This window comes from Carassius carassius, chromosome 10 (assembly GCF_963082965.1).
Source record: "Carassius carassius chromosome 10, fCarCar2.1, whole genome shotgun sequence".
NCBI lineage: Eukaryota > Metazoa > Chordata > Actinopteri > Cypriniformes > Cyprinidae > Carassius > Carassius carassius.
The window spans coordinates 12,721,112-12,842,408 of NC_081764.1; the positions used below are offsets into that span (position 1 = coordinate 12,721,112).

At 37.3% G+C, this 121,297-nt stretch overlaps 5 protein-coding genes and 1 pseudogene across 9 annotated transcripts; 4 read left to right on the forward strand and 2 right to left on the reverse strand.

The window, feature by feature from the left end:
- Window positions 1–16,220: 16,220 nt before the first annotated feature.
- On the reverse strand, window positions 16,221–20,124 carry LOC132151807 (serine/threonine-protein kinase Kist-like). The gene is made up of 8 exons (XM_059560183.1): window positions 19,495–20,124; window positions 18,758–19,050; window positions 17,986–18,177; window positions 17,733–17,827; window positions 17,576–17,652; window positions 17,398–17,496; window positions 17,220–17,308; window positions 16,221–16,758 (listed from the first exon to the last, which is right to left on the reverse strand). The coding sequence occupies exons 1-8, from the start codon at window positions 19,793–19,795 to the stop codon at window positions 16,612–16,614; spliced, it is 1,293 nt and encodes a 430-aa protein (XP_059416166.1). The 5' UTR covers window positions 19,796–20,124; the 3' UTR covers window positions 16,221–16,611.
- Window positions 20,125–21,270: 1,146 nt separating this feature from the next.
- LOC132151809 (UDP-N-acetylhexosamine pyrophosphorylase-like) lies at window positions 21,271–33,818 on the forward strand. 2 transcript variants are annotated; one of them, XM_059560188.1, is made up of 10 exons: window positions 21,271–21,647; window positions 22,752–22,956; window positions 23,798–23,973; window positions 24,431–24,603; window positions 29,943–30,136; window positions 30,589–30,729; window positions 30,947–31,135; window positions 31,513–31,554; window positions 32,169–32,235; window positions 32,383–33,818. In XM_059560188.1, the coding sequence occupies exons 1-10, from the start codon at window positions 21,371–21,373 to the stop codon at window positions 32,473–32,475; spliced, it is 1,557 nt and encodes a 518-aa protein (XP_059416171.1). In that variant the 5' UTR covers window positions 21,271–21,370; the 3' UTR covers window positions 32,476–33,818. The 2 variants fall into 2 exon arrangements, with proteins under 2 accessions (XP_059416171.1, XP_059416172.1); XM_059560189.1 differs by lacking the exon at window positions 31,513–31,554.
- Window positions 33,819–33,896: 78 nt separating this feature from the next.
- On the forward strand, window positions 33,897–90,950 carry LOC132151808 (discoidin domain-containing receptor 2-like). 3 transcript variants are annotated; one of them, XM_059560187.1, is made up of 17 exons: window positions 33,897–34,831; window positions 60,503–60,610; window positions 72,697–72,799; window positions 73,089–73,320; window positions 74,085–74,232; window positions 75,642–75,744; window positions 76,506–76,689; window positions 76,925–77,165; window positions 82,024–82,089; window positions 82,236–82,372; window positions 83,194–83,413; window positions 83,495–83,721; window positions 84,083–84,210; window positions 84,410–84,607; window positions 84,808–85,042; window positions 85,170–85,319; window positions 90,624–90,950. In XM_059560187.1, exons 2-17 carry the CDS (start codon window positions 60,505–60,507, stop codon window positions 90,753–90,755), a joined length of 2,610 nt encoding a protein of 869 aa, XP_059416170.1. In that variant the 5' UTR covers window positions 33,897–34,831; window positions 60,503–60,504; the 3' UTR covers window positions 90,756–90,950. The 3 variants fall into 3 exon arrangements, with proteins under 3 accessions (XP_059416170.1, XP_059416167.1, XP_059416168.1); XM_059560184.1 differs by having other exon boundaries at window positions 83,194–83,721; XM_059560185.1 differs by having other exon boundaries at window positions 82,260–82,372; window positions 83,194–83,721.
- Window positions 90,951–93,080: 2,130 nt separating this feature from the next.
- Window positions 93,081–98,228, forward strand: LOC132151811 (3-keto-steroid reductase/17-beta-hydroxysteroid dehydrogenase 7-like; annotated as a pseudogene).
- Window positions 98,229–100,865: 2,637 nt separating this feature from the next.
- Window positions 100,866–105,155, forward strand: LOC132151810 (SERPINE1 mRNA-binding protein 1-like). 2 transcript variants are annotated; one of them, XM_059560190.1, is made up of 8 exons: window positions 100,866–101,225; window positions 102,413–102,596; window positions 102,967–103,107; window positions 103,193–103,264; window positions 103,363–103,437; window positions 103,700–103,871; window positions 104,243–104,428; window positions 104,897–105,155. In XM_059560190.1, the coding sequence occupies exons 1-8, from the start codon at window positions 100,973–100,975 to the stop codon at window positions 104,954–104,956; spliced, it is 1,143 nt and encodes a 380-aa protein (XP_059416173.1). In that variant the 5' UTR covers window positions 100,866–100,972; the 3' UTR covers window positions 104,957–105,155. The 2 variants fall into 2 exon arrangements, with proteins under 2 accessions (XP_059416173.1, XP_059416175.1); XM_059560192.1 differs by having other exon boundaries at window positions 103,196–103,264.
- Window positions 105,156–108,390: 3,235 nt separating this feature from the next.
- Window positions 108,391–118,767, reverse strand: LOC132151292 (interleukin-12 receptor subunit beta-2-like). Its single transcript, XM_059559397.1, has 16 exons — window positions 118,641–118,767; window positions 118,235–118,344; window positions 117,135–117,386; window positions 116,554–116,668; window positions 116,246–116,421; window positions 115,276–115,409; window positions 114,199–114,340; window positions 113,555–113,640; window positions 112,951–113,152; window positions 112,650–112,820; window positions 112,454–112,552; window positions 111,634–111,789; window positions 111,284–111,421; window positions 111,051–111,150; window positions 110,866–110,950; window positions 108,391–109,086 (listed from the first exon to the last, which is right to left on the reverse strand). The coding sequence occupies exons 1-16, from the start codon at window positions 118,655–118,657 to the stop codon at window positions 108,715–108,717; spliced, it is 2,355 nt and encodes a 784-aa protein (XP_059415380.1). The 5' UTR covers window positions 118,658–118,767; the 3' UTR covers window positions 108,391–108,714.
- Window positions 118,768–121,297: the final 2,530 nt, after the last annotated feature.

Below are 121,297 nucleotides of genomic sequence, written 5' to 3' on the forward strand. Positions count from 1 at the left end.
CATTATTCATATAGGCTAAAAAAATATTTTTCTATTTTATGTATTTAACAAAGAACTTGTATTCTGTCCAAAAGTAGGCTACTTTTGTGTCCATTAGTTTTTCCTCTTTTAAACCGTATATAGGCCTATACTTGAGCAGAAAAATGTTCCCATTTAAACCCTGTTACGAACTTTAAGGAGTCTAGGGAATGTACCGTAACATTTACATATTAACGTACTGCTGGGTATGAAATGAGGTGGAAGAACATGACAGACAAAACTTTGAAAGAGAAAAAATACTGGACGTTTATTCACAAAAAGCCAAAGCCACTAGATCCAGTAAAATAATGTCGATATATCAATATTAATAGGTTTGGCTTTTTTTATAACAAATCTGTCCATTTTAGTCTGATTAATGATTAGTGATTACGGAAAGCATTAAATGATTACATACTCGCACGGCACTGTATAGTGGGGGATGGGACGTTTTCAGAAACGCTGTGATTGGTGGATAGGATATGGAACATGCATGCGACTGGTTATGTCACTGTCACTGACAACAACATAACCAATCACAGTGTGGCAGACGCTTCATAGCGCCAACTGCAATGTTTAATTTTAAATAAATGTAGCCTACTGGCAGTCTGGCACTGGCACACGTGGGTGCTCATTTTCCGTGGGTGCTCCACGGTATCGGCGCCTATGATTCTAAATGCATTTTAGGAGACTGAATCACACAGTGAAAGAAAACACTATAAGCGCGCACATCATTAAAACAAAAAATATGATATTATCGCAGATGATATATATAGCACACTCCTCACCACTGTCTTTTTGGCTAATTTGTGCAAAACCTCTTGCTAAAATGTCAAAGCTTCATTTTAACCACCAATGCAACGATGCAATTATTTAGCTTACCTCTACATTCTTGCGAAGGGTTGATGTCTTGTCGAGATTTTATAAGCTGCTAGTTTGGTCTTCCTAGGCAAGTACAGCTTACACTGCATAATAGAGCATACATATGGCCAGGGGTTCACTTCATTTCCTTCGAGTTCAACTTCAGAATATGACGGGGTTTCGTTTTCAGCGGTGTCTGCACCACTAACGCCTGTTTTGACCGTCTGCATCTTTCTTGTGATTTTAGCGCCAGTTTGCCCTCCTGCCCATTATTTACTGACGTAGTTTCCAGGGAGCGATTTTTTTTGTTTGTTTTTTTTTTTTTACTCAGTAATTAATGTGTTTTAAAATGTAGCGAAGTACAATACTTTAAACAAAATATACTTAAGTAAAAGTAAAATTACAGATTTAAAAAAATACTTTAAAAAGTATTAGTACACAAAAAAGCTATTCAATTACAGTAACGCGAGTAAATGTAATTCGTTACTTTCCACCTCTGCCGTCACGTCACCCCAAATCCAGACAAAACTGTATATTTCAATCCACCCCGCCAACCATGTTCAACTCAAGAAATATTTCTTAGATTCATGCACATGGACATTTCATAACATTTTCTGATCACCACAATATCAAGTGAATTTAAAGCTGCTTTAATCATTTAAAATACTTTTTATTAGCTGCAAGGTTACCAGTTTTGAACTACATTTTTAATGATTTTTGTCCATTTCCTCAGCTTGCATGCAAAGCAACTTTACATTTAAATTTTTAAATTACTTACATTTTTAATTCCAAATCATTTCATCTGTCACTCCAAATGCCTAAAAATTTGAGATATTGAATCTTAAGTTTTATCTTCTATTCAGCCTTTGTTGAACTCAAAAATGACTTTAGAAGCAAGCCGTTAGAAATACAGATTCATAGTGAGTCTGGGGCAGTGGGTGGGATCTTCATCCTCTATCCTGTTCAGTGACAGTCTCAGGGTTTATTGTAGTCATATCCTGTTTTACTGTTTCTTTTCCCAAAATATAAACTATTTATCAATGCCAGCCAGACGTTCTGTTTAGACCGAGTACTTAAAGCATGAAGGTGGCTTTTAATCTGAAAAAAAAAAAAAAAGGTTTTGCCACATGGGTATCGTTGTTAGAGCAGCCCACTTCGCTCTAAACATTTCTCACTTGTTACTGATGTATTACACTTCAATATACTTGTGATTGAGTACATTATGAATTAAAATTTGATACAGGCAAATTACATTGTTTCATTTAATTTATTTGGACTTACATTGGTACTGCTAGATATTTGTGTGTGTGTGTGTGCAGTGTTGGGGAGTAACTAGTTACATGTAACGGCGTTACGTAATTTAATTACAAAATAAATGTAACAGTAATCAGTTACAGTTACTAAGAAAAAATGAGTAATTAAATTACAGTTACTTATGAAAATTGTAACGATTACAAAGAGGATTACATTTGAATATTTACACGCATCCACATACAGCTTATTTCTTTCCCAAATTGCACTAAGACATATGGCCCATAATCTCCGAGACGCGGAAAACACATTTGTAGAATCCAGTCATAAAAATGGAATTCAGCCTATAACGCGGACGCAATATGCCACATTTTGGACGAATAAATCAAAAGTAGGTCAGTACACTTGAATTAAAACCCGATATGGACTGATGTCTGTGAATATTAAGCCGCAAAAAGACTGAATATGAATCCTGCACGTTCTGCGTGTCTGTGGAAATCAGGCGCTGACTGGACATCGGGAGAACCGGTGGCCTGGCAGACGATTTGGCCCTATATTTTAATATTGTTATTGTATAATTGCAGGCCGAATAGCCTATACTAAAGCGATTATTTCCGAATCCGCCATTCGATAATTAAATCTCTAATAAATCATGAATCGGTTAGTCGTGACTGGCAATGGTTGGGCTCGCGCGCTCTCCGCGCCTCCGCCGAACGGTTTGGATCAGACTCCGAGTAATCAATGCGAGAGAGAGAGACCGGAGTGAACTGTGTAAGCGCACAGCTGGAGCAGAGAAGCGACACTTCTGTTCAGGGTTTCAGGTGCAGGTCAGTTTCATCTGTAAATATGCTAATGTAGTTTTGTCTTTGTTTACTTAGTCAAGCAGCAGCAGCACATTGCTCGCAATCACTCAAAATACTGTATAAACGACGTCATTATTATCTTTTGTAATGTTACAGTAGTAATTTAGCAGACAAATCATCATATTTTATCATAGGTTTAGGGGGAGCTAGTGCATACAAAAACACAACCCTTAGGAAAATTAATATAGCCTATGGTATGGCACTAACCGTGGTTTAATTATGGAATTTGTAGTAAAAATAAATACAAGTGGTAATTCATTTGCCAAAAAAACAAAATTGCACTTACAAAACATGGTAAAAGTCAAATAAAAATCTTCAGTATTAAAGTCATGAGAGAGATGGATGGATAATGGAAGTGAAGGTGCAGTTCAGGAGAGAACTCAAATCTTTTTTCCGGTCCAAAAAAAAAAATAGTGTTGTCCATGTTTCAGAATGGGTTGTGGGTGTATGAGTGTGAGATTTTCCAGCCTATTTTTTTTCCCAGTCCGCCCCTCATGGAAATTAATCTCTAGAAAAGTCACTTCATGAGCATTTTTTACTTATTTTGAGAAACTATCATCATATCATATACAAAGAGACAGCAGTGTTTCAAAAAAACACCAATGTTTCAGGAGTTTAGTACACAAAATAGGACACATGCTTATTAGATAACCGTATTTGAGTTGATGTATATGCTTTTATTTTTTTATTAACTATTTTTCCCCAAACCATTGTTAGATGCAGTTAGATGCCTGTAGTTATGCAAAGATTTGGTTTCAAAAACAGTATCTATAAACTATTTCTTTAGATTTTAAACCTGCATTGAACTTCAGATCAATCTCAAAGTAAAAGGCAGTACTAAAGTCTGATTGTGTGGTGGATGTGTTCAAATGTGATCATCTTAATTCAGGTGATGAAGAATGGTGAAAATCTGACAGTATTGAGCACTACTTTAAGGTTAAACCTGCATGGTGTAAAATGGTTGAAGATGATTAACAGTTGCAAATGAACATTCATTAGAAATTTATAAAAGTAATCAAAATGTACTCAAAAGTAATTAGTTACATTACTTTATTAAAGTAATTAAAAAAGTTACACTACTATTACATTTTAAATAGGGTAACTTGTAATCTGTAACCTATTACATTTCCAAAGTAACCTTCCCAACACTGTGTGTGTGTGTGTGTGTGTGTGTGTGTGTGTGCGCCGATTCTAATAACAATTTGCATTCACTCTGCCATAGCTGTATAAGAAGTCTAACTCCTGCTGCATAAAACATCCCCAAACCATGACACTTCCCCCTCCACATTTCACTGACTTCTTTAGACACTTGGGCTTCAGTCTTTCCCCAGTTTGATGCCGAACAAAATGTTTCCCATCAGACCCAAATAAATCAAACTTGCTCTCATCACTAAAGTGAACTTTGGACCAGTTCTCCTCTCTCCACAAAACATGCTCCTCAGTAAAAGTGAGCTTAGCATTTTGATTCTTTCTGTTGATGAGAGGCTTGGTCACTGCATAGTCCGACTTCTCTTAAATATGCCGAGACAGATCCTTACCCTGTTTAGCACTGAACTGATGAGCCATTCCAGCTGCAGTGCTGAACCCATTCCCCATTGAGAGTCACTGCATTATCCGGTCTCTTCTGGCATTTTGTCTTACATGGACGACCAGCCTTTTTGGGGGACTTGAATGTATCAGTGTCACTGTAAAGCTGCAATGTTTGTGAAATCACAGATGACCAACTTCTCTTGCAACAGCTGAAAGTGTCATCCCTTTGGCCTTCATCTGGACCGCCTCCTGTTGCAGGGTTTTAGTCACCTTACAGCGGCCTGCAGTCTCTCTGAAAATTGGAGGAATACTGGCAGTTAAATAGACACTGTCATATAATTAAAGAATTTAGCACCAGGGGCCCGTTCTTCGTCTGTCGCTTATTACATCCGAGATCAAATGACACATCCAAGATGATATCATCGTGCTAATCATGATCCGGGTAATTGAGTTCTTCGAACACACCTGTTGTGTATGATTAGTATCGCTGGATTGAGTTATCGGAGATAATTGCGCGTTCATGTGTTGGCTTAAAAGGGGATATGTATCGATACTCGAAACCATGATCAGCAGTGCAGCGATTGGCTGGTGGCAAGACGGCAATGTAATGACGTCATATAATTTAAAACGACACCTGACGAAAAACTTGACAAATTTCTGGACTTTTATAAGGAAACAGCCAAGCAAACAAAACTACATAAATGTTATAATAGATACATGAAACAGATAATAGATGCATGTTTTTATTTTATTAGAATTTTTTTCATGATTCCCAATTATTTAGATTCGGAATTTATAATAGTTGTGCAGTCTTTACATTTTTATTTCAGTGTAGAAATTATCTATTCATTTCATTTTATATTTGGACATATTTGTTACGTGACAGCATTAATGAAAGTTTCTTAAGGGTCAATATCATGTTATCTGCATCTCCTGCGCTCCATCAAGCCACTCTTATAATAGCAGTCATCACTCAAAATAATGCACGACTCTATTATCTGTATAGCATGTGTGTAATACTCTAATACAATTATGAAGTAATACTTTTATGACAAATAACTATTTCAGTGAGTAAAACTGTCTGTCTATAGTAGGCTGTTATGGACTACATAGCATTTTTATATTATTTTTAAATAATTTTTTTAATGATTATTATTTTAAATTATTGTCCCTGGATCAGTACAATACTCTTGTAGTAAAGTAGCGGTGGTAGCAGACATATTTTGAGTATTCGTTCTGGTTGAAAAGAAGCGATCTAATCCTGTTTACATGAAATAAGCCTGCTCCCGAGCAGTTTTAAGCTTACGGACCTGTTGCTATGACAGCAGCTCCGGGATGAGCTTCGAAGAACCAAATGATCCAAGATCACGCCAAATCGTCAACAATCAAATCCAGCTAACTGAGTTAGCGACGTACGAAGAACGGGCCCCAGGTGCCAAATTAACCCATCTAATGTGTGTGTGTGTGTGTGTGTGTGTATTACTACCATTCAAAAGTTTGGGACATTTTTTTATTATTATTCAGCAAAGACATTTTCATAAGAGGCAGTATAGACATTGTTACAAAAACAACAAAAAAAATCTTTAAAATGTTCTTTTGAAATTTCTACTCTGTATACTGTATGTATATATATATATATATATATATATATATATATATATATATATATATATATATCACAATCTCCCTAAAAATGTAATGCAGTACAATGGTTTTCGACATTCATAATAATTATAGAAAATGTTTCTTGATAAGTAACTCAGCATATTAGACTGATCTGAAGGATCATGTGACACTTAAAACTGAATGGCTGCTTAAAATTCAGGTTTGACATTACATTAATAAATTACATTTTTAAAAAATATTAAAATAGAAAACGGTTCTTTTAAACTGTAATATTTCACAATATTACAGATTTCACTGTGTTTTAGATCAAATAAATGTAGCCTTGGTCATACCAAACCCAAACTTGCAGTTTCTCACTACAAAGAACTGCTGATATTGAGAGTAAAGATCAAATTAAACATTTTCAGACTGGATGTATCCGCTACAGACATCTTGGGGATACTTTTAATTTAGTGCTGGATTTCATGCAGGATGTGAAGAATGCATTGTCAGAATTCATTTGATCTCTCTGCAGAGTCAGGTTTTTGTTTTGTTTTTTTCGTTTTCAATCCTTTCTTTATCCCAAAACATTCTACTCTAAAAGAATCCTTATAAGACAATTTTTATGTGTTAGACTTAATTTTCTACTGTCGTTCCAATATTATTAAAGATTGTGTTAAATGATACTCAAATCTTTGGTCACTTGTTTCACATTTAAATATGTCTAATTTAAATATGAAGGTGGTTGAGACATTAGGAAATTTTTATCTTCACATTATAATAAAGGTTCCTATAAATGATCACCACTTTTGTTGTTCTTTTGCACATTTTATTCACAGAGAAAGTGTTTCGTATTTTTATGTTGTTATTATAAGTGAGGAAGCAGAGATATAACTTCAAGTTTTCCAGTACAGTCCCTCAGCAGCATCCCAGGAGATGAGAAAGGGAGCGGAAATACCACAGTTGCCATATTGGCTAAAAAAAGCCAGTTTTGCAAGGTGAGAGAAAGTTTTCCAACAGCAAGACTCATTATTGACAACAACACAAATCAGGAACTCTGTCATCCACCTGGAGCTTCTGGCAGTTCTGCAGGCATTTTTAAATACTGTGTGCAACCATTTTTGTTCTCTTTGGTTGATATTATTAGCAAGCATGGCATTAGCATTTGAAGGCCTCTTTTCTAATGTCTCTCATTCATAACAGCATATTTTCACCTCATAAATATACGTTTCAAAATAACTTTCTAATCGAGATGCAGAAAAGTTCAAGAATTGATTATTGTAATGCACTTTTGGCTGGATGCCCCAGAGTTCCATAAATAAGCTGTAACTTGTCCAAATTGCACAGGCAGAGATCAACCAAATCCAGAAAATATGATCGAATCAGTCCAATATTCACACACAAATTCTTATTCTAAACGGAATACTTCTCTGTTTAGTCATAAAGTGAAATTTCCATAGTCTGCTTTTAATCTGGAAACTATTGTTTGTCTGTACTACTTTTAAACATCCTTTCCTTGTTAGAAGAAGTATTAAAGGAATAGTTCACTCAAAGATGAAAAATGTACTCCCCCCTCAAGCCATTCGAGCAGTAGATGAGTTTGAAACCGATTTGGAGAAATTTAGCATTACTGCAGTGAATGGCTGCCGTCAGAATGAAAGCCAAACACCTGATAAAAACATCATAATAATCCACAAGCAATCCAGTCCATCAATTAATGCATTGACTTAATAAAGATGTGTTTGTTAGAAACAATTTAATTGAATAAAAGGCCCTTCCATTATGAATGTTTATCTAATTAAGTCTCTTTTATGTATCAAAGGCATATAATATTAAACATTATAATTACACCATTATACAGTATATCGTTTAAATGTTTAAAAAAAAGCATGTTCTTTTCAACATTAGTTTTTTTTTAAACTACACCTCCAGTGTATTTGTCGTACCCTAGCTCATTTCCCCGGATGTCCTATAGAGTCATCACCCTGCATGACTCTTTATTTAATAATAATACTCGGCTAGAAGTCCAGTTTGAACCATGAGAGTTTTACTGTGAAAAGTGGAAAAATAATCATGTCACCGGTAGGGTGCTTAATAAAGAGCGTGATAAAATTGCCTATTCACAAATCTGTCTTCTGTTTACATTCCAGCTCCTGTTCATCTGTCCACCAGGAGAAGACCCAGAATGCTGTTTGTGTGAAGAGACTCTGCAGGCACAATACTGAAGAATGGAGTTTGATTTGTTATTGTGTTGCTATGGTGACAGAAGGTCACCGCTGTGCCTTTGTGCAGCTATACTGAGTAAAAGCTCAGGCATTTGTCCAATGAAGAATAGGCTTCAGCTCTGGTGATGAAGCACACAGAAATACTGAATTGTATTGGTAATGTTTTACCATACAACTGAATGGTGAATGAAGCTTTCAAGCTTCAAAAAGGATGCAAAATCACTATAAAAGTATCATAAATTGGTTCATATGATTCATGCACATCCCAAGTCTTTTGAAGCCATATGAACTTTGTATGGTGTTGGAAACAAATATATAAATATATGATATTTTATAACAAAAATCGTCATTACTCATTTACCTTCATATCATTCCAAACCAAAGACTGTTCTAGTGGCTCTTTCAAACATTTGCACAAAAAAAAACTCTTTCAAACTTCAAAAATGATACAGATGCACCATAACATACTATAAAAGTGGCATATTTGACTTGTGCACTACATTTGAAATGCTCTAATTTCATATATAGCTTTGTGTAAGAGACAGGCTGAAACTGAAACACTACTGAATTAAATTCAACTCATTGAATCAAAAATCCAATTGACCCTTTGCCGGGAGTTTGAGTGACAACAAGTAAACTGACGAATCACAATGCCACCAATCTCAAAATCTGCCTATTTTCCAACAAAGAAACCAGACAGGAGAGTAGATTAATGTCGGGGGACTTAAACTTGAAAACAAAAGTATGTATTGACATCTTTCTGTGGTTGAAACAAGATGTTCATTCATGCTTATTTCATGCTATAACTAGTAAAGAGGAAGAGCTGATTGGAAGAGATGATTGGTTGAACTTGAACTACAGCGATCTGTCATGAGTCACAAACATTAAAGAGCCACAAGACGGTATTTATGGTTCGAATTTCTTAAAAAATTAACAAATTTGAAAGCTGATACTTTGAAACCTGCTCAGTGTTGTCTGCTGCCGCGTTGTAAGTGTCCTCCTTGCTCCACAATGTATTTTTCACTGCATGAGAACAATGTTTGGCAGGAGAGTACCATGACCTGTCAGACGTAACAACAGACGGGAGGCGAGTCTTTGCGAAGGGACAGCTGCTGCACTGAAGGGAGAACATTGGTGAATAATGACTAAAATTAGTCTCTTGCTCATACAAAGGAGTCATTTGGACCATTTTATGATATTTTTATAGTACTTTTGCTTCCTTTTTGGAGCTAAAAAGCTTCGGCCCCCATTCATTGTACTGTAATTGTATGGAAAAATACCAATACAGTGTGTTTTGTGCTCCATTGCAGAAAGAAAGCCATTTGGGAATAATAATAAAAAAAGAGGCTGTCTAAATGACTGTATGACAGAATATTGATCACTGGGCACAGTATCACTTTAAACTTAAACGCACAGTCCAGACCACTTACTGGATCTTCTAACCAGAAATAGAGTAGAATGTCAAGACTGGGAACTGACGTACAGTTCAATAAATGTGCCCGAGATGTGGAGAGAGTGACGTTGATAACAATCAGCCATCTCTGAATGCAGTGTAAGACTCCTGGCCATGTGGATATGGCCATCTTTCCCTGTGGCCTGTAATCACACCAATCATTGATGTTTGGGTCTCACACAGATTCCCATCAGTGATATCCTGACCTCTGAGCGCTAAGAGAGAACACACTGAGACTGTATGAGTCAGCTTCAACCCACTGAGTTATCATTTATCAGGCGTATTGATCGTCACAGTACAGCACACGTTTGGGTTCAGATAAGGTGCAATGTTTAGTAAATAGTTTTTCCCCCATCAGATTCCCGTTTTATCTCAGGGGTAATATAGCATTCCTTTGGGTTTATGGTCAGACAATGTCTGAGAGACAAGGTGAGAGAGCTGAAGTTAGAGAGAAAGAGAGAGGGTGTCTGTTCTATTTTTAACGCATTTGAAATCACAAGCACAATGGAAAGAGCTGGCATAGTAAGAAATTGGCAGTAAAGCGGCAAAGTAAAAACTATCTTCTGGCTGCCTCAGACCTGTGCTCTGTAGTCCCTGCAGCTTACAATTCCATCCACTGTAACCGAAGGCAATGTTTGCATTTTTGCTGTTCAGTCAAGTGTGGTATGGCATGAAGCATCAGTATTTCATTGTCAGGGTCCAGTTCTAAGTTATAAGAACAGATCTCTCAGGGATGACCCTAACAAAAAACAAACAAACAAACAAAAAAATTATAATTACATTGCACACATTTATTTTGTAATTTAAAATATAACACTATGCAAAACTAAGATAATTTAGAAATAAAACTTAAAACTAAGTATTTTTACTTTGCTTGCACATGCAGATCTCACTATTCAGATATTCAGAAGTTCAACAGGACACAAATCACTATAAAATACCATAAATGTGGTCCAAAATGGTCCATACATTTTATAACAATAATATAAAAAGTAGTTCATATGATATAGAAAAATTAAACATTTTCATATATCATTTTTTTAAATAATATTATATAGTATAATATGCGAAAACTTAAACGTTTTTAATATAACTCAGGTCACTGTGCATAACAACGAGAAGATTAATCGCTTAGAAAACAAATACCTCACCTCTTCTCAATAAGCTGCATGTCTGTGGCAAAAATGTATGATATGAATGAGCTGAAAATTACACATAGGGTTAGGGGTTTATTAAAATCGGTAAGAATTAGGAATATTGATGCATGCCTTAAACAGCACTTAAAAAAAGTACAGGCTTGATTGGACTCCAGAAGCAAGGTTGAGAAGTGATGCTGGTATGATTTTTAAATTGGATAGTTCTTTCTCAAAATAACACACAATCCATTTAACAAAGACACAGCCAAGTGTTGCACAGCTTTAATTCCTCAATAGAGGGAAAAAAACGCATGTTGAGGTAAGCAGGTTTTATTTATTTTTTATTTATTTATTGGTTCCAGTGCAGAATTCAAGGAAACATGCTAAATTTGTAATAAGCACAAGTAGGTGCATGGTTATTCTGTGAATTCAAGTGGCAAAGGCTGCAACTCTGGTTCACATTGACTTTCTACACCACATATCTGTCACTTTGCCTGAATGTGAACAGGCACTTTTAATCTAGAGAATCATTAAAACCACTCCTCTTTTGTAATTCATTGAGTTGACAATGTTGGGAAACTGCCTAACTCAATGAAAGCCCCCACAAGGCCTTGTTTACTAGACTGCAGTAAATTGCAGTAAGCCTTTAAACTGACAGGAATACGGAGCTGTAGAGAACTGCAGGAAGCTTATCATACAGACATGCTTTGGGGGTCTTAAGAATGTACCCCAGGAGGGGATATTTACTGTCCTAATCCTAACTGAGAAAGACAACTAAATAAAAAAAAAAACTGAATGTCTTCCAACATAAAGGCGATGCATTGTATTAGTAGGCTCAGACTGAATCTGAATGAGGGCATGTGGGCAATTTGGTACACAGCAAAGGTGCATTTGTTGCTGCTATAAAGCAATCTGCCCTTTTTGTAAAATTTCGTACCTGCTCGCAGACGTTTGGCAGGAGCATGGGAAAGTGTACCATTAGAATGAGTTTGAAACTGATATTTCAAGATTAAAGAAAAATAATAATTACATAAAGTTGCTTTAAACATTGGGGGGGGGGGAATTGTGGTAGCTGAAAACAAATTAGCCAAAATATTTCATAGACATGGAAGAGGACATGTGGAGCTTTTGCTAGAGTTCTTACTGGAAATAAATTAGTGATTTGACTTCAAGTTTGACTGCTATGATGTGCATAAACCTAGTGGCAAAGTTTCAGTAATGGTTTAAGTTTCCACCATACACACTTCTAAGACAGCTGCAATACACTTTTACAGTCTGGAAGGTGGTGCTTCCATCTAGTGGTCAGTAGCCTAGGTGTGTGTGAATCCCTAAACCACTTCCATTACAAGAGCCTTTGATTTCTCATTTGAATTAAAAACTATTCTGTCAAGAAGAAGCCATTAGAAATGATCAAGAATAACTCAAGACATGACATCATGATACAGACATTAACATTTTATTGTGAGAAACATGAACATTTTTCATTCCATCGAGAGCTCTCAAGTCACAGTCTCCCATGATCCTTAATAGATGATCATCTGCTCAACTTACATTTTACAAATGACATATACAACATCTTTTTTACTCTAGCACAGAAAACACTCATCCTCACACTCAATGTTAAGATCATCTTTATACTTTGTAGCATGTTCAAATTCAAGTTTGGGTTTGTTTTCCCTGCCACATATTATGTGGACTTTAAGGCAGAGCTCAATCACATAAGACTGAAATGAGGAAGGTAATGCAAGAACACATGATTGTCTGAATATGGAGCAAAATAATGGTAATGTAGGCCACCAGCACCACACCTCCAATGCAATAAACTATTTAATCTTGTTATCAAATGATAAACCTTACCATACCAGATTTACATAATCGATCAAAGAATATGCTTTGGACTGGACGTGTCAGACATGTTTTTAAATGCTTTGGAGGGAATTTTCACAGTTGTAAATCCATATTTTCAGTAACAATGAAAGATTCAATATGAAAAGCATGTTTTAAAGGGAAGCATCATAAATAGAATCTGCATACAAAACAACGAGAGACATTTTATCACAATTCACATCGTCATCCTTACTGCTTTGATACTATAAACCCTGCATTTCAACCACCGTAATGCACTTGTGTACCCTAAATATACTGTAAACACTATTTCTACAAACATTTTGATCATGGTAGCCCACTTCATGCATTATATGTCTTTGAGAAGTCAGCGTGTTACCATGACTTTTCACTACAAACTGTAGATCACACATGAACTCACTTCTGTTGTCTGTTTACTCAGCTTACAGGTTAACAATGATTTGAAGAATTGTCTGAAACCTCTGATCCTTTAACCCAACGCAGTACAAAAAAAAGCTGAGCAATTTCAATAGCACAAGACTTTCTTGATTGTTTTTCACCTTAACAAAGCCACATATTCAGTTTCTGACCTATAACCCTTAAATTTTATAATCTACACATGATTCATGTCATCTTATCATCTTACTGCCTTATAAGTTCACACTTTAAATGACTGTACTGTCAGGTGAGTTCTTACACCTTTCCTTCAAAGGTCATATGTGTGCTAAGTGTGATATGACTTAAGTTTCTTTTTTGCAATATTGAAACCAATAAAACAGCCAATACATTTTTTAAAAGGGTTGCAAAGGAAATCATGATCATAAATATGAAGGCTGTTTGCATGCATTTTTGTTGTATGTTCGTTTTAGTCACCAACTCAAAATCTTTCTCACCATTCAAGATGCCATCTAGTTCTCCAATCTTTCTCTCGCGTTATTAAGGCCCGAAGAGAATTTCACTCCCATGTCTATCTGTGGTTACACCCTGCAGCGTTTTCCCTTGGGAGGTTCATTACTCACTGCACAAACACAAAGGCCAGCCAAACTCCAGCACTGTGCTTTAATGTTCATATGATCCCTGGCATCCAACTGGAAAAGATTTTAATGTTTCTGGGCACATGTAAAAGCATTTAGGCTAAATGCATTTTAAGATAAATGTATATAAGGCTTCCCTGCAGTCTTGGGTATTCCTCCAGGGTTGCTGGTGGGTGAAAAAAGGCGGTTTTGAAACAATTTTGGCACTTTTCTCACAGTCTACCATGTACTGACTGTGACATTATTACAGCATACAAAAAAAATATATTAAGGCAGCATGAAATGATCCCTGACAGACATCCATCTCAGGTTCTATGCAGTAGTTAGTCATGAAAAATCTTTTGTGCTTTTCAAAAGTGTCTGAGGCTCTGGGCTCTATTTGAGCAGTTTTGATGATATTGCTTGAGGAAAAAGTAGTTGATCAATTAAAAAAAAAAAAAAATTGTGAATTTATATTAATAACAGGCTAAATTAAATTATGGATGACTCATAGTCACAAGATGCCCTTGAAGTGACTGTCACATATATGTAAAATTTACTAAGATTCACTTATATGAATCTGAATCTGTTCATCATCCATTCAAGGAGGCTTCACATCATCATCAAACTTGACAAAATAAAAAAAGTTCCTTTCTCATTAATGTTCTGATGCATAAGAGCAATTTTCCTTGACTGCCATTAGACCTACAGTATTCACACAATAATAAAAATTCACTGTTTCATAACCAACTACATAGTTTCATCATAATATTGTTTTTTAACTAGAATTGGAAATTCTTGTTTCTGAGTAAATATAGCCTATGTATACTGTTATTCAATATCCTAAAAGCCAATTATTCGCTCACTGTAGGTGGCTTAAACAGGAAAAGGAATAAAACAAGAAAAGGAAACAGTCTCCTTACTGTAAATCAGAAGCCAAGGCTATTCATTCGTTCATCTGAGCTCATACAGGTTCTCTCTATATATTTGGAGAGTTTATCCAAACATGTAACACCTACAATTATTAGACCAATCCAATGCCTAGTGCATTTCACACAGACAAGCTCAAATGCTTTAGCAACTGAATCTTTCTATTTAAGATTCGCATTTTCCAGTGGCAGTAGACCGGATTCATATAAGCAGGATACTAAAAGATCTCACCATCTCCATAATTCTCTCAAATGTCATCACCGTTAATGTGCAAGAGCGAGAGAGATACATAAGTGTATAAAAACACTCCTTACAAATAACAATAACGGCCACAATGTCATCTAATCCATACCCCATCTAGAGTAAAAAAAAAAAAAAGTTTTAAACTTCAACTGTTCTTTCCTCACACGGTCTTGTACACTTATCATAAGAGCTCACTGCCCTGGAAGTGAATATCATGTCTCTAGACTGCAGGACACAGAAAACTGACTTTATGGCATTCACTGGACAGCAGAAAGAAAATCAATCAATCTGGGTGACTGACAAACCATCAGACGATATTCATGAAGTAAATGAGAACACTCTTACAAAGAACTGCTCAAGTGTCAAAAAGCTCTGTAGTACTATTAAAGACTCCACATCATGCAATCACAGACAAACTGATCGGAAACACTATGATACCAGGAATATACCCATCACAACTGAAAAAGCCTTTAAATAATGTTACGACTTCAAAATCACTCACAATTATTGTACAGATAGTAAAATCCATTCAAATAGCTGATACAACTGACTTGAACGTGTCTGTAGGAAAACATTTAAGTTTTAACAAAAGGTAAAAGCCTTTCTGAAACTCATTTGTTACTGTATCTGTATAATAAAGTGATTCTCCCATTAACAGCATTATTTAGCATTATTTATGTGTCAGGGCAGTCCAGAGTAGAATATTTGCTCCTGACATCTTCACATACGTGTTCTGTGAAGCTACGAGTCGCACTGCTCTGCACAACATATAGTACCACACATTCAACACGAGTATTTTCCGAAGAAGTCTACTTGACATGTTTTCAGACACACTTAATATACTTAAAAAGTATATTGTTCAATAAACATATCCAGAGAGGTTTGGATGAGACAGATTGTGGCTTTTGTGTTAGACATGGAGTCTCAATAAGCAAAAAACAAAAAGAAGTCACTTAAGAATGATCTATAGCACAAGGCTACCAGCTCTGATGTATTTGTGCTCTCTCTGCAGATTTCCATCTTCAGTTTAAATATGGTTAAATTGAAGTGAAGTATGCAAATGTTAACCACGCCACAGTGCATGCAGGCCAGTGTATTTTGCCAGTAGTTTATAAATATGTGCATAATTACTGGAAATGCCTACAACATACCTTCACCAAACTCAACAACAGAAAAAAGAACGGAAGAAAACAGGCCACATAAACGACACGTTTTTAGAATCGGAGACATTCAAAGAGCATGTAAACCTAGTCTCTGAAGTGATCTGTTGTTTAGAAGGCAGTGTAAACCAAAGCAGTGCATCAATCCCACTGCAAACATTTGTTTTTTCATAATCTAAAAGACAAAGTATGGAAGCATACGTATCGAATGTCTGGCAACCAGCTATCACGCAGTAAATATAATTCTCTTATTATGTTGTGATCATTTAGTAAAAAAAAAAAGTTGGAAGCAGGAACTAAAACTTTTCTCCTTGTTACACAAGTTCAACTGCATGTGTGCCTATATTCACAACATTGTTGCTCTTAGTAACACAAGTAAATATTAAAGGTAGAACAAGAGATTAATGCACAGATCAAGGGTTTAAAACCAGTCATCTGATTGTAATTTACATCTTTTGAATGAAGGTGTGTGTGTGCAGCCTTACTGCACAGTTTGGTATAAGTAACCTCTCTTATAGGCACTCAGCGGATAAAACGTAGTGACCACAAACTTGCCATCAAACGTTCGGCCTGTCAGCAGTCTCTGGGCTTCTTTGGAGTCTCCAGCATTTGCATACTCCACAAACACCTGCCAAGACGAGACGAATGAAGAATATTCAGAACTGGACAAAGTATATAGCACATTAGACTCTGAATCATTGTCTTTCTGTCCACTAGAAGTTGAAATTGACCCCTGCTGTGCTATTTGCTGCTTCTGGATCAACAGTATCATGGGAAAAGAGATTATTTCTTTGTGAGCTTCCAAACAGGATATTCATTTAATGTTTGGAAGCTCACAAAAATTCATTTCTAATTGAGTGGCATAATAAAAGAATGAGTCTTTCTATTGCATTATCTTGTACATACATATAGTGTTGTCTAATTAAAAAAAGAATGAATTAACATAAAACACTTTCTATACAATGACCTTTTAGGTCTCCTGTATTTTACCAGGATAGTACCACTGGGATATAAAATGTCTTCCGATTATTAGGTGAAGAGAATATCTAGAATAATTCACAATGACTACCGAAATTGCATTTTCCACACCTGTCCCTTGCCGGGATTCTCTTTTGGGATCAGTAAGGATACAACCGTGCCATACTTCTGACATTCTTCTTTCATGTCCTCTATTATATCTAAGAAGACCAAGAAATAAATGTGACTTTGAGATCTACTAAATTAAATAAACCTTACTGTAAAAAAAAAAGTAAAGACAAAGACTCACCTTCATACTCATCCTCATTATACAGGTGGTTGTCGTCGATTACGTTTAGTAGTCTCAAGACAGGTGTAGGCAAAAGAACCAAATCTTCAATATGAGGGGCTAAAACCCAAAGCAGTTCCTCACTCACACAGTGTTACACCAAACTGGGCGATGCAGACAATGTTTAAGTCATACGAACCAAAGGGAATGCTGAAGAAAGGGTTGATTAATGCTGAGTCAGCTGTGCTTCTCAGTTGAGGGTCATTGTGAAGCATACTGGGAATGTAAAGACATATATTACTTGTTTTAGTCATGTCTAAAGAACACAGTAGTACACCGCTTAGATTACTTCCTACCTTTTGATCAGATCTCTCAAATGAAAAACAGGGATAGCCGGGTAAACCACAGCATTGCTTGAAAAGATATGGTCTACTATTGCAGAATTGTTATCCTGTAGAGACACGACACAAGGCCAAAATGACATGAAGAACAGCTGACTCCGAGAAAATGTTGACGCAAATTGTTATTACACTAAATATTTAATGTTTAAGATTTAAGTTCATATTCAGGAAAGCGTGCAGCTTCACAGCTGCTTAGGCATCAGCTGACCCTCCATTCCTGAGACTTCACAGTTTCTTTCAGTTTGATTCCTGAGAACATTTCCAGAAGAATGATTCCCAGACTCCACAGGTCCACAGCAGATGTGCAGCCAGAGTCGCTCTCCAGACCTGCCTGGGCCAGTGAGTTCTGCAGCTCGGCTTCAGGTGCCCGGTATCCATCTGTCTGGATGTACTTCACATCCTGTAAAGAACAGACAAGAACCATTAGTCAGATGAGAATAGAAGCTCACTTTTCAACCTATATCTGAATATTGAGGAATATTATTACTACACTACCATTTAAAAGTTTGAGGTCAGTAATTTTTTGTTTAGTTTTTTTTAAGAAATTCGACATTAAATTTAACTTTCTACTTTACATAAATGATAACTTTTCAACTTTTAAAGGACTGCTTAAAAAACTGATCAGTTTCCACATAAACGTAAGCTTTCAACATGTTTTCTTGAGTGCCAAATTAGCATATTATAATAATTCTTAAGGATCATGAGACACTGAAGATTGGAGTAATGGCCGGTTGAAATTCAGCTTTGACATCACACGATATATATAAAAAATGAAACATTTATTTTAAATTCAAAAATCACAATATTGCTGTTTTACTGTATGTTGATCAAATATAATGAAGACTCGGTAAGCATAAAAGACAAAAAAAAAGATATCAAAACGACCTCAATTTTTTGAACAGCAGGTTATGTTTGTGTATGCGAGTAAATTCAGACAGCAAATTATGGGGTGTCTCAGGAAAACCATATGAACTCCTCACCTGGTGTCCCTCTTTAAAGCTAAGGCCGAAGTCAATGAGCTTAAAGCACTCGTCATCAGCGCTCCAGAGAATGTTGCGGGGCTTGAGGTCAGCGTGTACGTAACCTTCCCTGTGCAGGAAGCTAAGGGCCTCCAAAACATCACGGGCACAGTGCTGGATCAACCACATGGAATGCCCCTGATTACTCACCCTGACCAGCAATTCTGACACACTCACATCCAAAAGCTCCAATAAAAGGCAATGAGTGGCCACACCAAATGGGTTGTGATTGGTGAACATTCCATACAGCGTCACTAGAGAGACAACAGAAAAAAAACACCAGAAAGAGAGGAAATACAAACGTTACAATGCTCGAACAGCAGTTGGATCTCCAGGAATCATGATCACTATTGTAAATTGAGCAGCGATTTTACATTTGAAATGCCAGTCTACTTCTGATTTCTTTCTACATTAAACAGAATCAAAATATTGACTTTTTCCATGATTTTAATACCAACGAAATGGCACACAGAGCTATTTAAATCAGTGGTTCTCAACGCTTTGGAATACATGGTCCCCCTGATCCAACTGAATATTAAAAGGACCCAATATCTAACCTGATTTGTGTAATTAAAATAAATAAACTCAACCCGTTACATTGTACATCTCTCTTTTTTAGTATTTTAATCAGGATTATGCTAATAGAAGAAAATTTCATTGTTTTGTCTTATTGGGGTCTTGAGAACTGTATGGTTTACCTATATTTTTATGTCCCTGAATCTTCTCCAGCACAGAGCTTTCCTTGACGTACCCGTAATCTCCCCCCTGCGCGTCCACCTGAAACTCCTTGACTGCAGAGCTCGCCCGGCCGGAGTTCACCCGGTACACCGAGGCCGAGACGCCCTGCCCCAGACGAGCCTGCACGTTCCACATCTTTCCGTAAATCTCAAACACCACCGGGCTTGTCTTCTGATCCACGGTGTCTGCTGTCAGCGCCATCGCCGGTGTGTTGACATTTGGATTGGACATTTTTGCACTGGAGCCAGAACTACAAGCCATGAGTAATATCAGTAATAATCGGAGTTAAATACTATCAGGTTTATAATAAGTAGTGTATGCTCCATTAGTTGCCCTTTGCACACACTTTTTTGCTAAACTGATCTTTGCATAGTGCTTTCATGCAAGCCAAAGTTTACAGCTAACTACCAACTGCTGACGAACATGGATTCAGATGCCATATTTTAACACAAACGCACGAATTGGTGCGAAGTGCCGCACCATAGTCGGATCTTAAAGATCCGAAAAGCCGAGATGGCGCCTCAAAGACACCGCGGATCCATGAAAACCAGTTTTGGACCGAGCAGACAAATTCCTGCCACTGTTTCGGTGGCCATGATACCAGAAATGACGTCATTGTTATTCAAAGTCGTGTTTTCTATAGTGAAGCAAATATGATTCTAATCTGTAAATGAATCAGTATTTTTAATTAATTAAATATTCCTTAAACAAACGATTTAATTATTATTTGGATTATTATTACATTTGGCTACATTTAAAACTCCGACAAGAAAAAAACTAGGTTATCCATCCCAGGTATTGAGCAATTTTTTTAATAGATTAAATGAATAAAGTCTGGAACAACAACAACAACAACAACAAAAATTATGTTGCGCTTTTTATTTCTTGTCTAGCAAATCCCGCGCTTGACCTGAAATCTGTTGGCTATGACTATATGAATGACAGCTCGTCTGTCTATTCATGGACTGAATTGAGGCAGTTAGACCCGCCCATTCGTCCGAAGGAGGTGGGGTTTGCCGGAACATGGGTGTGGAAAAGTAGCACGGTTTTGGTGTTTCCTTGTTTGTGCTGCCACGTCAGTCTGACGGATGTCGGAGGAGGATCCCGGGCGGTGAAGGCGGCGCTCTCAGGAGATGTTACCGTGTCTTTAGTCCCACTGAAGTGAGAGGGAAGTATTAGGTGTTCAGCAGCTCATCGAAAGGTAAGAATATTATGATGTGGTTAATTTTACCATCATAAAACATTTCTTAAGGTTTGGTTCAGCACAGAGCTGTACTGTTGTCAAGAAGGCAGTATATCGAGCAAATATGGGCTACATGTGGGTAATTATTACAGGCGTTATATGCTACAGTCTGTTTGTTTCTTTTTATGAATGGCTATGACAAATATTGATACCTTGATTTGAATAAACCAGAAGTTTTCATTAAGTGTTGTTGAACAATAATCACAAAGATTTATTGAATAAGACAGTTGAAATTTATGAGCAGGTGATCTTTAATCAGGAGTGTCAGACTTTTATCAAACTTGATTACTGTTCATTTATCAAACTTGATTACTGTTCAGTAAGCTTTCAGATGGCCAGTAATGGTCTATGTTGTGCTCCAGCCAATCAAAAATGCTGATCTTTGAGTAAAGGTTAAGATCACAAACACCTGACCTTAGACTTAGTCTACCTCAAGTTTATTTGACCGAGTACATACACGGAGTAGTTATCAGTTTATGGGTGGGATAAGACGGGTAGATCTGCCAGGAGTTTGTAATACTCTTAGATAGTCAGTGTCACTTTGTTTCCACCTCTGTTCCATCACTGACTGATTCAGATCTACACGAGAGACCATGGACACCAGCAAACTGGCTGAGAGACTCCATGAAGCCGGGCAGACTCATGTCCTCCAGTTTTGGGACCAGCTAAGGCCTGAGGAGCAAGATGAGATGATTGTTGACTTGGAGAGTCTGAACTTCTTGGAGATCAATAACTTCTTTAAAACTGCCATGAAGACATCTGAGCAGACCTCGCAGGAGAAGGTGGACACCAGGATGGAGCCGGTGCCCCGAGATGTTTTGGGAAGTGTAACCCGCGATCGTGAATGTCTCAAAGAATGGGAAGAAGAGGGTGAGCTCAGATATTGTTTTACAGTGCATCTCACACAGTATTTTGCCTTCCTGAAAAGAAACCACCTAAGGTTCTTTTTTTAAGTGGGTTTAAGTGGGTGGTTTTACAATAAAACAATTACAATTGTTTTCGGTGGGTTTCTCATCCTGGCCAAGTTGGAGTTTAGCTGGTCAGCAAGTTGGTTTCCCAGTCTGACCAAGTGAACAGGCGGAGACATTTATACACAAAGCCATTTTAAACAACTGCAAAAGCATAACAGATTATGTTTCATTTAATAATATAATCCAAATGTGATAGTGTTGTGATGTGATAATTTTGCTAAAAAAATATTGCACAACAAAACCCAATGAGTGATGCAATGTGGTCTTCTCCACCTAAATGGCCCCCAGAGAACCATCCTTAGACAAATCATGACCCCCAAGAGATAAGAAATCAACAACTCAGGATTTTTATATATATATATATATATATATATATATATATATAAAAATAACAAAAGGTTTCAGATATGATTAAACATTGTTTTGTCCCAGTACTCCATTTTGGGTGAGGATGCTTCAAAACGGACTGAAAACATCTGGTTCTGGTTAAGTATGACGTATGAAGTCATGTTGAGCTCATTCAAGCATCACATCATCTTTAATCAGACTATATGACTATGATACCCAATGATTTTTGTGTCATCTTTGTTCAATTCACCTTTTAAAATACTTTTAAGATTTTTTGAATATTTTTGTAATTCACATACAAGTCATGTTTTAGCATATTCGAGGCTGTGTGTGGGTGATGTAACATCAAGCATAACAGTAATTTATGTTAGATAAAGCAGGCCTCATAAAAGTTCATGATATTTGCCATCGTTATCTGCAGATAATTAAACACAAACTGTTGCTTAAGAATCCAGACAATTTATACCCACAGCATCCATGTCTTTTCTCGGCATTGCTGAGTAAGTTTCATTTGTGCATTGTAGCATATTTCACATTAAGGACTCGTGTAATGGGAGCAGTGACCTATGACTGTTTATTCCTTGAATTGTATGATATAGTTATAGTATTAACACTTGTTTGCTAAAGTGACCTAACCTCCCATCATTCTACATAGGCCTGCGTTGTATATCAGATAACAAAGTGGCAGTTCTTCTATTGGCTGGAGGTCAAGGGACACGGCTGGGTGTATCATATCCAAAAGGCATGTATGATGTGGGCCTCCCCTCTCGCAAAACCCTCTTTCAGATCCAAGCGGAACGCATCAGAAAACTGGAACAGCTTGCTGAAAAACAGCACACAAGGAAGTGCTGTATTCCATGGTAAGATGATCATTAAGCATAATTTTATTATATTCTATTACAGTGCACTTACGTTGGAATTCCCAAGTAAGTAGTTTGAGTCAATGATTGATGAATCTAATTACTTTGATTACCAGACTGGTTTTGATCTTGAGGAAGTTTCTTCCCTCTAACCATAAAACATGTGACCTCGTTACATGGTTTAGTCCGTGTGTAATCAAGTTGGCATAACACCAGCAAGTCGTCCTCCTGAGCAGCTAGGTCAGAACTCTAGAGAAAAATCATTTTTAGAGTCGATCTCTGCCCAGTAGAATTGACCTCTGATACATGACATATGATGCCCTAATGATCAGCTCTTATCTTAGCTTATTATTAAAAGACAGCCGATAATACTTTATATGACTGCATGATCGCCATTGTCATATGACAATATACTTTATGGAACACCATAATATCACCATCATTTTAGCATCTAAAGTTTACTGTGTCCAAAAAAAATAAAACATGCTAATACCATCATAATGTTTTTTCCTTTTTTTTTTTTATAAGTAAAAATGATGTTTCGCGATTTCCACAAAAATACAAAGCAGTACAATTGTTTTAAACTGTGATAAGAAATGACTCTTGAGCACAAAATCAGCATATTAAAAATGATTTCTAATCATGTGACACCGAAGTCTGCAGGAGTGGCTGCTGAAAATTCAGCTTTGCAATCACAGGAATAAATTGCATTTTAAAATATTAAAATAGATCAAATAAACGCAGCCTTGGTGAGCAAGACTCCTTACAAAAACAATAGACTTTTTAGACCGTAGTGTACATTAAGCTAAGATTCTGTCTGATCAATGTTTTGATTGATCAGGTACATTATGACAAGTGGCAGAACAATGGATATGACCAAAGAGTTCTTCATACGACACAAATACTTCGGCCTGAAGGAAGAGAATGTGTTTTTCTTTCAGCAAGGCATGCTTCCCGCTGTGGACTTTAATGGGAAAATTATTCTAGAGGGCAAAGGCAAACTGGCCATGGCACCAGGTAAGTTTTTAAAGCAAGGTTTGTATCTCTAGTTCAAGGCTGTCAAACTCAATTGCTGGAGGGCCGGAGCCCTGCAGACTTTTTTTCCAACCCTGCTCCAAAACACAGATCATTTGGTTATCAAATAAGCCTGAAGGACTTGATAAACTGGATCAGGTGTGTTTAATTAGGCTTGGAGCTAAATCAAGTTTGACACCCCTGATCTAGTTGTATAGTCAACTTAACGAAAGCTTAATGAAAAGTTAAAGCCTCTTCAAGTAATCTGAACCACAGACCTTACTTTTCTCGTTAATCAAAAAAGAAAAACCCATTAGAAATTCCCCAAGGAAACTCCAGGTTGGGTTCATAGTTAGCCAACAGCGTGATACCATGACTGAAAAGCTTGCTGAGATTCATAATTATAATACCCAAGTGAATATTCAGCACTTGTATCTTTTCTATTAATATTCGTATTCAGATGGAAACGGGGGCCTGTACAGAGCTCTGGGGACACAGAACATTGTGAAGGACATGGAGACGAGAGGAATCTCCTACGTCCACGTCTACTGTGTAGACAACATTCTTGTGAAAGTGGCTGACCCTGCTTTCATTGGTTTCTGTACACTGAAAGGAGCCGATTGTGGTGCAAAGGTCAGTCCTTAACATACCCAGCCCTGTCCTTGCAGGTATTTACTCTCTTATACATAATGCAAAAATCTTTATACAAATACAGTTCTATTACGAATTTGTTCATAAATCCACAAGCTAAACGGTTTATCATCATTAAAGCTGTGCACAGCTGATCAATTACTATAATTTTTTAATCTGTGTTTGTGGGCAATACCTTGACCTCGGCCATTTTCTAGTAATTAACTGTGTAATTAAAGGGATAGTTCACCCAAAAATCAAAATTATGTCATTAATAACTCACCCTCATGTCGTTCCAAACCCGTAAGACCTCCATTTATCTTCGGAACACAGTTTAAGATATTTTAGATTTAGTCCGAGAGCTCTCAGTCCCTCCATTGAAGCCAGAGGTGGGTAGTAACGAGTTACATTTACTTCGTTACATTTACTTGAGTAATTTTTTGGGGTAACTAATACTTTTCGGAGTATATTTAAAGATGGGTACTTTATACTCTTACTTGAGTAAATTTTTGGGGAAAAATCTGTACTTTTACTTCGTTACTGTGGGCGACGATCCTCTCGTTACTTTATCTTAATGCAATAAATGTTATAAATGCTTCAGTTTATTCCAAACACGCCGTCTACTTTTCTCTGGGCAATGAGCGATGCCCATTCGCGAATGATTCATTCTTTTGAGTCAATTCTGTTCAAAGGCTTGATCAATGCAATTGGCAAACGAGTGAATTGGTTCATGAATCAGTTTGAATGAGTCGTTCAGTTCCCTGCCGCACGCGCTGAGCATCTGAAGCGGTTCACTCAGAGTTTTAACGTTTAAGAACATCAGCAGCGTTGAAAACGTGGCTGGAACTGCACTGAATTGAAAGCAAATCTGCAAAGGCTATTATTCGCTTGCGATGGAGATCCTTATTAGATGAACACCGCGTGTGCTGTCTACTGTTTAACTGGTAATAACTTGGGCTACATTCGATTACAGTACACGATACCACTGTGACATTAGTTTGTTGTACATGTGTGGCTTATAACAGAGAGGAGTCAAGTTGAATGCAGCTTCCAAAAGACAAAAAATAGCCGATTAAGATTTTATTAATTTTAATACATATCATCAGCTGCTAAATTCAGATCTGTGATTGCTTGCTGGCGCTGAGCCAGAGATAGATGTGTTTATACAGCGCTGCGCATTATAACCAATCACACATGATTCTTTTGAGCTTATTAAAGCATTGGCCAATCAGAGGCGTTCAGATGAGTCATCGCTAAAATGCCGGTGCTTCCTTCAATCGCTCACTGACTGAATACCTCTTTCTGGCGAATTCTCTCGTCAGAAACAACAAAGTGCAGATGTGTGTACGAATCTTTAATTAAGATATTGATTTCACAGTGTTAACAGTTTCAGTGATTTTAATGGGAGTTTCTGAGAGTGATTGAAATCTAGACTGTCAGTGAAAATGATCTTTAATAATGTAAATGTTATTTGCTCTATTTCTGAACAATGAAAGATTAGTAGCAATATTTATATCACATTAACTTTCAATGTTAAATTCACATTTAATATAAAGTCAGTCGTATTAAAAATATGTTATGGCATGACACCTATATCTGTTACTTAAGTAAACAGAAAGGGTTTTATAATAAATTACATAAATTGGAGTAAAGGCTGATGAAATATATACATTTATACACACACACATACATTTTATCTATATATCTAAATAAAAATAGGCTCAGTATATATATCCAAAAGTAACTAGTAACTAACTACTTGAGTAGATTTTTTATCCGATACTCTTTTACTCTTACTCAAGTAACTATTCAAGACTAGTACTTTTACTTTTACTTGAGTACAGTTTTTGGGTACTCTACCCACCTCTGATTGAAGCTATGTGAAAGGTATACTGTCCATGTCCAGAAAGGTAAGAAAAACATCTTCAAAGTAGTCCATGTGACATCAGAGGGTCAGTTAAAATTTTTTGAAGCATCGAAAATACATTTTGGTCCAAAAATAGCAAAAACTACGACTTTATTCAGCATTGTCTTCTCTTCCGTGTCTGTTGTGAGAGAGTTCAAAACAAAGCAGTTTGTGACATCCGGTTCATTCGATGTAACCGGATCTTTTTGAACCAAATCACCAAATCGAACTGAATCATTTTAAACGGTTCGCGTATCCAATACGCATTAATCCACAAATGACTTAAGCTGTTAACTTTTTTTAATGTGGCTGACACTCCCTCTGAGTTAAAACAAACCAATATCCCGGAGTAATTCATTTACTCAAACAGTACACTGACTGAACTGCTGTGAAGAGAGAACTGAAGATGAATACCGAGCCGAGCCAGATAATGAACAAAAGATTGACTCGTTCTCGCTCATTGGAGAGACGGACCGTTTTAAACGATTCAGTTCGATTTGGTGAACTGGTTCAAACAGATCCGGTTACATCGAATGATTCGTTCGTGAACCGGATATCACTAAACTGTTGTGTTTTGAACTCTCTCACAACAGACACGGAAGAGAAGACAATGTTATTGGATATTGGTTTGTTTTAACTCAGAGGGAGTGTCAGCCACATTAAAGAAGTTAACAGCTTAAGTCATTTGTGGATTAATGCGTATTGCATACGCGAACCGTTTAAAATGATTCAGTTCGATTTGGTGAACTGGTTCAAAAAGATCCGGTTACATCGAATGAACCGGATATCACAAACTGCTTTGTTTTGAAGTCTCTCACAACAGACACGGAAGAGAAGACAATGCTGAATAAAGTCGTAGTTTTTGCTATTTTTGGACCAAAATGTATTTTCGATGCTTCAAAAAATTCTAACTGACCCTCTGATGTCACATGGACTACTTTGATGATGTTTTTCTTACCTTTCTGGACAGTATACCATACACACAGTTTCAATGGAGGGACTGAGAGCTCTCGGACTAAAATTAAAATATCTTAAACTGTGTTCAAAAGATAAATGGAGGTCTAACTGGTTTGGATTGGGTTACTGGAGGTCTTACTGGTTATTAATGACATAATTTTGATTTTTGGGTGAACTATCCCTTTAAGAGGTGCCTTGTCACATATTTCAAACAAAACATATTTTGATAGTCCACTAGATGGAGCAGCTACAGTAGGTATATACAGGGATTTACACTATTGTTTTGGGTCAGTTTTTGAAAGCAATTGAGTGAAATTTTATTTAGCAAGGACTCATTAAATTAATCAAAATGGACAGTCACAACATATTACAGAAGACTTCTAGATCCAATAAATGCTGTTCTTTTGAACTTGCTATTCATCAAAGAATCATCAAAGAAAAAAAATGATAACATTGATAATAAGGAATATTTCTTGGGCACCAAATTAGAATATTAGAAGCATTTCTGAAGGATCATTCTGAAGGATTTTGCCATAACAGGAATAAATTACATATATATATATATATATATATATATATATATATATATATATATAGTTATTGTAAATTGTAATAGTATTTCACAATATTACTGTTTTTACTCTATTGTTGATTTAAATAAATAATAATAGTAATAAAACTCTTCTATAACTAGCCTGGTGATGTAGGATACCAATTAATTTAGCCATTATTCTCAGTGTAGCCTGCCTCACAGTTTTTGACACATTATACCCATTATTACCCATTTAGATGATCAGGAATAAAGATGTTTGTAGCAATACAGATGTCCGACACAAAATGCTAAATCTTTATCTGTGACTTATTATGATAAGGTTCACATAAGGTGTGTTCCTATGAAACAATTACACAAGTGAGTGAAACTCAACAGGTTTTTCTTGTGTGAACGGTTAGTGACGTAATGACTGTAGTATTTCAAGGAATCTGGAAGTGCTTGTTTCATAGACAAATATTTCGGATTCGGATTCTTTCTCTCTGCTCTTAACAGGAATTTTTTTTATTTTTTATGATTAGTTGTTGTTTCGAACAATTGGAAGTGAGGGATTGATTTAGTAATTCACAGTATAAAAACAAAAAGCCTTAAATGCATTATTTAAGTCTTAAACTTAATCATTAGCATACGATATGTGATTCATGAAAGTATTAGCATGTGATATTTAGTTCAGACATGAATACTCAACAGCTGGTTTTAAATCCTGAGCTCTCAGAAGCTGCTAGCAGTTAAACAGTTCCTGTGTGACAGGGGCACGATAGTAAGAACATTTAGACCCACCCACCCCTCATAATTTCTGAAGCATGCATTTAAAGTGGTTTTAGCTCGAAGCCTCCCCCCAGTGCTGAACCGTCATCAACCGAGAAATTTGTAATTTGTTACTCAGATGAATGGAAAGGGTTTTCTGCTTTTGTCTTTGTTGTAATTTAGCACAGCCCTCAGGCCCATTCAAATACAGCAGCTAGTTTAGTACTTACACACAAAAAGACATTACAGTATTGGTAGATTTGTCTTTCATCGTAAATTTCTTTAAATGTTAAAAAGACATTTTCATTTCGTATTGGACATACTAGATTAACTCGTAGACTTTTATTGATTGGTGACCCAGAAAACTTTTACATACCCAGGAATTTTATTGCAATTTCTTTCAAAAGTACATTTAAACTACTTTGTTTTATAATAGTTTTTATAAATGTATTTATGGTTATTGTATTTTGTGCTACTATATTTCTAATATATAATCTTTGCCATATAATAGCCTGTGAAGCTGATGTGGCAATAAACTTAAATTAAACTGAAACTGGGCTTAGTACTTTACGTTATGACAAAATGTCTGCTGACATGATACAATCTTTATGACAACTGATAAACGCGTACTAAATCAAATTCAATCATTAACAAGAATTTACAGGGTTTGTTACGATAAATTGTTCGTTTATATATATATATATATATATATTGTGTAATCTTGGCTGATAGAACTATTGGCATATATAGGGCTAGGAAAAATATGATTTATATATACGGTGGGTATAGAAAAGAATCACCCTGCTTAAAATAATCATATTTTGTTGCTTTGCAGCCTGAAATGAAGACAGACACAGTTTTTGTTATATCCAGCTGTATTTACTCAGTGCAACTTATAAGATCCAAGTAAAAGATATAACACCATGATCCTTCAGAAATCATTCTAATAAGCTGATTTGGTATTTAAGTATGTTATCCTATTATTATCACAGTTTAAAATGGTTGTGCCACAGATTAGTTTAAGCGAAAGATGATCTAAATAGCAGTGATCTAAAAAAGGATCTAAAATAAAGGGTGGAAGGTATTGTATGTGCAGGAAAGTACTGAATACATAGATAATGACAAAAATTAAATGCATTCATGTTGTGCTGTTTCCAAACATTTATCTACTGATTCTGGCAGGTTGTGGAGAAGACCAATCCAACAGAGGCAGTGGGCGTGGTCTGTAAGGTGGACGGGCGTTATCAAGTAGTGGAGTACAGCGAGATTACTTTGGAAACGGCAGAGAAGCGAAGTGCGGATGGACGACTTATGTTCAATGCCGGCAACATAGCTAATCACTTCTTCACCCTCACATTCCTCAAAGAGATAGTGCGGTTAGTCAGTCCTTAGAGAGTGCTTCATGTATTGTATGAGACAGCTGTCAGAGAGTAATTTTCACTAAATATTTTTAATTTATTTTTGGCAAAGTATGTAGGTTCATTTTTGATTACTCATCCATGAATCACAGCTTTAGGAGCTATTTGATTATATTTTGTCGCTAGGCAATGACCTCCGTAAAATAACACATTACAGCTATTTCTAATTAGGTTAGCCTTCTTGTAAATACTAGACAGGACGGAGCTGACTTTAATGTGCACTGAGAATGAGGTAAAGTCAGAAGAGGAACATTTGCAGTTTTTGTGTGTCTGGTATTTTAAACACCGATGACTTTGCCAGACGTGTTCTCTTATTGTAATTTAACTGAAAGAACATGCTTCACTTTTCTATCCATAACTGTCTGCCTGTCCATCGCTCCGTCTTTTATAACTCTATATCTTACTTTTAGTATTCACGAGCCTCAGTTGCAACACCATGTGGCACAGAAGAAAATTCCCTACGTGAACACCAAAGGACAGATGATCAAGCCTGACAAACCCAATGGGATAAAGATGGAAAAATTTGTCTTCGACATATTCCAGTTTACCAAGTTAGTGTCAGGAATTAAATTTTAATTTTCTTCTTTTATTTTAATTGGATTGTAATGAAACTTTTAAATTGTAACTGTTATTAGAAAATCGTATACTCTGTGTTTTTTTTGTTGTTGTTTTTTTGCATTTCTTTTAAACTTTTCTTTGGCAGAAGTATTGCTTCAGGCTTGTTCAATTAGTTCTGAGTTATTGAAACTTTTTTTGTGTCTATGGCAGAAAGTTTGTGGTATATGAAGTTCTGAGAGAAGACGAGTTTTCTCCGTTGAAAAATGCAGACAGTCAGGATGGGAAGGACAACCCCACTACAGCCCGTCAAGCTCTCATGTCCCTGCATCACCGCTGGATCTTAAATGCAGGAGGACATTTCGTTGATGAGAATGGAACACGTTTGCCTGCTATACCCAGGTGAGAAATACACTAAAGAATGAAAATTCTCTCATTATTTACTCAACCTTGTTCTTTCCCAAACCTGTTTGGTATCATTCTTTCCATGGAACACACGATGAGAATTTTTAAAGAATTGTCACATAGCTATTGTCCATATGAATAAATGAATTATAGTTTTTTATAATTAATGTTCATTTGTTTTAGTCATTTTTTTGATCTTGACAGTAATTCTGTCATTGTGTGGAAAAGAGCTCTGTGAAAATGTCTCTTTAAACCCAATATGTTGCAACTCTTGCATCGTTGTATACATTTCCTTCCCACCCGTGTTCAGTTTCACTCCTCTTTATCTTCAGTTATAGTGTAACCACACTATATTTCCTGTGTAACATTTCTAGACCTGGACCAGCAGGGACAGTCACTCCTGAAGTCAGCCAGAAGTAACTATTCTCACTGTCGTATGTAGTGCATGGTGATGGGGCTTCGCTCTCTTAGTAGATTCCGTGTAGCTGTTAGAGTTCAGTGGGAGAAGGTGTCCAATCCCAGATGGCTGTGGTAAAGGTTGGCATCTTTTAACCAGCTCTGTCCCAAACAGCAGCTACTAATGGGCAGAATAATATGATGCATGATGGGAAATGGGCATCAGGCATGCTGAATGGAACAATGCCGCTCATCACTATAACAATTAATCTGGTTTAGGTGCTTATCAAATTTTCCTTTTTTTCAAAATGACAGAAAATGGAACGATTTTGTATTATAAACATATTTAAATGTATTCAAAATGTTTGCGTGGTGCATAAATCGATTGAGGTGATCAGAATTGTATCTAATGGGTGAACAATTTGTAGTGGAATTGATTTATTTTGATTACTGAAGTGAAAATATCTCCCTATTTGTAATTTGTAAGATTAAACTTCAGTCTTATTTTGAATTGATATGAAATCTAACATTGGCTAAAATCATTTCAAATCTTATAAGACATGATTAATGCTTGATCTGGAAGTGCAAAATGTATTCAAATCTATAACTCATTTTGGTGCTCTGCTTATCACAGCTTAAAGGATGGAACAGACCTGCCAATCAAATGTGAGATCTCTCCTCTTGTGTCGTATGGTGGTGAGGTGAGAGGCATAAAGTCATATTTTAATCTGAATATCAATCCCAGAGTATTTTAATCTAATATATGGTTTAGGTGCAAGAACAAAAAACAGAGATTTTAGGCTTGCTAGTTCCTGTTTCACAGAACTAATAGCCTCTATGTTTCCAAGGGGTTGGAGCATCTTGTGAATGGACAAGTTTTCCAGCCCACTCTGCTCATCGATGAGAACAGTGTCCACAAGCTTGTGAAGAACGACCTGTGAACCTCCAGTCAGCTGCGGCATTGAAACCAGAATGAAGACTCTTTATCTCTTTATCATTTATCATTTTCATCTCACTTCCTGCCAGGGTGGAGGAAACCATGAAATTCTTGTGCAATAAAATGAAGAAAGGGTGCCAGAAGGCCAATCATAATCAAATAATTTTTATAATCAAACTATTTATTTTGGGAAGACTTATTTTTATATCAATGTGCAGTGCTTTTTTTTTTTTTTTTTCTAGAATCGGAACCTATGAATTTAAATGTTTAATTTATCTATGTCAAATGATACACAGTGCTGTAGATTGCATGAATGGACACTGCTAAGATTTTAGGCATTCCTTAATTTTTTCCACTCTCTGAAAACGTAGATACATGTAAAACAAAGTTTGGTCTTCTTTATTGATGTCTGTTTTTAAAGGGTATGTTTTTCGTCGAGAGAAAGTGAGTGAGAATGTTTATCAGACTTTCCATCACAGGGTTTAAGGGAGAGATTCTGATTGTTTGGATTCTGTTGCTGCCATTTACAGTGCTTCAGAGAGTGTGCACTTTGAGACACCTCTCTCTTTTACATGCTTTCTATCTCACTTTTCCGATTAGCCTTTGTATGCACCATTTATGTTTGTTTGTGCACATCCATTTATAAAATAATTTATCTGTATGAATGATTAATTTGTTGGTTTACCTTAATTTCTGTATACTATTCTCAGTAACCATTTATGGGATTCCTTGACTTACATTTGCACAAGATGCATGGAAATCAGAGAATTACATTACATACAATTTGACATTTGAGAAAATTGCTGCAATTTACGCATTCACATTAAAGCAGAGACAAATGCTTACTTGTTTCAAGAATATAATTAGCATAAACAGGCACCTTCTCCAAATTATTTTTAAGCTTTGTATTTTTTTTTTCTTCCTATTCAGGTAAACTGAAAACATTTTCTCAGAATTCTTGGATTTGAGTTGCCTTTTCTATTGGCAATGAAAATATCAGTTCCTGACACTTAATTTGGTTCTCCAAAAAGAAAAAAGAAAAAGCTGAACAGAGAAATGTTTTGAAACATTTTAAAGTGTATCTGTTTACACATCACATGGTTGAATCTGGGCAGTGTTTGTCTCATTACCATGATGAAAAATGGATAGAAGTATTCCTTAACCTAAGTCCATCAATCTCGATCACTGTATAAACACCTCACAAAGCTCGGAAATTAGAGAATAATATCTTGAAAATGAATGCGGAGTGTTGTAACCATGAGGATGTATTTAATGGATGTTTTAAAACTAGGTTGCCTGTACAAATGTTGATTGTTAAAGATCAAATATAGGCAATCCACAACCTGGTTTATTCGTATCCTGTTAATTTTTGTGCACTTGAGGAAGGTACATAAATCCAGGCAGATGGTTCCTGCAAATAATAGCTCAAGGGCAATTATTTAGGCTTTAAATCATGATAAACGTTTTGATATTTAGTGGTAATCAAATTACGCAGTGTACAGATTTGTGTTTCTTCAAATCAGTGGAGAAATTTTGAATTTTTATTGCTTACTTTTTCTCCTATAACAATAGTTCTGTATTGGTTTTCCATCTATAAATTATTATTGAATATCCTGTCCCTAGCCTAAGCTAATGGTGAAAAAAAAAAAAGCTGGGACTGCTTTTCTCATTTGCAGAATGATTTTCCTCTATAGAGATGGAGGAGGGATTTAATGGGGAAGGCAAACTAAATTCAAAGATCTCATTAAGAACTTAAGTTATATTGATGCACAATTCCAAAGTTACAACCAAATCTATCTGTGGTATCAGGTCCCACCATACTTTTCCAGGAATTAATAGTTTTTCATAAGCAGGATATCTGGTAGGACAATAAATGCAAAGAAATGTACATGGGGAAAGCAAAATTCCCTGGGTCTTCAATACATTTGAAATGACTAGAGCCAACATATGGCAAAGGATAATAATATCATATGCGCATAAAACATTCAAAACATTCTGAAAGAAGGTGTAAACATTCTAAATGCTGTTGGATTTTCAAGAAAATCTCTGATTGGCCACAGGATTCTGACTTAATTAAAACCTTCTGTATGGCAAGAAGCATTCTGGGACTTTGGCATTTCCCCAAGAAACCCCAGAATGTTTTTTAGCCTCTCTTCTCTCTCTCTCTCTCTCGCTCCTCTTGCTCTCTGTTTTCCCTCATCCAGTGGTGTCTTACATCAGCTCACTGTGCCTGAGAGTGAGATCTGAAAGAGAACTTCGGAGAGAAACAAAAGGCCTTGTTTTCGTCCTCCTGATAAGACATACATTACTTGGAATTAAGAAATCCTTGGACAAATGTTTTGAAAACAGCAACCCAAGCAGTAAGTTTGCATTCTGTCTCTTTTCTTTGTTTTCTTTCTTTATTTTTAAAGAAAGTTTGATCATTTCCTCTGTTGGTTTCAAGGGAATATGTATATTATTGATTGTAATCGTTTTAAGATGTTTTAATGTGTATCAGTGCTGTTCCGTTGGTTTTTGTTAAACCTTGCATTGGACAGCCACTGTTTGCATGGCAGACTAAAATAGCGGATAGCAGAGCGACTTGATCCAGTGAACTTTGTCAAACCAGCTGTTCTGAATTGACTTTTTTACAAAGTAGCCATTGTATGTTCTGGCTTGTTAAATTTCACGCAAGTTTACTCAAAGTAGTTGATTTTGCTTGGATATTATGAATAATTGTATTCGTTTCTCCTGCTGTTCTTCAGTACTGTCTTCCTCGTGTTGCCTTCATTTACTATGCAATGCAGCTTTGTAGAATTATAAATGTGCCCCTTTTATAGTTAGTGAAATTATGAATACAGTATTTGTATTATAAAACTTCTCTATAAGTTAACATGAGGATGCTATTGCCTAATAATGAGTTTGAATGGTGTCTGTGATACACACACAAGTGAAAGTACAGTGGCTTTAATATTTGTAAAAAGTATTTGGAAAGTTGAGCCTCGCTTAAAAAATATAATATTTTGAATATTTTGATAAGCACACCTTTTAAATAAAGCAGTTCACAAAATTATTATTGTTTATAAAACATACTGTTCAAAATTATGCAAAGTATTTTGAATCTTTATTTTTATAATCATCATAAATTAGGAAGTTGGGGGGACACTTTATTTTAAGGTGTCCTTGTTATAGTGTAATTATTCATTTAAGAACTGAGTAATATTAATTAAATACATGTACATACAGTACTATAGGGTTAGGAGTAATTAGGGTTATGATTAGGGTTTCTTGCTGTAATTATGCATAATTAATTGTCATTATAATAGTAAGTACATGTAACGTGTAACAAGGACACCTTAAAATAAAGTGTGACCGGAAGTTGCACCTGCTGTTACTTGCTAGGGCCACCTGTGTGAACTTGAGGTGAACAGACTTCACACATCCTTTAAAAAACACTTTGAGACAGATTTGTTTATGAGATTCATTTGAACTACATATGGTATACATCCTTAAATTTATTTAAGCATTTAAGAATCCAGACCTTTAATTTTAGCCATAGCTGTTTTTTTTTAATGCTTTGTTCAGCAAAAGGCTGATCGGTGTAGCAGGATACAGAATACAATTAACATTTGCTTTAAAACATACATATATTTACAGTATGTAATGAAATATGACATCTAGCGCAGGGGTTTTCAAACTGTGGGTCGTGACGCACTTGTGGGTCACAGAATGGGACAAGGTGGGTCGCACAATGTCACTTGGCTGCAGCTAAATTTCGTTTCAATAACACGAGTGGGGCGGGGCCGAGAGCCGTTGGAAATGAGGCCGGTGGATTGATTGGGAAATGAGCGACACTCACCGGTCTCTAGAACCACGGAGGAGATCGGAAGGATACAAAAGAGAAGCGACGACAGTGAAGGACGAGATCGAGGACCAGGCCTGGGTTTTATTTTGTGTTTGGTTTTTGTTTGTGCACGGCAGTCGTCCCCGATGGGCTGTCGCACTGTTTTGTGTTTATTTGGTTGTTAAAACTTTGATTTTCCGCCGGTTCCCGCCTCCTTCCCGAAGGAGTCATCGAGGCGGTGGGCTGGAGTGAGTTCATCCGTCCCCCCGGCAACTCACTCATTCCAGTCCCTCCTTCCTCCCGGGCTTCGGCACCAGTGTAACATATAGAGGGTTTTCACGACGCGTCATCAACCCGGAAGTCGGCCATTTTGGAGGCACTGAACGTAAACAGTGCCATTGAACTGAATGGACTCGCAAATTTGGCTGATTATTGCTTCTGAAAAATGGTCAAGTTTTGGTCTGTACTCATTGGTCGCACCGAGAAAAAACATTTCTAGTTCTATAGACTGCCGAAAGTTAAAGAGAAGAGTGCAAAAAACTGATGAAAGATGGCGTTTGAGGTAGAGAGAGGCACAGCATCAGCCACATGTGTAAATGAAGCATTATCTATGGCTACATTTTTGACGTAAAATAGTTAATTATGGGTACATACACACTGTCAATCCGATTATCTTTGTATCCGTTTGGAATATTATCTAAAATGATGTCCACGCTGTATTGCAACTGTTCAGGTCCGATTTGTGTGTCCACGCAGCTCTTTGACAACACGGCAATGATGTTGCGTTGATGGAGGGGTATTGCATTTGCAATATAAATGTTTTCTTATTTAAATTTGACGCGTCTTTGCATTGACTTAACATTGAAATCACTCGCGCCTGACGCGCTATTCGCGTCCGGTCTGAACGCACCTTTCAGTGCGTGTCCTGTCCATTACAGCGGCAAAAGTCCGCTCAGTAACGTCTCCGCTTTGGGGTGTGTCTGTTGCGAGTGTGTTTAATCTAAGTTTTTTTTTCAACACACGGACAGTGGTTAAGGCGGCTCTGGCCGCACTGGATTAAGTTACTGCGTCTCGAGCTGCAGAACTGTAGGAGGCTGGTAAGTTACTGTTTGCACAACTCTTTTTCCGCGCCGGTTTCAAAATACTTTTCAAAAATAATAATTTTCTGCTCGTCCGGCACTTTGCAACAACACAGCCTTGTTTCGGCAGCGACTTTCAGCATGTTCCCTATAACAACGTCTGATGTTTACATTTTACGTGGCGTGAGAAAGTCACATAAACCACACGAAAGAGCGTTCAGACTGGTGGATTTCCTGATATGTGATTTGAATAGGATATTAAACCACATATGGATGTATAGCTTGAAACGGATTTCATGTGCTTTTTTTTGGACTGACAATCTGAACGTAAGTTAGTCAATGTGGGGATATGAAATAAAAGTAAGGACTAGTTAGAGAAGCTAGCTCGTTCAGATCTTTACCACATATTACCTTATGTTTGTCAAAATGTTGAGCTCTTTCCTGCTTTAAGTCCTTCTCTATATGATTTTGCAGCTTCCATGTGTTGTTCCCGTGGTTTAGACATCAGAAATTAGTGTAACAATGTGTTCAGTAGTACATAAACAGTGCAATCCATGCAGTTGTTTACATCCGAGTACCTCCAATATGGCCGCGCATCCGGGTAACTGACCAAATCGTGACGTAGGTGAAAACCCTCTATTAAAAACTTCACAATGACGGGAAGAAGTAGGCGGGAACCGGGAACCCACTCGACACAACGATATGGCCCACCAACTCACCAAGTGTGATTTTCGAATTACAATTAAGTCCGCGTGTTTTGAAGCGCGGGCGCGCACAAGTTGCAATAACAGTGAAGGTCTCAAAGCAAAGGTTCAATCGGTCCGCATTATTAAAAGATAAAAAACTTGCTTACTTCAATACACTATATTCTGCATTAGACTGCATACACCAGAAAATTCAAATGTTACGAAAATGGTTTCAGGTAGGCCATGTTCATTAATTTCTATCGTGCTTTTGAACTCTGCACTTTTTTCATTCGGGAAACGGTTTGTAAAAAGCATTTCACATGTAGCTACAGGATGAGCAGGGCACAAACGCAGCGTTAACTGTAAAACTACAAGATTTAGATCAAGATTTAAAGTTCGCAATATTTAATTGACGTATCATCTCTGTTTAGAGAAAAATTTGCCAAAGTTCAGAAATCTTTTGAAGATATTGCTGAACATGTATTTAACCAACGCAAAAATACATTTCTGCCTGAACTAAATGTCATCCAGTTTTTTTTTTTTAAACGAGACATCTATTTATTATAATTTTTTACGTACTTCACAAATATTTTAATCTCCGAACTGTTTTAGATAGTTCTGCTTGGCTTCTTATGCTTGCTTCTCTAAAAAAGTGTTTGATTGTGCTCCGTTCTCGCTGACACACACGGAAGGATCATGAATGCATTTTCTGCAACAAAACACGGCAGCGCAGATTACAGTTCACTGGAGTGAGCCTGTTTCACGGTTTTATGGACACTACATATTTTAACGTCTGTAAACAAAAATGTAAACTTAAATATTAGTAGTGAAATTTTTCAGGTGTACTCTAAAATAAAATGGTTATTTTTCTTAAATGCTTAATATCTGTCTTCAAACTTTTAAGTAAGATTAGGCTTAATGTCAACCGTTTTTTTTTTTTTTTTTTTTCTCAAATATTTTGGTGGGTCGTGAAATAGATTACACTTGTCTAGGTGGGTCGTGGAATGGAAAAGTTTGGGAACCACTGATCTAGCAAGCAGATTATGCCTGTAATTATTTGCTGCAGTTGATTTATATTCTGTATTTGTAGGAGACTGTTTTTATCGTATACTATATATAACCCTCTTAATCATAAAATATCTATATATAAAGTTGATTAGCAAACAACTTTTCTTTTTTTTTTTTTAGCACTCTGCTCTTTTGGAAATATATTGCATTGATGTTTCAGGAAGAAAGCACCCACTGCTTGCATTGAGTCTTGTATGAGTCATACAGCACTTTTCAGTAAATGGAAAAAGGTTTTTTTTTCCACTTGCGAAAGTTGTTTGGTGTAATTTAAGTCCGAAAGCTCAAGAGAGAGTATGTTACATTCCAGTGTTTTTTGCAGGTGCACAAATGAAGTTAATCAGAACTATAACCATTTGGACCATATAGCTTTACACCATAAATAGTAGTCTAAAAAATTTAACTTTTCAACTTTTAAGAAATTTAACCGCTTACTGCATTGTAAATGATTTTAAATTGTGTATGATTACGCAAAGCCCCAAAGCTATGTTGTCTCACAAAGAGCATCAGGCAAGATCAACCTTTTCTTTTTTCATATATCTCCTGTAGCAAATTTATACAGTTTGTGGCCCTTGATTGATTTAATTATCAGTTCTAAATAAGTTAAAGAAAAGTAGAAAACTTCTGTATTTTCTGTAAAATTCTGTAACATGGGTCGTTGCACTTGCATCTGTTTTTGCTATCGCCTGGCTCTAATTTTGCTGGAACTGCCATTTGATTTGAATTTATGCATTTCCATGAAAGTAAAACATCTGCAATGCTATGACTTTGCTTTAGGGAGGAATGAAAGAGGTTTCAGATGAAAAACACATGTTCCCTTCATACCTAAATGTACAGGCCTGTGAATATCAGCTTGCCGAATAAGATCTGTTCACTCTAGTAGTACGTAGTATGCCAAATAAAATGCACTATTGTAGTTGTGCTAATTTCAGATCTGAATTATATAAAGCCATACTCTTGTCTGACTCACATTAAGCTCTCATGCACTGAAAAAAATGGGGAAGAAACAATTTTTGTACAGAAATTGCTAGTATATATCCCAACCAATTGCGAGAAAGGCAAATAACACTTGATAAGCAAATAATAATTGAATTAAATGTGTTACCCTTGTACTTTTTACAGTGTATAAATATTTGGAGGAATTTAGTGTCATCCTGAAGTTGCACAAATGCTTACATTTCCAAACTGTGCAGGATATATATATATATATATATATATATATATATATATATATATATATATATATATATAAACATGATTGTGAAGATCACACTGTCATCATTTTTGATGATAATATCTTGACAGTTAATTGCAGGGAGCAGTGAAGGGAGGCTCTAAAGCAGGGCTATTCAATTGGCGGCCCGCGGGCCACATGCGGCCCGCCAATCATCTCCATGCGGCCCGACGGCACCAACCTCCCTCCTCCTCTTTTCGCTCCGATTGACCTGAGAAACGTTTTACGTGTGAATATTTCAGCAGTTATTATATGTGTCCCGAATTTATGTCGACTGAACCAGCGATAGGCTACCAATCCTTCGTGAATGAATCATTCTTTTGGTTCGATTCTTTCTAAACGCGCTTGCATAACGGTCTAAAACTATTCGGATTCATTCGGACCGCTCCGTAACTGAATCATCTGAAGCGGTTTCTCGTTCAGTACAGTTACAACAAATAGCGATGTTTTCAGTTGTTTCACTAGTTGTTTAAACACGGCCCAGCGCGGAGTTGCGTTTACTCCCGGTCCCGGACACACTAATATTAAACAGCGTTGCGACAACCAGTGGAAGCGTTTCAGTTCGACAGAAACATTTCTGTTACAAACCACAAATCACTCGATGATTTAATTAGTATTAAATCGGATGAAACAGCCTCAACATTCCCAACAAGACTGATGAGGAAAGCAGGAGAAACATTGTGGCATGACCGAAATTAGAAGACTTTAAATCCCCTAATCACCCTTACAAACATTTACCACATTTACTGTAGTAATTTACCATGGTTGGGCAGAAATGTGCAATATTTATATTGAATACTATGTAGTAATAAATAAATATAGTAAATATATACTATAATATTATATAGTTTAATAGTAAATATAGTGATTTATATTGCATTAGTTTTATTAGGTGGGTAGAGGAATATATATTTAATGCTTGTTATGAAATTATGTCAGTTTCTTTGTAAAGGTGCGTATAGTTTTTAACTTGTGTTTAGGCATTTTTTATACAGTGGGAGCCTGTGGTTAACAAGTCTCACTGTCAGAATATTTTCATTTAAGCATAACAATTATAAATAAAATAATTATTATTTCTCACCAACAGCTATAAGTTTGTATAAATAATTTATTTGTTCCAAGGAAAATAGTTGTACACAGCTGTAAATTATCAAGTTTTTATTTATTATGGTTTTATATATTTGCATACTGTTGGGTACCACATTTCCAAGTAAATACCACACTTCTTTAGGGTTACTTTAGCTTATTTATTGAAACTGTTATGTTTCAATAAATAAGATAAACCCCCAAACCAACCCACCGGCCCACCTCAACTTTTCGATTTGATAATGCGGCCCTCGAATGAAACTAATTGAATAGCCCTGCTCTAAAGCATAACCAAAAGTGCATATGGTTGTCCTGAAAGGTGCCATTTGAAGAGCACTTCACTGTCATTTTCTGGTTATTTGGTCGGTTAAGTGACGATCCCAGATCTTGGAAAGCTCTCACTTACAGGGCCACAAACTGAAACCAGATTTTGACACTGATGTGCAATGAGATTTAATTGAGGCCTTTAGATACTGTTGTCATCAGCATACCTGCTCTATTCTATAATGAGAGACTGGTTAGAGTTAGGATTTGTTTATGTTCAGAACAAAGTTTATAGGGAAACTAATAATTTAGTTAAAACCTGCATAAACTGTTTTATTGTAAATTATTGTTAGAAAATCTCAGATTCTTTGTAAAAAATAAATAAAAAAAATAAAAAAATGTGAATATGAAATAAAATGAATATATTTAACTAATATCTAATATCATATAATATTCTATAATAAATAATTATTATAATAATTTAAAAATAGTACTTAAAAATTTTGTAACTTTAAATGTGAAATAATAATAGACTTGTGTAATGCAAAAATATTAATGAATATTTAATTATTTATCGACAAGATTTTGACACTGATGTGTGATATTTAATAAGATATGACCTATCTGTCCTCCAATCTGAAGTTGTCATTTAGCTTATGTATATTCTATAATGACAGAATGGTTAAAATTAGAGTTAAGAGTTGTTTAACAAAGCTTATATGGAGATTTAAAAAATTATAGTACAGCTTCAATAATCTAATATCTAATTATTTTAATGACTTAACCTGATCTTGACTCTGATGTGTTATGATCGGTTATATACTATAATGAAAGACTGGTTAAAGTTTGTATTTGTCTAGAACAAACCTTAAATGCTTAAATCTTAATAAGTTAGTTAAACCTATACAGTACATGAACTTTCATTGTTACATTTAGTATAAATTCAATGTAATATGATATGCTCTAATCTAAAAATAAAATAATATAAATATTTTAATGACTTTGTAATAAAAGCATCGTATCAAATTTCAGTGCATTAATATTGGTACTACTGTATATGCATCATTTTCTGTCTGTGTTCATCCTGAAAAAGGCTGACCCCTGCTTTGAACATCAGTAGCATTCATGGCTCAAGCATCCTCGATGTGGCACTGGAAAAAGTGCAGAAAGATAAAAGCTTAGCATATAAAGTGCAATTTACTCTTTGATGCTGTGGGAAGTCTTGGCCTAGTGGTTAAAGAGTTTGTCTCCTAACCCTAGGGTTGTGGGTTTGAGTCTCGGGCTGCTCCCTGGGCGCTGCAGCATAAAATGGCTGCCCACTGCTCCAGGTGTGTGTTCACGGTGGACCCATACTCGGAATTTGTGCTCTGCATTTAATCCATCCAAAGTGCACACACACAGCAGTGAACACACACACACACACCGGGAGCAGTGAGCAGTCATTTATGCTGTGGCGCCCAGGGAGCAGTTGGAGGTTCAGTGCCTTGCTCAAGGGCACCTCAGTTGTGGTATTGTTAGCCCGAGACTTGAACCCACAACCTTAGAGTTAGGAGTCAAACTCTCTAACCACTAAGCCACGACTTCCTCCAAAGTAAAAGTGTGGCCTCGCACAGAGTCTGGTTACCTCATAAACAGCATGAGGCCCATACCAGGAAAAAGGAAATGAAAGCCAAAAATAGTGTCAGTGATTTTGCAATGAGTAAATATTGTAGGATAGAGTACAAAGGTGTTTTAGTGTGATTTTCTGAAATGAGATTTTCTCAGTAATGGTATTCTGGCATGTTACGGAGAGTCTTATTATGGTTAGAATCTCTAGGGTAATTGCTCATTGGGAAAAACTGATTTCCCACCACAGAACTTTCTATAGATGAAACACGTTCGTTTTTTTTTGAGACTGCTATGAGCCCCACTTGAATTCAAAGAGCACACTGTGTCCTCATTGCAAAATCACTGACACTATTTTTGGCTTTCATTTCCCGATATGGGCCTCATGCTGTTTATGAGGTAACCAGGCTCTTTTACTTTAAAAGCAATCTTCACCTATTGCATGTGAATCATGTTGACTAAAGCACCTAGAAGACCTAGTGTAATGTTTAAATGACTCTTTTTGCCAGGTTGCACTGAAGAGCCAGTATTGTGGTTTGGAATCAGCTAAATCTTACAATATTTACTCTTCGAGGTCTCACGAGGGCCACGGCTTTTATGTACACTATTGGCCCTCTGTACAGTCAGGTGTTGGGTTTTAATAAGTTCCTTCAAATTGCTAATGGTTTCTCTTTAAATACTGTTATCAGATAAAAAGCTGTTTTAGTGTGATTTTCTAAAATGAGATTTTCTCAGTAATATTGAGAAAATATTCTGGCATGTCATAGAAAGTCTTTTTATGTTTAGAATCTCTAGGGGTAATTGCTAATCGGGAAAACTGGTTTTCCTTAACAAAACTTCTATTAGATGAAACATGTTACTTTTTTTTCCTTTTCTTAAGTTTTTCTTAATTTGGTTAATTGCCTCAATGGGAATTATACTTGTCAGAAGAAGCTTCCATTTTATATACTTTACTAGTTATGTTCTAAATTAATTTGGAATAAATATTTATGATGGCAGCTCTTATTGCTCTTGGCAAATCCTACCAAATTAGTTCATTCTTTCAATTTTTTGGGACTTGTGAATGCAATGCACTTGTAGACTGTTATTTTATTTTACATTGTACATTATTTAAACTTTTCCCATTTAACCATTTTGAGTGAAATTTCAGATAACTGTTATTAGTTTACACTTATGCATATGTCAGACACTTTTAAAGTGACTTACAGTATATGTGTATATATAAATTTATATATTAAATTATATAAATAATAATATATAAATTATAAAGAGTCCATGCATTCCTTGGGATTTGACCTATGACTTTTTAATTTCATAACACCATTCTGTTCCAGCTATTCTATTCTAATATGCAATTTGTACAATATAAATTACAAATTTTAATATAAAAAATAATTTATTCTTTTGACATGTGATCAAATTTGAATTTTAATCAGCCATTACTCCACACTTTATTGTCCCATGATCCTTCGGAAATCGTTTTTATATGATGACTTGTTGTGCAAGAAACGTTTCTTCGATCAATGTTGAAAACAGTTGTGCTGCTTAATATTTTTTTTGTAAGAAGCATGTGTCAGGGTTCTGCCCTGGCAGCTGTGTCTATTTTGTCTTTGTTTAGTGTTTCTCTGTTTTCCCTGTGTATAACCACATGGCTTTGTCTCTGTTTATGTTGGCCATGTGCTCCTTTCATCCTGCCACCTTGTTTTACATTACCACGCCCCCTTGTTTAGTCCTTGTTTGGTGCCCATTAATTGATTGTTCTCACCTTGTGTTTGTGTGCTTTCCTTCCTATTTGTGATCATTTCCCTCATGTGGTTGCTGGTTCGTTTTGTACGTGAGTGAATGTTTGCTTAGCTTGCTAGCTGATCTATACTATAGAGTTTCTCCTTGTCTGTTAAAGTCTGGTATTTATTAGTTTAAGTTTATCTTGTCATTGTTTATTCTAGTCTAGTTTAAGTGTTTCTTTTTGTTTGGATCTCATTTTTATTTTCTCGTGAGTTTGACTTGTGGTTTAAAGTATTTATTTTCCCCTTTGAGTTATTTTCTTGGTTAGTTTTTCCAGTTATTTCTAGAACTTTATTTGGTATTTGTTTCTTTACCTTTTTAGTTAACTTTAGTTAGTTAGCTTTGGTTATTTCTCTAGTTCCCTTTTATCTTGTTTCTAGGTCATAGCATTCTTGCCTGACTTTTTGCCCTTGTTGATTATTATTATTATTATTATTATTATTATTGTTCTCTTGTTATCTTAAGTCTTGTCTAGTGTTTTGTGAGTTCTGTCTGTTCCTGTCTTGCCTGCTGCTTTCTCCCTGGCCACTGGGTCTCCCCGCCTGGAGGTCTGACGTGTGTGGCTTCACCTCCATAGCCAAGTGCCCTTGGTTCCTGGTGCTGTGGTCTGGTCCCTTGCACAGCCTCCTCTACAGTCCTGCACTCGGTTGTCTCCCAGGGCCCCCCTCAGCGGTCACCCCCCCCCCATCTGCCTGCTCCATTGTTGTGTGCCCCATCCCATTGTCTGGACTGTTCAAACCACTCCCCCCCTATCGTGCTTTGTCTAAATTGTCAATAAAACGTCCCTTATTCATTCTGCATCTGGGTCCTCTCCCTCAGTAACCTTGACAGAACGAACCAGCCAAGTCAGGACCCAGCAGAATGAGTCTCAAGATCCTACCCCCTGCAAATGCTCAGGAGAGACTGGCCCGCCAGCAAGGCCTGGGTGCACGTCGGCAGCAGGGGCAAGAGGTGAGGGCCTTTGCCCAATTCTTTTGGACTATGTCCAGGGGCCTTGATTACCAGGATGCAGCCCTTAAGGATGTCTTCAACCTCTGTTTGGATGATCCACTGCCTCAGTGGGAGATGGAGCAATTGAGGATCTTGGACTTTTGGAACTTTTCTAATTATTTGCAACACCGCAAGGATTGGCAGATACTTACACCACCAGAGTCCCCCTACAGTGACAGTGATCACCCCACTCTCCCTCATCCATCGAGTCAAGTCCCTGATCGTCTTCCGACTCCCACTGAGAAGAGGAGAGACAGAAGAATGAGGGCGGCCAAAGCTGCTGCATCTGCCATGGAGGCCTCTGTGCTGGTTCCAGCCTCCGACTCTGCTGAACCCCTCACAGTCACATCAGAATCAACCAAGTGCTCTGAAGCAGTCAAGCTCAAGGAAGCTGTGAGGGAGGTTCCCCTGTTAGCCTGTGTTCCTGTGCCAGTCAAATCTGTTCTAGGTCATTCAAAGCCAGTCGAGTCCAGTTCTGAAAGTTCTGTGTCAACGTCAGTTCAAGTAAGTCAAGATGTAGGTGATGTGAACGCTTGCAGGCCCCGGGAGACGGAGGGGTAGGAGGGCCCGCGCCAGGAGTGCTAGAGAACTTAGTCTGGAGATCCATCCTGCAGTTTCCCTCGAAGATATCAAGTGGTCATCTGCTTCAGTCATGACCCTGGAGTCCAGTGGCGAGCAGCCAGCCCCAGAGCTCACTCCAGTGTCGGCTCCAGCCCCTGTGTCTAGCCCAGAGAGGACTCCAATCTCGGTGGCCCCAGCGGGCAATTCCACAGCCCTCGAGGGTGGTCAAGATGTAACTCTCACCCCGGTGGGCAATTCCACAGCCCCCAAGGGCGGTCTAGAGTCCACTGACGAGTCCATTCCAGTAGCCTCGGAGGGCAGCTCAGCAGCCCACGAGGGCAGTCAAGAATCCAATCCTGAGTCTGTTTCAGTAGCCCCGGAGGGCAGCTCCACAGCCCCTGAGGGTGTTCAAGAATCCACTCACGAGTCTGTTCCAGTAGCCCCGGAGGGCAGCTCAGCAGCCCCTGAGGGCGTTCAAGAATCTACTCCCGAGTCTGTTCCAGTAGCCCCGGAGGGCAGTCCAGAACCTATTCCGGAGTCCATTCCAGAGGTCCTGGAGGGCAGTTCTGCACCTCCTGTGGAAGGTCAAGGGTCTGCCCCTGAACCCGCTCCATTGTCGGCTCCAGCTCCCGAGTCTGCTTCATTCCAGAGTCTGTCAAAGTCTGCTACAGATTCAATCCAAGAGCCCTCAGAGCCAGTCCCAGCACTCATTCCTGATCCAGTCCAACTTCAGGAAGGGGTACCTTACCATACTCCAACCTCAAAATCTCCAGAACTCACCACTTCACCTACCACTTTCAAGCCATCACTTGTCATGCCGGTCAGTACTTCTACTTATGCCACCACCCGTATCCCTATGGCCCCGTCTTCTCTGCGGCGAGGCTTTAACCATACTCAAACCATGCCTACTGCCTTCAGTTCTACCCTGTCAGGCTACACCCCTGGACTTACTCCCACCCCCTCTCATGTGCTGCCTGGTTGCTTTGGTCCTGCGACATCTGCACCCCCCTGGACTTGTTTGCCTGGTTTGGACGCCAGGAGGCGTCCTTTGGGAGAGGGGTACTGTCAGGGTTCTGCCCTGGCAGCTGTGTCTATTTTGTCTTTGTTTAGTGTTTCTCTGTTTTCCCTGTGTATGACCACATGGCTTTGTCTCTGTTTATGTTGGCCATGTGCTCCTTTCGTCCTGCCACCTTGTTTCACATTACCACGCCCCCTTGTTTAGTCCTTGTTTGGTGCTCATTAATTGATTGTTCTCACCTTGTGTTTGTGTGCTTTCCTTCCTATTTGTGATCATTTCCCTCATGTGGTTGCTGGTTCGTTTTGTACGTGAGTGAATGTTTGCTTAGCTTGCTAGCTGATCTATACTATAGAGTTTTTCCTTGTCTGTTAAAGTCTGGTATTTATTAGTTTAAGTTTATCTTGTCATTGTTTATTCTAGTCTAGTTTAAGTGTTTCTTTTTGTTTGGATCTCATTTTTATTTTCTCGTGAGTTTGACTTGTGGTTTAAAGTATTTATTTTCCCCTTTGAGTTATTTTCTTGGTTAGTTTTTCCAGTTATTTCTAGAACTTTATTTGGTATTTGTTTCTTTACCTTTTTAGTTAACTTTAGTTAGTTAGCTTTGGTTATTTCTCTAGTTCCCTTTTATCTTGTTTCTAGGTCATAGCATTCTTGTCTGACTTTTTGCCCTTGTTGATTATTATTATTATTATTATTATTATTATTGTTCTCTTGTTATCTTAAGTCTTGTCTAGTGTTTTGTGAGTTCTGTCTGTTCCTGTCTTGCCTGCTGCTTTCTCCCTGGCCACTGGGTCTCCCCGCCGGAGGTTTGACGTGTGTGTGGCTTCACCTCCATAGCCAAGTGCCCTTGGTTCCTGGTGCTGTGGTCTGGTCCCTTGCACAGCCTCCTCTACAGTCCTGCACTCGGTTGTCTCCCAGGGCCCCCCTCAGCGGTCACCCCCCCCCATCTGCCTGCTCCATTGTTGTATGCCCCCCCCCTATCGTGCTTTGTCTAAATTGTCAATAAAACGTCCCTTGTTCATTCTGCATCTGGGTCCTCTCCCTCAGTAACCTTGACAGCATGATGCATGTTTTTCAGGGTTTTGAAAAGAAAGTTCAAAAGAACACCATTTATTTAAAATATACTTTTTTTGTAAGAATGTAATAGTCTTAAAAAAAAAAAAAATACTGACCGCAATTCTTTGAGTAGTAGTGTGTGTGTGTGTTATGCTAAGTGACTACTTACACTTTTAATGCAGACTATATAAGTAATAATGTCTTCTTTGAAGCGTATGAAGCATGGCAAATGATTTAGAAAGCTGCAGCATGAGCTTTCATTTATAATTCCTTTAGAGCCGCTGGTAAAATGATTTGAAACATTCCAAAGAGCTTGGGTGACACAAATGAGAAACTTTAACAGTTACTAAATATAATGTGCCAGTCTTGTCTGAAAGTCTGAAATTTTAAAAACCATCCATATTCTGAAGTGGTTGTCTACTTTGTCTTCTCAAGATATGCGATTAGGTCATGACAGCTTTAAAATGCAGTATACCATAGCATACACAAATTGACTGCTTTTAGAGACAAATCTCTTATTACTTTTCCCTGTTGTGCCCCGTCTGCCCATGTCCCCTTGAATCATTCTCATCTGCCTCCTTGCAGAATCACTCAGTGCAGGGGCGAAAATCTCATCTAAATGTTGGGGGGGACAATAAACATAACATTTTTCACGAGCAAGTTTTGAAGGGGACACCAATAAAACAGGCAGGATTGTACTTAAGGATATGTGTACAGAGAGGAAAGCCTTACTATTGCATGGAGACCGTTCCATTATCCTTCTTCTCAAAGTTTCTTTCTGGTTCAATGAAAAAGCTGACTAAATTGACCAAAACATTCTGCAAAACATTTTATTTTTTTGCAATGTTTTTGAAGTTGTTTACAAAATCAAGCCACCAAAATACAATGGAATTTGAACTCAACTTCAACTTTTATTTATTTGTATAGCACATTTAATAGCAATGTTGTTGCTTCACAGTTATAATTAAAACATGCATATATAAAAACATTTGCCATGCCTAGCAAAATGAAGGCATACACACTCTTAGACATAGGCTACATCCTCACACAACTGTATAGTGAGATCGGTATAGAAGTAAAAGAGAGGGGAGAAAACAAAAAATAATTATTACGTCAATGACTGATTTGTTCAAAAAGTGGATTCATTCAGTTAGGAAACACCTCCTCATTGTGTTTCTCAAAATCAGTGCTGTTACTGCTGTAGATTAGTTTTCAACTTTTTTCGTTGGTGAAATAGAGCTAAAACAGGCAATATGGTGCCTAAAATGCACTTAATATTAACTTATTGTTTATTCAATTTTTATACAAATCTAAATCACATTTGTTATGCTAATATCTGGAGAACAACTGCACTCTTATTGTGATGTTATATTAGATTGACTATATTAAATGAAGTAAAACGACTAAATCATAGTGAACGCGGGAAAATCTAAATGCGCACCCGCGCTAATCTAATCTAACGTACAAGACTGTGTGTATGTCGGTGGTGAGGTGAGATGAAAATGGGAGCAGGCAGTGGACCAAAGCAATGTGAGGCAAAGCAGGGAGAACTCGAGATGTTTAAAACTTTTTTTGTTGTTGTTGCTCCGTTTGCATTTGTATTGTTTTACTACTTACACAATTAGTTTAACTATATATCATTATATTATTTACAATACACATATTTCAATTATATTTTATGGGGGGACAACCCTCAGATAGGGGGGGTCCGGACCCCCCCGCGATTTCCGCCTATGACTCAGTGTGAACACCATGACTCGTGACATTTGAGGAATGGCCTTGTAGGACTGGTATCAATTTCAAACACAGCAGGCCCTTTAATAATAAATTATGCTTTAAATGTGTGGAGCACATATGAATGCATCAGAGGCAGTCATCCAGGAATTCCATATGTTGACTGGCTGCATTCTCACTGTGACCTAGATCATCTGCTCGGTTCACACGTCGCCTGAAGTATGTTTTAGCATGAAGGTCATAAACTGAGGGACCTGAACTACCGCGTGTTTCTGTGCAGTACTGCAATACTAGAGGGACCTTTTAAAATACCTTTTAAAGCAATTAACTCCCCACATACACTGACTGAGAGAAGGAAAAATGATTGTTGAACTTTTGTACTTAGACCATTAAGATACTGGACAACTCCAGTCAAAAGTTTGGAACAATTTTTTTTTTCTTTTTTTTTATGTTTTTGAAATAAGTTTTATATGCCCAGCAAAGCTGCATTTATTTGCTGCTTATGTAAATCCAGTAAAAGCATATTGTGAAATATTATTACAATTTAACATTTGAATACACCTGTTTAGTATTTTAAAACAGTATATTTTAAAATAATTTATTCCTGTGATGGCAAAGCTAAAGTCTCAGCAGCCATTACTTCAGTGTCAGTGTCACCTTCAGAAATCATTCCAATATGCTGATTTGGTCCTCAGTAAACATTTCTGATTATTATCAATATTGAAATTATTATTATTATTATTATTAAGTAATTAATTAATTAAACTGCTTAATATTTGTGGAAAAAGTCATGTTAGCACTTTATTTTGGATACAAATGACACTTTAATGTCATCCATTATCAATATTTTCCAGCTTTACTGGACTGAACATGAACTTAAATTTAGCACCAAATATTATTCTGAAATTCAATATACAATATAATTTAATAATAATAAATCCAATAACATTATGCAGTTTAAGATTGTATTTGCAGCGGCATGAACTGATGATTTTCTGATATCTTTGAAATGAACTGTTAACATAGTGTTAAAAATGTTTAAAACTTGGGAATGTGACTTTGGGAAATGCGAAATAATGGCAAATGGCAAAATAACACCAAAGAATTCTCTCCCCACTGTGCCGTAACCCTGGTATGCACCGCTGCCAGTAATTGAGGGTCCATGTAACTCAGGTCATGACTGCTCCCTGTGTGTGGTATCCCCTCTGCTTGGGAGTTCACACAGAGGTTTGCAGAGTCACACGTGTTAACCAAACAAAGGTACAGTGGGGCTTGAAAGTTTGGGCACCCCTTGCAGAATCTGAAAATGTGAATAATTAAAAAAAATAAGAGAGATCATACTAAATGCATGTTATTTTTTATTTAGGACAATAAAAAACAAGGAAACAAGATGCATTAAGAGCTGGGGGTAAGGTAAATTACACTTAATTTGTGTTCCGGGAAACATACAAGTATCTTCTTTTGCTTACAAAGGGTAAACTAAATGGAAAAAAAAATTATATTTCAACAAAATAAGAAAAATTTGGACGACATCGTGTTCAAAAGTTTTCACCCCCCCCCCAGCTTTTAATGCATCTTGTTTCCTTCTGGAGCATCAGTGAACGTTTGAACCTTTTTTAATAGTTGTGTTTGAGTGTCTCAATTGTCCTCAGTGAAAGGGTTCAAATATGCAAAGATGCTGGAAAACTGAAGAATCTGCAGAACCTTAAAGATCTTTCTGAAGAACAGTTCTCAGTTTAACTGTTCAGAACAAACAAGGGACTCGTGCACAACCATCACAAAACAGAAAGACAGTCGTGGATCATCAGGTAACAGCACACAGTATTAAGAACCAAGGGTTCCCAAACTTTTGAGTGGGGTTATTTTAATAATTTCAGCAATTATTTGTCTTGGGGACTAAATGTAATTATTTTTTATGTACAATCTCTTACTCAGGACAGTATTAAATAAAAAATAACATACATTTAGTATGACCTCATATTTTTTGAAAATTATTCACATTTTCACAGATTCTGCAAGGGGTGCCCAAACTTTCAAGCCCCACTGTAAAACAGACCAAAAAAACTTGCGACGAAGCACATTCATAAGAGCTGATATAAAAAGGAAGAACTGAGTTACTTGTTTCTCATATTGAGCTCTCAAAGTTCTGCCTCTCTCATTGACCGCTGGGCAGTTCTTTATATATATATATATATATATATATATATATATATATATATATATAAAATTAGTTATTTTCACTTGTTTAATTTTTGTTTTTATTTATTTTTTGTTTTCTTTTTTTTTTTCTTTTTTTTGTGATGTTTATTGTTTAATTTAATTTGTTTTGTTAGTTTCATTTGTGTTTTGTTTTGTTTTAATTCTGGTTTGGTTTTGTTCAGAAGCTGTGTTTTACAGTGACTGCAACATAAAAACAAACGTGGTTTAAATTGTAAGGCATAATGCAGAGCCTACGTATGCAATCTATGAATCTATCCACGTATGAATCTATCCATTTTATGAAATAGGCTACAGTGAAATTCATTCATTATCAGTGTGGCAGATATGCACAAATACTCTGTAATATATAAGTACAAATGCTAGTGGTCGACCAAGGTCACGTTAAACTTCATCATCATACCCTAAGGGAGTTCCTTTGATTAGTGTGCCTTATTACTGTAGTGAATGTTCAAAGAGTGCGTTGTCTGTTGAGTCTGTCAGGCCTTTGATGGTCTTTTAAAACCTCTTTGAATTTCTAAAACTTAAATGAGGCAGAAATCTGCCTGATGATTACACATGTTCATATAAGCCACTCCTACTTCAATCCTGTGAGGAGAGTTTTGTTTGGCTGATGATGAAGACTTTTCCTGGGCTTCTTAAGGAATCCTGCAGAGATCCAAAGTCACACTTGTCCCTTTAAGCTCCCTTGTATAGCTTTGATAAATGTACATGCTGCTGTTTCAGTTATACAATATACAAAACAAAGATCGGTTAGTCACTAAAGATTTTTACAATTTATACGATTTACACTTTATGGTTTTACAAGATTGGGTGTTATTAGTAATAGACATGTAATAAGACATGTAAATAGAATGTCTACTATAATTAACAAATGTACTCTTTTCCATTCAGTTACAATGAATTTGCAATATAGCACACAAGTGTGAACCAACTTTTATGTAGTGTTTATATATAGCTTTCTTATATAGTTATACAGTATATAGTTTGTCTAATAATCTAGTTGACTAATAAACCTGATATTGTGTATTATGACTATTGCTGACTAACTGATTAATCTGACAAATTACTTACTGTATAAAAAATAAAAAGCATTAACTTCATGCATAATCGTAATGTTTTTTTTTTTTTGCACCTCATATGAAACTTGAAAACTCCTTTTACAGTAATTACATGCAAAAATATAGCTGCAAGCAGCAATTAAGGGGCCAAGCACTGCAGCGGCAAATTTAGGAGCTAATCATGGAATGGAGCATCACACAAAGTCCAACAATGAGCAATTAAACCAATTTTAGGATGATTGTAATTGAAATGGCTGAAAAATCATAAATACAACCACTAGTAATAAGATTAAATGGCCTATCACTTTTGACCAACAGGTGGCACTGTAATCAAAAAATTTTTGGTGTGTTCTGAGTGAGATGACAATAACACACACAAAGTTTGGTATCAATATGATAAAGCATTGCAAAGATACAACTTGAAGTGTCATTCTGGCATCATGGCTCGAATTCATCACTGTGGTATACAAATATAGTTTTGTCTATCGAAACGAAATCCATAACATTTCGTCAGCACAGTCTGAAGATCATTTGATTCAAATTTGGTGAAAATTGGACCTACGGTTGATGAGGAGTTAGAAAAAGAATCTTTTCAACATAAATCAAAATCCCCCAACGTCCCATCCCCTATACAGTGCCGTGCGAGTATGTAATCATTTACTGCTTTCCGTAATCACTAATCATTAATCAGACTAAGAGTTATTCGTTCGCTATGAGACCTTGAGTAACAGCTGGTAGTACAGAGGGAAGAGAACGCAGGTCAGTATATCGCGATATACACTGTACATATTGTATAGACACACTAGGTAAGAAGTGAGCGCCACACATTGTATTTCTGTTTTTGTTAGACAGTTTAGTTAAGGTGCCGGATTCACTGAAGATTTCGGTTTATTTTCTACATTTTGCTTTGGTTAGATTAGGTTTAGATTAAGGATTGTTTTCTTATATTTTGTTCTTTCCTTTGGTGCCGCTTTCGTTCTTTTCCCATTTTATTGTTTGTTTGTTTACATTTTCACCTTGTACATAGCGCACATTATTATTGTTATTTTACTGGATCTAGTGGCTTTGGCTTTTTGTGAATAAACATCCAGTATTTTTTCTCTTTCAAAGTTTTGTCTGTCATGTTCTTCCACCTCATTTCCCAGCAGTACGTTAATATGTAAATGTTACGGTACATTCCCTAGACTCCTTAAAGTTCGTAACAGGGTTTAAATGGGAACATTTTTCTGCTCAAGTATAGGCCTATATACGGTTTAAAAGAGGGAAAACTAATGGACACAAAAGTAGCCTACTTTTGGACAGAATACGAGTTCTTTGTTAAATACATAAAATAAAAAAATATTTTTTTAGCCTATATGAATAATGGATTCGAAACCTCAAAGAAAAGCCATGCCACTATCAAAAGAAACCTCGAAACGTAAATGAGGTAGACATTCCCAGAAACTCATTATTTTAGTCGCAACAATCGGTTAATGGAAACGCTGTCCTTTCGCAATAGTTTTTTAATCAATATTTACAAAACATTAATTTCCCAAGAAGCTGAACGCATTAGCGGTTACGTGTCAGTTAAACTTTTCATCTCCAATCCTGTTTGTATTTTTGAGAAGTGACGCTGTTGTGTTTGTTTGTATCGGCCGCTGTCCATTAGCCTAAGGTTCTGAAATGCAATATTTTTTGAATAGCATAGTCTATTTTTTAATTTTTTAAATGGCGTGCGCCCTTGAGCACCCACGGAGAAAAACATAAATCGGCGCCTATGGTCGTATCTATGTTGTCGGCATAAGCCAGGGAATATTTTGAGACCAGTTTCATTACAATAGGCTAAAGCATTAAAAAGTTATTAGCATTTTTAAAAGTGTAATTATTTATGGTTAATGAATGGTTTATTACTCTTGACCAATAGGTGGCGCTGTTACCAAATTTATGCGGCATGGTCAGTGTGAGGTGTGGATGACACATACAAAGTTTGGTGCAAATATGTCAAAGCATTGCAGAGATACAGCCTCAAATGCATTTTGGCACCCTTACAGCAAATTCATTGATGCGCTAAATGAGAACCGTTTCGTATATCGACACGAAATCCATAACTTTTTGCCAGCATGGTCTGAAGATGATCCACATCAAATTTGGTGAAAATCGGACTAGCGGTCTAGGAGGAGTTCGAAAAAGTAGGTTTTTAACATTTATCAAAATGGCGGACAGGAAGTATGGCCAATTTTCGCATAATTGGTATCGATGCTCTCGGCATGACCCAGAGAATATAGAGAGTGGATTTTAATTTAAATAGTCTAATTTACTCAAAAGTTATTAGCATTTTTTAGATATTTCATTATAACTTTTGACCACAAGGTGGCGCTGCCACCAAACGTTTTGAGTACCTTCAGGGCATGGAGCCGAACATTTTTGTAATTATTTTCGTAAAGATACGGTAATGCGTTCAAAAAATACAGCATTTTAAAGCGTAATTCAAAATGGCCGACGCCTAAAATGGCTGACACGGGAAAATTGGATATCATTCGACTCGACATGACCCACCAAATCTAAAGTGACCAGTTTTGTGATTTTTGGCCAAACCAATCAGAAGTTATAAGCCAAAATATGCATTTTTCATATCTCCTGACCACTAGGTGGCGCTGTGTCGAAACACTGCAGGTAGTCTCAGGTCATGCTTATTATAACACACACCAAGTTTGGTCTCAATATGCCAAACCATTTGCCGAGATGTAGCCTCACATGCATTTTTGCGTGCTTTTCGTCAAATTTGTTTACGTGTCATTCGACAACGGTTGGACGAATCAACAATTCCATAACTTTTTGCCAGCATGGTCTGAAGATGATATGAGCCAATTTTCGTGAAGATCGAACTAACCGTCTAGGACGAGTTCGAAAAAGTAGGTTCTTCAAAAAATTGAAAATAGCGAAAAAACTAAACCTTGCGGTTTTTTGAATTTTGGGGTTCATTCAACTTGGCATGAGCCAAGGATTCAGTGGAAAAAAGAATTTCCATTTTCTGGCTTACGGTTCAAAAGTTATTAGCATACAAACATTGAACGTTTGGACAAGTGGTGGCGCTAGAGAGTAGGAGTTAGAGACTTCAAATTTGCTATAGTTAATGTTGGGACTGTCCTCTATCAGTGTGCCAAATTATACAACTTTCCTGCAATCGGTTCTATGGGCTGCCATAGACTTGCGGCGGAAGAAGAAGAAGAATAATAACGCCAACGATTACAATAGATGCCTACGCACCTTCGGTGCTTGGCCCCTAATAATAACGCCAACGATTACAATAGATGCCTACGCACCTTCGGTGCTTGGCCCCTAATAATAACGCCAACGAAAACAATAGGTGCCTACGCACCTTCGGTGCTTGGCCCCTAATAATAACGCCAACGAAAACAATAGGTGCCTACGCACCTTCGGTGCTTGGCCCCTAATAACTTTTAAGAGGAAAAGTCAATTGGGTTTTGAATTAATTGAGGGTGAGTTCATATGATATTTTTGAATCAATTATTCCTTTAATTTTTCATGTTACATAACCCATCATGAATCATGTGTTGGGACATTCTCAAAGAGCCAGTACAGTCATGCACAGTCAAAAGCAGAAGTGAGTAACCCTGTGCTTGTTTACAAGCCAGCATGTACGTCTCATTTTGCTAAGTATAGTTTACTGATTGAAAATGGCATGTAAAATTGAGTTTTGTACAATATATCCTGATATAATAGACTCCTTATTATGTGTCATAAGCAATTCTGTTGTTCACTGGTGCTTGAGAACATGAATGTTGTGTAGTAATAATGTAGAAAGAAAGTACTGTTTCATAGTATGAACAGTTAAGGTGTGTATGATATTTTGACTGAACTGGTCATTCGTATTGGCAATAACACTCTCTGAGGTAACATAATTTTTTTCTTTTTGGCCAGAAACTCTATACACGTATATAAATGCAGACATGAATTCACAGCCAATGCATTGCAGATCTCACTAAAATGAATTCAATATAAAAATTGAATGAATTAATTAATATAAAATATTTAGCAAGAGCTTTTGTGTTCCTATGACAGTACCAAAACACAGTAGCCTACTCAAAAAGGCAATATAGTTTCCAAAGCACAAAGCACATGCTATGTCCGCAGGAGAGGACATCGAGTCTCAGTTTCTTTAAAAAAAAAATAAAAAGACATGAATGAAAATGCATAGGCAAGAACAATTGATTTTAGAAATCACCAATACATTTTTAGCTTTCAAAGTTTTTTTTTTAACCAAACTTTGTATAAAGATGATTCTCAACTATAACAGAATGATTCAAAATAATTTTTTTCTTCATGTAAAATGTGTTAAATGGCCAAACAGGTTTTCTCATTACAGTATATACAATGAATCTTTAAACGAAATCTAATTTGCATATTAATGTGTTTGTAATGTGTAAACATGTAATGAAAAAATAAGTGTAACAATGGGAGTAAAAATTGACAAGATTTTCATAATTATATATAATATTTCATAGAATATTGAAATATAATTGATTTTCCTGTTCATTTGTTATGTTTCCCAAAATGCGTAATCATCATGCTTTTAGTCCCGGTGTCCTCATATGATGACATGTATGAAATCAATGTCATGTTTTAATTTGGAACCCCATAACATTTTCCTCAGATGTTGATTTATGACACACAATTTAAAAATTAGACATTTTTAAACGATAATTTCAAAATATCATATTTCCATAAGAGTGTCACTAAATTAATTTCAGACGTTTTTGATGACCAAGGAGAGGGAGTGGTCATGGTGAAACATCCAATCATTTTGTATCTCTGAAAAGCCCTGAATGTGCTCTGTATAGGGCATCCAGACTTGTGGCAAAACTGTGGCATGTACTATAGTCTCAGAGAAATTCACAAAAATATAATGTCCTCATATGAGGCCGCAGAGTCTTAAGAGGTTAAAACAAACACTCTATCTATATTCCTTCCTTAGATATAACCAAAATAGTTTCGGTGTGTTGTGATGTCACTCTCTCCACCCCAGTTTGTCTAAATCACACAAAACTGGGGTCATTCATTTGTGCTCGATGTGTGCTGATTTGTGCCATTTATAATGAACATCATATATATTTCCCCTTCTTGGAAATAACAAAAATAATTTTGGGCAGTGATGTCAACAATTGACTTTGAGCTGTAAAAAGAAACCCTCGAACTATGACCGCTTCTTAAATATAATGAAAACAAAACATTTTTACCAACAGTGGGACTTAAATATGCCATGGAGGGATATATAAAATATATTAAAATAAATATGTAAAAATACAGATCGCAATGTAAACGGGAGAATTATGTTATGGTTGTCACAAGCGCAATGACCCAGGTCAAAACCATTCATGTACTGCAGAGTAAAATTAAATCCTCTCAGGATATCTGGAATTAGTGTTACAAGTACACTAGGGCTGACTTGACACATGTTTTTTTTTTATTTAATTTTTTAGTTAATTTTTTTGCATAAACACCATGAAACCGATGTGAGCTTGTGCTTTAGTTAGTCATCATATGAAAATAAATCTATTTTTTAAAGCATAAGTAAAGATTACTGAAACATACTGATTTAAAATGCCCCCAAATATTTTTTTTTAATTAATAGTTTAAGTATGTTAATTAATAGTCATGAATCTTTGCTCTCTGTAAATGCACTAAAATGTATTTAAAGAGAGTAAACTGTTATTTCATTAATATTATATAATCGAAAATATACTTTTGAGATTTAAAATACACATTCGATACAATAAAGTGCACTTCATATTCACAAAGCTAGTCTACCTACTGTGTTTTGACCTAATATTTATTAGAAATATTTTGATTATACATCACATTCTATCCTTTTTTATAACATAGTTTAAAGTTTCTGCATAACATATCAGTGTAAATGTGAATCCTACAATGTGCTGGCTAGTTTTATTGTGTGTCTGTGTTTGCTCAAAAGTGTAAAAATGTGCAAAGCAGACTTTCATAAAGACTCTGTTCATGGTCAGTAGTTGAATTAAACCCAGAAAGCATGTATTTTCTCTTTGAACTCAGAGACTTTAAGTTTTTTAACTCTAGCCGCAATGCCTCATGAAGTCTTCCCAACAGCTTTTGCAGTTCTCACGTCAGTATAACGAATATATGAAAGTTTCATTATGCTCTGCAGGCAATTATTTCATCTTTACTGACCACATTAAAACCATCACCTCAAAATAACAACAACCTGTTTTCCTATTAAACTTGTGTCATGGCTTAGTGCCTTTCCATAATGGGAGAATAAAAACTGAATGAAAGGATAAAGACGAACATTTGAAATGTAGTTCTCATGATAACAGATTTGCAGAACATTACATTTAGATGAGATTATTAGCGTTTTAGACACATTTTTAAGGGGTGTGTAGTAGATGTTATTTGGGCAGTGGTCTTGTTGTTCCAAACTTGAATAATTTACTTTCTTGTGTGGGACACAAAAGAAGATATTTTGAAGAATCGTTTTGTCCATACAATGAAGTTAATTGAGTCCAAAACATTATTGTGTCCTATTGGCTTTCCCTGAATGAAAAAAAAAAACACAAGACATTCTTCAAAATATTTTATTTTGTTTTTAAAGAAAAATGGTATACAGATTTGGGAACATCATGAATAAATACTGACTCTCTATTTAAGCCTGAGTTGAAACTTGCTCAAGGGTTGTAGGGGTATCATTGATTCCTCTTTTACTTAAGTTTTATTATAGAGTGTTTCTCAATCTCCAGGAATGAACGTCCCGTCTCCGCCTGAGATGAAGCAGCTTTGGAAGATGCTCTTTCCGCTCCTTATCCTGCTTTACCTATCGGGAGCTGTCAAATCTCAAGTAAATCCAGGTATATGCATATATATATATTTTTGTTGTTTTTGTTTATTTATTTTTTTAACTGTATAAAAAGTTGATTAAATACTCAAGCTATAACTAAATTTGGTCATTTAGCTAATAATGTTCTCTAAAGCAACTAGGGGTTTAATGGCTTACTCAACAGCACAATAACGATAGTTTATGGGCTTATGGGTCTTTAACTGCTAGTCCACAATATTATATTGATTGCACAGCTACAGTGGTGTTGACATTGGTGACATAAGTTTGCTCAAAAATTCTTGTTTGAAAATTGATGAGACAAGTCATGGAAATCAGTTATTGTGTTTTCACTAACAGCATGTGGTCACAATCTCCTATTTTATTGTCCATTTACTTTAGTTTTTTTCTAAAGGTCAGAATGCTGCAAGTTGCATTATTACTTTTTGACTAGATTTGAAACTGGCAGCCTTGTAGTTGTGATCAAGCTTGAGGTCTGAATAAGCTCTGGAAGATGCCCAGATTCCATTCTGGTTCTCATGGCTACTTCTCTTTTATCTGTCTTTCAACTTTAGCTTTTTCTCTCTAGCATGGGTGGTTGGTTTGTGGGGAGGAAAGTGTGATGTCAATGTGAGGTTCAATTATATTTTACAAGGAAACCAGAAACCAGCTCATGGTGAGCAGGCATACAGTAGAGACTAAAGCATAAGTCTGGAAATCTGCTAATACCACCATGGCTAGAGGCAGATCTTCTGGGATCCCCCAGGATGAAAACCACACTGTGCTCTTTTACTATATTGGGCTGTTTTCCTTTATGAAGCAGATGAATTTGATTACCCAAGGTGACATTGCTTCCTTCCACTGATCATGTGTCAGTTTGCCCTGCCATATTTTAACAAATTAAGGCTTTGCCTGAAAATAAAAGGCTAAGATTCAAATTGAAAACTCAAATGTTTGTATGTGCAATTAAGGTTTAGGAGCATGCCAATGTAATATGACAAGGAATGCATAATATTCTTTAATGGTTTCTTTTATAGCCATGTTGTGCTTTAAAGAATTAGAGAGGAGGACACCAGTCCATCCATATTGTTTAATTGTGACTTTGCTCGGTCAAACTACAAAGCAATGTTTGGCTTGTTTCAGAGTAAACATGGAATATGTAAAATGCTTTGTTAAACATCCCTGTGTGGTTTATGTAAAGGGAGTCTGAATTGCTTAAAAGCATTTAGATGGCTTGTGGTACAAGCAAAAATAACATAATTATACTCAGCCGTTCTGCTGCTGAAATTTCTTTATTATTACTTCCCGGTCTGAAAGTATCACAGAGAACTGTGTATCAAAAATCAAAAGTAAGAAATTAAATTTTGCATTAGGAAAATTAAGCCAATTATTACTACCATTCTGATTTTGATTTGTGATATTATTTCCATGACACTTAAAAAAAATGTCTCATTCTCATATATAAGTAAATTATGTATTTAGAGGATCATCAAGAATATTTATGTCAAAATAATTACCACGACATGGTTATCATTCATTACCATCTGGTAATGAGAAATTTGTGCTTAACACACACAACTCAAAATATTCTTGGAATATTTATTTATTTAAAAATACATTATGTGTAACACAGGGAACAATGAATGCAGGAGACATGGAGGATCTAGGTGCAAGGAGTTTATTGAAAGTCCAAACGAAACAATGGAGCACAGAAAGGCACACAAAACCAACTGCAAACACTGACTGATAGAGTACATGGAAAACACAAGGGCTATTTATACTAGGGATGTCCCGATCAGGATTTTTTGTCCTCGAGTCCGAGTCTGAGTCATTTGATTTTGAGTATCTGCCGATACCGAGTCCCGATCCGATACTTCTATAATACATAAAGAAGAGCGAAAAAACAGATCCACGATGTTCAATAAATTACATTTTGAAATATATTCAAATATAAAACAGCTATTTTAAATAGGCTAGTAAAAATATTTAAAAATCTTACTGTTTTGCTGTACTTTGGATCATACTATGTCAATCAGCACTGCATTGTTCATACTTTATTTATCACCTGCTGGAGATTACTTGAAGAACAATTTATTGTCGTGATCGTATATTAATGTCTTCGTGTTTGCATAAGTTTCTGTTTTCCTGTGAGCACCACAGCATAGCTGGACGCTTTTTTCCATATTAGGAATATCCTGATATCAGCGCGAGAGCGCGCTCCGGCTTCGAGTATGAATGAAACACACACTGCATGAGAGTTTAGCGCTCTGTGATGTTCATCTCGCTGTATCCTGGGTCCGAAGGAAATATCAGGTCATGCGCAAACTATCATGTCTCTTTGAGTTTGAATCTATATTTATTCACACCAGCTCTTGAAAACAAAGTGATGTCATGCCGCACGCGTTGCTGTTTCTGTGTGGAGTCAAAAGGGTCTAACTCTGTGCCACCGCATAACAAAAGATGTGTTAAAAATTAATGAGAATATATATATATATCCGACTCCTGATCGGGAGGTAACGTCCGATTCCGATCGAGTCTGAAACCACGCGATCGGGCCCGATTTCCGATCACGTGATTGGATCTGGACATCCCTAATTTATACACAGGAGAACAACTGGCTAACAAGCAACAGGTGAGACTGATTAATTGCCATGACAACTAACAAGGGTTACCAAGACAACAAACAAGGCACAAGGCAAAAGGCAAAGGCCAAAGCCACTAGAAGGCAAGCCTGCAACCTTTAGCCAAAAGTGTTATGGCTAATGCTAACGCTTTCAGTTTGCCAGACCTTAAGTTGTTGTTTTTTTTCTTTCTTGTTTTTCTTTTTTCTAACGTCTCGTTTAGACACTGTCTGCCCCTTCTCTTCCAGGCTAGCCCGTACCACCCCTTCTGCCCCTTGGCTATCTGATGTTCTCTGTGAGCATCGTTCAAAACTCAGAGCTGCAAAAAGAGAATGGGGCAAATCACAAAATCCTACTGACCTTAATATGTATCGATCACTCCTCTCTTCATTCTCTGCTAATGTCTCCAATACTTAAAGGACATACTATCACAAAAAAAAATTACAATTCGCCTAAAACATTTTCCTCCCTCCTTTGCCCCCCCCCCCATCAACTCAAACAGCTGACGACTTTGCCACATTCTTCATTAATAAAATTACAAACCTCAGTGTACAATTTGCCACACCACAAACTGTCAAACACACCTTACTAACAAGCATACACTCATTTCCATCCTTCCCTTCACTCTCCGAGGCAGAAGTCTCTAAAATCATCCTTTACTATCATTATTATAATACTTATAATATTATAGTCCATTTGATCCTATTCCATCTCATCTCCTTCAAGCCATTTCTCCAGCATGTGTACCTGCATTCACTCACATTTACATTTACATTTATCTGACTCTTTTATCCAAAGCAACTTACAATTGCTATATATGTCAGAGGTTGCACGCCTCTGGAGCAACTAGGGGTTAAGTGTCTTGCTCAGGGACACACTGGCGTTTCACAGTGGATTCGAACCCGGGTCTCTCACACCACAGGCATGCGACTTATCCACTGCACTAACACCACCCCACTCACATAGTTAATACATCCCTTAATACTGGTGTTTTTTCCTCAACATTTAAACAGGATTGTATAACCCCACTTCCTAATACACCCACTCTTACCCCAACTTGTTTAGAGAACTACAGACCAGTTTCCCTTCAACCTTTCATTGCAAAAGCACTTTAATGAGTTGTGTTCAACCAAGTCTCTGCCTTTCTTAAACAGAGCAACCTCCTGGACAGCAACCAGTCTGGCTTCAGAAGTGGATATTCGACTGAACCTGCCTTGCTTTCAGTTGTGGAAGCTCTAAGACTGGCAAGAGCGGCTTCCAAATCTTCTATACTTATTTTGCTGGATCTGTCTGCTACTTTTGATATGGTTGACCACCAGATTCTCCTGTCAACCCTATTGGAAAATGGCATCTCAGGAACCACACCCCAGTGGTTTGAGTCTTACCTATCAGATAGGTCCTTCAAGGTATCTTGGCGAGGTGAGGTGTCACAACATCTGGGGTGCCTCAGGGCTCAGTTCTTGGACCACTTCTTTTCTCAGTCTACATGGCATCACTAGGTTCTGTCATTCAGAAACATGGCTTTTCATACCACTGCTATGCTGATGACACTCAACTCTACCTTTCATTCCATCTTGATGATCTGACAATAGCTGCTCGCATCTCAGCATGTCTAACAGACATTTCTTGTTGGATGACAGACCATCACCACCAACTTTATCAAAATTTCACCATCCAGTTAGGCTCATCAACCATAACTCCTTCAAAAACAGCTAGAAACCTTGAAGTTGTGTTTGATGATCAGCTGAATTTCTCAGACCACATTGCTAAAACTGCCCAGTCCTGCAGATTTGCTTTATACAACATTAGGAAGATCAGGCCCTTTCTTTCAGAACATGCAACACAACTCCTTGTTCAAACTCCTGTTCTATATAGGCTGGACTATTGCAGTGCCCTCTTGGCAGGTCTTCCAGCCCCTTCTATCGAACCTCTACAATTAATCCAAAATGCTGCTGCAAGATTAATCTTTAATGAGACAAAAAGAATGCATGTCACACCTCTGTTCATATGTGTGTATATATATATATATATATATATATATATATATATATACACATTTTATATACAACATATATACAACATTTTTCCAGTCTTGGGGTCTTCTGCTGTTGCAGCCCATCCGCCTGAAGAGCATCAACAAGGCATTTTCGCCCACAGGACTGCCGCATACTGGATATTTTTCCTTTTCACACCATTTTTTGTAAACCCTAGAAATGGTTGTGCGTGAAAATCCCAGTAACTGAGCAGATTGTGAAATACTCAGACCGGCCCGTCTGGCACCAACAAATATGCTACGCTCGTTATATATATATATATATATATATATATATATATATATATATATATATATATATATATATATATAATTGCCGTAAAAGTGTCGCACAACTCTGAAATTCAATGACATCAAGGCTTTAAGGTGATTGGTTATTAAGGCACATGTGATCCAAGTTTTCGCTTTCTATAGTAATTAATACAGACCCTCTCATCTCCCTATATTAAGACAATCTCTGCAAAGGCAGTGAACACAGGGAACAATATGGACAAGGATCATTAATTAATAATTTCATTAATTCCTGTGCACTTTATATTGAACATACAGATTTATCATGACATGGTGGAAATAATTGACACAATATTCATTACCATCTGCCCATCTACATCTCAGCCCCCCCAACCAAACACCAAACTCCGCCCACTCCCCGCTTGGCTTTAGAGTTTGGATCAATACACTACAGTACTTTGAAACACTGCCTTAGCAGTGAAGGAGGTTAGAAAGGAAAGAACACCACGCTAAAGAAGTGGTGAAATGTAATGGGATAGAGTCCATCACTCAAACCTCATTGAACTGCATGTGAGCTCTGTGTGAGGATTTGACCTTGCTTTGAGTTTATTATTGAGTGTAGCAGGAGCGCAAGCATGATTGTTTACAATGGATTCAGCAATCAGACTGGAGTCTGTGGCTTATACGTATCAGACATATTGACAACAGGAAAGTATATTGAAACAGCTTCTTCTTCTTCTTGGGGTCACTTCATCTACAGCGATATCATTGACTTGATTGCAAATAAATGCACAGACACTATTTAAACTGAACAGAGATGACATCACTGAATTCAATGATGAACTGCATTTAACTGTCATCTTGCATTATTGACACACTGTTTTGCTAATGAATGTTGTTCAGTTGCTTTGACGCAATGTATTTTGTTTAAAGCACTATATAAATAAAGGTGACTTGACTTGACTTCTTCTTGCTTCAGAGGCTCTGTGTTTTTCAACAAAAAAAAAATGTTGTTCAGTAGCTCACGAGTCACAGCAGCAGTCTTTCTCACATTTACATTTTTATCATTTTGGTATTCAAGTAATTGATGTTTAGTGTTATTAATGACAAAAGTTAATGACAGTGTTTCGGATAAATTATATAAATGGTCACTTTCCATGAAGGTGGTGAATTTCCATTCTTTCCAGGAAAGAGATGCTGTAACCTCTTTAAATATCAGTTTTGCTCCTTCATATTTCCGCTGGAAAAAAGCAGCATTTTTTTTCCTACTTCTGGAAAAGTGTGTTGCCGAACTCAGTAGTTATGAGATCTCCTCTGCCAACTTTTCTCTGTTTAAAATTCCCAAAGACTGTAGTTATACCATCCTACTCTTTTCTTTTTTTTCCACTTTTGAGTAAAAGACTCTTACTTTTTTCTACAGCAAGTGCCTCTTCTAGCAGTTTACATGTGTATTAGCATTAGTAGTATATCAGTATATACAGTACAGACCAAAAGTTTGGACACACCTTCTCATTCAAAGAGTGTTCTTTATTTTCATGACTATGAAAATTGTAGTCACACTGAAGGCATCAAGGGCTATTTGACCAAGAAGGAGAGTGATGGGGTGCTGCGCCAGATGACCTGGCCTCCACAGTCACCGGACCTGAACCCAATCGAGATGGTTTAGGGGTGAGCTGGACCGCAGACAGAAGGCAAAAGGCCAACAAGTGCTAAGCATCTCTCAGGGAACTCCTTCAAGACTGTTGGAAGACCATTTCAGGTGACTACCTCTTGAAGCTCATCAAGAGAATGCCAAGAGTGTGCAAAGCAGTAATCAAAGCAAAAGGTGGCTACTTTGAATAACCTAGAATATGACGTATTTTCAGTTGTTTCACACTTTTTTGTTATGTATATAATTCCATATATAATTCCACATGTGTTACTTCATAGTTTTGATGCCTTCAGTGTGAATCTACAATTTTCATAGTCATGAAAATAAAGAACACTCTTTGAATGAGAAGGTGTGTCCAAACCTTTGGTCTGTAATGTATGTGTGCTTGCAAGGTTTTGGACTTTGACATGGTGGAACAAATGTGCCATTCACAAGTTTTAAAGATGGAAAAAACTGGTTGCCAGGATGGGGAAATAAGCACCACTCGGACCAATTAACTATTGCAAAAGACCAGAGTGGCCCACGAGAAAGAGAGAGAGAGAGAGAGGAAAGATCAAAAGCCACAGTTTCTTCACACAACATGTATACAAGTATTTTTCCACCTTTCTAAAGTGAGAGATCTTTTTAGACTCATTAACTGAATGTTTACTCCATTTGATACTGAGGCTCTAACCATCTACTCTTGGAGAGTAGAAAAACATGGGGGATTCAGCTCGTTTTGGATTATATCAGATTGTCATTGCCAAAACCAAGCCTCCGAGGTTTCCCCCATCTTGACTTTAAAGCAAACATTTGGAAGAGAGACAGAAAGAAAAAAAAATGTAAAGAGACAAAAAGTCCTTCACCACTATTCTTGCTATTGCAGGAAGGATTCTGTTGAAATGGAGGGGCCACATGGAATAGAAGTTTCCTTGTATACACTTTGTTTTTTACATATTCGGATATTCTGTATTAATCGTCAATCTGTAATATTAAATAGTATTTATAAAATTCAGGTGCTAACAATTATAACATTTTAGTAACCATCTGTATTTTTCATGCAGACATATAATAAAAAAAAATTAAATGTGTCAGGACTCGGGTATGATCTGTTCTTTTTTCTTCCTTTTTTTACTTTGTTTATTTTTTATATTTTTTTTCAGTTTCTACTCATTTTTCTACACTTGTATTCATTTTGTTTCCATTTTTCTCTCTCTTTGACTTTTAATATATTTTCTCTGGTTTTTCTTCCCTTCGCTCTAGCGCCAGCTGATCTCGCTCAGCAATCTAGGCTGCGGCTTGTCTGACGCACCTGTTCCCTCTAACTCGTTACTCACCCTATTTATTCTGCTTGATTTTCACTCCTCCATGTCAGTGTGTTCTGTGATGTTGTGGCATATGGCTTCGGTTCTGTCCTGTTCCTCCTTTCTGGTCAGTACGCTCGTTGGTTTGTCTGCCCGGTTGGTGTAACGTGTGCTTTGTCCTCAGAGGATTTCGGACTGCTCTTCTGGTTCTCGACCTGGACTGTTTCTGACCTTGATACTACCGCCGTTCTCAGCCCTGTTAGGATGTTCCTTCTGTTAATAAAGTTACCATTTTCAGCCTCATCCGCTCTTGGGTCCTTATCTGTCCTGACACCACACACTGACCAAGAATGGACCCAGCGGAAGGCTCAACTTGGCAGTCGGCTTTGGAGCATCAGGGAGCGATGTTGGGCCGTCACGAGATGGAGCTGTCTTCCACCCGTCACTCTGTGGACGCCTTGTCGGCTCAGATCGCGGATTTGGTGGGTCGACTCGATCGTCTCACTCGAGAGGATTTCCCTTCACCGCCTCCCGGGCCTCTCCTGTCCGCTTTCTCCTCTGAGCCGAGAGTGAATAACCCCCCCTTGTATTCCGGTGAGCCTACTAGTTGTAAAGCTTTCCTTATTCAGAGCGAGGTGGTGTTTTCTCTACAAGCTCGTACCTACGCATCAGATGTCTCCAGGGTGGCGTATGTCATCTTCCTGCTCTCAGGTAGAGCACGTGATTGGGAAACTGCTGTATGGGGATCACAGGCAGGGTGCTATTCTGACTTTAGTTTTTTTAAGGAGGAGATGATTAAGACTTTTGATCAGTCTGTTTTTGGCAAGGAGGCGTCCCGACTGTTAGCGCGTCTTCAACAGGGCAGACATTCAGTGACAGATTACTCCTTGCAGTTCCGCACATTGGCCGCTACTTGTGGATGGAACACCGAGGCCCTTATCGCTCGTTTTTTAGAGGGTCTCAATGACTCAGTCAAAGATGAACTGTTTGCCCGCGAGGTTCCTGAATGGTTGGATGACGTGATCAGTTGGTCCCTCCGCATAGACGCCAGGAGAGAGCTACGCCGTTTAGTTCGAGCGTACAGGTCACGCACTCATCTATCTGTCTCTCTGTTCACTAAACACTCTTTGTTTAAGGCTTCAGCACTCGTTGATTCAGGAGCAGAGGTCAACTTCATTGATGAAGAATGGGCACGCGCTCGGGATATACCCATCCAATCCCTGCAGTCACCTATAGTCGCTCATGGACTCGATGGCCAGCCACTTATGCAGATCTCTCAGATCACTGATTCGGTGAGTGTTCTTACCTCAGGGAACCACCGGGAGGACCTCAGATTCCTAGTCTGTAAATCTCCGTCTGTCCCTTTGGTATTGGGTCATCCTTGGCTCGTTCGTCACGGGCCGAACATTAACTGGGCAGACAATTTAGTTTTTTCATGGAGTCAATATTGCCATACACATTGCCTTCTGTCTGCTCTCTCCCCGGTCTCTGTTTCTGTTTCCCTACAGGAGGAGGAGGCGGATCTTTCTCGAGTTCTTGCTTGTTACCATGATCTGCAGGCGGTCTTCAGCAGGTCCCGGGCTGTATCTCTTCCTCCCCACTGACCTTACGATTGTGCCATCGATCTCCTCCCTGGTACTTCTCCGCCTCGCGGACGGCTGTACTCTCTCTCTCCACGCCCGACGGCAAAGCGATGGAGAAGGGGGGAGTCGGGGTCCCCGCGGGGTGTCCCATGGGTCTGCTCTTCGTGCCCAAGTCAGTTCGCTCCGCCGTTCTCCAGTGGGGTCACTCCTCCAAAATCATGTGCCATCCAGGAGTGAGGAGTGAGGAGGTCGCTGACTGCCATCCGCCAGCGGTTTTGGTGGCCTGCCATGGCGGGGGATGTACGCCGGTTCGTGGGGGCGTGCCCGGTCTGTGCTCAAAATAAATCTTCTAATTCTCCTCCCGCTGGTCTGTTAATGCCGCTTCCCATCCCATCCCGCCCCTGGTCCCATATTGCCCTGGATTTTGAGGTTGGACTCCCTCCATCCAGTGGCAATACTGTAATTCTCACCGTAGTGGATCGCTTTTCCAAAGCGGTCCACTTCGTTCCCCTTCCTAAACTCCCCTCGGCTAAAGAAACGGCCTGGGTGGTCATTGATCACGTCTTCCGGATTCACGGCCTTCCGAAGGACGTGGTTTCTGACAGGGGGCCCCAGTTCGTTTCGCATTTTTGGAGAGAGTCCTGCCGACAGATTGGAGCCTCCGCGAGTCTGTCGTCAGGCTTTCATCCACAGACCAATGGCCAGACCGAGCGTGCCAACCAGGATCTCGGTCGGATGCTCCGCTGCCTGGCATCCCATAAACCCTCCTCCTGGAGTGATCAACTAACGTGGGCAGAATATGCTCACAACTCGTTACCGGTGTCATCTACACGTATGTCCCTGTTCATGTGTAGTCTGGGTTATCAGCCGCCTCTGTTTTCTTCCCAGGGCTCCGAGGCAGCTGTCCCCTCAGTTCAGGCTTTTGTTCAGCGTTGTCGCCGCACCTGGAGGAGGGCCAGGGAGGCGCTTATCCGAGCTAGGGGATGCGTCAAGACTGCTTCAGACCGCCACCGTAGGTTGACGCCTCATTATGTCTGTGGACAACGTGTGTGGCTCTCCACCAAGGATTTGCCACTGAGGGTCCCATCACGAAAGTTGGCACCTAAGTTCGTTGGGCCATACCGTATTTCCAAGGTCGTCAACCCGGTGACGGTCTGTCTCCGGTTGCCCAATTCTCTTCGTCGTGTGCACCCTGTCTTCCATGTGTCCAAAGTTAAACCTGTCTTGCGTTCTCCCCATTCCCCTACTGTCTCTACCCCTGTCGCCCCCCCAACTGTTATGGTTGACGGTTCTCCTGCGTATAGGGTTAGGAGAATCTTAGACTCCAGATGTCGTGGGCGGGGACACCAGTACCTAGTGGACTGGGAGGGGTACGGTCCAGAGGAGAGATGTTGGGTTCCAGCTCGGGACGTCCTGGACCGCTTGCTCATCGACTAGTTTCACCAACGTGGCCCTTCTTCCTCGGGGGCGCCGGGAGGCGCTCCTGGGGGAGGGGGTACTGTCAGGACTCTGTCCTTTTTTCTTCCTTTTTTTTACTTTGTTTATTTTTTATATTTTTTTCGTTTCTACTCATTTTTCTACACTTGTATTCGTTTTGTTTCCATTTTTTCTCTCTCTTTGACTTTTAATTTATTTTCTCTGGTTTGTCTTCCCTTCGCTCTAGCGCCAGCTGATCTCACTCAGCAACCTAGGCTGCGGCTTGTCTGACGCACCTGTTCCCTCTATCTCGTTACTCACCCTATTTATTCTGCTTGGTTTTCACTCCTCCTTGTCAGTGTTTTCTGTGATGTTTTGGCATATGGCTTCGGTTCTGTCCTGTTCCTCCTTTCTGGTCAGTACGCTCGTTGGTTTGTCTGCCCGGTTGGTGTAACGTGTGCTTTGTCCTCAGAGGATTTCGGACTGCTCTTCTGGTTCCTGACCTGGACTGTTTCTGACCTTGATACTGCCCGCCGTTTTCAGCCCTGTCTGCACCTTGCTTGACCCCTTTTCTGTTCGACCATTCTCCTGCCTACCGTTTTGGATTTGTTGCTCCTCCTCTCCTGGCGCTCAGCCTCCGACCTGCCCGCTGTGCAGTTGGAAGTTAAGACTGAGTTTTTTCCAGAGTTGGGTTTTTTGTTTTTTTGGATGTTAGGACGTTCCTTCTGTTAATAAAGTTACCATTTTCAGCCTCATCTGCTCTTGGATCCTTATCTGTCCTGACAAAATTTTACTATTAAGTATTGCAAGCATGTTTATAAGTTGTTTAGAGTTGTTTGTTATATCTACAAGACAGGTAAAGTTACAGTGTTATCAGCAAATAAAAGTTGGTAGTCATATAAGTACTAACAACTTATTTTATTTTAATTAACAACTGTTTTTTTTTTTTTTTCGGGGGGTTTTAAGGGCAAATCGTGGCCTAGTGGTTAGAGAGTTTGATTCCTAACCCTAGGATTGTGGGTTTAAATCTCAGGCCAGCAATACCATGACTTAGGTGCCCTTGAGCAAGGCACTGAACCTCCAACTGCTCCCTGGGCGCTGCAGCATAAATGGATGCCCACTGCTCCGGGTGTGTGTTCACGGTGTGTGTGTGTTCACTGCTGTGTGTGTGCACTTTGGATGGGTTAAATGCAAAGCACAAATTCTGAGTATGGGTCATCATACTTGGCTGTATGTCACTTCACTTCACTTTACTTTACTTTTATTTCACTTTACTTTAAAGGTGTGTGTAGGTCCCCATTGGGAATGTCCAGAGGCCAGATCTTAGATGAAGATATTTCAGCGTCCAGTCAGTGGTCTGATTCCACAGCAGCAAAATATGGCAGGTATGAGCACACACACACACACACGTTTAACAACATACCAATTGTTCAGCTGATGTAATGTATTTCCAAAAAAAAAAAAACTTTAAGTAGACAAAAAGTCCATAAAACAGTTTTAAAAGCTGTAAGTTGTGAAAATTACAGCATTGTTTTCGTCCATGTTAAATTCAATAGCCTATCCTGACTAAGGTCTGTAGTGCAGCCCACAAGCAAGAGACCCAGAGCGATTGCTATAAATGAAATGGGTGTTTGCATATGTTTTATTCTGTTCTGAACTTTCTTTGTGTCTCAGACTGGACTGTGAGGAAGGAGATGGTGCGTGGTGTCCTGAAATAGGAGGAGAACCTGAGAATATAAATGAGTTCCTGCAGATAGACCTTCGTTCTCTGCACTTCATCACTCTGGTGGGCACTCAAGGACGTCACGCGGGGGGCATTGGGAATGAATTTGCCCAGACATACAAGATCAAATACAGCCGTGATGGCAGCCGCTGGATCTCCTGGCGCAACAGGCAGGGCAAAGAGGTACACTCTACAACATAGGTGTCTGTGCTGTCATAGGGAACTCAATATCTTGCTGCACGTCATCTTATTAAATTATTAAATTATTGTTTTATTTTGGCATGCAAAACATTTTTGCAAGGTGAATAGTTGCAAATTATTCTAGATAACACAACTTAAAAACTCATAAGCCAAATTTTAATGTTATGTTGCTAAAATGATCAGTAGTTAATTTAATGTAACAGTTACACACTACCTGGTCACAAAAGTATGTGGACACTTCTCAACGTGTTTGACTATTTCACCTACACTCATTACTAACAGGTGCATAAAATCAAGTGTACACACATGCAGTCTCTGTAGACAAAACTTTTTTAGGATGGGATGTAGCTTTCCTGTTTCAGCATGAGGCCCTCTGTGCACAGTGAAATCCAGAATAAATGGTTAACTGAATCTGGTGTGCAGATCTGAACTAAATTAAACATTTCTGGGATTAATTAGAACACCAACTGCAAACAAGACCCCATCATCTAACATCTGTGCCTGACTTTACTGACACTTATGTGTCTGAAAGAGAGCAAATCCCAGCAAAGCTTTCCCAAAATAGTTCCAGATTTGCAACTGTTAGAGAGGACTAAATGCACATAATTTTGAAATGTAGTGCTAACTGTTCAAAATGCACAAGTGAGTTTGTTTGCAGTTTAGGTGTCCACATACTTTTGGTACATGTGAAAATCTAAATTTAATTTTGTTTGTTTTAACTAAAGTTTGTTATTTCTGTTGTGAAGGTGATCGAGGCAAACAGGAATGCCTATGATATAGTGTTGAAGGACTTAGAGCCTCCCATTATTGCACGTTTCGTCCGCTTCATGCCCGTCATTGATCACTCCATGAATGTTTGTATGCGTGTGGAACTGTACGGCTGTGAGTGGCTGGGTAAGTCTGGTAACTGTAGGGTTGCCTTAGACTAAAGATTTTTTTCTAGTCGATTAGTAATCAACTTGCCACAGCAAACCGGCAGAAGTAATGATTATGAATGCATCAGGGAAAAAACAGAAAGAAGACTGCCTTAATATTATAATACATTAGTGTTTCCTGTATTTTCGGCTGCAGTGGTGAAATCAACGACACCAACTCGTCATCTCCAAAGCGGACATGCATGTTTCATACGGATTACATAATCTTTTCAATTTAAACTAGTTCATTTGAAAGTAGACATTTCGCTTTCTATAGATATATTTTTCATGTCCGTGAGGCAAGCACAGAGTTTCAGTGCTCAAGTTCACAGAGACCAAGACGGCAGAATTCGCACCGTTTGCTTTCATTATTTTACAAAAGCACAAGTTTTGTTGTTATTGTTAGTGCCCAATTAAAAGTAAATAGCACACACTTTTATAGGTTAATATTAAAGTGAGCGGCCATGTAATGTAGTTACTACTTACATGTTTCAGATGATAAACCTCATTTGAGGTTGATAAATGAAATGAACATTTAGATGTCCAATGTACTGTAATTGCCATAATAATCTGTCCGTCACTGACTACGCAGTCTCGCATTGCCAGACCTTCAGGTCTGGAATCCATGGCACCTTTCATTGGCCAAGACCCGCCCATGAAGCCATTTAACTGACATGTCAAACAACCAATCACAGATCGTTTCATTCATCGTCACGTTTCGAGGTGTGAAAATGTTGCCACAATAACAAGTAAAACTGTCGGACCTGTGGATTTTTTCTTTCTTTCTGAGACTAATAACATTTTGATCAACTAAGCCTCTTCTCTTCGACTAACAGTTAGTTGACTATTAGGAGACAGCCCTTGAAAACAGAAATCTGGGTGGTGCAACATGAATTTTTTTTATTTGACATATTATTAATTTTTAAATCAACATTCTGATATAATATTCATCATATATCAGATCAGATCACAATTGTGGGAACTTTAGTTGTCAATTATCAGAATGTAAACCAATTTATATTTGCATAAAATTTACATTATTTTATAGTATATGTATTAATACATGTTTTTATTTTTCACTTTTAATTATTTAATATTTTGCTTACAGGGTTATATACCCAGACTAGTTAAATGACAAACAAATCACAAAATGTCTCACAACATTTTCATTTTAGCTACTATGTTTAATTATATTAAGGGGACATAATTGCTGTGATATGTTAAATGCTATTATGGAGTGTGTAAATGCAGATGAGATTTTTATTTTTATTTTTTATCATCCTTCAGTGGGAAGATTCAGAATTATCATAGCACAGGACCTCCTCTAACAGTTCAGTTATTAAAAAATTCAACAACAACAAAAAACAATTCTACTGTGTCTGTTTCTAGATGGCTTGGTCTCATATAATTCTCCACTTGGCCAGAAGATGACCCTCAATGGACAGTATATTTATCTCAATGACTCCGTGTATGATGGAGCCATGAGTAACAGGTCAGTACACTTTTCATAAGCTTGAGAATAAATAAGGAAGATACAGAGTACACCAATACACCATTCCAAGTTTGAGTGTGTAGTTAAAGATTATGACTGATTCAGAGTTAGTATTGTTTGAACTGTCCAGTTTACCTGATGCCTGGCAAATGGAAGAATTGACCCCAGATCAGTTTTACAAAACAAACAGACTAACTAGACAGTCTGTTATTGCCTTGCTTCTATGACAGCAGGCGCCAGGAGGGGAAAGTCACAGTGGTTTCACAATGTTCACAGGAGAACTTGACTCATTGCTTCCTGAATAATACCTTCCATGACACAGTGCAAAGTGTGTTTGCTTTCTTGACAGAGCTGGCAGAAAACCGCTAAAGTGAAAATCCACACATTCATAGTCATTAAACTATCACAAGAGAGACCAGTGTCATTGCTGGGAAAAATTAAGATAAATGCTTATATAGTGCCGCCATCTAGAGGTCATTTGGTATAAACATCACAAAGTAGTCAGGCTGTAAAATAATGCACTGTGAGAGACTTGATAAAACCAATCAATCATTTTTTTTCATGTTGTATTTTATTTATGCGTTATTAATAATGTATCCTTTCTAAATAAAAGTATTAATTTCTTATAAAGAATATTTTGCTGTCCCCAAACTTTTGAAGTTTTATATATATATATATATATATATATATATATATATATATATATATATATATATATATACATACAAAAATATACATTTTGGCTCTCTTTTCCCCTGTAGTATGACAGAAGGACTTGGACAACTGACGGATGGCATGTGTGGCCTCGATGACTTCACACACAGTCACGTCTACAGTGTATGGCCTGGTTATGACTATGTTGGCTGGACCAACGAGAGCTTTCCCAACGGTTATGTTGAGATCATGTTTGAGTTTGACCGCACCCGAAATTTCACCACCATGAAGGTAGACATGTCTGTCAAGTCCTACACCACTAACTCTCCTCTTCAATCATATTACCTTTCTAAGAAAGCAAGTTTACGGGTGTGTTGTTAAAAGTGCAGTCTAAATGCTGGAACTACATGATTAAGTGTTTAAAATAAGTTTGGTCATTTAAAGGTTTAAATGACCAAACTCTCCCGAATTCACGCCCATCATAATGCTTTGTATTCTCTCTCCCTTTTAATCTCAAATGATTCAGGTGCACTGCAACAACATGTTCTCCCGAAGGGTAAAGACTTTTCAGAAGGTGGTGTGTTATTTCCGCTCAGAGTTGGACTGGGAAGCTACGCCCATATCATTCAGCCCTGTGATGGATGATGTCAATCCCAGTGCCCGCTTTGTCACCGTCTCGCTCTACAATCACATGGCCAGTGCTATTAAGTGCCAGTACTACTTTTCTGACATTTGGATGATGTTCAGTGAAATCACCTTCCAGTCAGGTTAGTAAATGGCCATGCAAAGACATCAACTCTGTCCAAATTGTTTCATGATGCCACACTCATCTGTAACGGCTGGACAAATCAGACATATTATTATTTGTTGTATTTAACAAATAATCCAACAGACCACTCCTAGACTGGTACCTAGACTGGGTGCAGTGATGTCTGTGAACAACCCCCACGCCACTAGTTAGTGATTACCATGGCAGCAAGGACACCATAGCCAGATAAGATGGCTTTAATGACCCCAAAGCAATTGACCCTTCGCAGAGAGTTTGACTGATTAGCAATCTGACCAATCAAATCAGCTGCAGGCGATGCTCTTTTATCCATGCCGAGATGTCTGTCAAGCAGTCTGAGATCCGAGCAGGTACCATTGAATCAACTGGTTGAAATGAGAGGTAGAGCTGCGTGTCATCAGCATAGCAATGATAGGAAAAAACATGCGCCTGAAAGATATGTCCCAGTGATGTTGTGTATATAGTGTGTATATAGAGAAGAGTAGTGGACCAAGAACTGATCCTTGAGGAACCCCAGTGACCAGTTGGCCTCCTAAGCCACCCTGAAGGACCTACCTGTGAGGTAAGACTCAAACCAGTGGAGTGTTGTTCCGCTGATGCCCAGCAATGAGAGAGTGGACAGAAGGATATGATGATGAACAGTTTTGAATGCAGCAGATTGATTTAGAAGAATGATAACTGAAGATTTGGACTCAGCTCTTGCACTTGGTAGTGCTTCAGTGACTGACAGCAAGGCAGTTTCAGTTGAATGGCCACTTTTAAATCCAGATTGGTTATTTTGTCCAGCTGGTTGTTTTGTGAGAGGAAGGAAGACACTTGTTTGAAAACAATGTGTTCAAGTGATTTTGAAGGAGAGACACGGGCCTGTAGCTTTCAGTAAGTGAGGTGTCTAACTGTAGGTTTTTTAAGCAGTGTGGTTACCTGAGCCTGCTTGAATGTGTTTGGGAAAAATGCCTGAGAGAAGAGATGTGTTGATGGTGTCTGTGAGTGAAGGCAGAAGTGAAGTGCAAATAGCTTCTAGGAGATGTGAGGGGATTGGGTCTAGAAAACAGGTGGTAGGGTGGCTGGAGAGAATCAGTTTAGAGATTAGAGCCGAGAACTGACTGCTGATTGATGTCATTTTGTTTGTGAAGTAATTAGTAAAATCGGCAGTAGTTAAAGAGGTGGCTGGAGGTGACAGAGGTGGGAAAAAGGAGAGTACTGAATGTTTTGAAGAGTTTGCATGTGTCTGATGCACTGTTGATCTTGCTATGGAAGGAGGTAGTTTTGGCAGGGTGAACTTTGGTGGAAAATGAAGATAGCAGTGACTGATACCCGCTGAGATGAGCTGAATCTTTTGATTTCTGCTATTTTCTCTCCGCTGCCCAGTCTGATGTTCGTGGAGGACATCGGCTAACCAGGGGTTGGAGAGAGTGAACAGTGAGAATGGAACAATGAGATGGCAACAGCATGATCTTCTCCTTGGCCCGCACCCTCGAGGGAAGAAACAGGACATACAAGGACCCTGACAGAATGGAGCAACAGAAGAAAATCACGTCTTCAGTAGGCTCACCACAAGACAGGGCTTGGAAAGAGAACTGTTTCACACAAAATCACTGTTAAAAACAGCCTACATGGAACATAAATAAAGCGAAACGCTAGAGCCAAGGCCTTAGAATGTCATCTGCATTCAGCTTTATGACCAGTGTAAATTATGGACTCTATCTGCTCTGGATCATTAGGAGTGTGACACTTCCTGGCTCAACAGCCAGGAAACGTCCAATCAGACTACCAGGAGCTAAAACAAGCCATAATAACAGAATTCTCAGATCCCAAACAGGGCTGGCATGAAACTCCTCAAGATTGTTGTTCAGTCAACTACTTGGAAGCAGCCAGACAGCACCAGTTAGAACTAGTCCACACACCCAATTGTGAAAGCACCGTCACAACTCAGACACAGACTAAAAAAATTGCACAACACAGACTTCTGGTGACTGAGAGTAGAACGGTGTGAACAACCACCTGCTGCCCTCCTGCAAAAGGGGGGGATCTAACTGTTGGATAAAACAGACATGTTATATTTAAGAAATAATCCAACAGACCTCTTACTCATGATCTAGAATCGGTGCTGGGATGTCTGTCCAAAAATTACACCTTTTTCATTGGTCAAGCCAAACTCAGAAGTTAAAAGCCTCACCTCTGTGACCCTCTCACACTTACTGCTCTTGCTCTCTTGCCTTTTGGACCGTCCAGTCCTCCCCCACTCTCCCGACCACCACCAAATCAGAATAACTTCTTTGGAATTTGTCACTCTACAACCTGCAAGAACTCGATTGCAACTTCAGAGCCATCAAACTTTTGAACCATCGACACTTTCATCTGACACTGCATCCGGACGCTTGTTCAACGACCAAGGCAATCAAAGTATCGTACTCTTAATCGAACAAAACAGAGGTTTAGTATAAGTGGTAGACCCCTTTGTTACAAAGGCACTGGTGGTTTGGCTCAGGTGGTTAACCAACTCCTTTTCCATTGCCTCATTTTCTGGTTTCTATAACCATTTCATTTTTGCTATATATGCGTTAAGTGTGTGTATATGTTTGTTAGACTAGTTATGTGTTGGTGTTAAAGGTGTCCTATTATGCTTTTTCGCTTTCTCAACTTTAGTTAGTCTGTAATGTTGCTGTTTAAGCATGAAAAAGATCTACAAAGTTGTAAAGCTCAAAGTCCACTTCAAAAGGAGATATATTATTTAACAGAAATCACTTTTAAAAAACTACAACCAACGACTACAATGCATCATTTCTGGGATTTGTGATATCACAAATACTGACGAATGGGACAAGACCTGGTTGAGCTGCAATTAGGGCTGGGACAACGCGTCGAGGTCATCGATGACGTCGACGCAAAATATGCGCATCGATTCGTCGACCTGTTTTTATTTCTCTAAAAAACGTTTGCAAAACGTTTACCTTATGTGCGCTGAATATACGCGATGGCCGGATCAACATTCTGTCCAACGTTATATAACCAATCCAGGGGTTTTTCTGCATTGATCTTTTTTTTGGCGGCTGTCAAAGCCTTATTTGATCGGTGAGTGACAGTGACAGGGCGCGTACGAGAGAGAGCCCCGGCTGCGCGCGCACTCACAGTCTTCAAACAACACGAGCGCTTCTTGCTCTCTCCCTCCCTTGTGCATATTAATCAAAATCATTAAACACGATAGAAAAAGGGCGAAACACCAAAGTTTCACGCGCGCTCGCGCACTCACAGTCTTCAAACTACACGAGCGCTTCTTGCTCTCTCCCTCCCTTGTGCATATTAACCAAAATCATTAGACACGATAGAAAAAGGGCGGAACGCCAAAGTTTCATGTGGAGCATTCTGAGATTTTTTTTCTCCATGACAGGTTGCTGGCTCCCACTGTTATTTTTTATTTTTTGTTTTGTAAAAGCACTCTGTATTAGCTTAAAGTCATCAAGTTTACATTTACATACTGTATTCTTTCAATTGCTCTAAACAAGTATTTTGGGTGACCTTTTTTATTGAATACTAGACATCAAGTTGTTGTTATTTTCATCTGAAAGAACTTCTTTTTTCAGTAAGGAATTGATGTTAAGGAATTGATGTTTTTTTCATTCAGATATGTAAATCAACATGTATAAATTGTTAGTAGTCAATTAATGGGGAGATAATCGAAATCAAATTGTTCTGGAAAATGAATCGTTAGATTAATCGATGCATCGAAAAAATAATCGCTAGATTAATCGTTTAAAAAATAATCGTTTATCCCAGCCCTAGCTGCACTATTGAAGGCAGTAAGTGTTATCACTATGTCGGAGACACGCTAGCTTTCCCAAGGCAGACGAATTTAGAGTGGTTACAATCATCGGGGTTTAAATCGTGCTCAAATTGATCAGAATTCATTATTTACACTGAAGCTCACAGGCAGCTATGGTAAGGGGAATGACATTTCCCAACCAAGTCACAGCACACACTGGACCAGCTAACCAATCACAGCACATTAAGTATTTCAGGAAGGTGCGCCTTCATTTGAAATAGGAACTATTTGAGCTGTTCATAACAGACTGGGGAGAGAGGTGTTGTAATAATGTAAAATATGTGGAAAATTATGTGTTCTTCGAACCACCTAGTATTATGAGAGCCTGTTTCTAGTGCACCATCAAAATAAAATCAATACTTTGTAAAAGAGCATAATAGGACCCCTTTAAGTTAATAAGTTTTTGGTTCTGCCACTGATTGTAAACAAAGTCAATTTAACAACTCTTGCTACCTGATCTAATGCATTAGTACTTTAAGAAAGTTATTTCCTGTGGCCAGAAATATAACATTTCTTAAAGGGTTACTCCACCCCAAAATGAAAATTTTGTCATTAATAATTTGCCCCTATGTCGTTTCAAACACATAAAAGCTCCGTCGTCTTCGGAACACAATTTAAGATATTTTGGATGAAAACCTGGAGGCTTGAGACTGTCCCATAGACTGAAAATAATAGAAGTAAATAACAGTGTCAAGGTCCAGAAAAGGTATGAAAAGTTGTTGTCAGAATAATCCCATCTGCCATCAGACGTGCAATCTGAGTTAAATGAAGCGATGTGAACACTTTTTGTAAGCGAAATAAACAAAAAAAAAACTACTTTATTCAATAATTCCTTTGTCAACGGTCTCCTCTGTGTCACTCCATATCACCGTGCAGCACGGTTATGCTACAGTTATTTCTGGCAACTGATATAAATAATTGCAATTAATTATCATTTATTGTAATTATTTATATACATATCCCTTTTGAGCTAATTTGCTACACATCATATAATTATGTTTTGACTCCCTAATTTCAGATACAGCCATGTACAACACAACCCTGTCTCCCCCCAAGACCGGTCCTCCTATCAGCAATCAGCCAGGTCAGATTTCCCACTGCTCCTGAATCTGAATATGTTTTGCGAAACCAGCAGTTTCTGTGTTATAATCCATTTGATATAAACTTCAGTCATCTTTTCTGAAGTGTCATTTCATCAACAGGCTATCTTTCTCTTTATCCCCTTCTTAGGGGATGACCCTACCCACAAAGTAGATGACAGCAACACCCGGATCCTGATTGGCTGTTTGGTTGCCATCATCTTCATTTTAGTAGCCATTATTGTTATTATACTGTGGAGACAAGTGTGGCAGAAAATGCTTGAGAAGGTGAGACACACACCTTTTTAGCTTTTTTAACTAAATTAATAGATTTATTTAGCAAAGACTCAGTAAATTGATTGAAAGTGACAGTGAAGATATTTATAATGTTGCAAAATATTTCTATTTCAAATAAATGTTTTTCTTTTGAACTTTCTATTCTTTAAAGAATTCAGAAAATAATTAATCATGGTTTTCACAAAAATATTAATCAGCACAACTGTTTTATTTTTAAATTGATAATAATATGAAATGTTTCTTGAGCACCAAATCAGCATATTAGAACGATTTCTGATGGATCATGTGACACTGAGTAGCATAATGCCTTCTGAAAAATCAGCTTTTCCATCACAGACATAAATTACATTTTAAGATGAATTAAAATAGAAAAGTTATTTTAAAATGTAATAATAAACAATATTACTATATTACAATATTACTTTTATTGTATTTTTGATCAATTAAACTGAGCCTTGATGAGAATAAGAGACTTCTTTCAAAAACATTAAAAACCTTTTTAGTTATGTCCAATTATATATACAGTTATGAGTCTTTGACTCAGAATGTTCCCATTTGACCTATTTGCCTAAAACATTCATTCTGCACCAGACCTTAACATATAAAACCAGTATGATTATGACAAGCTTTTATTATAGTCTTACAGCATGACCCTTAAACAGTATGATGCTATTTTTGTAGTGTTCATATGAATGAAAAAAAAAACTGTCAGTGGATTGTGATTATGATTTCATAGATGCATAAGACAACAAACTACTTGTTTATGTTTTAGCCTTTTTTTAGCCTTCCTCACAAATCATCCTTCATTGCAGGTTTCTCGGAGGATGCTGGATGATGAACTAACTGCTAGTTTGTCAATACAGAGTGAGACCTTCACCTATAACAACAACAACAACAGCCCCTCTTCAGTGCCCAGTGAGCAGGAGTCTAGCTCCACCTATGAGCGCATCTTCCCTCTGGGACCCGACTACCAAGAGCCCTCTCGCCTGGTTCGCAAACTGCCAGAGTTTTCCCAGACCTCAGAGGATACTGGTAAGCTGCAGATGCAGTGTATGGAATATATATGCAATCTCATATATACATATTCATGTATATTTGTTTATTTTTCTGCAGCTTCAACAAATACATCTTCCAAGTCCCCTCCAGTCAGTGTACAAGATGGGGTCCCACATTATGCCGAGGCAGACATTGTCAACCTGCAGGGTGTAACTGGGGGCAATACCTACGCAGTGCCCGCCCTCACCATGGACCTGCTGTCAGGGAAGGATGTCGCTGTGGAGGAATTTCCTAGGAAACTGCTTACGTTTAAAGAAAAGTTGGGAGAAGGGCAGTTTGGAGAGGTCGGTTCTCAAATAACAAATAACAGTCTCCATTTATGAAAAAATGTCCAGTTTTCTTCTTTATCTACTGTTCAGATTTTTCAAATGTTATTTACTCCTGTGATGGTCATAGCTGCATTTTCAGCAGCCGTTACTCCAGTTTTCAGTGCCATATGATTTTTCAGAAATCATTCTAATATGAGAATTTGGTGCTCAAGAAACATTACTTGAAAACATTATAAATGTCTTTACTGCCACCTTTGATTAATGTAATGTGTCCTTGCTGGATAAAAAAAATCATACTGACCCCAAACTTTTGAATATAGTATGTATTTTAAATTATATCTGAATATGCTAAATGGCTGTTTTCACGTGTTGCTAGGTGCATTTGTGTGAAGCAGAAGGCATGCAAGATTTCACGGATGAGGACTTCTCCTTCGATGTAATTGAAAACCAAACAGTGCTTGTAGCTGTTAAAATGCTTCGAACAGATGCAAATAAAAACGCCAGGTTTGCAAGTGCAAATGTCACAATCACAACTTAGTAAATTCAAGCAAAACATCCTAATGAACATCAAATGCATGCTGTTGCTTTAATATTCGTGAATATTTGTTTTCATTCATACATTCGTCCTTTTTCTGTTACCTCACAAAATGCAACAACATGCCTCATCCAAATTGCTTTAGGTCTTTCATCTAATACTTTACAGGAATGATTTCTTAAAGGAGATAAAGATCATGTCACGATTGAAAGACCCCAACATCATCAGGCTTCTGGCGGTGTGTATGAGCTCTGACCCTCTGTGTATGATCACCGAGTACATGGAGAATGGAGACCTTAATCAGTTCCTGTCTCGCCATGAGCCCGAGGGCATGATCGCTCTCCTCAGCAACGCTCCCACAGTCAGGTAGATACCAAAAGTTTTCAAGTACAGCAATGGAAATTGAAAGTGCAATTACGGTGGTGGACTGTGACTTTAAATCCCTATGAAAGATGGACACATTATTACGAAGGAAGTGTATGGAATTGCAAAAATATGATGAATCAAACAGAACTTTTAGGTAATGATCTTAAGCACACAAGGTTATGACTCTCATTGTTTTTCAGTTACAGTAACCTACACCACATGGCCACACAGATTACTTCAGGCATGAAGTATCTATCATCACTCAACTTTGTGCATCGAGACTTGGCCACCCGTAACCTCCTAGTAGGGAAGAACTTCACCATCAAGATTGCAGACTTCGGAATGAGTAGGAACCTGTATAGTGGAGACTACTACCGTATCCAGGGCAGAGCGGTGCTGCCAATCCGCTGGATGTCCTGGGAGAGCATTCTTCTGGTCAGACACGCACAATCTAGAAAAACAATAAATCGTACTCTCAAAAGTCTCGTAGAAGAACATTTGATGTGTTTTTTGGCTTCAAATAAATCACTAGTGATACAGGATGTTTTTTTGTCATCTACAGGGGAAATTCACCACATCCAGTGATGTGTGGGCTTTTGGCGTGACCCTTTGGGAGATGCTTACCTTCTGCAAAGAGCAGCCTTACTCACAGCTGTCAGATGAGCAAGTCATTGAAAACACAGGAGAGTTCTTCCGGGATCAAAGGAGACAGGTACTGGTACACTTATCTGCTTTTATAGAGAGGTGGGTGAGATCTGATTAAACTGATCCATCCATTTATCCATAAAGGTTCTGTATTGATATGGTTTTATGTAGAACCTTTAATATCAATTGAACCTTTTAATTACTTTTAAAAGGTTCTTGATAGAAGAAAAAAATTAATTTTTCAAATGTTTCTCACACTAAGAAAAAAAATGGTCCTTTTGTGTTCAAAAACTGGGTACAACTTTTGTGTTGGGGGTGAAATTGGGGGTGGAACCTCCATGAAGTTTGCCAAAAATCAACAATGTGAAAAACACAGAATATATATAAAAACAGAAAACCTCTATTGTAGCTTGCAGAGATGAAAACTGTAAAATATGTGAGAAATTTAATAATTCCAATCTATTTTTATTGTGTAATTTCCATTGTGTTAAAGGTCAGTTTGACCCACATATGGTTACATTCAAAATTAGACAAAAAAAAAAAAGTAAAATACAATAAAACTGATACTGAGATGCGAATAGCAACAATTACACATAGTATCCAACATTATTTGTACTATTTGTAGTATTTATGGATATTTGTATTTATTCTGCCTTTTTGTTGTCTTTTTTTCTCAAACCCTTGTTAGGGTAAAATGGGTTTCTTATGTTTTTCGGTCCTGTAACAGTCTAGTAATTTAGATCTAAAGACAACCTTGATTTTTTTGACTGTGAAACTTGGCTTGATTAACAAAATTGTCCATGGATGATTCGGATGACGAGTATCAATTTCAAGTAAATTTTGAACCTTACATTTCAGAAGACCTCATGTAAGGCAAGGCAGGTTTATTTATAGCGCATTTCGTACACAATGGTAATTCAAAGTGCTTTACATAAAAGAAAGTATAATAATAATGAAGAAAAAAAAACAAGCATAAAAAAAGCAATTTTAAAACTTTTAAAATTATTAAAATATTTACTTATTTAAAACGAATTTAAAACAGTTAGAAAATGATTTTACATAAAAAAACATTGCACAGTGCTCATTCAATAAATGCACAGCTAAACAGATGAGTTTTAAGTCTAGATTTAAATGTGACTAGTGTTTTAGCACATCTGATCTCTTCTGGAAGCTGATTCCAACTGTGGGCGGCATAATAACTAAAGGAGGACTCCCCTTGTTTTGTCTGAACCCTTGGTATTTCTAACTGACTCAATCCTAATGATCTGAGTGGTCTGTTAGGTTTATATTCAGTGAGCATATCTGCAATATATTTCGGTCCTAGGTCATTTAGTGACTTATATACGAGTAAAAGTACTTTAAAATCAATCCTAAATGTAACTGGAAGCCAGTGTAAGGACCTGAGGACTGGGGTGATATGCTCAGATTTTCTGGTTCTAGTCAGAATCCTAGCAGCAGCGTTCTGGATGAGCTGCTGCTGTCTAATGGTCTTTTTGGGAAGGCCGGTGAGGAGCCCATTACAATAGTCCACCCTGCTGGTGATGAAGGCATGAACAAGTTTCTCCAAGTCTTGGCTGGAAACAAAACATCTTATTCTTGCAATGTTTTTTAAATGATAGTATGCTGATTTAGTTACTGCTTTGACATGACTACTGAAACTAAGGTCTGTCTCCAGAATCACAGATTCCTGACTTGATTTTTAGTTGTTTGACCCTTAGAGTCATGGTCAGTGGCGGCTCCAGACAATTTTGATTGGGGGGGCAATGGGGGGTCCTGGTCATTTCAAGGGGGGTGTACAGTGGACAGTGTACACTGTACAGTGGACACGGCTAATACCTGCATACTACTGCTACTAAACAACACAACACAGCATATCAACTACTTTGTTTTTAATTAATTAATCAATTGCAGTTTGCAAACAATATGCTCAAACTTTAAATGGTTTGCGTCTCCAATAAGCATTAATTCACAAATGACTTAAACTTTTTTAACGTGGCTGACACTCCCTCTGAACAGGGCCATGCAGAGACCTTTGGAGGGGCAGGTGCTCAAAGTATAAAAGGGGCACATGGAACAAGGCTTTAAATGGCGCTGTTCAAAATATCAATACAGCAATATAATGTGATGCATTCCTTGCTGATTCGCGTATAGATATGGATGGTTATGTATTGATACAGCAGCAAATGCTTTGATGCAGTTTTGAAAAAGAAACAATAGAGAAGACAATTTTAAGTTTAAAATAATAATAGCTCTGTGATTAGAAACTGAAATGTCTTAAGTTGTCCCAACCTGGTGGCTTTTTCTTCTCTGTTCTACAGAATAATTAAGAACAGCGGTTATAGTAAAAACTATAGAAAACGTTCATGCCTCTACATTTTCCTCTTTCTCACCAGCCTCTGTCTCCTGGCTTGCTGTTACCTGCTCTCTTTCTGTCACTTGTGCCTCTATATTTCCCTCTTTTTCTTCCTCTGTCTCCATCTCCTCATCTGATCTATTACTTTCCACTCTCTGTCCATCTAGGAACAAGGTTCAATTTACTATTTCAGCATTAATCTATTATTTTAACCATCACTACTACTCTTGCATATGTTTTGCATACAAAACATAAAAAAACTGATACACTGGAATATGATTAATATTATTATTACTGTTGTAGTTGTTGTTGTCTAAAATTGAACACCTTTGCAATGTAAACAAATGACAGGCTACATGTGTTATTCATATCCTTCACACTGCACTTTGATGTCAGGTATATTATGCTTTTTGTATTGACATTGATATTTTTCAATTTATTTCCAGAGAGATATTATTGAGTTTACAGGCTAAAGTGGTCTTGCTGTTGTGAACACTGTTGCTATTGTAGAAAAAAAATATTTGCGTCACATTTCAAATATAATTATATTTTAATTCATTTCTGAATTGTTTTTATTTTTATAATGAAAATTCAGAGAATGAGAAAATCTGAATAAGCCTTACCAGTGTTGTGATAATTATTTTTAAGGCACTCTACGTGTTAAAAAATAAGTACTGTAATATAATAATAGTTTAGTCAAATAACATAAAAAAGACCAGATCCCTCAATGCCTGTGAAACTTTTCTCCCTCAAACAGCACGCTAGTGTTACTTCTACACACAGCAACATATCTGCATGTTCTCCCATCACATCGTTCTTGTAAAATAATAAGTAAATAAACATTAAAATCACTTCGCTGAGAATGGTGCACCACTGACCAGCTGCCGCTGTGTTGAAAATATCCTCTAGCAATTAAAAAATGCACGTGCGGCGTGAGGAATCGTCCCGTTCGGATGAGGTCGTCGTCGTCGTCAGGTGAAAGGTCATCATGTTGGTCATTTTATTTACGGCTAAATAATTATTAATAAATTGTACTAATATTATAATTGGGCGTGGGCAGGCATTCACAAAAGGGAATGTTATTACAAAATAAATTTCGAGGAAATTTTGCTATGACAAAAGGGCACTTAAGGGGCAAAGGAGCAGGTGCTCAAGTGAACCGGTTATTTCGGCCAGTTCGATCAAATAAACCAGTTGAAAAAAAAAACGGTTCACCGGCTCTGTTGCGCTCAATGTAATGTCATTCGCGATGACTGCCCTTCATTCAAGCCTTCGGTTTACCCGCGCTCATAACACTAGCACAGATTCAGTTCAGAATCAATCATCAAAAGAATCAGTTCGGTTCAGACGCTCTGTGTGTCAGTCTGCTTCACACTGAATCACACATGCGCAGTATCAGCAGCTCCTCGGTTCTCGAATCGGACACGTCTGATAGAAACGGTTCTTGGTACAGTGTACGAATAAATGTCTAAATAATAATTATTTATTATTGTTCTGCGTAGTTTGAAGAGAAACATTTTTTTATATTTATCCCAGATATATATATATTTTTTTTAATCAGGAAGAGGGTGGGGGGTCAATTTTTTGGCAGGGTCTTGAGACCCCCCAAGACCCCCCCTGGCACCGCCGGTGGTCACGGTATGCATTCACCTTGCATTCACTCATCTTTGTTTCCAAATGCAATGACTTCAATTGTCCTTGTTTAACTGAAGAAAGTTCTGGCAAAGCCAACTATTAATTTCATCAATGCATTGGCAGAGGGAGTCAATGGGGCTGTAGTCATTTGGAGATAAGGCTAGGTAATTATGGGTATCATCAGCATAGCTGTGATAGGCAATTTGGTTCTTTCTCATTATTTGACTTTGTGGGAGTATATACAGGCTAAACAAGAGCGGTGCAAGAATTGACCCTTGTGGGACTCCGCATGTCATGGACGTCCACTTAGACTTATGCTCTCCTAGACTCACATAATATCCTCTCCCTTCTAAGTATGACTTGAACCATTTGAGTACCATCCCAGAAAGCCCGACCCAATTTTCCAGTCTCTCTAGTAGTATGTTATGATCGACAGTGTCAAACGCAGCACTGAGATCTAGCAATACCAGCACCGATATTTTGCCAGAGTCACAATTTAAGCGAATATCATTAATTATCTTAATGAGTGCTGTCTCTGTGCTCTGATGTGGTCGAATGTATTACATATTTGTGACCCTGGACCACAAAACCGGTCTTAATTCGCTGGGGTATATTTGTAGCAATAGCCAAAAAATACATTATATGAGTCAAAATTATAGATTTTTCTTTTATACCAAAAATCATTAGGATATTAAGTAAAGATCATGTTCCATGAAGATATTTGGTAAATTTCCTATTGTAAATATATTAAAACTTAATGTTTGATTAGCTAATGCATTGTTAAGAGCTTAATTTGGACTATTTTAAAGGCAATTTTCTAAATATTTAGATGGGTTTTTTTTATAGTTGTATCTTGGCCAAATATCCTATGTCCTATCCTAACAAACCATATATTAAAGGAAAGCTTATTTATTCAGCTTTCAGATGATGTATAAATCTCAGTTTCGAAAAATTTACCCTTATGAATTGTTTTGTGGTCCAGGGTCACATTGTAGTGTTTGACAAGCTACAGTAATGGTTGTCTGTTTTTTTTTTCATAAAATTTTTTTGTAAACAATATGTAAACAATATGACCCCAACACAAAAGTCATAATACAATTTGTACAGCCTTTAATAAACAAATCAATGTGTGAACCTTTGAATGCACATTCATGACCCTAAATGAGAAATATTCACATAGTTTCCATAAGAAATAAATAGTTCAACCAGTTTGAAATAGTTTGAAACTGACCCCAACACAGCAGGTGCGGTTTTAAGAACTGTTTACTGAAAGGTTCTTTGGGAAAACCAAAAGAGTTCTATGGCATCGCTGCAAAAACATCCTTTTGGAACGTTTATTTATATAAGAGTGTACCATATATAACAGTATATTCTTATTCTCAGATATACCTGCCTCAGCCACCAATGTGTCCAGACCCTGTCTACAAGCTCATGTTGAGCTGCTGGCACAGAAACACCAAAGAGCGCCCATCCTTCCAGGAGATTCATCACACATTACTGGATTGCAAGCCATAGTGTCCACTTGTGTGCCAATCTTGGCACTCCCAGAGACATTTCAGTGTGCCCACAGGACTCCAGTCAACTACAAACCGCAACACACACTTATATGTTCCCGTATATAAGTGAGATCAGAGTCTATCATTTTTCTGTAGCAATTTTCACTGTGAGTGTGCAAAGGCAAACTGATATATTGTACGATTGAATCATAAGTGCCTTCGGCTGGCTTACAATACCTGGGTAGCACTAGGCCAAAGAAAATGTAGCAATGAATTTAGGCACCTTTAACACAGAAGAATTGCATTTTACACACTGTGTTTTTTCTTCAAATAACTCTAAATATTCGAAAATATCTATAAGAATATTTCTGAATAGAAAGAGGAAATGCCAAAAAAACAAGGTAGTGGTTACTGATGCGCCTTTTATTATGTCCAATTTAATGTTGTTTTCAGTATTTTGAGGCCGAAGACAGCTTGAATGTAAATAAGAATCCTTAATTGACATTCAGATTCACCTTTGGTTTTATCTCAATGTCTCTTGACGTTTGTGTATAATTTCATCTCATTTATCGAAAATGCTAAAGTATTTTGTTATTTGACATATTTAATTTGGTCTTTGTAGTAAACTGCAAAGACCACTTTCAAACAAGTGGATTAACAGAAAGCCAATTTATCTGGTTGTCACAGAATTTCAAATTCTAAATCAGAACGATTCACTTAAAATTGTAAATGTAAAAAATATATTAGTGTTATTCTGCAACTACCTATATATTGTGTTAATATTTAAGCGTACTGCGTTATGTAAGTGTTTGCTTTTCTTTATGTTGTATTGTTTAAAGAATCTTGGTTATTTAAGTCCATTTCATTTGTGCTCTTATTTTTTTTATTTTGCTTAAAACAACTTTTGCATCAAGAAACTTTCAGCATAATGAGCTAAGAAACCCATAATTCTTTTACAGAAGTCTCTTACAATATTTGCATGAAGTTGGAAGAAATCAGATATGTTACTTAATGATAATTTCACATTTACATTGCATTTGTCCTATGTTTTCATCTCATCTCAAATTAGGCAGAATGGGGTAGTACGTACATTTATTATCACCAGCTAATTTTGTTTATCTGTAAAAAAATATTAAAATAAGCTCATTTTAAAGCTATTTACAGTATACAGTATATTCTAGGTGGTGCTGAATTGCTAAAGTGTGGGATAAATACTGGATTTGTATTGAATAGTTGCACTATGATGGTTTACAGTAAGTTGTGATGTGTTGGCATGTGAAAAGTGCTGCAAATGGGATACTTGGAAATCTGTTTTGTAATTAACTGGCGTACTTTTTTTTTTTTTTTTTGTAAGGTTCATTGTATATGACCATATTTTTTTTACATTTGTACACCTTTCGGGGTTGGTTAAGATATCTGCCAGTCTATAAGAAGTGTTTTGGTTGTGGGTTTGGAAGTATTTTTGCTGTAAGTATAAATTAATTTGAGTATTCTTGACATGACTGATGAAGTTGCTTTATAGATATGCTTTAATTATGAAATGTTACATTAAATGTTTGTCCTTCAAAACATAAACATATAAAACAGTAACAGCCCTTTATGAGGCTTTGAGTTTGTTTACAAAAACATTCCACTTTATAAAAAATCTTTGTGAGGAAATTTATAATTTTCATATTCTGTACATTGACAATGGCTCATCACAATTCGTGGAAAAACTGGAATTTTTTTATTCATAGCAAAATTTCCTTAAAGTGATTCTTATCCTTTCTAACCTAATGCTTTGTGCTGTATTTTTAATTAGTCCTAATTTTCCATTATCAGCCTATTGTATAGCTATGTAAGGAAACTGTACATAAAATAATAAATTGATGAACCTTTAAACTTCTTGTCTAGAAATTGTATAACTATAAAAGCACAATTTCATACTTTCACAGTAATAACATGTGTGTTTGTTATTTGTATAACGTTACGTGAATTGGACATTGAATTGGAGTACAGGTTAGAATGCATCAAGACATTCATTTTAACGTGTGTACTCTAATATTTGCTTTTTAAATCGTTCTTTCGTGCATTGGTTTTCAGTCGAATAAATATGAACTGAATCTTAAAACTGACCATTTTCTACTTTTGCTTTACTTTTTTTTATTAGCCTGGTCTGACCGTGGCTAAGTCTGGATTGGTCAGAGTAGATGGCACGTCACAGAAAGGAAACAGCTGATTGGCCGATAGAAGTGTGACCACGGCGGCTGTGCAAACTCCATCCGTACACAGACACTGGTGAAATACAACGTTAGAACCGGTTGCGAAGGGAAAGTACAGTATTACAGGTAGCACATCATATATTGTATGAATGTAAAGATAGGATGAAGAAAGTAGTGCTGTTAACCGGTGCAAACAGGTAACGAAACTGTGTATACTTAGTAGTTTCACGTCACTGTTTTAAACGTCATTCTGTTATCACTGTAGTGACAACTTTAAGATTATTTTTCCATAATGTTTCTGTTTTAAAATAACAAAAATACATCTTAGAAAGATAGAAAATATTCGGCAAATGAGTTCTTAACCAGTAAGTTAGTAGAGAAAACATGGTGCACAATGTCTCTTTTTCTCTGCATGTAATGCTCACTCCATATAACCCTGTTTGCATGTGTGTGTGTGTGTGTGTTTATGTGCATTCAGTGGTATTGGGCTTGCCCTGTGTGAGCGTCTACTAAGCCTGGATGCCCAGCTGCAGCTCTGTCTGGCCTGCAGGAACATGCAGAGAGCTGAGGCTGCTCGACAGGCTCTTCTAGTGTCTCAAACTCAAGCTACTCCGCTGCAGTTTCGATGTGGCCAACATGCGCTCTGTGCTCAGGGCTGCTGAGGAGTTCAAGCAGATGTAAGACATCCCAGTTTCTGTTTACCAAAATACACTAATATTAATGGACTTTATGCCTTTCATACGCATAAAGATGCCAAACTCTAAAAAGCACCATAAAAGTAATCCACATGACTCCACACTATAATCCAAGTCTTTTGAAGCCATATCATAGTTTTATGTGAGGAACAGACTTAAATTAAGTTGATGTTGAAAGAAAAATAAAAAATACTGCACTGCACTGTACATCTGAAAATATATATTTTTTTCCTGAAATCTAATTGTACATATTAAAAATTATTACACCACTGAAATCTAATTGTACATATTAAAAATTATTACACCACCACAGTTAGTAAGCATGAGCTGCAGAACTTTCACTAATGTAGTATCCATGCCAGAACCCGAAATCTGCACTTATATGTAAATAATAATTTAAGTACTTTTGAATTTTCTTTCATGTATTTATACAGTTAGGAGCAGATTAGGAGTCACTAGACACTGTGAACTTGGTTTGATGTGACCGGCCCATTTAAAACCCCAGATCTGTTTAAAGTATAATGCTAAATAAACGTTATATGTAATATAATGTTGAATGAACATTAAAAAGTTATTTAACTTACACGTGTAAAAACTGTTTTTTTTTGTTTTTGTTTTTTTTTTGAACAGGTACAACAGATTAGATTATCTGTATCTCAATGCTGGAATCATACCTAATCCCAGAGTAGATCACAAAGCCTCTTATAAAGGCCTGTTTTCTAGGTACAGTATTTCTTTCTATTTACACTGCATGTTTAAAAGTTTTGAAATGTTTATCAATTTATCCAGCAAAGATGCATATAATTAACCTAAAGTGACAGTGAATACACATATAATTTTACTGTTTGAACATTATATTCTTTAAATAATTTTTTTTTTAAATGTTTACCGAGTACAACTGTTTTCAACATTGATGATAATAAGAAATGTTTCTTGTGCACCAATTACTGCTTTGAATGCTACTGATTGTATAGCATAGTATATACCCAGGGAGATAAGGTCACAGCCATTGGTTTGCAGGAAGTGTTTGTCACTAATCTATTTGGTCATTTCCTTCTGGTACATTGATGGGCTAGAAAAACTGAATGTGTTTCTGTGACCACACATAAAAAATAATAATAATAACAAACTGGTATTTTTTTGCCGTTATTTATATACAGTTATTTACATAGCTGTGGTAGAACACGATACAATTTCTGTATTTTTCATGTTACACTATCAACCAAATCATCTTCCTCAAAAAGATCTCCTAGAACATTATTTCACCCATAAATGCCACAGGATTCATTTCAATGTTGCCAGCAACTTGTTCCCTGGCAGCTGTCTCGATCAATAATTCATCTGAAAGGCTGTAGTGCTGAAGCTATTTTGAGTCCTCAAATAGCAGCCCTGTGCTTCTTTGTGAAGTGTTTTCGTTTGCTAATTGGAGAGCTCATTCTTTTGCACTAAGGCATTTGGTCATCAGTGCTGGAAGTCGGGCAGCACTGTTCGTTTCATTGTTCAGTCGTGTTATTGTGGCTCAAGTTGACCAGACGAGACGTATCAATTTTCTGTTGGGATTGCACAGAGTGAGGAGGAGTGAGGCTTGTATTTCTAGTCAAGTTGTCCTCTGCTTCTCTCTCAAACCACAAACTTAAAATCTTTTTTATTAATTAATTAATTTATTTATTTTTAGGTGGGGGGATGGGGTTTATGAGAAAGTAGTACTTTTAGCCAAATTTTCATTAAATGTATACAAATATGTAAAGATATTTATAATGTAACAGAAGAATAAATGTTGTTCAGAAAATGTAATATGCTTAATATACATCAAAGAATCCAGAAAAACATTGTCACATTTTCCAAAATAAATACATAAGCGACACAACTGTTTTCACCATTGATAATAAAATGATTATGTTTCTTGAGCATCATATCGGAATATTTTAAACTGTTAAAATAACTGTTCTACCTTGTCTTGTTGTTCATGGCAAAGTCTTTTTTTATGGTTCAACTAATAGTGATAGTTTAGGGCAGGATTACCAGTGCAGCCAAACAGTATTCCAAACAGTATTTTGTCATTCTTTTTAGAAATTAGACAGTTTTTTCCCGGATCCAACTAAATCTTTTGCTTCTGTGATAGGTGAAGGAACTGGATCCCTTACTGTGTCAGATGGACCACAATTCTCTAGTGATCTGGACATCCACCAGTAATGCCCAGGAATTTTCTTTTAGTGTAGATGATATATAGCATCAGAAAGGCTGTGAGCCCTACAGCTCCTCAAAATATGCATCTGATCTACTTCGCTTAGCCCTAAACTGTCACTACAACAACCGGGTAACTTCACAGTTCCCTAAAGAAAATGGTTACTGCATGACTTGTTTTATACCATGATTATCATGATTATCATAATTGTGAATTTGTCATGAATACTAGTCATCTGTTAACAGGGTTTGTACTCATCAGTGATCTGTCCTGGTCTGGTCATGACTAACCTCACCTTTGGCATTCTACCATCATTCTTCTGGATTCTCATCATGCCAATAATGTGGCTTGTAGGTCCTCAATTTACTTTACCTTATGTATATCAACACAATAATATGAAAGTCACCCAAATCTAACATTGTGTTAATGTCCTGTCCTGTATCATCAGATAAGGATATTCACCAACACTTTTACCCTCTCACCTTACAATGGAGCAGAGGCTTTGGTACGTACCACTACCACCAGTGTTGGGGAAAATTACTTTTAAAAGTAATGCATTACAATATTGCGTTACTCCTTAAAAAAGTAACAAATTATGTTACTTAGTAACTTTTTAATAAAAGGTAATGTGTTACGTTACTTTTTAAATATGAGAAGGGCTAGATTATTTTTAATATAAGAAGTTTATTTTTAAAAAAGATATTTATAGCAAATGTAAAAGCCCTTTCACACCAAAAAATGTAATGAATAAACCTCAGGCTGAAGGAAAAGCAAATTCACGTCTGTACTGTAGAACACAGGAGAAGAAGGTTCAACACTCTTCAGCAATAAAAAAAAACATTGAAGCACAATTGTTAGTTTAACTAAAGTAATTTTTGCTTACTGGATCATCAAAGGTCAGCAGCAAAGACATTAGTTAAAAAAATGGGATTAGATAAATTTGTGTTAGCATATTTAATTATTGCAGGTTTGCATCATATTCTGGGTTTGCATTTCACCATTTTAATTCATTTTGATGAATACTAAATCTGTTTTTGTTTTTTTTGGGATGAATTAATACACATTCACATTTAGTCTAGAGCTACAGTAACATCATGTTCACAAAGCGCACACAACGCCTCTGAACTTCCAATTTCTCCCAATATGGGGACAGGAGACTTGTCAGTCAATAAATGGGAAAACAAAGTAACTGGCGTTACTTTTTTGAAAAAGTAAGTAGTAGTTACTTTAGTTTTTTGAAAAAGTAACTCAGAATTTTCTTGTAAATTAAAAAGTAATGCGTAACTTTACTAGGTACTTGTAAAAAATAATCTGATTAGGTAACTCGAGTTACTAGTAATGCGTTACCCCCAACACTGACCACCACTACCACAAATGTTCATAGAATCATCAAGTTTAACCATGAATAATTATTACAGTTTATTGAATCACTTCATAGAACTACTGAATTGTATGATAGTGAAACGGCAAATGTTTCATAGTACAAAGAAATGGAAAAATTAAGTCAAGATGTGGAACCACTTTGATTCTAATAGCTTTTGAAGCTTAGTATTGCATGTCATTTGGAGAAATGACTCATTTCATTCACAGTTGTCTGGGCCTCATTGATTTCTCCTAGTCTCAGTTTTCATCTATTGTTTTTTATTACACAGTTTTGGCTGTTCATGCAGAAACCTGAGTCACTGGACCCCAATGCCAAATACCACAGTTTGACCTCTGGGCTTGGAAACAATTACACTCAGCCACACAAGGTCAGAACTGACAATCAGGTTCCCTTACTCATCTATTTTTCATGCCTGTTTTGGTCTATTTTAAATCCAATTTTATATTGCAAATTAAAGTCTGTAGGGTTTATATATACTTTGTGATTCGGTTAGTTCTGCAAGGGAATGCATGGACTTTCATGTTTCTCAGCTGTTGAACTTGTTTATAATATTAAAAACTGATACTGTCCATCGTTTAACTGCTTTTTGTGTGTTTACAGATGGATATTGATGAAAATATGTCAGAGGCCCTCTATGTGAAGTTATTAGAACTTGAGGATACAGTGCGGAAGAAACTGAGAGATGAGGATCTAGATATAAAAACAAAAAACTAAATATGGACACCAAACCTCATGCATTCTATTGCCTTTTAACACATTTCCATCTTGAAATCTTATCTATGTAATAGATGAACACCTCATGAAGATCTTCAGAAACACTTTATATGAAATAATTATGATAATCTAGCATGGCTGTGAACCACATCATGTTCTTCACTTATGATTTTAGCTTGTATTTACAAAAAGTACTTGTATGCAATAGACCCTTTTCACAAAGGTGTGACTGTGATGTATGTACATGTATAAAACTACATTTGTATTGTATTACATTTGCATCAAATTACAGAAAAATAGTTAATGCTAATGAGAGGGGTTTACTAATTCAGTCTCTATGGGAGTGACGTAAATTTGGCATCGTTCTCTCTTATGACTGCCATTATCAGTCTCACTTCTTTAAAAAAATCAAATAAAATCCAATTCACTTCTATAGAAGTTTACCCAACTATGTTATCTTACACTGCTATGACCCTGGCTTTGCTATCATCATGCTCTACTGTTTGAGCTACTTATAATTATTGTGCAATTTATATTGGTTTTGCAGCGGTGCATTCCAAGGAAAATGGTTTTTAACAAATAATTAAGGTCAGCAGTCTCGGACTCTGATAAACAATGGGACCACAAATCTGTCAGTCTTTTACAAATCTCTTCCTACAAAAAAATGTTTTAAACTCATTCAGCTGATACACTGTCAGTACATATGTGACAGACAGGCCTATGGGTGTGCAACTGAGACATTTTTTCTGTGTTAGCTCTCAAAGGACAAATATAATGCAAAAAAGTAATACGAAGTGCCGTCGTAACAATTTATTTAACTATACATACAGCATTAATATACATAACACAAAAAAACGATTATAATTTTCTGGATGAGAGCTTGCAATGTAGGGAGATTGCAGATATTGATGTGTCGCTATGGTGACGAAGATCATAAAGATGCACTTCCCTGTGTTAATAAAAAATAAATAAGAAAAAAAAACTTTTAATGGTGAAACCAACTTGACTGAATGTTTTGCAAATAAGTTTCTCGATTTCTAGTCCCAGTTAATACGACGTCAGACTAGTCTTACCTTAGTCTTGAGGTTGTGTCCTCTGGTTACTGTACGCAGAGAGATGTTCGGGTAAATTACTATGAATGAAGATGGAGCATATTTTGTGATGTTTTATTTATATTTAACAATATTAGTCCACAATATAGGATGAAGCGATGTAACTGTGTGCCGATTGATCCAGACACTCGGCTCTGGTTAAATGTGTATGTGCCGACTGAGTAGTTTCCACATCTTCAGGATCCGCAAAGATTTGTTGCAGACGGACTTGTGAAAAACTGTTCGTGTCGCACTCTGTTTCTTCAGCATAGCCACTAAGCTTAGGGTTGCAGAATGCCCAAACCATGCCACAAAAGTACACAAAAAACGCTGACATCACCAAAATCATGAGCGCATAAGACTCAATCATCGCTTCCGTCACCACATTCGGCATCCTCGCGCGCGGAAAAACGCTTTAGCTACATAAGTCTATTTCGCTGAATGTCAATGAATCACAGTCGTCTTCAGCCCTCAGTTCCTGTGCTCCTGTGCATCATTGCTCCTGCCTTCATTATGACAGTTCAAGTAACGCACTTCCGCTAATTTCCAGAGGAAATTAGTATGTAAATATTGTACCCTGATTTTAACGGGATATGGCACGTTTGGCTCTGTAGAGAAAATAAACTGTTATAAAAAAACTATTTTCAAACTAGCCTACTAGTATAGGCTATAATTTGACCGCTAACAATAATATAGGCATACTTCACTGTCATAAAATAGGCTATGAACATTAACGGTCTCAGTTCTCATATTGTGGTAATTATGGTTATTGGGCATTTTTGGTGTATTTTATCAATTGACTTCTTGGTTTAGCTTGATATAAGGATGATAAGTAAATCAAATAACTTTATGAATATCTTGCATGACACACTTAATTATGTTCACAAGGGATAATTATTTAGATTTTTTCACACACATCAGGGGTTATTGACAAATTGTTCATTGGTTTTTGTGTTCTATTATTTCTGTCAAACCGAAGCAAAAGTTAATTTGGAAGCTTGTTTGGTGCGCACCAAGGTTTGTTCACACTGATTAAAAATAAACAGCTCAAAGTGATCGCACCAATGTTTTAATCGTAGGGTACCAAACCTAAGTGTGAACAGTGAACACACCCTTACGCAACCCAACCAAAAATGTGTGACTTCCGTGTAAAAGAAGAATCCTAAAAACAAGTCAGTGGTAGCCAACACTGTTTGACAGGTTTATGATGACGTAAAAGTGAGTAAATGATGACAGATGGTGCTATTTTAAGATTAACAGTGTGGGTCTGGGAAAAGGGTAAAACAATAAAAATGCATAAGCTACATAAAAATAATTTGAAAGTATTAAATAAAATATATAATTACATTGTTCACCTGGTAGACAAATCCTATAACAATAACATGATCTATTTAAGCCTACCCTATTCAGACATTTCTATAGATCTAGAAATAAACTTCCAGAGAATTTAAGCTTCGCATCTAATAATTAACTTGAGACATGGCACATTTTCAACACAAAGATTGCCGAATGATTGCTTTGATGAGGATACTCCAGTATCCAAAGCTATTTCCAGCTGTTTAGAAGACCTAACTTATTGTCCCTCGGGGGCCGCAAGGGGTATTAGGGGGTAAATCTTTTTTAATCTTCTATTTTAAGTTTTAAAAAATTACAGCTAGGCCTATCTATAGCTAACTTTTTGCACTTAAAATAAAGTGAAAAATTCTGTTTAGATTTATAGATCTTTATATAATGTTCTACAATGTACAAAAGCCAATTCAGCAAATAACAGTCTCAGTCTCAGTCTCTCTCTCTCGTATGTTGTGCGACTACATGTCCCACACGACTTTGCGGTCAGAGTCCCGGATGTCTTTTTTCGCCGGAAGAGAAGCGTGAGTCTTTTCCAGCCATCTTGTGGCATCTATCAGCGAAGTGCTCGCTCAGGCCCCGTAGAATCGGAGGAGAATCCTGCTGAAAGGGGGCCATCATGCCCGGACAACTGCAAGAAGAGTTCGGCTGTGTCGTAACCAATCGGTTCGACCAGCTATTTGATGATGAAGACGATCCGTTTGATGTTTTGAAGCAGGCAGAAAAGAAGAAGATGGACGCGACCGCTCCTGGTGCCGCCAAGACCGCCGCGCAGGCTACAAAGCAGCCCAAGAAGGAGTCACAGAAAGAAAAGAAAACACAAGTTTCCGAGAAGGAAGAGACACAAGCTCCCGTTCCCCTTAAGAAAGATGGTAAATATCGCTTGCGTTAAACTCGTCATTTGGTCACACTTTCCTAAGTGAGCAGTCTGCAAAAGACGCTACTAAAGGCCATGAGGTCACGCACATCACTGTTGTTGACTGCCTGACATCTGAAAAACTTCCAGTGCTTTCAGCAAAAGTGCTTTTCGCGCCATACATCATTTCTATGTGACGCACGCAGTTGAACCTGTTGCTATCATTATTTTCTGGGTTCTTTATGAACTGCAGGCCTATTGATAACCATCGGCTTGTTTGTTAAATGACTGGTATATTAGTGCATTTAACTCTACAGCTAGTAAAATTATCCCATTCAATAATAAAAGGAACGTCTTATTGATAGTTTCCGAATGTACAGTCCGTTATCTCGTGGCTTTTTAATAACGCTCGAGCTGCAGTGCAGTTCCAACCTCGTGTTTGAGGCAAGAGTCGGTCCTCAGTCGTGACACTCCCATTGAAAAGCCTCCTATTGTTATTTGCTTGACGCCGGGTTTTAACTTCATTGGGTGCTTTAAATTTTTGACAGCCGGGACAGTGTAGGAGGTAGGGTTGTCAGGTTATTTTTTTTATTGGGTGTCCGTGTCCCTGACTGATCTGGATGAGAGGAAGCAGCAGGCTCGTGAACAGGTGCGCGTGCGCGGGCAGGACGACGGGCGCGTGATCAGCTGTTGTGCCGCGCGACCGTCTATTTCGGTACGTGGTGGGTGGGATCAGTCAAGAGGAACAAACCATTATTATCGAGACCCAAAACGCGAGTGTATTGATTTACTAGTGTGAAAAGTAATAAAACACAGTGGACATCTGTGCTAGTAAATAAGAAAAACAGAAACATTTTTAAGCAGTTAAGTTAAACTAAAGAAGTAATGGCATAATATGTATTTACATCGCTCTTTTAAGAGGATTTTATTAGTGTCCATTTTTATATATAAATAAGGATAGTTTGCTGGAAATGTAATTTATTAACATCTGCATGTTTAAAACATTTGAAGAATGACATCCCCCCCCCCCACCAATTGTCATGCTTAATGACAATTTTTGTACTTGAGCACATTCAAGTTATTTAATTCAGATCAAGACTATGCCCTTTTTTTCTCTTTTTTTTTTGTAATTCATTCATCATTCTTGTCTATGATACTTGTTGGAATCAGTGTAGTTGAAACACTTGTGTGTCTGTTTTGCAGGCATGAAGAAGATGGGCCGCCGGCCGGAGCAGCAGGGTCCAACAGGATTCCAGCAGCAGGGAGGTCAGGGGGAGGGTCGACCACCAGCTGACAGACGGCCTGACAGGAGGCCTCCACGTGAACGACGCTTTGACAAACCCACTGATGAAAAACCTGCTGAGGGCGGAGAATTCTCAGTGGAGAAGTGAGTCAATTAACCTTTGTTTTTCTGGTAATACATAGTTTTACATTGAAAACATTTAATTCCATTTTAATGCTTTATTTTTTATTTTTATTTCTGATCTTTTGAATTTGGCATGACATGAAAATTGTCTGTTTTCCATATCCATGTTGTAGATCTTATTGGGAACAATTCATCTGTGCGTATGTTTCATTTTGAAAAAAATATTTTTTAACACAATGTTTCGTAAACTCTTAGTTAAAACACCCGACTTCTCTTTGGTAATCCACTTAAACCTTTAAAGGAACTTAATACATTCTTAGCAAGATCCAAATGTAGGTAATTTCAGCAGAAATGGCTGACATCTAACTGCTGTATTATCTCTCCTCTTCAGGTCTGTCAGTGACAGGCCGTTCCGGGGTCGTGGAGGTGCCAGAGGAGGGCGCGGAGGCCGGGGCAGAGGTGTTGGCAGGACTGACGGCTTTGACTCGCGCGGCAAACGCGAATTTGACCGACACAGTGGCAGCGACCGATCGTAAGTCATTTGCATCCACATGTTGACTCCACCTGTAATGCTGCCCATGTGACATATCAAAGCTAAGTGTTAATTTTTGTTTCAGCAGCCTGAAAGCAGAGGAAAAACGTGGAGGGAGTGGATCTCATAACTGGGGGACTGTTAAGGATGAGTTGAGGTCAGTGGAGCAGCAGATGAGTTTGATTCACATACTGGTCAGTTAGAGGCATTTTGGTTCAGTATGTTTTGTGAAATTGGATACATTTCTTTTTACAGTGAGCTTGACCAGTCAAATGTCACTGAGGACACCCCTGAAGGAGAGGAGCACCCACCTAATGACTCAGAGAACAAGTGTGTACACTTCAGCTCTAAATTAGCACTGCTGAGTCATTCTTTGCCATTTACTGCCAGCACTATTAGCTTATGTTTCCACCTATAATAAAAAGAAAACATACAGGGTGTAACATTGTACTTGATTAAAGCATGATGGCTTTATTAAAAGCACAATACATTAACAATCTTTAAGAGTTATTGAAAGGACAATTTTTTTTTCATGCATTAACTAACTAGATGCAGCAATTTTAGGTTTGTTTTGTTGTTGATGTTTCCACAGGGAGAATGAGGTTGAGGACGCTAAAGAAGAAGGTCCTAAGGAGATGACTCTGGATGAATGGAAAGCCCAGCAGGATAAAGAGAGAGCCAAAGTAGAATTCAACATTCGTAAGGCCAACGAAGGAGCTGATTGGAACAAAGGATACGTTCTGCACAAGTCTAAGGCTGAGGATGTAAGAAAAATGACAACATTTGAGTTTTGTGGTTCATAGTGTCCATTTTTTGTTTCATGCTAAATGGAAAACTGTGCTGCATCCCTACCATTCCCCAAGACGAGTTACGTTTTTATATGTACTTGTAAGCAGCATGGAAGTGTGCTTGAGGAATCTGATTGCTGTCCATTTCATATGACATCATTACTCTAAAAGCACAACACCAGTGTTTTTAAAACACGTAAGCCTTCAGCCTGCATTATTGAGAAATCATGTCCTTTTCAACCCAGTTGATAAATGAACAGCTTGAGTTGTTTGGATGTTGAACTAAAATGTAAGTTTATTAGAAAAGGACAGTATTATATCATATATACATATTCACTTTCCCGCAGTCCTCTGCTGATGATGCCTCTGGAGATCACCAATCCCGCAAGCCTGCGAATGACATTACATCCCAGCTGGAGATTAATTTTGGTGACCTGGGTCGCCCAGGACGTGGTCGTGGAGGACCCCGAGGTGGAAGGGGAGGCCGTGGGGCCACTGCTACCAGGCCACCTCGCGAACGCAGGCCAGACAAGGTACAGTCTCTTTGTGTATTTGATCTGCAGGTATGCATATGTATTTGTACGACTGTGGAAAAGTTTGCCCATCTGTCCAAAGATGGATGTTCTCATCACAACCTTATTTATAGAGTTACGCACACCTGATTCGTGATCATGATTTCTAATTGGTTGTAAACATTTGGCTGACACCATATTGTTGACAGTTTGGGGTCAGTAGTCAGCAAGGACACATTTAGTTTATCAAAAGTGATAGTGGAGTTTCCAGAGATATTAAGCAGCACAGTGGTTCAAATAAATGCAGCCTTGGTGAGCAAATCAAGACCTCATTTAAAAACAGAAATCTTACCATGATGTCCATGGCTGCTTGGGGAAAAAAACATGAAGTACATGTAAAGTATTATTGCTAGATAATCTCAAAGATTAACCAAAACCAAAAACAATTTGACTCAAATGGGCTGCTTTTCTTGTATCTGCATCTTTTAGGCCGGTGGAGTGTCTGTCCCTAATGTGGACGACCCAGAGGCTTTCCCAGCCCTGGCTTAAGCTGCCCAGACAGCGCTCCGCTCACCCAGGAGGATAACTCCTCAACGGGTTCCTGTCTACGAGGCTTGCATGCAAACGGATCCGTCAGCAGATGAAATGATGGAAGACCGTCATCATGCCATTCACCCCTGAGGACTGATTTTACTTGTTTTAGAAAAAAAAGGTGGAAAAATAAAAAACCAAAAAAAAAAAAAACAAAGGACGGACTTCTTGCTATTCTGAAGCAAATTATTGGTTGAGGTTTTGTATTTAGAAATAAGGTAGCAGGGATGTTTTCATACAGCGTTTCTTTTTTTTTTTTCTCTCTCTTATGCATTGTTCATGGATACTTTTTGTATTGTTGCTTGAAAATATGCGTTTCCAAAAATAGGTGTGAAGAGCACACTAGTTTATCTTATGGTGTCCCGTAGCTAGATCGCTTTTTACACACAAATGCCTCAAAACAAGGCAGCCACTTCAGGAATAAGATCTACAAGTTAATTATTTTAATTTGTAGAGGTTACTGCATAACTAGGGGAAGTTACAGAGCATTTTGGTACTGCTCTTTATTTTATTAAACATCTCGATTCGCTGAAAGCAGGCCTTGAAACAATCTGAAATCATTTTAATTACATGTTCAATTTATGATTAATAACTTATCCAAGATATAGTTCAGATGATTGTTGCATTCGCCACAAAGTGTCTTTTATTAAATGACCACTGTAAAGTTCTAAATGGTATATTTATACCATTGACTCCAGTAACTCAGGATAGTATCTTGTTACGCAAAGCTCCAGTGTAAATGCAAGAAGCAAGTTTACACACCCCACTCCTGTTAACTGAGAAATGAGGTTATGGATCGGTTGGATAGGCTAGGTTATGGATAAATCCTTTAAGAAATTATTTAATTTTTTCCCCATTGCGTTTACAACAGCTTTACTGCATAATTGATCTGAAAGAAACACCATCCTGTTCAGTGTGGAACAGCTGAGTGCTACGATAATGTGTGAATTCGTACCCTGCTATTAGACCTCTGTCAATAATTAAAAGATGATCGATTCATACAGAGTTGTGTGGAATTTAACTTCAAAGATGAAATTGCTTCCAACTTGATCTTATCTGATGCTTGTCAGTTACATTTTAAAGTCTTGAGTTTAAAAAAAAAAAAAAAAAGTAGTGATCCTAGTCTTGTTATTAACAGTATAGGGTGTCTTATGCTATGGTGCAATATTGGTTGAAATGATCTCTGAGATGGAGTTTGGCTTGTAAATAACAATGAGGTCCCAGTTGTTAACATTTAAGTTGAAGCATTAGCTAACATGAACAATGAGATTAATTTTTTTTTTTGCATCTTGGTTAAAGTTGATAAAATACAATTGTTCAGTGTTCGTTCATGTTAGTAAGTGATGCATTGATGTTAAAGGATTAGTTCACATCAAGAATCAAAATTGTCATAATTTACTCACCCTCCACATGTTCCAAACCTGTACAAGTTTCTTTCCTTTGTTGAACAAAGAAGATCTTCTGAAAAATGTTGGTGAACAGTTGATGAGCAACTTTGTCATAGTAATAGTCAATGGTGCTCATCAACTGTTTAGATACCAACATTTTTCAAGTTTTTTTTTTATTTTGTTTGTGTTCAACAGAAGAAACTCGAACCGTTTTGGAACAAGTGGAGGGTGAGTAAATGATGACAGAATTTTCATTCTGGAAGTGAACTAAACCTTTAACAGATTTTTAAAAAATGTATAATTTTGAAAACAAAATTACATATGTGATCTTGAACAACAAAACCAATATTAAGGGTCAGTTAATTGAGATTTTCTTTGATGTATGGTTTATTCAGATAGGACGATATTTGGCCAAGAAAATCTGGAATCCGAGGGTGCAAAATACTGAGAAAGCCACCTTTGAAGTTGTCCAAATGAAGTCCTTAGCAATGCATTTTACTAATCAAAAATTAGGTTTTGATATATTTATGGTAGGAAATGTACAAAATATCTTCATGGAACATGATCTTTACTTAATATCCTAATGATGTTTGGCATAAAAGAAAACTCAATTTTGACCCATGCAGTGTGTCTGTGGCTAATGCTAAAAAATATGCCCTGGCAACTTTAGACTGGTCACATATACTGTAGAAATGTTATTCAGTGTATTCATGCTAGCGAATGGGACCTTGTTGCACGTGAAATATTGTAAATCTATTGTAACTGAAATAACAAGTTGCTCACATATTGATTCCTGGCACTGGTTAATTGGCATTTGGAGTGGACTTACACTTGCAAGTGTATTTTACAAAAGCATTTGGCAGCTGTCAGTATTTCTGGATGCTGTTGTTGGCCATTCACATTTTCTTTAGAAATGCTGCAGTTTAGTTTATTATTGAGGTTTAGTTTGGGCAATACACCGGGACAACTATGTATGGCTGACTGGTAAAATGTCTATAGACTAAAGTCATGTGTTGCCATATAATTTAAAAGATGTAGTGACAGAAAACCACACACATACAAAACCGAGAACATATTTATTCTGTCCTTGATGCTTTGACTTTAACATGTTAACATGCAAATAGACACTTTACATTAAGACAGTATTCAGCTAAGCTGATGAAAAACATGTGATTATGACAAATTTATTTGTGTCAAACATCTTGCATTGAGAGAAGATATGAGTACAGAGTCTGCCTTGATATTGAAACGTGCAATTTTTTTCTTTATTGTAGAAAAAGAGTTCAAAAGTCACTGTTAAAAGTTAGTGTTGGACAGCTGCTGAGTGTTTTAGTGAAAAGAACGACCTTTTCAAGTTACATTCATTAAGTATCTGTACTCTAGATGGGCTGTTACCAGTCTGTTAGATCATCTGCATTTCAGAGATAAGTAGCTGAGGCAGGCCGTGTGCTTAAAAGGATATGATAAGTTAACCTTGTTTTTGTTTTAACCCTTTATCACATCCCAAGAGGCCTACATTGGCCCATCCCTCAAACACAGCCATACAAGCTTTTTAGAATTGGCATGAAATTAAAATGAATCCATTTTCTTGTTTCTTGCTTCATCCATGCATTTTTTTTTAATTACCTCAATTTTTTATTAAAATAGAATTTAATCTTCTGGTGAAGCATCAGACTTCTATGCTAGACTTCTCCAAACATTTGATTTGCTTAAACTTATGGTAAATGGACTGCATTTATATAGCGCTTTCAACAGACCACATGGCCATCCAAAGCGCTTTACAATTTTGCCTCACATTCACCCATTCACACTCACATTCACACACCGACTGCAGTGTCTGCCATTCAAGGCGCCATCCAGCTCATCGGGAGCAGCTGGGGTTAGGTGTCTTGCTCAAGGACACCTCGACACTTGGTCAGGTGGAGCCGGGGATTGAACCACCAACCTTCCGGTTTGTAGACAACCTACATGAACCACTGAGCCACTGCCGCCCCTAATAACTTATCCCTTCCTTAAAATCAACTGCAAGCTTGCATTCTGATCTACTTCCAATCAACATCAGATATATATGAGCAAGTCCCTGCCATACATTTAAACCATTTCACTTGATTGTTCATCACAATACAGGAAAAGAAAATCTGTTGCTACTTTGGTTCATTATGACTTTAAAATGACAACATTAGCTTGAGATGCCCAGGTATGGCTGAGATTGAGAGCAAGAAGACGTTTGTCCTTCTGACTGACAAATTATTTTTGGGATGTCCATGGTTATTTTTCCAGATCCATAGTACAGTCACAATCAGGTCTAATTTTAATGCCTCTTGAGAATCATGTGCAATCCAGAAATTCACTGCAGTCTATTTTCACTACATCCAGAGTCAGCTTTCCTCCAGTTAAAAACAGGGGCTCCATGAAAGGGCTGTGAGTGCTTGGGAAGAATTTAAATTCATCCAAACTCCTCTCTTCTCCTTCATATTCATCTTCCTCCTCTTCTCCACTTATTGCCCCATGAGTGGAAATGTAGTCCTCCATGATGTCTGTGATCTTGGTGATTTGGGTGCCATCAGAGGAGCTGGACTCGTGAGAGAAACTTTTGATGTAGGTGCAGATGGAGGGATAGGGAACTTCCTCCACCTCCACATTATCAGGATCCTCATTCACACTGGAGTCACACTGGTCTAGATAAAATTTTATTTCACTCTGTGGGAAGGGGAACAGGTGTGAACTGGTTAATGAATTACAATTATATCATATTTACACAATTTTGGTCAACCAATCCAATTCCATGTTTAAACAAAATAACAATACTGTGATAGGTTTGGGAAAATGCTATCATAATATGCCTACTTTGCTACTATGTGGAACAGTAGTATGTGAAAAGCGTAATATGTCCGAATTCATAGTTCATAAAAAAAACTAGGCGAAATACATTCTACTTGACATTCTAAAGCAACTTCTTCTGTATTGCTTTTATACAACAGTTCGATAAACTAAATATTAATATTGTGCAACTATCATTTTAGTCACAATATTGCCAGTTGCCTACTTACAAAATACAAATTTTGATCCACTTTAAAAAATAGTTCAGTTAAAACAAAAAAGAATGCTTTCAAATAAATCACTCGAGTCAGTAATTCAATGACTCACTCATTAAGACAGCTGTTTTGTTCCTGAATGAATCAATATTTTGAATGAATCATTTAAGTAAATGATTCAATATCTCACTCACAGTGTAATACACTTGTCTCCACCTACTGGCATAATTATGTAACCTAAAGAAAGATCCACCGAAAAATTCTCACCACTAATGCACAAACTGACATGCCAACAGAGCTGGGTAGATTACTTGTAAACTGTAAACCAATGACAAACATTGTAGTCAGTTTCGTAATCCATTACATTACACATTTTAGGTCATTTAATCAGACTACTTTTTGATTACTTTCAGATTACTTTTGACCGAACTCATTTATCACATTGATTTAAATAGAATAATCTTGAACCACATTGATATTAAAATGCAAAGAAAATATATTCCATTCATTGTTACTAACAACCTAAAGTGCATTAATTGTATTAACCCCTTGGCTTATTGCTAGTTTGTAAGAAAACGTGTTCTTCAGGGTTGGTCACACTAGACTACAATACATTTCTTTGGGCACTTGTCTTTTAAAAAAAATATAAATTCAACAAATAATAATAAATAAATAAATGAAAATAATCTCACATCCACTTTCCTACAATGCCACAAATATGCAGTTTTAAAGCTTTTAAGAGGTCATGCTATGATGTATCAATCTTCTATTGGCCACACATGATACTAATTTGCAAGTCACCCAACCTGTATTTTTGAATGCTTTGAAATGCAAAACTTCTTTGCATAACCGCTCGAGTCTCCAGAATTCTCATACATATGAATGGAAGTGAATGGCATGAACAGTGTAGTGTGACTGGCCGAAAAGCATAACATAATGGCTGTGTTTATGCAACTAGCCCCTGATATACAGTACAATAGCACTGGGACTTTTCATTCTTTGTATGAGTCCACTAGCATGCAGAGTTGGGTAGTAACTGATTACATGTAATATGGATTCATAATTAATTAATTAGTTCCTTCAATAAGTTCCTTCACAAACATTTAACCAGTCTTAAAGAAAAAAAAAACTTAGATGACCAAATTTATTTAGTTTATGCAACTTGCCCCCCAAACTCTTGCAACAACACTCAAGCTCTAGAACTAACTGCTGAATACCAGTGAATGAGATTATAAAGCTGCGGTGTGAGGGAAATATTTTCTTTCTGTCCTCGTTTTCCACAGAAAAAAGTCTTACTGGATGAGTAAATTATTTCATTTTGATGAATTTTCATTTTGAGAGAACTATCCCTAAATGCTAAAGCTTGCTTATGATACCCAGAAATGCTGTTGGTAGCTCACTTGTTCTGAAAATACAGTCTGTGTAGGCACTTCCTTACATTTACCTGGTCATCAGCATATGTCTTTGCACATTTGCTGTTTGCTGGATCTGGAATAATAGGCAGCAGACACCGGCAACAGCATAAGAATCTATCAAGGAAAACAGACATGGCAGTGTTTAAAATCACAAAAAAAAATTTTTTTGTTTTTTTTTTGTCTGTAGAATTCAAGGAATTCTGCTGATTCTTACCTTCTATGGACAGAGGAGAACTGACAGATGCACAGGAGGATTAGACAGGCCAAAAGTACTACTCCACCAGCCAGGATCACCAGGGACAGCATTCTCTCAGCTGAAAAAAGATGTCATAGGTCACTCTTACCTACATCTTTTTTACACAAAAGCACTTTCTTAAAAAATGCCAAATATTTGGATTTAAACCCAGTAAATGATGTTGAAGTGCAACAATCTTCATAAATACATACAGTCTGATAGTGTGCAGAATGGGAGATCACTTCCTTTGGGTCCCTCCCCTGCATCAGTCCAGGCAGTGACCCACAGATTGTAACACTGTTCTGGTGACAGACCACTGATGACATACTGTGTCTTTGGATGGTCTACACCTGCAGCCAAAGTGCAGCACCACGTCAGAAATCTAATATCTCAGTTGATTTAGCACTGTAATTGATGAACATCCCAAGCAAGCAGTCTTTTTATATTGCTTTATAAAATAAATCTTGAGAGCCAACAGTAAATATTGTATCAGTGTTATACATTTTAACATTTATCCCCAATTAATGCTTCTTGAACTCCTTTAAAACAAGATAAGCCTTACTGAATTTGTGAATATCTCCCTTCAACTTGTCCATCAAGTAGACAGTGTATTTTTTTAAACAGCCTCTTCTCTTCTTTTGAGGGATTTCATTCCAGGTCAAGCTCAAGCTCTCTGTGTCCTTCCGGAAAGGTTTAGGATCTGGACCCTGTTCTGGAGCTGTGAATTCCAAGATGAAACAGTGATTATGATAAGGAGAGTCATGCATTTTTATGTATATTTTCACCAGGGCTACATTACTTTTATTACAAATACAGTCAAAATAATAGTAGTGTTTGTGTTATATACATATTTCTGTTTTATATTTTAATACATTTTAAAATGCAATTTATTTCTGTGATGTAAGCGTAATTTTTAGCAGCCATTACTCCAGTCTAAAAGCATTCTAATATGCTGATGAAACACTTTTTATTATTGACAACTAATTATTACTAATAACAACTAATTATTGAGAATGTTGAAAATATTTTTGTGGTAACCATTGCTTTTTTCAGGATCATTGCTGGAAAAAATTTCTTTCTGTCTTTACTGTCACTTTGATCAGTTTAATGTATCCTAGTTAAAAAAAAAAAAATTATATATATATATATATATATATATATATATATATATATATATATATATATATATATATATATATATATATATATATATTTAAATAAATAAATCATACTGAAATAAAAAATGCAAACTTTTGAATGTGCACTGAACTTAATGTGTGTGTGTGTGTGTGTGTGTGTATATATATATATATATATATATATATATAGTGATTTAATTCACTTTGATGAATATTTATACAGAATGAGCATTAGGAATGAACCTGATTGCCATGAGGAGATGCCTTTAATGGTTGCCATTTTGGGACCAGATGATCGCAGAGCGGTAACTGCAACCTGATAGCATTCTTGAGGCTGCAGACCTGGACAGACATCAGAATAAAAGGTATTTTATTACAGTGTGGAAACCAACCAACTAATTTTGACTGGTCTTAACTCATACCATCCAATTAAACCTGCCTGTAATGTGAGCTGTGGTATCCACCACTCTGGTCCACTGAATCCCCTCTATGTTTCCAACTGGATACCAATGCACCACATACTCAGTGCCTGCAATGTCAAGCTTGGGCCAGAAGAGGGCAATGCTATGATTATTCAATGGCCTGTGTGACGGTAAACCTGCAACTAGACCTGTGAACACAATATGCATGGCTTAGCTTTGCTATATTGGCCACAAGCATCTTTTAATTATTTTAATATAGGATAAAACCACATTTATTTGGCTCTGCATTGCAAAAAACGTCAAAAACCAAAGGCTTACCTGGAAACCGCAGCTGAATAATTTTGACAGGAGATTGACCCTCTGAGTTAACCGCGGACACTGACACAGAACAATTATAGCAGCATATGCTCTGATTTCTGCTGGGTGGAACTACGATGATAGAGTGCCTCTTTCCCTTTTGCTCCTGGACACTTATATTATACCTCTGAATTTTCCCCTTGGCATCTGATATGTTCAGTTCCTAAAACATAATAAACCAGAATATTAAGGCAATCTTTATCACGCAGTTCAGTTTGTCTAAATGCATGCATCTGACCTGTGATAGAGTCAGCCGTTAATGACATGAGGCAGAAATATGACTCTAAAAGAGAGAATTCTCAAATCCATCATTTCCTCTAAGCCCCTACTCAGTTTTTGTAAACTGAAACTGACAGTCGACTAACTTTTGGTTTCAGACTAAGTGTGTTTGGGAAGATGCAATTCACACAAGCAAACCATTGCTTTAGTGGTGGTTTGACATTTAAGGACCTGTGTGAAAAGTATACAAGTACAGGGGGAGGGAATCGTGTAAGGACCTGTTCGTAGCATGTACACTGGTAAATGAAACATTAATAGAAAATAGGTCGGTGAAGGGGTTACGTGCCTTCCAAAATATGCGGAAACACTTGCTTTTAGATTGTGGGGGCTTCAGTTCTTGGAGGTACCAGACATCAAGCGCCTTATCAGGAGCTTAAGAGAGAGAAGAATAAAAACAGTTCTGTTACAATCGGTCACACTCTTTTTCTTTCACTTGGCATGTCAGTTTGTATAATGTGGGGTGTATTTTTTTATTTTTTTTTGTTAAACCAAAAGTCAGTGCAGTCCCATCAAATTTGAAAGTCTTCTCTTCAATCACTTCTCAACTAAGTTAAGTAACACTAAAAAGTGTTAATTTAATCTAGTTTAATTTAATTTAAGTTAATCTAGATTAATTTAAACTAATTTAATCGGTCACCACTCACGTTTGCTTTAGTTTTGCCCATTATCTCAAGCACCTGAGACATGCTAACAAAGTAGTGACTATCCCACGCCAGTACAATCAACTTATCTAACACCATCATACTTCTGAAGCGCTCTTTTCAGCACATGCGTAACTACCCACATTCATACGACCCCTTACACTTTCTGATGACTTTAAAAGAGCGAGCAGCTCAGAATAACTACACAAACTAAGCTGCCTTCAAAATTCTATAAATACAAAATGTGACTTAATGAAGGTCCTTACGAGTCATATATTTCATAACCTACCTTCTTCTTTTGTTGTTTTTTGCTTTGGTTGACTCCAGTCACTCCACAGGCCTACTGTATGGTTAATTTTCCTCCTGATCTGGAAATTGTACGTGGTATCCGGCTGTAGCAAGGATATGTTCAGTCTACTCTTATCATTAGTCTGCGGAGACAACATAATCAAATGTGTTGTTATCTCACCAGATGCGAGCTCTTAAATATGTTAAATACTTTCTCTGTTAAAATGTCTTTCAAGAATGTTTGAATGCTTCTTTTAAAAAATGTTAGCATCTGTTTTCAATAAAACAAAAGTTGATGGAGTTAAAGGTTAAAACCGTTGTGCAGCTTAATATTTTTTATAGAAATTTTGATACATTTTTCAGAATCCTTTGATGTCTCTTTTATCCATTGCTGTTTATTATATATATCTTCATTCACAGTTAAATACAACATGGCATCTATGAATGAATCACACACTGTTTGACGTCACTGATGCCAAACGGCATTCAGAATTTCCCCATTTGTGTTCCAAGGAAGTGAAATAAATGAAAAACATTCATTTGGGTTGAACCATCCCTTTAAGCACACGATTGACTTTCACCAGTGGAAAAAAAACATCTTTAGGTTTAGAGTCAACGAGACCATCTCTGGATCTCCAAACATATTTCTTTATTATAATGAAAAATATTTTGTATTCCTGCAAAGCTGTCTGTCCTATCTACTGTATGGAATAGTTACTGAAATAATTTCATTGATAACGAGACATCAAGACATATGTTGTGGGATGTGCAACAGTCATCCTAATAATAAGGATTGCAAAAACCCCTTTCTTGACATTTCTTATTCCAGTTTTGAGTCATCATGGAGGGCTTGTGGTTTGACGACCAAACTAATCTGTGAGGTTTTGTGGGTTTTTTTTCTTCTCATAATGAATCGACTCATCTTTGCAACTCTGCATTTTTATTTATCAGCTTTACCAAGATAAACAACGGAGAGGTCTGCAAGTAAAAATAAAAAGTGGCTTTGAATACCACTTCAGTCTGATTCTAACTGAAGATGCTGAGCAATTAAACCACATTTCAGAATCAGAAGCTTTACCTGGAAGGTGTCCCAGATCCCATTTACAGCACTGTACTGGATTTCAACCAAGTTCATGCTGTGATTGTCTGTGTGTAGGTTGCACCATCGGGAGGAACAGCTCACATTAATGATTTCAGGCATTGAGGGTTTTACTGTAAATGAACAGAGAAACATTGCATCATTTTCGGTCCACATTTCTCTACATCTGAAATGCAGTCCAATTCTTTTTGGTTTTAGATTAAGTCAAGATAAGATCTTTTGCAGCAGCTTCTGAAATAATAAAGTCAACTTGCGGGTTGGTGTAAAAAGAACCAATTCTTTAAAACTGACCAAATTTTTATTTTTTGGAATCCCCCAAACCACAACTCTTCTTGCTAACCAGGCACAGCATGACAAAATGAAAAGCAATAAAAGCTATTAACATCATTTTTTCTCATAAATAGGCAACAATTTGTCTATTCTTATTTATTTTATTTTTTTATGACATGGACAGACTAAGGGGAGAAACTGAGAACTTTTTGTTCTAGTTTTAATGCAGTGGCTTTCAAGACGAGTTCATTTTTAATAAGACAAAACAAGCAAGCAAATAATATCTGCACATTATAATATTGTAAATATTAATATAATTTAATATTGTATTGTAAATAATAAGGCTGAGAATGGCCTTTGAATAAAATGGCTGAGATTCACTGCTTTACTGTTTTACAAGTAGCCAACAAAAATCTCACCCACACACTGTACTGACTTTGACGGCTTTGATATGCATCATGCAACATTTCTGCTTTTGGTGTTGACAGAAAAACTTTTTCTAAAAATATTTTTTTTTTTACAAATCTAGGGTGCAGTAAAAAGACTTTGGAGAACTGTCAAAAGTTAATCAATTCCATCATCCATATTAAACATAACTAAACCTAAACATTGAGTGAATTCAACTGAATGGTTTCACTCTTTTTGCTGTTTATAATTATGAGTTTGGGAATTTATTTACCTATATTTATTAGGTTGATGGTGTGAGGGCCTGAGGTTTTTGAGCCCAGGGTATTAGAGACACTGAGCCACACAACAAGCTGTGTCATTTCTGAGCTTTTGATGGGGAAAGTGGAGTGACAAAATCCTGTAGCGTTCATAAAACTCTCATAGCCAAGTTCCAGGTCACCATGAACCCTGAAAAAGCACAGGGAAAACATTGTCAAATAATTAAATTAGTTTTACTTGTGTCTCTGCTTTTGGTTGTATCATATGATCTGTAAACTTAAAGATCCTCCTTATAAAGCTGATTTGACTCTTTTTACTAACCGTAACTGACATGTGGTGTCGATTATGGTACCTCTTCCCGTTGTCCAAATGCAACTGACATTGCGAGAATTCATTTTTTGAACACATGTGAGGTTTTGTGGAATGTCTGGAGGGTCTGAAAAAGAAGCACATGACTGTGAAAGTTTCAGAATTAAAAGTGTCAGAGTCTCCACCCTTGCCAAAGGGTGGAACAAATCATACTTGTCAACGTTTCCCACTAATTTTGTTATTGTAATTAGTTTCAGCCCTTTACAAACTTTTTTTATTTCTCTGCACATCATTTTTCTCTAAGAGAAGGTGTCTTCATTTTGTATCTCTAAAAGACACATTTTGCAAAGTTGAATAATATGGCATGATATAAGACAAGGTTACCACACCTCTAGAAAGACGAAAGTCTGAAATTAATTTTCAATTATTTTAAGATTAGTTTAAATCTTTATATAAAGACTGCATTTTAGCTTATTGCAGAGCTGAGAATTACTTGAAAAAATTGCATAATCACTATAGAAATTCTGTGATACAGACTGTCCATGTGTGTGGGAACCCTGAAATAAAGACGTTCTATAAAGTTACAAGCTTACATCCAGGTTTGATGTCGATTCCACATGGTTCTGGGTTCTCCTCACACCTGCAGCTGAAAGTGCTAAACTCTTTTATATTCACAATTTCCACAGACACCTCCATTGACATGGCTTTCTTTTTTATATATAGAATCTGCGTTCCATTTCGAAAAATGAGTTTGGAGCATTGCTTGTTAAAGATACAGGAGAAGGTGAAGTTGGATCCTAAGAGGACTTCTTCACCTTTGCTTGATCTCACAGTGCACACAGTTCCTGCAAGAAGCATAAACAGAGGAAGCATAAAATAAAAACAATGTTATCACAGTATAGCGTGGGATATTTGCACCAGGGTTGTAAATATCATAGACATTCCTCTGTACTCCCCATTATTCACAATAATCAATCATTATGTGCTTATAGTTCATTCTTAAATTATTATATTTTGTCCACCACAATCCCAATTATGTGTTCACATCCTTAAGTTTTTAATAGTGTTTTGTATAACTTCATTAAAATATGATAAATTCAAATACAAATTTGAACGCAGAAGCCAAATGTTCCATACAAACTAAGTCTAATTTCAATTAACATTCTCACTGATGACGCTGTCCAAAATGATATGTTTTGATATTTAGGGCAAATAAAATAAAATCTAATGTAGCCTATTTGTGTTTCTTTAACTTTAGACATTTTTGGTCATGAGCACTCTCTTTGTCATTTATTAACAATATCCGACAGTCAGTAAACATGCATCACTAAATCTGCAATTTGTTTTTAAAAGTCATAGTGTCAAGCCACAGTGTCATTTCCACCACAACATCAAACGATGTCGTTTTTTTCTTTAATAACAATCTATGCTAGAAATGAGAACGATGCAGATGATTTGAGATTTTTTTTTCTTCCATTAAAAGGTCTAATTTTGCAGCTAGCCTTAAATAACATTAACAGTTTCTTGAGAAGTAGCAAGAATAAACGTCGAAGCCATGAAACGGTTTCCAAGCGCTTCAAATAGGCTAATGGGAAAAAGTGGTTTGTTGGAATACAAGTCAAACCGTGGCCCATGAAATCGCCCGAATCTAAAGCAAATCTCATATATTAAAAACAATCATGTCATAGCCTACCTTCATGTGCACCTGTAGCCAGGATGAAGCAGAACATTACAAGGATCGACCACGTACATTCAGAAGACATCGAGCTCGGTGCTGAAGACCACACGATCTCACAAGACCCTCTGTAAACAACCATTCATGAGATTTTAAGAGTTACCTTCCCACTTTACACTTTACTTGCTTATTGAGAAATTCAAGCCACTCTTTTATCATTTAGACAGGTGGAAAAGAACGCGTTCCACAAAAAACTAAGCTATAATCCAGCAGTATACACGTCTCCAATAATATTACAATAGCAGAGCGTTTGTCACGTCGCGTCAATGTCGCGTAATTGTAAGACTTGAAGACCAGAAAGGTTCATCGTTTAAAGATAACACTTTTCAAGATTTTGTGGTATATAACATAGCTGTATGCTTACCCCTGCCCATGGGACATAACTGCTCGGTTTGGTCATTGGTGCGGTTTGTGAGTTTTAATGTGGCAGTAGAGCCCTCAGGCGCATCTCCTCCCTCTCCTGTTGAAGAACTGAGCGCGCGACGTCTTGTATTTGTAACAAATGAGCGCGCATGACATCAGTAACCTCAGCACTCGGTTTACTGCAGGATACTGTTAATCAGAATTGTTTTATTTATTTTTTTGTTCATTACTGTATTGTGAAGTACAGATGACATTTATCATAACGGTCATCTTACAGACATCCATTGCTTTATGAGGTCTGTTTTTATTTAATTTTTTATTTTGTTTTAAAAATGTATAAATATATTATTTTTTTTTAAATCATAACTTATTTACATTAACAGCATCGAACCTAATACAGCTAATAAAAAAAATATTTTCGTATTTTATTAACCCTTTAAAGAAATTAACCGTTTTCATGCAATGGACATTTGATTTTTGCAGATGTTTGAGATTTAAAAATGCCATGTTTAACGTTTTATCTAATTAGCCTAATTCATATATGATGGGAACAAAAATGTAGCCTAACTGCATAACAGGAATGAATCGTGACACATAAAATAAAAAGTGACTTGTATATAAATAAACGGACTTGATCAACAGGCCACCCCAAAACAATTAACAACCATTTGCAAATTTAAATGAACAGTAAGTCTAAAGCAATTTACAAACAACTATTTCATCAGTGCAATAACGTATTTCAAGGAGAACAATAAACTATACCTGAATATAGTTTATTAATATAATTGATTATTATATTAATATATATGTTTTTGCCTTGATATTAGGTTATATCCCTACTGATCTATAATAGAGAAATTTAATAACATTTTAATAGCTATTTTTAACATAGTATTAGAAACCTGTTAATAGTGTTCCTGGGACACCATACAAAAACCCTAGCTTATTACAACATAACATGAAGAATATTTATTACAAATCTAAAGGTTAAAGAGACTGAAAAAAAACTAAAAACTCCTTTTTCAGGCCTTCGTAAGATGTTGCATGTTTTCTCCAAAGCATTTTCTCTGCTCTCAAGTGCAACATATGGCAGCTCTACATTATTTCACTTTACATGCATGGTCATAATCGTAAAGGGACAAAATAAGTGCTTTTGTAAGGACAGACTCCCCACCCACCCTTAAAGTTCCCATACATCATCTTGAAAGGTATCATTCAGTATTACAATAATAGAGTGGAGTGTTTGTGCAGAGAAGTGCTACAAATAAGTTGATGGTGTCTCCTCACGTGTGAGATGATGAACTGTATTCTTCAGGGCGACGAGTACTTTCTCAGGAAGTTTTAAAAACAGCTTTGCGGTGCAGGTGTCTCTGCAGGAGGGAGTGTAACTGAGAACCAAAAAGAACCCCTTGAGACTTACTGGCTAATGGTATAAATAACATGTCAGGTTAACAAGGTTATACATGTCAAACTGAGCATTTCAAATGCAGCTTTGCAGGTTATTAATATGCTCTATCCACCATCTGACTGTGTCAAAGAATATAAGCACTGCAAGACTGTATATAAATCAGATTTTATTCATTGATTGGTTAAAACATTCATAAAGCGATTTGTAAAGTGATTTGTATTTTAAACAAGAAAATCATACTAGAATGTATATATACTTTAAATGTACCACCATTCCTGTGAACTAGCACCAAAATATAAAGGTATGGTTCCTGCTCACTGAGCTTTAAAACACCTGCAGTTGTGGTAAAAGACATGTATTACAACCCGAATTCCGGAAAAGTTGGGACGTTTTTTAAATTTTAATAAAATGAAAACTAAAAGACTTTCAAATCACATGAGCCAATATTTTATTCACAATAGAACATAGATAACATAGCAAATGTTTAAACTGAGAAAGTTTACAATTTTATGCACAAAATGAGCTCATTTCAATTTTGATTTCTGCTACAGGTCTCAAAATAGTTGGGACGGGGCATGTTTACCATGGTGTAGCATCTCCTTTTCTTTTCAAAACAGTTTGAAGACGTCTGGGCATTGAGGCTATGAATTGCTGGAGTTTTGCTGTTGGAATTTGGTCCCATTCTTGCCTTATATAGATTTCCAGCTGCTGAAGAGTTCGTGGTTGTCTTTGACGTATTTTTCGTTTAATGATGCGCCAAATGTTCTCTATAGGTGAAAGATCTGGACTGCAGGCAGGCCAGGTTAGCACCCGGACTTTTCTACAAAGAAGCCATGCTGTTGTTATAGCTGCAGTATGTGGTTTTGCATTGTCCTGCTGAAATAAACAGGGCCTTCCCTGAAATAGACGTTGTTTGGAGGGAAGCATATGTTGCTCTAAAACCTTTATATACCTTTCAGCATTCACAGAGCCTTCCAAAACATGCAAGCTGCCCATACCGTATGCACTTATGCACCCCCATACCATCAGAGATGCTGGCTTTTGAACTGAACGCTGATAACATGCTGGAAGGTCTCCCTCCTCTTTAGCCCGGAGGACACGGCGTCCGTGATTTCCAACAAGAATGTCAAATTTGGACTCGTCTGACCATAAAACACTATTCCACTTTGAAATAGTCCATTTTAAATGAGCCTTGGCCCACAGGACACGACGGCGCTTCTGGACCATGTTCACATATGGCTTCCTTTTTG

Excerpts from the sequence above, each read along its gene's own strand:
- LOC132151810 (XM_059560190.1), top strand. The coding sequence starts at position 100,973 with ATGCCCGGACAACTGCAAGAAGAGTTCGGCTGTGTCGTAACCAATCGG. Across the intron at positions 103,438-103,699 it reads CCTAATGACTCAGAGAACAA|GGAGAATGAGGTTGAGGACG; the intron begins GTGTGTACACTT and ends ATGTTTCCACAG. Across the intron at positions 103,872-104,242 it reads ACAAGTCTAAGGCTGAGGAT|TCCTCTGCTGATGATGCCTC; the intron begins GTAAGAAAAATG and ends ACTTTCCCGCAG.
- LOC132151807 (XM_059560183.1), bottom strand. The coding sequence starts at position 19,795 with ATGGCTTGTAGTTCTGGCTCCAGTGCAAAAATGTCCAATCCAAATGTC. Across the intron at positions 18,178-18,757 it reads GCTTTAAAGAGGGACACCAG|GATGTGAAGTACATCCAGAC; the intron begins GTGAGGAGTTCA and ends TGTTCTTTACAG. Across the intron at positions 16,759-17,219 it reads AGAATCCCGGCAAGGGACAG|GTGTTTGTGGAGTATGCAAA; the intron begins GTGTGGAAAATG and ends TCGTCTTGGCAG.
- LOC132151808 (XM_059560184.1), top strand. The coding sequence starts at position 60,505 with ATGAACGTCCCGTCTCCGCCTGAGATGAAGCAGCTTTGGAAGATGCTC. Across the intron at positions 60,611-72,696 it reads CAAATCTCAAGTAAATCCAG|GTGTGTGTAGGTCCCCATTG; the intron begins GTATATGCATAT and ends TTTACTTTAAAG. Across the intron at positions 76,690-76,924 it reads GAAATTTCACCACCATGAAG|GTGCACTGCAACAACATGTT; the intron begins GTAGACATGTCT and ends CAAATGATTCAG.
- LOC132151809 (XM_059560188.1), top strand. The coding sequence starts at position 21,371 with ATGGACACCAGCAAACTGGCTGAGAGACTCCATGAAGCCGGGCAGACT. Across the intron at positions 30,730-30,946 it reads GACATATTCCAGTTTACCAA|AAAGTTTGTGGTATATGAAG; the intron begins GTTAGTGTCAGG and ends TGTCTATGGCAG. Across the intron at positions 32,236-32,382 it reads TTGTGTCGTATGGTGGTGAG|GGGTTGGAGCATCTTGTGAA; the intron begins GTGAGAGGCATA and ends TATGTTTCCAAG.
- LOC132151292 (XM_059559397.1), bottom strand. Across the intron at positions 116,422-116,553 it reads GACACCACATGTCAGTTACG|GGTTCATGGTGACCTGGAAC; the intron begins GTTAGTAAAAAG and ends GTGCTTTTTCAG. Across the intron at positions 112,821-112,950 it reads TATTCAGCTGCGGTTTCCAG|GTCTAGTTGCAGGTTTACCG; the intron begins GTAAGCCTTTGG and ends TTGTGTTCACAG.